Source organism: Copadichromis virginalis, linkage group LG19 (assembly GCF_057382275.1).
Source record: "Copadichromis virginalis isolate Kocher_CV1m ecotype Utaka linkage group LG19, C_Virginalis_male_GT1.1, whole genome shotgun sequence".
Lineage (NCBI taxonomy): Eukaryota > Metazoa > Chordata > Actinopteri > Cichliformes > Cichlidae > Copadichromis > Copadichromis virginalis.
The window spans coordinates 17,670,636-17,804,637 of NC_140636.1; the positions used below are offsets into that span (position 1 = coordinate 17,670,636).

Sequence of the window (134,002 nt, forward strand, 5' to 3'; positions counted from 1 at the left end):
ACATGGTTAAGAAAGGTAATAATTGGACCCTGCAGATTGTTATTTTTTTATTATCACGTCTGCTGCTGCACACTATCCTGCCAAAACAGAACCGGCTCTGCACATGCACCAGCTTCATCTCCTGGGAACACCAGGTGTTTGCACACTATTTTGTGAAATTCCACACTAAAGCTTATGGGATATATATGTCTGGCAGATATTAGTAGTTGCCCGGCACGGCACAGCATAGCTAAGAGAAGCATCGAGTTTATGATGAGAAGCTGATAAAGTCCTCTGCAAGAACAGACACCTTAAAAAGCTTCAGCTTCAGATTTTTACCCAGTCAGTTGCAGAAGAGTTTAATTTCTTTGTCTCTTTAAAGGTTAATATGAAATAGAAAATGAAAATATATCGATAAGCTAATCATTGTAAAATACATTTGGACATAAATACACATTTGCAAAATTAACCAAAAGTATTGAAATAAAAACTGCTGAAACTTATTAACGCTGTTTTTGTTAAGGAGCATGAAAAACGAAACATCTCAGCTTTTAAACCTATCAGGGACCTTCAGCTTTCAGACCTTAATTTTTGAGGAACTTGGAAGGGCAAAGATTTACAACCAGATACTTCTTTGTTTGTTATTACTGTTTTTATTATTCATGAACTAATGTACACAAGTTAATGTACAATTAGACAAATAAAAAAAGAATTCCAATATGCAAGTACAAAGAAAGTTTAAGATTAAAAATATAATAAAAATGTAATATGGCGCAACATCGAGTAAGCTTATTACAACAAGATTTTAAGACAAAAGCAAATTTAGGGTTGCAGTAAAGCTGGGCATTTCCAACAATCCAATAACTAGGCAGTTACTGTGGAAGGAAATAAAAAAAAAAAAAAATCTATTTTACATACAACTGGGAAATGCATTCAGTAATGGCAACTAAACACACACATTGAGTCTGTCAGGAGGGATTACGAGGAGATTTCATTTTGTCTTTGTCCATACTGAAATATGGGCGCCTTGATTACATAACCTTTCTGTAAAGTCAGGCAATCGACACCGCTCACATTAATTGAACAAAGATAATTAAAAAAAGAAAAAAGGCAAGTGTCAGAGGTTCAAAGGTCAGCGGAGGCTGTTGCACGATGCAGGCAGGGAAGAAACGAATAACTCATGTTTGAATAAATATCATTTTAAATTAAATTGTAAACATCCCGGTGGACACCTAAGCCAATTCTAACAATAACTTAATGCAGATCTTCTATTAACAGAAGGATGAGAAAACATTAATACTCCATCCTACAGAGAAACAGCCTACTGAAAACATACTGACAGTATTCTTGATCAAGATAATATAACACAAGTTTAATAGTGATGGCTCATAACAGCAGCAACAATCAGTCTGATAAAGGCGTAAAAGGAAGGCGAAGACTACTTCTTTCAGTAAAGCAGAAACAGACACAGCACATGATGGTAGCCTTGCATCAACGCGCATGCTTTCATGTAACAAAGTCACCAACCTAAAACGATACAAAGTGCGAGTGAAAGTTAAAAGCTCGTGAGTACATCTCGCTCCTGCATGCTCGTGTAGAACGGTTTCCCGAACACAAACGAGTGAAGTCCGGCCCTCAGCTTCTCAGCGAAGGCCATCACGATGTTCAGGTCTCCCTCCACCATCAGATCCAGGTCTGTCTTTAAGTTGCGCAAAGACCGAAATGGCTTCTTCCCTTTTTGCCTGCGGAGAGAGACGTGGACACGTTGAAGTATAATGCAACTGTTAACCTATAAAACTCAGGGTCGGGGGACTTGCATTAGCCTTTAGTCGGGCTGCAGCTGTGCACAGGAATGCCATGCCATGATGAATTATGTATGCTGCTAAAGCACGCTACCTGAGCATAAACAGCCTTGTCAAGGCACCTGTAAAATAGTATGCCCTTAGACCTCAGGCTGTCGACGGCACCATAAACAAGACCGGTTTTATGCTTTCACACGAGCCCACAAATTATGGTTTTGCTTGTGTAGTTAGTGTCGTCTCTGGAGTGAGATATGTTTGGGCGGTTTTTATGCATTGGAAGGAGTAGGCTTCAAAATAATTCATTTGGACTCAGTTTAAGCATTTTGGACAGGAGGGGAGCAAAAATCAAAGTAACTATTTGTAGAAGCAACGGGAGTTGGGGAAGGTCAGTCAACTGTTGTGGAGCACAGAAGGAGATGAGTCAAGCCCAGATGGAGCGATGACCAGGTCACCACCGGGTGGGAGGCACGAAACAATTCAGCGAGCCTGAGGAATATGGTGGACTTTAGAGTCTCAGATGAATTGAAGGGCTTAAGAAGGCGCTTCTGGACACGAACCAGAGATGGGTGAAATAAGCCTGATGGGATCAGAGTGTGACTGGACATACAATTATGTCCCCTTTTATTTATTTATTTTCTTGACCAAGCAAAAGGGGGAGGTAATTAAAGCATATAGTGAGCATAAAGCTTCAGTACTGGTTTCAAACACGCGCTGCCTTAATTAAAGCTTTAGTATGGAACGAGGCCACCATAAGCCACCAGGTCACCTTGCAACCTGGACTAGTGTCACATTTCTGTGGCCGGGAGGTAAAAGAGATACGAGAAATTATTTTCAGGGATCAAATGGCGATCATAAAAACATCATTTAGTGTTTTGATTATGATGATGGGAGGAAAATGCAATTTCCAGAGCCCTTTCAGAGGTTTAGCTGTGGTAACCTGTGAAGGTAACGCAATGTCTGTGCACCATTTCCTCTCAAAAACATTATTCATGCACTACATAGATGGGGAAGCTGTCCTTCTGGGAGGATGCTGAAGATTTATCACGCTGTGTGGCTACAAAGTCGGCCTCTCCCCAGTTTCCTCCTTACACCTTACACATATTATAGCTGAAATTATTTTCCTCTCTTTATTAATAAATCATGTTCTTTTAAAACACATTCTGCAGAGAAAAGCCAATGCTAATATTGGAAAGGCTGGCACAAGCAAGCATTCAGTATCACAATGTAAACACATTTTACTGCTGCTTAACTACAGGACAAACATGTTGTGCTCTCCACCGCATACAGGCACACTATTTGAAGATATGGGGTAAAAATGGAAGATGGGAAGTTATTCAAACTCATCAGTGTTCAGCAGCTTCCAAATAACCTAATTTTCAAAAAGTTGGGCCACTGTTTAAATATAAATGGAGTGAAGTAAATGTGAAGGTACCAGTTATACAGAACAACTTTCCAACTTTTCTGGAAAATAACTGGAAAAGATGAGAAATGTCTAATTCAACACTGATAATAATGTTTTATGTAAAGCAATAAGTGGCTGTTGTTTTAAAGCTGGGCCCAAAAGTGCCTCCAACAGATAACACAGTGGAGAGCTGACTGGAAAGGTGGGGAAAGAGAGCGGGGGAAGACATGTAGCAAAGGGTCGAGGGTTGAAATCAAGGTCAGGCCACTGCATTTGGTCTTTGTGGCCTATGGTCGCCGGCTCATGCTGTGAGCTAAACTGGCGCCCAGTCCTCACACACTTCTACCATAGACAGTACAAACGATGTAGTACCAAGTTCTGGGTTTGAAAACTGCCTTAAACCTGCATTTTTTCAGGCCAATAGAGGGTGACTCCTCTGGTTTCCAAAAACAGCCCCGAAAATAAAACTTCAAATTGTATAAAAATCAGAAAACATTCTTGAGCTCTTTTCCTCTTTAAATATTTTCCTGATGACTTTATGCACTCAGTTATTTCAGGTCAGACTGAATAAAACATGAAGTTCATTTAGTAAATTACAGTCATTAGAAGTGTCAGAAGCAGAAGCAGTAAAAGGCTCATTGCCCCGAGGTGCAGGACCGAGTGCTACAGGAGATCTCTTCAGCCTGTGGCTATTAAGACTACTTAACTCCTCCCCATCCTGTAGGGGGGACATTTATAAACAGTTTGAAACTCATCATGTGCTCAACAGTACTTTACACTGTTTAGACAGTTTCATCTGTTCTTTACTGGATAGGTGGATTACACAATTATCTCATTTTTCTGCTTTTTGCCATCTCTTACCTCCATCTGCTGCTAACAGCATCAATATTATGAAAAGTCTGTCACTTTCTGCCCATTTACACCACTAGCCAAGCATTTATGATACAGCACATTTTTACATTTCCACTTTTTCTTTAATCTGCCTCTTGTTTTTAATCGTCCTTTCTATTTATATTTTACAGCTTTTATTTAAAAAAGGCACAAAAATTGTCCTCAGGATGAGTAAAGTTCTTATCACATTTCTTCTTATTAGCAATGTAGGGTTATCCAGAGTAGCAACTTGTCACAAGTCATTAGCCAATAAGAGCGCATTTTCACATGCAGATGCATCCTTAGTTTTAAAAACTCGTCTCACAAACAAGATGGCGACAGTGAAAATGCTCAGCTTGAAGCGTCACATCGCAGTGGATACGGCCATCTTTCAATATTTAAATGCCAAACTTTATGAGGCAGAAATAGGTGGGTTTATAGCATGGTACAAAAATACATAAATAAAAGTAACAATAACGGCCTTTATATGACAACAGTAAACTATACAGGGGTTAGCTTGAAATTAAAAGGCTTAAAGATTACAGTACTAGGAGGCCTGAAAGCTTTGCGGAGCAGGGAGGCTGCCCACAGTTGTATTCGTGGCATCTTTTGGAGCATTTTTAACCAACTATCAGACAGATAATGTTGCCTATTTTCTAGTCCAAAACGTCTGTGCTCTGTGTTTGTTGAGCAAAATTTCAATTAACAGGTGTCCGTGCCATTGCTGTGCACACATACGGTTTATGGATGCTCACGCCCAAGACGCATGGGCCAACAGACCGGTCAGCAACCATCTAGCAACTACTGGTCGAGAGGCAACAATCATTACTCCTTGAGTGGTTGGCAAGTGGTTGCAACAAAACGAATTGCTAGGCATAGAGACCAGTCAGTGATCCCCTGGCTTCGGTTGCTAGCAGGTCGCCATAGTCGCCAGTAGTTTACAGGCAAGACGCTGGCTTGTCTGCAAACACTAATCATATACTTGCATCACTTAGCCGCAGTTAAACTTGGAGAAAGTGCCACGCAAACTGGAAACGGAAAACATTTGCCTGCAAAGTAAAGCTTGTGCCTTGGTTGACGATATGACACAACTCATAAGTTTCCAGTCCGCAGACAAGCTTCATCTTCATTACATGCAATTCACAAACTATTGGATGATATGTCACTGCTGCTACAGCCATCCTTTATACAGACTCTATGAACAAAACAGAATGGCAGATTATGAAAACAGATTACTAGTGACTATGTTATTAAAACATAATCTCCATGTTCTATCAGTCCTGGGGAAAGGATAGCAGCTGTTAAGGAAGGTTTTCTGAGGTCACTAGTACAGTTTTATGTGTTAGATGTTGCGAATACACATTAGGAAGATAAGCACTCTTAGGTAGAAGGTCGCAAAATACATTATTTTGACTAGCATCTGGTATCCCCTGAAAGCTGGGGATATATATTGCTGCCTGTTGTAGAATGAGTTCTAGATGTAATCGCTTAAGCCAACAGCAGCAATGTTTGCGCTTTCTGCTCATGGGCAAAAGGGTGAACGTAATGCATAGTAGAAAAAAAATCCCTCCAAAAGCAGCACTTTGGGGAAAACAAGCACTCAGATCTATAGATTCCTTGGGAAATGCATCATAGCCTGCTTGTTGAGACCAGTGTGAAGGATGACTCATCTGATCACAGGAGTTTTTTTGCCTCCTGCTCAGCAGAACAGTGTCTGTATTCTTTGCACTACTTCTCCTGCAAAGAGCCAACCCCCATGTTCCCCTGACCTTATGTTCCACTCTGCGCGTTTCTTGACACACTCCTCTTCATCTTGATTTAAGTGTAGGCTTACACCTGCAGCCAGCTGAATCTGAGCTGCCTATATTCCTGTGTTTTTCAATCTAACATCACCGATAAAGGGACACTTCTCCTTCTGTATAGTTTTGGTTTAGTACTCTGAGGGTGTGGGCTCATCGTGGTACCGTCTCTCCTCTCCAACTGTCCATCTACCCGATCATGCCCTGAGACTGGTTTCATTTGGGTCCTCACTAAAACTCATCAAATGTGTCGTAGATCCTAATTATCCACTTTCTGGTAATTTGTCCCTCCAAGCTTGCTGCACCCTCACTACTGCACAGCCAAACCCTGGAGACAACAATAACTGAAACTACTATTTTGATAACAGGGCTTTAGGGTACCTCTTGCTGTGTGCTTTATGGATGCCCAGCGGTGATGGTGGGTCAAAGCAAGGTGAGCAGCTAGAATGCAAAGTCGAATCAAAAACAATGGCTAAAAACAAGGAAATCATCAGCTCTCCTTTTGGGGATTTTCTTGAATCTTCCTGTGGTGCAGTGTCTCTGAGTGCCACACGGTAATCTCTTTTCTTATTTGGATTAAAGACTTATTAGTGACAGCTCTTACGTTTCGTCCTCGATGTACTTGAGCAGAGTGAGGGCCTTCCTGTGGAGCAGCAGCAGAAACTGGGCCAGATAGGTGCTCCGCAGGGACAGGCCTGGCTTCAGCATGAACACCTGGGTACGAGACAGGATGTCAATTAGTAGTCGGATCCGCGGCTCTGCTGGAAGAAGAGCAGAATAATACACTCCTCCCTTCCTTTGTGCTAACCTTGAGAAACAATCATGCTGTTGCTACCGTCTTGGGGGGAGATTCCTAACAGCAGCTCTAAGATGGCTCTCAGGTGAACAAATGATGGGGTGTGACCACTCGGCTTTCAAATATTTGCCGTAAAGCCGGGCACACATCTGATCTGGATTTTCTCACCAGCTATGACAGTGACTCGACCACTTTTAACTTCACAATAATACACACAGCAGTAAAATTACAACTATGCTCTGGTGGTTGCATGCAGTCATCTGTGAGTGAAGCTGTGGCATAATTGCAAAAATATCTTCTAATTGGTGATTACACAACAACCCTCTAAAAACCAGCAACTCAGTGATTAGAAAACAAGTATTAATTAATAGCATACACCGTAAATCTGCTTCAGCATCGCTTTTGCTAATTATAAGTTTGAGTCAATGACTGCTCTGTTTTCATGCTCATGAACTGAAATGCTTGAACATTTCTATGACTCAAATCTAATTAAAACTGAACCAAATTTTTTCTGTGTTAATTGTTTATTTAAAAAAACAAAAAAACAAACAAACAAAAAAAACTGTGTGTAATGTTAAATTCACCGATATTTTAAGTAGATGCCATGTACAAATCTCCTACATAACAGCTGGAGAGTGAAAGCTGAATTTTCATCTCTGTGAGTCAGAGCTGACTGTGAGTCAAAATCAGATGACACATACCTGCAAAAACGTGATTTATTTAAGCAATTACAGGAAAGATTTTGCAGACTGGCTCATATAACAATCAGTCACAAATGAGTTCATCTTAGGAAAGATAAAGCACGGAGCAATGTATACGGTCACCGAAAATCATTTCATACCACAGGAGCCTTTTCTTATTTGATCATTATTTCTATTTTATTTTAAATGACAGCAAAGAGAGGACTGCTTTTCTGCATTTAATTATGACATTACTAATGGGGCTACTATATCAATATGTCACGAAGACAGACATCTTTAATATCTTCATCTTAAAGCAGTTTATATATAATGAGAGATGATTTTTTTTTGTTAGATTCTTACCTCAATTATAAATGACTTGACCAAAGCGTCTTTATGCATGACGTCTTGAAATATATTCCTAAGAAAAAGAGCACAGAGGTTATCGCATTAGTGCTTTTCATTTTAGAGGTTTTTAAGTATAGTGTAAGGAAGCTTCAACTTAAATGTTACATGCTTGTTTTCACACAAGCCCTGAACATTTATAGTTGTCACCAAAAGGAGCATGTAAGAATGCAAATCTGTGACGCAATGGTAGTGGGAATTAAACTGTCTTTATATTACAGAGCTGGCAGGTTCAGGCTTATATGATGCCTAACTGAGTACGTCTGTAAAAACACAACATATATGAGTATCACTTACAGGTCAGGTGTAAAGGTTTCGTCAGTATGAATGACTGTATCTGGAGGAATGTCATCCTCGCTATCAGTCTTCCAGAGCGCGCTTAGCTCAGAACGCATGTAGCGCCGCTGGTTGTATGTGTGTTCATGGCACGGCGGCATCTGTTTCACTGTGTTGATGTCCACGTCGATGTGTGTGGTCGGGTAGGGCGAGTAGAGTACCTGGCGGAAGGGCAGAACAAAGCTGCCGGTCGAGTCCTAAGAGCGGAAAAAAGGTGAAAGAGTTGCTCCTGTTTGCACCTGTGAGCACAAAAGCTAAACTCGGTGCTTGCAAAAAATTTTATATTAGAAATTCTGATGCACATAAAAGTAAAATGCAAAACATTGGTAAAGAACAATCATATCCATAGATACAACATGCAGATCAGCTTTAATACATAATTTAACTTTTAGAAACACAGAAGCTTTAGTCGTTTTTCTCTCGGTCAGTTTCAGTAATGTATAAGATGCAGATTTTGCATTTGCTCTACAATATACATTAGCAACCCTCCATGACTTTATGACTATGATGGTTTTTGTATTTTTTTAAACTTTCTGTACATTAAAAAATGAGCACAAAACGGCTTTAAAATGTGTCTGGCGCCTTTAACTTTAATCTTTTCCATGGACTATCATAAAAGCAGATCTATTATACTCATTTCCAAGTCCTTATTTTTATTTTTGGACTTGAATAGCTCTGCACAATTCACATTTCAAAATAATCCTCATTAATCTTATGCTAAGACTTTCTGCAGTCCCTCAGTTCATCCTCTGTCAGAAACAAACCATCGTAGCGCTTCTTTAATCGTCTTCCTTCTTTTAAAGCCAGCTTTTTCTGATTGACACAAAACAACAAATTGAAACAGCAGGTAGGTGGTACACCTGATATACCTGAGATTACCATATTTGGAATTGTCACTGACGTATAGATCCAAGAGCAGAGAAAAAGTAAAAAAAAAAAAAGAATGTTTAGAGTCTAAAACTTTAATTTTATAGCTTACAGAGAAGCTGAACCATTTCAATTATAAATGAAATATTTAAGTAAAGGCTTCTTTTTGAATATGTTCTTTCATAACCTAAAATTGTGTCTGTCACAATTATGACCAAATATGTAGCTTCTCCATGTTTTCCTTTGCATGGTCACACTGGTTGTATGTTTCAAAGCAGATGAATCTCATGCAGTGTAAAGGGAAAGTCTTATTGAATTACGTCCCTGATATGAAAAAGAAATTAGGTCAGAGCAACAAACAAGGGCGACATCAAATCAGCAGACAAAACAAAACAATAGCCAGATCCTAATTCTAACCACAGTGTACTGTATAATGAGAAAGAGCTGGTGGCTACCTTGAGCAGACCCTGAACAAACAGGCCAGTGTCATACTTGAAGGAGTCGTCGGCCCTGCAGAGGCGAGAGCACTTCCTCTCAGCCGGAGTGAGAAAGAGGCAGAGAGTCCGCACAATCTGTAAAAGACGGTCAGATTTACCGTATTTCCCGGACTACAAAGCGCACCTGAATATTAGCCGCACAAGCTAAAATCAGGGGAAAATCCTGTTTTGTACATACATTAGCCGCACCTGACTAAAAGCCGCAGGTGTTTCAATGTTGACTCATCATATGTAAGAGAATATGCACAAAGGGAATTGTCAGGAAAGAGATGGCTGTTTGGAGACACACCCCTTTTATTAATATTTTGAAAAACAAGTTATGGGTACATATTTGCACATGTAGTACATAACAGTAACCTACAGCACACCAGAAAATAGATTCGGACTACCTTTTAGGCTCAGGTGCAGTGACACGGCTTTAACAAGAAGAAAAGTCAGTCATTCACCATCTTTCTCTTCTTCCTGCGCTCTAAAACCACCAAAGTCCTCTTCTCCAATGTCGGAAACAAACAGGCTCAGGATGGCTTCGTCATCCACTCTCCGCTTCTCTCCTTCGTTGTCACTTTCAAAACCAAAGAAATCCTCGTTGTCAGTGTCAGAGTCGAACACCCTCAGAAGGGCTGTGGCGGTGTCCTCCTCTCCATCATGCAGCAGTCCAGCCCTTCAAAATCCGTTGGTGATCGTGGATGTTTTCACACTTTTCCACGCTGTCAGAATCCACCGGTGGAGTTGGGCATAACTTGCTTTTCGCAAGTTTATCGCCGCTCGTCATCCACGACTCCCGCTGAACGCGTAGTGCTACTTTGAAGTTTGTTTTTCGCGCTACTTCGTACGGCACTACGTTGCCTGGCGGACGGACATGTGACTAACATACCACTCTTGAACCCCGATCCTTCCGCCAGGCAACGTAGTGCCGTACAACAGCGGAACAAACAAAACAAATCGTCTTACGATATCACAAAAATCACGGACAATCCATAGAAAAGCCGCACCTGACTAAAAGCCGCAGGGTTCAAAGCTTGTGCAAAAAGTAGCGGCTTATAGCCCGACAATTACGGTATCAACCCACAGTCTGACTTTCTAACTAATGAGGCCTGAAGATAACCGGGTCTGATTATTTACTGAAGAATTTATGCAACAAAAGCTTTATCTTTAATTAATTGGTGTTCAGTTTGGGCCTCGAGACAAGAAACCTACAAATTAATGCATTGCGTGCTTTTGATATTCACTGGGAAAAACTGGAGCTGCTATATTTGTGCACCACTAATCTTTCTTTAAATCAGATACCTGGAGATTTAAAGTGGTTTTTCAAACACACTGTATGGAGAAAGTTTTCATACTTTAAGTTTTTCACACTTTGTTTCACTTTTGAATCAATTCACTTAAAAAAAAAAAAAAAAAAAAGACTCTTCTTCTTGCCAGAATTGTTCAAGCTCACCTAGGTTGGATGATGAGTGCACAGCCATTTTCAGCACTCCCAAGAGATGCTTTTATGCTGCACGTCAGTTTTGAAATGTAAACCTCTGCTACAGCCTGAGGGGAACTCTGGATCAGGTTTCTCTGAATTTGTCTGCCTGTGTCTTTCCTCTATCCCAACTATTCTCAACGTCCATATTTATAGAGAAACCATCCACACAATAAGACGCTCCTACCACATTTGACAATAATAATGAGGTGACGCTCAGCATCTGCACAGTTTAGTCTTCATTTCATTAAACTAGATGATTTTGTTTCTTATGGTCTCAGAATCAAGTAGTAGCTGAGCGCTACCTTCATAATGGTTTTCATTTAGTAAAGCTCTCTCTTCTCAACAAAGCACAGCCAGATCTCAGTTACAGAGATAATTAGTTTCTCGGTTACCTTCTGTTCTTTATAGTCGAGTTTGGCTCAGTGGCCAGATTTGAGAAGACTGTCATGGTCACAAACCTCTACCAATGATAACAAAAGAATGATAGAAGCGAAAGCGCACTCGGTTCCTTTTAATGTTGCAGAAACAGCCTTGTACCCCCTGAAATCTCTAAGTTGATACAATGCTTTCTCACACATCATCTTGACCTCTCTAGATAACTGCGAGCCTCCCTACTTGACTCCAATTGAGCTGTAAAAGCATCTCAAGGACGACTGATAGATTTTAGGCGTCACACCGCAATAACAGTTTTTGAAGTGTTTTGCAGAGACTGACGAGGGGAAAAAATAAAACGCAGGCTCATTTTCAGATGAGTATGAAACACAGGAAGATGAGGAAAACTTGAAAGAGTCTGAAAAGAGCAGACTTGAAGCAGTAACCCGACTGAAAATCAAAATACTGATGCGAAACTAAAAGAAGTGCAAGAGGGGCTCATTAACAAACAAACATAACAACAAGCTTCAAAACATTTAAAATTATGTCGATGCTGCGTCTGTGTGGAGCCACTAATCCAGCACATTTACCTTGTTTATTTTCTCCGGGTTGCTTCCAACCACGATTGAACAGCCACACGTCTGCAGATGAGAGCTGATGGCCCTGAAACACAGAGACAACATCATGCAGATTAGCACCAATTAGCTTCATTAGAATTCTTCTGATTAGAAACGAAAAGTTTTTAGGAATAACAACTGAGACTAAGGAACGGCATCCCTCCCCGCTAAAAATATGAGGCCTTAAACCTTTTGACTCATCGACTTCGGCTCACATTCCAGCCTTTTTGAATTGACTTGTTTGATTGCTCATAAAAAAGGATTACTTCTAAACCTGAGATTATTTCAAGTAATACACAGTGAGTGTGTTCTTTCTTAAAGCCTGAGCTATAAATATCAGATCCCAGCAAATAAGTTCCACTTTCCAGATGCTCGTGTCGTCGTCACAGGATACTGAGCTAATCCTGTTCAACTCTGAGCAATTTGGCGCTTCATTGCTAGAATGGACTTTGTAGACTCTCGACACTAAAGAGCGATTAAGCTTTTCGTCCTTTCTCAGGAGATAACTTCAGCTAAGTGAAGAGCCATTACTCATCATTTGAAGGTTGATGGGTGTTAAATGGGCATTGTTCATCATCTGTCTCCATTTGCCTGTACCGGATTGCTTACTTGTGTAGGAAATCCTCGTGGCAGCTGTCCCCGATGTCATCATCATTTAGCACCGTGTCTTTTATCTGCTCAGCAGGAGCGAAACAAATGAGTCATTTTAAAAATTGGCCTACAACAAAGACAAAAGTGCTGACGGGCATATCTGCAAGGCATTGTAATGAAAGTGGAGGGTTAAAAAAAAAAAAAGACAGTGAAAGATTCTGGGGAGCTTCTTTGTACTTTTACATTTGCATATTAAAAGGGAGCAAATGTGTTGAATCACACTGGGTGGTAATCTAGGCAGGGAGAGAACCTTGTTTAGTTAAACCTCTTGGAAAAAGAAGTCATTTGAACAAGAAAAACCACAAAAAGACAAACAATTTCCTCATGTTTTGTCAATAAATTTCACTTGCTGGAATTCAAGCTCCTTTCAGTTACTGGCAACATGATATAGGATAAAATACTACTGGCTCTGTCTTGATTTTGTTATTTAAATGTAATTTAATGATGCCAACAATGCCAACCAGTTTTTCTAATGCAAAATGAATGACATCTTTCACTGTCTCTTAGTTACTGTGCAGTTGGTATTAATAGACTGAAAAATTGTTACTTACATCTATATCTTCTTGTACACTATGTGTCTTCATAGAGGTCAGCAGCTCCATGATTGGGACAATTTCTAAGCTCAGCACTGAGATGATATTGTAACCCTAAAATTAACAGAAAAAAAGGAGAGAAAAGAACAAGAAGTTTCCAACCTACATAGAAAGACACACAAGGTTAAAAATCTGACCAGATTTTGACTGCTTTTAGCACTTTATCAGTGCATTCAGTATTCCAGGAAACCTCAAAGCTCTAAAAACAGCAAGTGCATCAGCCAAAAGAAAGGTCCAACCAACTGAATGTTTACTCCAGTGATGCATTTTAAAGCCGTTTTTTTTTCTCTCCCAGTTACTGGTGTGTTAAATCATTCTATCCAACGCTATTATTACTTGTTCACTAGCTTCCCCTGTAGGATCCCTCAGACCTAATTAACTAAGCAACCCCTCTGTGTTTGGAGGATACAATTTTATTATTCTGGCAATGTTACTGAAATCCCAAATGGGTACAACAAATGTGACAGATAAGTTAATACTCCTTTAAATGTAATAATTAAAGCTGAAAGGCAGGTTTTATGAGTATAAAGAATAATAATTTGCCTATTCTTCAGTGCACACTAAGGCCAAATGCCTGTAAGTCAAGGCTACCTTCTGCATCCAAATGCGTCCCTTGCGGATAACGTGCTTCAGCCTCTCCACACAGATGGTGTGCAGGGGGAGGTAGAAGGACAGCTCTGTTTGAGGCAGAATAATGGACAAGGCACATGTGTTCTTGTCCCCCTTGAGCTCGCCATCAAAGATGAGAGACACGATGATGACGCCCTTTTCTGCCAGCACAAAGAACTTCACGTCCACGGCACCGCACTCTGCGCTACGCAGAATCTCCCCATTGAGTGTGTGATTAGCCAAAAATGTTACTTCTCCATCGCTGAGGAACATCAACTGGTCACCCTTTGGTACCCAGATGTGGCGCACCCGTGGTCCCAGAATATTGTCCCAGTAGGCAAAGGTGGCAGCCAGGAGCGGGCATTCTCCCTCTACCGCTACTTCAGACTTTGCCACAGCAGGTGATTGAGGTGGACAGCCGGAAGACATTGGGACAGGTCTTCAAGGATCACTTATAATTAACCTGAAACATAGAAACCCCTTTGTTTATGTTACAAGTACAGGACAAAAAAAAAAGTGTGAGTGGAAATGAAACTGATTTGTTTGCACTTCACAGACCAGCCCCAAAGCAACTTCTGCTTCTCTGACCAATGTCGAAAGTAAAAAGATGTTTTCTACAGGCATTCATGAAAACAGTAAAAAGAAGGGGTCATTTCATATTCAGATTTCTGGCAGACTACACACACGTTACAAGCTCACTCAAAAAAAGCCTCTGAGACTTCCTGGTCTTCTGTGAAGTTCGGATTGTACAGCTTGCACTTGGATTTAATTTCAGAGAAAACATTCGTTCTCATCATTTCCATCCCCCACTGATTACAGGTCAGGTGAAATATAGCCAACTTATCCCACCAAATAAAGAATTATATTGATTACAGGCACGCCGAATTTACAAGAAATGTCAGCTTATTCGAGGCTTGAGGTTATTACTTTGCCAGATAGTTGTACATTTCAACAGCAATCAAATTTACATTTAAATTAAAAGCTTTTAAAACAGAGTTTGGCGTCTAATAGTTACAGCAATTTAAAAAGAACGTAAACAACCTTATACTTCAGACGCACAGATTGTAATCTCCACGTAAATTTTACTGGAAGTTAATATGTGTAACTTTAAGAATAAGAGCGTAAGAAACGAAATGCAGGTAGTGTTTATTCGATTATAGGCTAACTAAAGCTAACCCGCTAACTAGCGTGAGCCAACGACATCAATACAACTTACTTTTTCGGTGTTTTGGATGTTGAAAACGCCACACCACAGCGGTTCCAGAAGATAGACGTTCAGTGTTAATGAAAAGTCATTGCATTTTTGCCTGTTGGTGCCATAGCTTACATTAACTACGATTAGCCAGTTGCAGCTTGGCTGCAATTTTGTTATGATCGTTAGCACACTTCCTACTACGTCAGGCTTACGTCATTGGTAGGGGTAAACGACGACCTCTAGCGACCGGTACATGGCAGTTTACAGCGAGTCAATGATGTCATTTTTATTCCAGGCTGCTACCTTCAGAAAATGAGTTATTTTAATTCATTTACATGGAGCCTGGTCATACAAATGGATGTAGCTGCGGGCCCCACACATTGTGTTTGCCTTTTAATTTCATCCTCCAAGGCTAATGCTGACTATAAATAATGGTTACTGACTCCTTCTTTTCTCCCTTTCATTATACATGTGAGAACTGCACAATATCTTCTAGATGCAGAACCCCACAAGCTGAACTGGCGATGTTAACATTGCTGTATTATTTATTTTAAACATCCTCATTCTTTGTTTGCTTTCAGAGCAGGCTAAAAAAATCTGAGGTTCTCTTCTTCAAACAACCAGAGACCAGTTTTCCAGTTAACCCCTCCCTATCACAGGAATCTGTTTGAATGCTGTACAACCAAGATACCTTCACACTTAATCCTTGTCTGTAAGCACACAAATTTACAATATTATTCCAAATGGTCTTTGCACGACTCTAATGGGACAACTGATGCTGGCTCTAAATGGCTCTTAGGATACTGAATTGCTCCTGAAAACAGTCAGCACTAATTACAATTCCAACTAAGGATTAAAATGCTATGGCCGTATCACCATCTAACCATATGCATTCCTCTATCTTACTTGGGCTAGTAATAGTTTTCATACTCTGTGTCCACCTCAGTCAGACTATTTTCAGTTGCTTGTGTGGCCTCTTGTTTTCTGTTGCAATTCAGGAGTGCAAATCTCAGAGGGTACACTAGTAATAGGCAAACTACAAATAGTAAGCAGCTGTCTTCATCCAAGCCTAATCCTATAATAAACCTCCCTTACATTATACTGTAGTGTCCCAATGCACAGTGAAAACCCGAAAGTAAACAGTCTGATAAATTTTAAGTCACAACAGATCGATAGAGGAGTGGATCTCAAGTGTTTTACCTCATAACCATTGGCCTCTCTAATTGCTCTAGTTCGTCTATCGAGCTTTTCTGCACTGGCTTGCACCTTTCAAAGTCAAGCTGTTCCCTTGACTTAGTCATTATAGTCCAATAATTGTGAGGTTAGAGTGAAAAGAAGAAGAGTTTAGGTTGTAACATCAAACATGAAAATCCTTGCTGCAATCCAAACACCCCTCTCTAAACATCTGAACAGTGTTAAGCTCAATTAACACTGTTCATTTTTTAAATGTCTTAGAAGTCAGTGGAACTACACAGATCAATTGTCTTCAAGCTGTCATTTTCCTTGTTCTTTCTGAATAAAACGAATACCTTGTGGTCACAAAACAAGGCTATTACAGCAGCATTTGGAGAAAGCAGCTACAGTTTTTGGTCATTTTGGTGTCCTATTATTTTCCACTACATAGAATTTTAATAAACATTAGGTAAAACTAAAAACACACTTTATTTTATTGCTGATGAAAGTCAACAGAATTGTTTGCAGCCATGTTTCTGTTACAATTTATCTGATTTTGCCAGAGTTAAGACCCACCGTCGTGACTGTATTACCCTCTAGCTGGAATAAATTTGCATAGCATATATGCAAACTGGCCCTAATAATATTGAATATTATTTCAGTGAAGTCAGTTTCTTTCTGTTGTGGCCCGTCACAGCATTTCTCTCTGTGTGCAGTAAGCCTATTGCTGAGAGTCCCTTTTTCTATGGAGCTCAGCAACAGCGGACTTGGACAATGTGTGGACAGTCAGCCAAGCAGTCAGCTTAAAAAAAAAAAGAAAAAAGTTGGCTCCAGCTGAAGTTTTCAAGGTCACTGACCATCAACAGCCTTTCCAAATTGTGTCCCCCCTGGCTGCTATACTGATGAGATTTCAGTCTGTGAAAAGCATTGCAGCAACAGCTCCTGTCTAAGTCTGAGCAACAGTCCCCTCTTTTCATTTTTCACAGACAAAATTCTCAATGATTATTAGCTGTACATGTGTAGTTTTCATTTTAATATTGATACAAAATCTTTTTTTGTCCATAAATGAAACTAGTGTTATCAGAACATCTTCTATTGTGATGATGAACCTGTGAGGTTAAGAGCCGCCTTCATTTTTGACCCTAATTATGCCTAATTAAAAGGATGCTAATGCACTGTACTTCAGCACCGTGCTTTACATAGAAGAGCCTCAGGATCTTCTCCCTTCATGTTATAATTCTTTTAATCTTCAAACTATGTGAAGGTTCTTGGGGAAATGTTTGGCTTTTTATGTCTCCCACAAAAGCCTTTCTTATTACCACTTGCCAGCCACCTTCTGTGATGATGGTACATATTAGATTGAGCTTTTTATGTGTTTTCTGATTGTAGCCCTTGCAGTGATGCAAACAGGCACTCTAACTACCCAAAAATATTACTTTGCTACTTGCAGGTTTTCTTACACCAGGATCAAGGTTTGGAAAATCGTGTTTGTCGCCCACATTGCTCCTCTAGGAGGTGTTACATCCCAGCTGCTTCAGATTCAGCATTGATTTCACATTTGATCCTCATTACACTAAGTGTGCAGATGTAAGACAATAACTCTCTGCCTACGATATTTTGTAAAGAAACTAGATAACCATTAATGTTAAAATTTGTCCTTCTGTCTAAGCATTGATCTGGTTATATGTCAGCTGAGTTTTAAAGGAAAACCTTCAATAGAGTTAGAAAATTAATTGGTTTCCTGAGCAGAATTAGCTGAGAAGATTTAATACCAATCTATTACACTTGTAACAGACATTAGCATAGCATTGGATCGCTGAAATATGCCGAACCTGCCCAATAGTTTAAAAAAACATGTTACTTTTGGTGTTAACTTTGTAAAAAGAGAAAGAGATGTAAAAATTACACATTTAATTATTATCTGATCAGATGACTGATGTTTTCCAGAGAAATTAAAACATTCAGTTATTTATGTGAAGGCTAATGCTAACAAAAATGAGACTAAAGCTGATGTTTGGCAAATTTTTTTTATATATCCATAAAATAAAAAGCATATAGCCTGCACTTCTAATAGTGTATTATTACTATACAATTAAATAAGGTTAGGATACTTTGTATCAATATTTTGAGTATAAATTCAGAAGAATCACATGGTAATGGTTGGGAAATCGCAGGCTGTATACCGTGCTGCCTTACATTCATTCTTTTCCACATATCCAGTAGGCATATAAATATTATCCTGCAGTTAATACTGTATCCACAGCATTCTATTGTTTCCAGTTGTATACCTACTGAACAGCCACTTTGTTAGGTCTCATGCAAGGGCTTAACCAATCTTATATGTCTATGAAAACAGCATTTTACCATCTTCCTCAGTTTTTCTGCTCTTGCAAGAACTAGCGCTTTGTCAAATCAAATCAAATCACTTTTTATTGTCACATCACATGTGCAGGCACACTGGCACAGCACATGCGAGTGAAATTCTTGTGTGCGAGCCCCACAAGCAACAGAGATGTGCAAACACAACAACACAAACGAGCAAAATACAAGAATGGCCAACCTGAAACTAATAAATATATGTACAATATATAATAGTGTATGCATTTCTGGATGTGTATACTAAATATTTTCCTACGTGTGTGTGTGTGTGTGTGTGTGTGTGTGTGTGTGTATACACATTTTTACAAATTAAATAGTAAAAAAATAAAATAAAATAATAATAATAATAAGAAGAAGAAAATATATAAAATATACAGAGTTGAATATGTGCAAAACAAGTGGCATTTATATACAGTGTGGAGTGCATAATGTTGAAGTTCCAGTAGTGAAGCTGAGGTGTCTATGAAGTGTTCAGCAGTCTGATGGCCTGATGGAAAAAGCTGTCTCTCAGTCTGCTGGTACGGGACCGGATGCTGCAGAACCTCCTTCCTGATGGAAGCAGTCTGAACAGTTTATGGCTGGGGTGACTGGAGTCCTTGATGATCCTCCCCGCTTTCCTCAGGCACCGCTTCCTGTAGATGTCTTGGAGGGAGGGAAGCTCACCTCCAATTATCCGTTCAGAGCACCGCACTACTCGCTGGAGAGCTTTGCAGTTGTAGGCGGTGCTGTTGCCATACCAGGTGGTGATGCATCCAGTGAGGATGCTCTCAATGGCACAGTGATAGAAGGTCCTGAGGATGCGGGGGCTCATGCCGAATCTTTTCAGTCTCCTGAGAAAGAAGAGGCGCTGCTGCGCCTTCTTCACTGTTTTGTTTGTGTGTACTGACCACGTAAGATCCTCAGCCAGGTGTACGCCAAGGAACCGGAAGCTGCTCACTCTCTCCACAGCAGCGCCGCTGATGGTGATGGGGGTGTGTACTTCTCTGCACCTCCGGAAGTCCACTATCAACTCCTTTGTCTTTGCGACGTTGAGGGTGAGATGGTTGTCTTGACACCAGTGGGTCAGGGCGCTGACCTCCTCCCTGTAAGCTGTCTCATCACCGTTGGTGATAAGACCCACCACTGTAGTGTCGTCCGCAAACTTCACAATGATGTTGGAGCTGTTAGTGGCTGTGCAGTCGTAGGTGTAGAGTGAGTACAGGAGAGGGCTCAGTACACACCCCTGTGGAGCACCAGTGTTCAGTGTGATGGGGGATGAGGTGATGCTGCCCAGTCTGACCACCTGGCGTCTGTCAGACAGGAAGCTAAGGATCCAGCTGCAGAGGGAGCTGCTCAGTCCTAGATCCTGCAGTTTCCTGTCCAGCTTCGAGGGAACGATGGTATTGAATGCTGAGCTGTAATCTACAAACAGCATCCTCACATACGTGTCTCTCTTCTCCAGGTGTGACAGGGCAGTGTGTAGTGTCAGGGCTATGGCATCATCAGTGGACCTGTTGTGGCGGTATGCAAACTGTAGAGGGTCCAGTGAGTCGGGTAGTGCAGAGCAGATGAAGTCCCTGACCAGCTTCTCGAAGCATTTGCTTACGATGGGGGTCAGGGCTACAGGTCGCCAGTCGTTCAATGAGGAGATGGTGGAGGATTTGGGTACAGGGACGATGGTGGCCATTTTGAAGCAGGCTGGGACTACAGACAGAGAGAGGGAAAGGTTGAAGATGTGTGTGAACACTCCAGCCAGCTGAGCCGCGCATGACTTGAGGACGCGGCCGGGAATCCCGTCCGGACCAGTAGCTTTGCGTGCGTTCACCTTCCTGAAGCACCTCCGCACATCCTCCTCAGACACAGTGTGCGCACTGACGTCATCCGCGGTGCGCACACTGTCCGGTCTCATGGTGTTCGCTGTGTCGAATCTAGCGTAGAATACGTTTAGATCCTCACACAGAGAGGCCGTGGTCTGCGGTGTGCTGGTTTTCCCTCTAAAGTCTGTGATCGTGTTTAGTCCCTGCCACATACTCCGAGGGTTGTCAAACTGTTGCTCCACCCTGTCCCTGTACTCACGTTTGGCTGCTTTGATCGTCTTCCGGAGTTGGTAATGTGCGTGTTTGTAGTCCGACGTGTTCGCGGAGGCAAAGGCGGTGCTCCGTGCCGCCAGTGCCGCGCGAACATCTCCGTTAATCCAGGGTTTTTGTCAGTGTAGACTGTGTTGTCTTTTGACAGTAGAAAGGCTTTATTTGAAGTTTTACACGCCTCCTCTTTCATCTTAGCTCATCACTCAACTTGGCGAGCAGACTTTTTAGGCAGTAGCGCTGTCGTCTTCAGCTGTCATTTGATCCGTATGTGCCCTAATGAGTAAGAGGCAAATGCGTCTGTGATGCCTTTCCCCTCCATCACACCTCAGTTTAACGAGTGTGAAAAAAAAAAATCACCAGTCAATTATCTAAATGTGTCGTAATAAACTCACAACATGGACCACTCTATTTCACAGTTTCACACATTATTAGCAGCAAAGTTGTTTATCCAACCGTTCAAAATGCTCTGACCCTTGTGCTGATGATAGTGTGAGCATCCCACATTTGACCGGGCATTTATTTAAAGATAAAGCGCCACTACATTAATCATTATGAACATAAAGGCAGGTGAAAAAAATGAAGGCAAACCAAACAAGTAAGGTCACTGAAAACCAGTTGAGAGCTACACACCATTTTTCAAATCATATTCCCTCCGTTTGTGTTTCAGCGATGGTGGTGGAAAGCAAAGTCTCTCTAAAATGCTGGCCCAAAATCTACAATTCAACTCAGTTAAAATGTGATCACTGTAAAGGCTGTAGGATGTGAATCACATTGTTTTTGTACTATAGAACTACTCACTGGCACCTCGCACGCTGTGAATGGGGGCATTGTCATCCTGGACGAGATCACTCCCATCAGGAAAGAAATCTGATAAATGTGATAATGTGATTTGCACTGATGCTTCCCGCCAGGTTCAGACTGCACATTGTCCTGATCTCAAAGACATAGGGCACTGGCTTTGGATTGGGACCAAAAATGGATGTCATGCACAACAGTCGGTCATTTGATATCATAAAGAGTGTAATGGATGAAAATCACTTCATTCTGACAGCAAGACTAGCGTTTTAGATTTTTTCCCCCAAGTTTTTGCAGTGGTTGGATCCCTTTTGTGAGGTGACCCAGTAACTGTGTACAACTGTAGACATGACTATGTATGAATTTAAAATGAGGGACAGTAGACAGACAGTATATGTGTGATAGAGACCTCTTCAGTTGCCAGAGTACTCTAGAACCAAGTCTCATCTTAGTAGCCCTCTTGAAATGCCTCCTAGTACGTTTTAAAGGAGTTACATTTTATTTTGCATTTGCATCAATATAAAACAGACACTTTTTTAAGGTACATGTGTTCAAATATCACATCAGTCAATTTATGTGTCAGCAATTTAATGCATGTAGATATGGTCAAAGTATCCTGTTGAAGTTCGAAATGGTGAAAAAAGGTGATTTAAGTGACTTTAAATGTGGCATGGTTATTGGTGCAAAATAGGCTATGGCTGGTCTGAGTATCTGAGAAACTGTTGATCTACTGGGATTTGCCCACAAAGCAACCTCTGGGGTTTACTGAGAATGAAATATCCATTGAGCAGCCGTTGTCTCGAGGGTAAAGCCTTGTTGATGGCAGAGGTCTGAGGAGAATGGCCAGAGTTTTTTGAACTGATAGAAGTGCAACAGTCACTCAAATAACCACCTTACAACCAAGGTTTCCCAAAGAGCATCTTGGAACACACAGCACATCAAGCCTTGAAGCAGATGAGCTACTGCAGCAGAAGACCACAGCGGGAGCCACTGCTGTCAGCTAAGAACAGGAAACCGATGCTACAGTTCACACACGCTTACTAAAATTTGACAGCAAAAGATTGTAAAAATGTTGCCAGCTGTTATGAGTCATGATTTCTGGTGCATCATTCAGATGATATGGTCAGAAATTGTGCAAACAAAATAAAAGCTCTGATCCATCCTGCTTTGTGTCAATAGTTGAGGCTATCCCCACCCATCCCTTTATGAACACAGTGTGCCCATGTTCTCACGGTCGCTTTCAGCAGGATAATGAATCATATTTAAAAAACCATTAAAAACCAGACCAGTTTCTTGAGCATGACAGAAAGTTCAGATGGTGTCCACAATCACCAGATCTCAAACAGAACACCACTGAGATGTCTTTTTAACTGCAGCCTCCTTTAAAAAGGTCTTGTGAAAACACTAAATAGAGCATTATATTTTCACTCTCATTTTAAATGTAAACAAATGACATCTACTTACTGTCAAGTGAGCCTTAAGGTAAAAGTGTTCATTTTCTAGCCTTGATGGAGGTAATCTAGTCTCTTAATGGCGTCTCAGTAAGTCACTGTTAGGCACAATAAATACCTCATTAATTGAGGACTTACCATAACTGAGGAATGATCAGTTCTAAAGCTCTGAGGTTAGGGGGGTCTGTGGTTGTGTCTGTGTATCTGTGGTTCACTTCATTAGTGTCACTGTTTTTTCTCAGGGAGACGTGATTGAGAGTAGTGACAGCACAGCATCTCTTTTCATTTGACATTAGACAGACAGATGGGCTCCGGTTGCTGTCCGGGCTGGCAGCCTGATGCCGACCGCCAGCATCCATCAGGATCGGTTTAACATCAGCCCTTTCCTCGCTAACCTATATGGCCATGAGAAATGGGCCAAAACTGCCCTCAGAGCAGCCTCTGGGGCCTCCATGAATCCCAGCTTTCCTAATTCTGAAACCCAGCTCTTCTATCTTTCCCTGAGATGTACTGGGTTAAAAAAAAGACGGAAAAAAAATATGTACATATTTAGTGAATGCAGTGTTGTGCACAGTGACATATATCTGATCAGATAACATGAAACACTGACACGAACAGACATTGCAACTATGGGCAGAAGAAGAAAAATAACAGGGATGAATCACACGGGTTTGACCACGAGGATCTGTTATATTTATTAAAGGGTGACCCTGTCAATTCATATTACTTTTCAATTTTTTAAAAAAGAGCAAAGTATGGACAGGCTGCTGGGCTATAATAAGCGCAATCTCTTTGTATGGTTTCAATGCAGGCTCCAGGTTTGAAACAAGACAACAACAACGATCTGTGTTGAGATTCAAAAGAGGGAACTTCAAAGAGACTCATTTTCTCTTGCCCAGCTGCACTGTGGCTCGCTGCCACAGGCCAATCGTTATAATGAGTCTGAAAAAAAAGAAGCATTCTGGAATAGACAGCTAGGCAGACTCGCACTGCAAGCTACTGTACAGTGTCTCAAACTGATCATCAGATGCTATGATGAACAAAACACAGGGGCTTTAAATACTGCCAGTAATAACCGCATTAATAATAGGCTGCTAAATGTCACGTGAACATCAAATTTTTAACAGCTAAAGAAAATGAGCTTGTTTAGACAATGTTTGCAAGTAAAACCTTTTCTGTTCTTTCTTGGTATAACAAGATGTTTGATTTATGAGAAATTAACATAGTGTGAAGATATGAAAAAGCTCCATTGGTGTCTCTTTGGGAAGATTCGCAGCCGTTTATGAGAAACAAAATGACGATGATGTGTTGTAGCTGGAGAGGAAAGGGTGTAGCAATAAATGTGGAATATTATCAAGGAAAATCATTTCAAGAGTCTGGGAAGCTTCACGGGAGTGGACTAAGGCTAGAGTCAGTGCATCAAGAGCCACCATGCAAAGACGTCTACACAAAAGATGCTACAGCTGTTACATTCCTAATATTGAGGCACTGCTGAGCCAGAGAGAACATCGCAAGTCCAAAGTTCTTCTCCAGATTAAAAGTAAATTTTGCATTTTATTAGGAACTCAAGGTCCTGGAGTGTGGAGAGGCACAGAGTCCAAGGTGTTTGAAGTCCAGGGTGAAGTTTCTGCAGTCTGCAGTAATTCGGGATGCCGTGTCATCTGCTGGTGTTACTGGTGCATCAGTGTTTTATCACGTACATCACAGCGTCTACCAGGAGATTTTAGAGCACTTTATGCTCCCATCTGCTGAAAGCTTGCCAACACTACTACCAAATAGTTTGAACAACTAATAATGTTACTAGGCTTGATTGGCCAGCCAACCCGCTTGATCTGGACCCCGCAGGGAATTAGGTATTCTCAAGAGGAAGATCAGAACCTCCCAACCCCAAAATACAGATGAGATGAAGGCCACTATCAAATCAGTAACCCCCCAGCACTGCTGCAAGATGCCTCCATGGCTGATGCAGTAACTCATGATGAGGGAACCTCAACCAAGCACCGACTGTATAAATAAACATACTTTTCAGAGGTTACAGATTTCTGTGTAATCCCTTTTTTGGTCGAGCTTAGGTAATAATTTGAGACTCTTAATTTGTACTTTCATCAATTATAAGTTATTAGAATCAAAATTAAACAAAAAAGCTTGAGTTATTTGACTAATGTGCAATTCACATACATTTTAAAAAATTTACTATTTGGATTAAATAACAAACATAACTTTTTTTTTTTTTTTTTAAATGCAGTCGTAAACAGAGGCAGATCTACTGGTGGTATGGGGTTGCACATGCCACCCTAAATTAATCTCTTGCCTCCCCCATCATGACACACAGCTCTCCCCTACTTTTTTTCCTACTTTTTCTGCCTGTCCAGTTTGGATCTTTAGCCATCAGAACTGTTGTCTGAAGGCTAAGAAAGATGCCTAGTGGATTTACTTTACCAAGTGGATCATCATGGAGTTGCCATATTGGCCCATTTATCGACCTTTATTATAATTATGTATTTCTTTTCTTTTCTTTTCTGTTGTTACAGACGGGACAGACATGACTGGGGAATAGGACAGGGAGAAAGAAAGAATGAAAGAAAGAGAGGGAGAGAAAGAAAAATAGAGGGGAGAAGAGATGGTGAGAAAGGGGGGAAGAGGAAAAAAAAACCCAAAACAAAACCCCGGATCACCTGTATGGAGATAAGAAAACAAAACAGAAGAGAAAACAAACAAAAAAGAGCAACAATAAATACAACACCATCACAATAAACTAGCTCCCCAAACATACTCTATATCCCAGGTCCAAGTACCCTCGTCCCCAGAGGGGCAAACCGATGTAACCCTTCTCTCCGGGGTGAAGGCAAGCAGACCGTCCCCTTATCTGTAGTAGCTCTCCCCTACTTTTAACTTTTATAGGTTAAAAGCATCAGCAGTACTGTCTCTGTATTTACTTGGTATTGGCTCACTACCAACATTTACAGTATTGCACCCACTACAAGGGAAGGCAAGAAACAAAAGCAGGAAGTAAAATCTCAATAAGGCTCATTGGAAAACTAACTTTCAGAGTAAAACAGGAAGTCACCAAATGACAAATTAAGATGGTCCAGACAATGAACACAGAAAGCTCATGTATTATAGTATGAAAATAGAGAATAGAGAGACAGCTGAAATCTTTAAACAGACAAATATTGAAAGCAGCTGAACTGTCAGTTAAAAATTAAGTGTAAAAAACAAGAACACTGCTTCTACTAATAATAAAGTAAATGTTAGTATGAATCAAGTATTGGTATTACTGGAAAAACGGAAAAAACGCTGAAGTGATCATGTTATGCTAAATTCAAACAAAAATGAAAAGCACTAGCATATTTACCTAAAATTCAAATGATGAAAGACGATAAAATGTCGACAAAGTCTGGATAATAAATCTGAGCTCAAGGCTTCTGTTAATGTGAAAGCCTTTAAAGAAAATTTGTTCCACTTCAGGTGAATAAAAGTGAATTTCACCAAAGGTTTGCTGAAGTGTAAACGTTGAAAGTTGTTGGAAGTGCAATTTATATAAAAAGTTATGGAGAGGTTTGACAGGCATTCATTTCTGACATCATCTTGCTATGATAAGCTTGATTTCACTCGTGATATTCTGCCAGAACTTCCAAAACATTGAATGAGATCAATACAAAGGCCAGCACCAGAAAAGTATTTAGAAGAACCAAATCAATAAGTGTTTCTCTAAATGGCAACTTCTGAGATGAATTACACGGGCAAGTTCAGGGGGTTAAAATTAAAAGCCTTGAACAGCTTGTGTACCTCTTTGATTTTAAATGCATCACTTCAGGTTTGATTGATTTGCTTCAAAATGTATTCACAGATATTTACTGCGGGGGGAAAGATTTTTATGAATCTTATCTTTGCTGCACTTTTGTCTGGCATAAAGGCACCTCCCTCTTCTCCATGTTTGTGCTGGGATTTCATGCCTCGCATGTGCTCATTAAGCTTTATTTGTCATGCCGCGAGCTGTGAGCCCTTTAAACACCTGCCCCTTGCTCTACCATTTTGCTGTGATCACACAATTTGTGATTGGACAGGCTCAGTTACAAACATGCATTTGCGTAGGAGTTGACCGACTGCTGCTTACATGCTTATTCTGTCTCACTGGGTGGTGGGATGATGCATGATGTGAAGGGCATGTACAGTGGGGCAAAAAAGTATTTAGTCAGCCACTGATTGTGCAAGTTCCCCCACTTAAAATGATGACAGAGGTCAGTAATTTGCACCAGAGGTACACTTCAACTGTGAGAGACAGAATGTGAAAAAAAAAATCCATGAATTCACATGGTAGGATTTGTAAAGAATTTATTCGTAAATCAGGGTGGAAAATAAGTATTTGGTCACCTCAAACAAGGAAAATCTCTGGCTCTCACAGACCTGTAACGTCTTCTGTAAGAAGCTTTTCTGTCCCCCACTCGTTACCTGTATGAATGGCACCTGTTTGAACTCATCATCTGTATAAAAGACACCTGTCCACAGCCTCAAACAGTCAGACTCCAAACTCCGCCATGGCCAAGACCAAAGAGCTTTCGAAGGACACCAGGAAAAGTATTGTAGACCTGCACCAGACTGGGAAGAGTGAATCTACAATAGGCAAGCAGCTTGGTGTGAAAAAATCAACTGGTGAATGACCTGCAGAGAGCTGGGACCAAAGTAACAAAGGTCACCATCAGTAACACACTACAACGGCAGGCAATCAAATCCCGCAGTGCCAGACGTGTTCCGCTGCTGAAGCCAGTGCATGTCCAGGCCCGTCTGAAGTTTGCCAGAGAGCACATGGATGATACAGCAGAGGATTGGGAGAATGTCATGTGGTCAGATGAAACCAAAGTAGAACTTTTTGGTATAAACTCAACTCGTCGTGTTTGGAGGAAGAAGAATACTGAGTTGCATCCCAAGAACACCATACCTACTGTGAAGCATGGGGGTGGAAACATCATGCTATGGGGCTGTTTTTCTGCCAAGGGGACAGGACGACTGATCCGTGTTAAGGACAGAATGAATGGGGCCATGTATCGTGAGATTTTGAGCCAAAACCTCCTTCCATCAGTGAGAACTTTGAAGATGAAACGAGGCTGGGTCTTCCAACATGACAATGATCCAAAACACACCGACCGGGCAACAAAGGAGTGGCTCCGTAAGAAGCATTTGAAAGTCCTGGAGTGGCCTAGCCAGTCTCCAGACCTCAACCCCATAGAAAATCTGTGGCGGGAGTTGAAAGTCCGTGTTGCTCGGCGACAGCCCCAAAACATCACTGCTCTCGAGAAGATCTGCATGGAGGAATGGGCCAAAATACCAGCTACTGTGTGTGCAAACCTGGTAAAGACCTATAGTAAACGTTTGACCTCTGTTATTGCCAACAAAGGTTATGTTACAAAGTATTGAGTTGTATTTTTGTTATTGACCAAATACTTATTTTCCACCCTGATTTACGAATAAATTCTTTACAAATCCTACCATGTGGATTCATGGATTTTTTTTTTTTTCACATTCTGTCTCTCACAGTTGAAGTGTACCTCTGGTGCAAATTACTGACCTCTGTCATCATTTTAGGTGGGGGAACTTGCACAATCGGTGGCTGACTAAATACTTTTTTGCCCCACTGTATGTGCCTCTTTAAGCAGATTTTGAAGCTCTCTTCTCTGACCGTTAATCTCCAACCCAGCAGCAGCCAATAGGAAACTGGAAATGAACCTTCTTCTTGTGGCTAGTTCCTTTAGGGTTTGCCACAGTGGATCATCTGCCTCCATCTCATCCTGTTCTTCTGCATGTCCTCCTTGATTACATCCATGAACCTCCTCTGTGGTCTTCCTCTTTTCCTTCAGTTGGCAGCCATTGAGCACTCTGTCTCCAAACGGATAAACCTGAGCTGTCCATCTGAAATATTCCTTTCTAATCTTATTAAAACTGGCCATGAATGATTGCAAATTTATAGTACCAAAAATTTAATGGGAAATATTTTGTGTTCTTCAGTACTTTAACCAACTTTCTCTCTTTCATGTTGCTTTTAATATAGCTTCCTGTGACACCCAGAGCTCAGTAACAAAGCACTGTTTCCCAGTTCAACACGTCTATACTTGAAAATCTATTTTAGCTGCACCCTTCCTGAATATACTGCTTCTCCTTGCACCCCGCTGGTTTTCAAGGGTGTTTGTCCCATGCAGATTTTCTGGGGTCAAGACCAAAGTTTCCCCAATGGCTTTGAACTTGTTCCCAATTCCCTCTAAGTGGCAGTGGCACTTGGAGTTGCTTTTCTCAGAAAGAATACCTCAGCAGTAGAGCATAAACAGAACTGACAACAATAGCAGCATTCGACTGTTGTGTATAATGCACTAGGTAGACACAGAATTGCGTATCTTTTGGATAATTATACATCCCCTACTTCACTTTCAATTTGTGTCCAATCCCAACACAAAAAGAGTTGCTTCCTTTTTATATGTTTGTTTGCCATTTTCTTTAAAGTTTAGGTTTCAGGTAGAACAGACAAAGTTTTTGGTTCGATCCCCAGGTGCTCCAGACGAAGTCTCCCTGTGCAAGATAAGAAGTGCCCTTGATGTGTCACCAGTGTGTGATCATAAATGTGCTGTGGCAACAAAAATGCCCTTCACCACTTCATCATCAGTTATTTGTTATTAAATCTGTAATCTAAGGCATTCATCAACTTCTTTTTTAGAGCCAGGAGCCACCCATATTTGGATGAGGGTGGAGTATGAAGCCAGCCCCCATGATTAGTAAAGTCCCTTCCCCGACTGCTTGGGTCACACTGACACTTGGTAAAGTAGCACACAAGGCAGATTGTTTGAACATCTGAGTGCATGACAAGCCGCATTATTTGTTAGATCATTGCATTAAACATACTTTACCACCACAAACGCAGTTGAGAGCTTCTCTTCTGTGGCCTGGATTAGCAAAGGTGAAGCTTAGCAATAGCAAATCAGCTATTGAGGCATTTCTGCTGTCAAGTTGGGGTGAATGAGGATAGAACCTACATCAGATTCTGGTCACAAAAGGCTAGGAGAGTGGTTAATAACTACCAAGAACTGGGGGAAAAATAGTAGCCTTGGTAAAAATGGGTCACAAAAAGTGTGCAACACCAAAAACCTTGCAGTTGTTTTGGTCATGATAGCAGATAGCCAGAGGCACCTGTGGTTTGCATGCAATCACAGCAATCTACTAGCAAGAAAGGAATCGCAAAAATGGTTTTAGTGCAGCACCCTGTGCCAAGCTTGCTGTGTCACACAGGTGCGTGAAAAGCAGGGTGGAGACCTCAAACATGCTCCGCCTCTCAAAAATAAAAACACACCCACCCACCAAGACACACACATACACAAACCAATACAGAGGGGAGGAAAGAAAGAGACTCTGAGCAGCCGAACAACTACCAACTGGTTAGGAAATACAGATTTTTCCTCAAACCAATTCAATTCAATTCAGTTTAAACTGCCAGGTAAAGTAAACCCTACAGTAATAAAGCCAAAACGCCAATGGTCACATGACCTCATATGAGCAAGCACTTGGCTACAGTGGGAAGAAAAAATCCCTTCTAAAAGGAAGAATCCTCCGGCAGAATATCTCTGTCTCTATCTATACAGATTTATTCAGTTTATTTCATTCCGCAATAAATCTCAGACTAATTTAAATCACAACCTCTTTAATCCTACTTGTGTTTATACAAGTGTTTTAGCTCTCAAACCGATTCGTGCGTTATGTGTTTTTAATTTTTATTTTGTAATTTTTTAGGGTTTTGTTCATCCCCTGTTGCTTCTATCACCATTGTGCCTGCAGACACTAGTGTCAGCTCTGCTCTTCTTCAGATTTAAATTCCTCCAGACATCCTTCCTATACACTGCTCAGACATTAAGGGACTCCCAGTAGATTCCAAACAACTGCGTTTTTTTGGAAGCAAGCCAAGCGGAGACAGCCGTCTGGGTTTCCTGTGCGTCTTTTATCCCGGATCAAACAATCAGACATGAAACATGCGGGAGCGGTATCTCTTCTGGTTATTGCTCCCTTTCTGGGAAAAAGCTGAACACACTATAATGATTATTCAGACTGTTTCTGCAGACATGCTTGAAGTGACAGTCCGACTCATCTTGCAGCACCTGCTGAGGCAGAGTTGTATATATTTAGGAGCAGGTGATCCTTGTTACCCCGATGCACTGCAGCTTTTTGGCTTATCATTTCATTTAGCAACCGGGCAATTTTCAAATAGTTACTGCAGCTGTCATATTGTCCATAAATTCCCTGACAGAAAGGAAGCATATTGGACTAACTATCATTGGAGCGTGTGCAGTGTGGTAATGAGCCAAGAGCTGTTTGTGCTGCAAGCTTCCTGCTTTCTCAACTCTGCGGACAAAGAAGTACATATATTTGAGTTTAACTTCAGGTGGGTGAGGGTTTATAACATGTTAGCATTTATAAGCAGAAATCTCTGTCGTCCAATCTATTGATAATTGGATTTACCCCCTCAGGTCCCCTGTCATTCATTCAGTCTAATTAGCTCTCCTGAACCTCTAAGCATGGCTGTGACCTCTTCATCCTGAAGAGGCTGACTTCTGCCTCATCATTTTGACTGCTGGCTGACAACCAGCGCCGACCAGTGTGGATCCTTCCTGGGCAAATACGTGCCCCCGATGTTTGTTGCAGTTTAAAGAGATATATCTCAGGAAAATTAATGACTTATCAGATCTATTGTTAGTATACCAGGAAAAGTCCAGTAACCTGCATGTAGTCCAGATATTTGTGCTTAAACAGATCTGCAATACAAGTGAGTGATGTAAAACTAGCTGCCACTGGCCAGCCCTCCAGAATGCACCCAATTAATTGGTGACTCATTGACAAGCACGCTGCTATGGAAAGACAATTGTGTCTAGTGATTTCAGTTGAACAATGGGCCTATTTAAAGCTGACTGGAAGGCTTGTTGTAAAGGAGAATTAATGTTTGAATTAATCAGCACCTAGCTTTGCTTTTCTTCCTCTGTGATTTAGTGTCAGCGGGAAGAAGCAGGGCACAGAGTCATAACTCACAAATTAATCATTTATAATCATTCGTTTCACTTTCTGGCAAACTGCAGTTAAAAAAAAAATAGTGAACATGCGCTGACAAGATTTGTAAATGTCATGTTTTTGGACCATCCTTTATCTTTTAAAATAAAGTTATGGCTTAGGCTTTACTGCAATACTGCAGTATAAGCCAGCTCGAGCACTCACAGTAGCTGTAACCTGTAGTGTTCACACAGGTTACAAGTGAAGCCCAGAGGATATCTCTAATGTGACTGTAATCCTCCATGGCCTCAGCGCAAATCTCACTGTATGCCTACAGGCACCCAGTGGTGATTTTTATATACACATGTAATATCCTGCAGGGCAGGTGTCCCATTCATAAGCGCCCCTGCCTACTTTTAAACAACTCAGGTGAGAACGTCTTTTAAATGACGTCACACTGAACATTTCCTACCCCCCAGAGCTTTGGGCGACGTATCAATTTAGTCCACTCCCTGGAGGGTTGACTACTGACGCAATGTGATGTGCTTCTCTTCTGTTATTGCTCTCATCTTTCACAGTGCACCTCTCGCTGACACTTGCCACAAGCTGTGTTTTAATGGGGCAATTCCACCGAGATGAAATGAGTGGTGCTCGACTCTGACCAGAGCGGGGTTAAACGAGAGTAGGCCGGTGCTAAGCGTGATTTCACCATCACTGCAGTTTGAGCGAAAATGCCCTTATCTCAAGCATGAAGCATAATTACATTTTCACAAAAAACGGTGGCACTTGTATCACATTCTTGTTTTTAATTTGAGTTTTGAAAAAAATCTAATCATGGAATAAAAAAAGAATGCAATAATTATTGTGGCTGAGGTTAAAAAGATTGATCATTTTAAGGAAATGTGAGAAAGTGCGCTGGAAACAGACTCGTTAAATAAATCACAATGTGCATGTTCTCGTCACAAATGACAGGAAACAACGTAAAAACCACGTCCATCGCGTATTCTGTTCTTCACGATTTAACTTGACGTCATTTCCTCTAGAATATTTTAACATGTTTATCTCCATGAACAGAAATAATTTAAATGACATTTACTTTTCATGACTTTTTTTGATAAGCAGTGTAAAACGGCAAATTAGTTTGTGCTCTGACATCATGTTAGCAACTGAGAAACTCCAAGCAATAGACGTGTAAAAACATCTGTATTATGGGGATTTACTGGGATAGTTTTTAATAGCTAGCAACTGGCCAGTTGCGATGTTGATCCAGGCCCAACATGATCCAATTACAATGATATAGGAACAACACCACACTGAGACCTCAGCGGAGAGATATATGTGCTCCAGCAGATCCTGGGTCTTTCCGAGTTCTACCTGCCTCCTCCTGGTAGAAAATTCCTGCCTCACATCACACCGGAGGATCCAGGAGGTATCATACTCAGATGCCTGAACCACCTCAAAAGCCTGCTTTTGATTGTGAGGAGCAGTGACTCTACTCTGAACCCCTCTCGAATGCCTAGTCTCACTAGGGTAAGGATGATGTTATATACGCCCATTGCAAGCTTGAAGTAGTCTTTAGGTTTTAGCTATTTTGTAACCAACAAGTTGCAACCGTGAGAGTGTGCAGTAAACCAGATTTCTTAATCAGATCCACCACTCACTTGTAAAGTCAGATTTCAAAATACCAGCATGGTATTTGTCAAAATCATCAAGACAGAGCTTTAAAACATGACTTCATGTACCAGTGCGTGTTGCCATGGCAGCCACATCCATTTTTATATACAGTCTTTGTGTGTAATGTGGTCTAGGACTACAACCTTTGACAAAATAGTATCTGCAAAACAGAAATTCATTAAGATAAACTAAAATTATGGTGAATTACAGGTCATACACAATCAAGCAGCTGCAGTAGTAAACTCTGAAGCGTATTAAGGTAAGCAAATCTTATGAAATTAAGATTAGTTTGTTAGAATATGAATGTGTTATTTGTTCTTTAAAAGGTCACAGAAACAGCATGTGAATGTTTTCATCCTCTTATCAGATAATATTCACTTCCTTCTGCTATCCTCCTCCTCAGAGATACATGGACACCTCAAATTAAACTCATTCAAAGATGCCAAGCTACAGCTTTAGGAGCTTGTAAACACAATTATAAATCTAGGGCTCCATCTGTTTTACGTAGCTAAGTTTTACTCAGTTAAATGAACAATTTCTTCTGGTCTGAACATCCTGAAAAGTATCAGTTTTCCAACTGTTTCCAACTCTTTTTTCTTTGCTGTGTTAGTTGGATTCTTTCAGCTACAGGGCTCAGCTTCTATTACACGAGTTCAACGCTAGTCCCATCAAAACTATAACGTTATACTTTTACATTTTGTCTCAGAGGGTCTTCTGGGGTCCGACGTGGCACGAACTTGCCATCTCTGCGGACCGACTCGATTAGCGACTGACCTTTCATTATCGTCTGTACATCATCAGCGAGCTTCGAGGCACTAGGGAGAGCTGGTGCACCAAACTCCAGATTTCTTATTGATCTGTGTTACTGTGAAGCATGCATCAAAACGGCACAGGAGGAACTGACTGGAGGAACCAGACAGTGAAAGGTAGCAGGGATAATGATTGGTTACACAACCGAGGCAGGGACAATTTAAAAAATAAATAAGTAAAAAAAGAAAAAGAAAATCTGTATCCTGTCAAGTTTGGTTACAAGTTAAAACTGAATGAAAGCAAAATATACTTTTTCAGAGTGTGGAAGCAATTCTCCCCAGAGTTATGGCTCATTAAGTCAGCCCAAGCCCTTCACAGCTACATAAGCAACAAAGATAAAGTTTGGAAAGTTTAAATTAAACATTTTTCAAGTGCCTGACAATCTGCTTCCATATCTGCTTCTCAACTAAAATACAAAACAAAAAAAAGCTATGAGTGAGGGACAAATAGTTTTATTTCAAGTACTGGCTAACAGGTCAGAGATTGTACAATAATTTGGATCGTCCACTCTTGAAAACCTCTATTTCATTCATTCTTTTGGTACAGCTGCAGGTGGTGACACACTCTTTATAAAGAGCCATTATGATGTGCGAAGTAATTCATTTAAGAGTGCATGGCTCTGCGTGTGAAAACCTCTACTTGAGTGGCACCAAACACTCTGTAAGTGTTTTAATCCACTTAAAATGCTGGCATCGTACATTTACTGCAGAAAATGATGGCCCTGGTTTTAATCAGAGGCGTAAAACGGAGCTAATAACACTGTGTTTCTTTGACTGATCACTAAGCAAGAGAATCTTTTACAATATAAATTACACCGTTAACAGCTCGTAATGAGCTCAGATCATTAAAGAACTGATTTGGAAATCCTCTACTGAGCAGAAGAAAAGAGGGAAGGAGTAACAGATTTATTGCATTTTCGTGGCATTGTTTACAGCAATCGTTCAGTGAAAGGAAAACTCCAATGGAAACAATGAAAGCCTGTTGGAGCGACTTTGATCCTGCCTTCATAAGGACTCAGCGCAGCCTGAATATTCTGTGTGAGCTTTCACACACAGAGCTTTCTATTGGAGCAGCATAACTGGCATTACTTTGTACATTTTGCCCATTTGTCAGTGTGAGGATGTGTACATGTCAGCTGTTGTTATCAACAAAGCAGCGATATGACCTTATGTATGTTATCGCCTTACCTTAGAGTCAGGTCATGTAATGTGGCGTGTTCCCAGAATTTACAGGCTTTTTTAGGATACATACACGCTACAGCTCAAAGTGTCCCAGTTCTGATGTTTTTCTTTCATGTGGCCCAGATTTAATGTTTTCTGATCAGTGTAAGCAGCAAAATAACTGCATGGAGTCGCAGTTTTCCAGCTCCAGTCTGGACCACACAGAGGTGTGCTGCACAACCAGATCAGCTTGAATATGAAAACATGGTCAGGTTTCTTCAGATTCACTCTGCAGCAGAACACGTCCAAGGTGAACTATGTGAGAAAGAAATTTAATAGCAGAGTTGAATTTTCTTTTCTTTTTTTGGAAGCCTTTTATTTAGTATATTTGTTTAAAATATTTTGGGGTCACAGAAATATTACTTTGTTAGCACTGTAGCTAGCTGGTGATTGATGATAAGGACTAGTGATTTGCATTTAGTCAATAACCAGCAATCTGAGAAAGATTGCTACAGTAAATTGCCCTAAAGCAGGACTTCAGACCTCCTCTTAATTCAGTAAAATCTCTCTTTTAAAATCACTGAGACGACATTTTTAGTAGAGAAATTTATAACAAACAAGCCAGCATCAACTAGTGTTGAAGGTAAATACAAGGCTTCCAGCTGGTAAAGCAGAAAGGCTAGCTGGATCTCACCATGCAGAAAACAGCAGGGACAGATGCAACAAAAACTGCATGGGATATAAAACACCAAATACCTATCAGAGCATGTTCTACTTGTAACAGGACACTAAATATTTTCTATCTGAACTGATCTAAAAGTCAGAAATTTGAGTTTAACAACCTGTGAACATTCATAGATATGGGCATAAATATATATTATTTACATGTAAGTGTTAACAGTTTATTTTATTTTATTTTTTTAAAAGGAGCACAAATGATATCCCCAATGGCAGCAGCCCAAAAAACTCAAGCTGTGAATTAAAGTGTGAGTACTTCTTAAAGTGTGATTTGAAGATACATCCTCACCCTTTGACAGGGATCTCCAGGTTAAAGAGATTAATTAGATAAGTAATGCACTTAATGTAAATGGGCTGTATTTATATTTCTTAGTTTGACATCATGCTGTAATGTTTACTGAGGGTACGGTATGGTCAGGTATGGTACAGAGCCTCAGCTAAAAGCTATGAATTCTGGGATAGGTTGGGCCACGAAGGATACACCTGATCTATCCTTCAAATCCACGGTAATCGATTTGGAGCAGCCTTCGAATTGGGACGCTTGGCTGTGACATAATCGTCCTCCGAAGGATGCGGCCTATGAATTGGGACATACTTATCACCTCAAATAAATATTAGCATCATCATGTGACTGTTAGCATACAGATTTTCATAGTTAACATTTTCATCACGTCTTGGTTTTGCTAGATTTCGTCATTAACCAAAGATCTTAACCCTCTCAGGCTCAAATTAAACTTTTTGTTGCTAATGCACAACCAAGTCCTGCAGTGGTACTTCTGAGTAAAAAAACCTCATAAAATATGTACAGGGAGTGCAGAATTATTAGGCAAATGAGTAATTTGTCCACTTCATCCTCTTCATGCATGTTGTCTTACTCCAAGCTGTATAGGCTCGAAAGCCTACTACCAATTAAGCATATTAGGTGATGTGCATCTCTGTAATGAGAAGGGGTGTGGTCTAATGACATCAACACCCTATATCAGGTGTGCATAATTATTAGGCAACGTCCTTTCCTTTGGCAAAATGGGTCAAAAGAAGGACTTGACAGGCCCAGAAAAGTCAAAAATAGTGAGATATCTTGCAGAGGGATGCAGCAGTCTCAAAATTGCAAAGCTTCTGAAGCGTGATCATCGAACAATCAAGCGTTTCATTCAAAATAGTCAACAGGGTCGCAAGAAGCGTGTGGAAAAACCAAGGCGCAAAATAACTGCCCATGAACTGAGAAAAGTCAAGCGTGCAGCTGCCAAGATGCCACTTGCCACCAGTTTGGCCATATTTCAGAGCTGCAACATCACTGGAGTGCCCAAAAGCACAAGGTGTGCAATACTCAGAGACATGGCCAAGGTAAGAAAGGCTGAAAGACGACCACCACTGAACAAGACACACAAGCTGAAACGTCAAGACTGGGCCAAGAAATATCTCAAGACTGGTTTTTCTAAGGTTTTATGGACTGATGAAATGAGAGTGAGTCTTGATGGGCCAGATGGATGGGCCCGTGGCTGGATTGGTAAAGGGCAGAGAGCTCCAGTCCGACTCAGACGCCAGCAAGGTGGAGGTGGAGTACTGGTTTGGGCTGGTATCATCAAAGATGAGCTTGTGGGGCCTTTTCGGGTTGAGGATGGAGTCGAGCTCAACTCCCAGTCCTACTGCCGGTTTCTGGAAGACACCTTCAAGCAGTGGTACAGGAAGAAGTCTGCATCCTTCAAGAAAAACATGATTTTCATGCAGGACAATGCTCCATCACACACGTCCAAGTACTCCACAGCGTGGCTGGCAAGAAAGGGTATAAAAGAAGAAAAACTAATGACATGGCCTCCTTGTTCACCTGATCTGAACCCCATTGAGAACCTGTGGTCCATCATCAAATGTGAGATTTACAAGGAGGGAAAACAGTACACCTCTCTGAACAGTGTCTGGGAGGCTGTGGTTGCTGCTGCACGCAATGTTGATGGTGAACAGATCAAAACACTGACAGAATCCATGGATGGCAGGCTTTTGAGTGTCCTTGCAAAGAAAGGTGGCTATATTGGTCGCTGATTTGTTTTTGTTTTGTTTTTGAATGTCAGAAATGTATATTTGTGAATGTGGAGATGTTATATTGGTTTCACTGGTAAAAATAAATAATTGAAATGGGTATATATTTGTTTTTTGTTAAGTTGCCTAATAATTATGCACAGTAATAGTCACCTGCACACACAGATATCCCCCTAAAATAGCTAAAACTAAAAACAAACTAAAAACTACTTCCAAAAACATTCAGCTTTGATATTAATGAGTTTTTTGGGTTCATTGAGAACATGGTTGTTGTTCAATAATAAAATTATCCCTCAAAAATACAACTTGCCTAATAATTCTGCACTCCCTGTTGTCACGGTTCTGGGTCCGTTGGACCCAGTATTTTGAGTTCATTATGTTTTGGTACTTTTGCATCATGGATTTTCCTTTCTGTTTCTCTGGTACTTGGTGTTTCAGTTATCTTGGTGTTTTTCTATATTATGATTTATGATCTGATACTGTTGTGATTATGATTATCATTTAGTAGCCTTTGGTCAGTGTCAAGTCTGTCTCTGTCTAGTCTGTGTCTTAGTAAAGTGTGTTTTGTTTCCTGTTTTACTTTGAAGGTTCTTGTTCCTGTCTGATGTTAGTATGTGCAGCTTTGTTCCCCCTGTCTCGCTAGCCCTGATCTCTCCCAGCTGTGTCTCCCTCCTGTTGCCGATTCCCCGTTACTACCCTGTGTATATAAGCCCTGTGTGTTTTCCTGCCTGTTGCCGGTTTGTCTGTATTACTCGGTGTCCTGCTCGTCTCTCTGCCTTTCGGCCCTTTTTGTATCATCTCAGGTTTGTCATTTAGCTTTCCCAGTTCAGGTCTTTAGTTTTGTCTTCCCTCTTGCCTGTTTGCCTTCTCACTCCTGTATAAATAAACTCACCGGCATCTTATCCACTGCCTGCATCTTGGGTCCTCCTTCTAAATCCACACGGCTCGCCTCGGCAGCCGTGACACCTGTATATGGGGTAATCAGGTTCTTAGTTTTTAACTGTTGCAAATTGGCAACGCCTGCCTCGAGAGGGTTAAAAGTTAATGTGATTGTCAAAAAAGGAACATAAACACCAAACTTCATGACAATTCATCCAACTGTTTCATTTTAATTTTATTGTCAATGATTTCGTGTTTGAGGATCTGCAAAACCATAGGGATCCCTGGGGCTATGGATACTTGTGTTAACTATCAAAACCCAAGTGGTTTACCAACTGCAGCTAGCTTGACTACAGATGTGAAAAATAGCACTGAACTATAGCATATTAAAGCGGCATGTTTTAACTTTGAAAAACCGCCACCATGCTGAGCACTGTGCGGTATTCCTGATGTTAGAGTGCAATTAATGGAGCCAAAATAGCTCATAAATGTGCATGTTTGACACCATGACATATCAGCCACACTGTTCCTATAATATTAAACTAATAAAATAAGTAAAAATCACATTAATTAAGTCATATAAAATCATGCCTACTTGCTTATGAAGAAGTGATATTATAGACAGCAACTCCAGATTTAGGGGTATGATTAAGATTTATTTCCTTTTGAAAATATACCCATAAATTTGTCATATGAAAACAATTATACAACCTTGAACATTTTATCACAACAGGATCACACAAGTTAACACCCACATCCCTGCATTACAAAGAATTGCCCTTAATTGAGTCACTTTTTTTTTTGTTTTCTCGAAACATTTAGAACAATTTCAACAACAACGGAAACCCCCCCTTAAACAGTACAAGATCCACTACAACTTTAAAATTTCCATCTATTAAATACCCAGGACCTTTTGGTAGCCCCTGGGAAGCATCCCGACACGCTAGCTTGAAGTGATGCGCTCAAAGAAAAATGCGAGAGGAAGGGGAATTCAACCCATAAATGTGCGAAGCTCAACTGTGTCTTGTCCCAAAGAGGGCACTGGCCAGTAAATCTTTGCCATTGTGTCTAGCTTTTATATCATATCAGGGGATTTGTCTGGCAGAAAAATCTCCAATGATTTATTATGTTATAAAATGGGTTTAACATGCCATTTCTATGGCTAGAAGCCTTTCCAGAGCAATAACAGAATTGTCCACTGCTGTTTGTCAGGAAAAGCGTCTTGTTTTGCTGGGAAGTGAGCTCCAAGGGAAAGACAAAGCTCTGGCCTCACATTATAACTACATTTCTGTAAGTTTAGAAAAAACTATCCAGTGTTGAAGTCATTCCAAGGAGGACAATGACCCCTTTTCATAATGTAGCTATGCAGCATCTCTTTTGAATATATTAATTGTCATTTTGCATACAAACATATATAATCCTCTGTTTTACTCAACAGTGGCGTTGGTGTCGTTACAATGACCGAACGAGAAGAAAAAGGCCTGGAAAAATGCTTTGGACCCCATCATTCGCTTTAATTGTTCCACCCAACAAGAAAGGCAATGCGTGCACATGCACAAAGAAACACACGAATGCAACATGCGCACACAGATGCACGCGCACATACAAGCACGCACGCACACATGAACACAACGCACACCTTTCACACTGCAGCTAAGATGGGTATTAGACAATTTAGTCCTGACATGTTGCAGCGATGATAGCTCTACTGCCACGCAAAGACGTCCCCTGTCAGTCCCGGCGGCTCCCTCCTTCACCTTGATGTCACGGTGAGTCGACAACATCATTACTCATCACATCACCACTGAATCACATGCCTAGTGCAACACTATATCACTCCCATATTGATATGTTGGTTATAGTATTATATTCAGTGTACTGTATGAGAACATTATTTCATATAAACACGTCCACGGTTTCATATATCACTTTTATGGTCACATGTCCACTTTGTCACAACGTCACCGTCATATCGACACCCACTATAAATGTACATGACTTTCATTTGTCACAAATCCACTGTGTCATAGAAAAAACTTTATTTTTTTCCCTAACTGATATGTGTGCACTGTGCCGTTAACACCGTTATGGTGTGTGCCAGTCTGCGTTGTTTTCAGATCATTTTCATGTTGACCCTTCGTGGGCCACTTGTTTCCGTCGCCTCTGCTGAAGCCCCGTTGGATTTGCGAGGGACATACTCCATATCAAAGTTGCTCTTATGGCGTCCTTTCCCTCGGCTCCAGGCAAACAGAAACAGGAAGCAGAAGATGACCACACCTAGGAAGGACAGGCAGCCCATGGCTGTAGATATAATGATAGTCTTAATGTCTAATGTGTCTGTCATGTTGTACAGTGCAGTCCCATTCCCCGATGTGCTGTTGGAGTCTGTCAGATTATTTGTGCTCCTGTTGCTATATTGAGATCTATCCCCAATGCTCAGACTCTTCACAGCTAAAGAGGCCGAAAGGCTAGCATTGCCAGCGGGGTTACTGGCAATACACCTATACACCCCGTGGTCATGCAGCTCTGCTGTCTTGATCTCAAGGGTACCATCTGGTCGGACCTCCACCCTACCACGGCTTTTGGCTGTGATATAGCGTCTGTGAGGTGTAATCCAGACCACAGACGGCTGTGGCGCTCCCTCTGCCATGCAGCTCAGACGGGCGGGCTGGCCTTCGTCAGCCATCAGCAGCTGTGTGGTGTTGGGTCCAATCCGTGGCTTGGTGCAGGTCATGTACTTGGACACCAGAGGCTCCTTGAGGTCCTGGAGAGTTTGCCCAATGAGGTTCTGAGGTGCGCTGCACTTAGGCTGGACATCCAAAATCTGCAGAGAAGGGGGCTTGTGGCTGTTGAGCAGCCAAAGCAATCTGCAGTCGCACACTAACGGGTTTCCACCCAAACAAAGCCTCTTCAAGCTGTCTAGAGAGGCGAACACTCCCTTCTCCAGAGAGTCCAGTCGGTTCTCTGACACATCCAGTAGTTGTAAAGATTTGAGGCCCGCAAAAGCAAAGGGCTCTATAGAAACCAGCTGAGCCCCTTGGAGGCGGAGCTCCAGCAAGTGTGAGAGTTGGCCCAGATCTCCCTGGTGGATGTGCTGGATGCGGCAGTAGGACAGGTTGAGATGCGTGAGGTAGGGTAGGTTGTGCAGTGCTGTGCCTGGGAAGGCAGTCAGGTTAGTGTTGGTTATGAACAATGTTGTGAGGTTGAGGCCATGCAGCGAGAGGGGAGGCAGTGTGTCCAGCCAGGGCCAGAAATCAATTTCTAAATGGTGGAGACGAGATAACCTCTTAAAAGAGAAAGGCTTAAGAAAACTAATGCTCAGGTAGCGCATGCGCAGCTCGACCAGGCTGTGCAGATGTGCCAGAGCGTCACTAGGTACGACCGTCAAATTGGAACGTTCCAGTGTCAGGCTTTGAAGTCCGAGTAATCCAGTAAAGGCCCGCTGAGAGATGAAAACCAGCTCGTTATCGCCCACCTCCAGTGATGTCAACCTACGCAGATCTTGAAAGGCATGATCCAGAAGAACCACCAGTCTGTTGTGGCTGAGATCAAGGCGGGTGAGGCTGGTCAGGCCCGACAGAACACCGACAGGAACCAGTTGGAGAAGGTTACTGCGGAAGTTGAGCGAGCGGAGAGCAAGCTGAGAACGAAATGAACCAGGCTCGACCGCACTGATGAGGTTGTCGCTGAGATCCAGGTCTTCTAGTTGCTGGAATGAAGAGAAGTTGTCCGGCGTGATGACGCGCAGCTTGTTCTTACTGAGGTCTAGGACACGTGTCTCAATGGGGATGCCTTCAGGGATGGTGAGGAGGCGCTTGCGGTGGCAACTGACCGATTTGCTTGGAGCAGAGCAATCACATCGGGCGGGGCAGCTCAGAACCGAGCTGGCCAGGAGAAGCAGCAAGGCCCCGCCCAGAAAGAGGTGGCAGTGGTGCGATGCTGGGTGTCGCATGTCTCTTTTACCCACGATGCCCTCTTTCATGGCACAGCTTCTTGTGCATACAGAGCACCATCACGAACAAGCTCTGCAAGACATGAACAAGAAATGTGTTAAATTACACTTACACTCAGGCTGCACCCCCTCCTCCGCCTTCGTGCATTTTTCAACCTTTTACAACCTTTTACACTTTGTCTACTTAAGCTGCCAACTCTGTTCTCCTTTAATGAACTGTCCCTTTTCCTGGCGAGGTGGATATGAGGGAATTAAACTCCCAGCAGGGCGAGACACAGCAAGAAATAGAAATATCAGCCCCAGAAAAATGTGAACGTTCATCACTGTGTTAGCACAAAAGGTTGCAGGCTAACTGGAGATGTTTTACGAGGATGGAAGATGTTTCAGCCCAATGGCGAGAAATGTCCCTCGTTAGAGTCCACTGAGGCTGAATGCCCATGTGGATTTGTTGTTGCTGCATGTGTGTGAGTTGACAGCGTGTGCTTGCTGCTATAATTAAATCTACAGAGTTTTGCCAGCACATGTAACCCCAACACAATGAATGGAAGTATATATTATATACAACTCTTTATTTAGCGATCGACATATTGAGTCAACTCACTTATTGTTAAATATTGCACTGAACACAGTGTGTTTCTATAATTTTCACTAAGATGTTGTGACAAATGGCAGTTTCACATGCTTTCTCTTCTTTCTTTTCTGTGCTTATTATTTTTTCGTTATGGTGTATGCATTTGTATTGCACTTTGTACTGCTTAAATAACCCAGCAATACTTATTGTATTTCGAAAAATACATTTTTATTTTTGCAGCACAGTGGACTAACACCTCTGCAGCCACTGTGCATGTTTCGCCGTGCACGTGATTTATTCTCAGCTCGCGATTATACAAAAGGTGTTTACCGTGGCCACATTTGCTGCTTTGCATAACAGTGCATGCAACTGTTTCCAGTTAAATCATTTTGAGTTAATTCAAACCAAATTCTTTCAATTATGTTTAAGGAGACAAATGCAAACGTGGCCACTTGCACAAGTTTTTTTCCCACACGGGTGAGGTGATTACACACTAATAATTTTCAGAGGCTGCTTTAGTGAATTTAAATACGCATTTTTATTCATTTGTCCTGCGAAATGTGGCTCTTAATTTCCATTCCTGCAAAGGCAGGGCTGGAAAGGAAGCATAGATAACAGCAGGGTAATGAGGAGACGGATGCAGAGTTCAACAGTAAAATGTTATCTCTAAGAGCCGAATCTCTCCATGGCTCGGAAAGACACAGACTTTGACAGAAAAAACCACCAGTGAGCAGCCACAGGTTGTTGAATTGACAGATGGCTATGTAGACAGAGAGGCTGACCATAATTGCCTTATTACCAGTAGTATTTGCATTCTGCTCATGGCTATCTTTGCCAATTAGGTGTGCAAAACGTAAGGCACATCTGTGAGTGGTGGAAATTTGAATGCTCTGTGATAAAGGCAAGGAAAAATGGGAGAAATATGAAAGGCGCCTTTAGAAAAGCTTTTCCACTGCTTGCAGAGCTCGCAAAGCAAAATCCTGCCAAGGTAAGCAGATGATGAGCACACAGACAGACACGTACCTTACTTTGATAGTGAAGTGAGTGACGTTCAGAAAATAGCTGAGATGAGGCAGAAGGAGCCATGCACACTCACTCATCCTCTTTCTTACAGCACTCACCCCACCGCTCAGCTCATCAGCCGCACCGCTCGCATCTCCATATCTCTGCCTTTCTTTCCCCTTTTCTTTCTATTGCTGTTTTATCTCCGTATCCTCCTGTTCACACATCTTCCACCTAACTCCTTTTCTCTCCGCGGTCCTGCCTGGCAAAAGCCCCAGTCCGTTCATCAGTCCCTGCAGGCTGGGTTTTTATCGATCGCGGCGCAGACACATCAGATGCCAGGAATGTAGCCTTTAACAAAGAGCAGGCCGTTGCCACAGCAACTACAAACCCTTACTCCCATCGGCTCTGTGTTGTCTGCCAATCAAATTAATGAAAAAAGGAAGGAATAGAGTAAGGGCTGGGGGGTGATGTTTTTCCATATTCATTTAGTTTTCATATTGAGACAACAAACTATTTGAATGTATGGGTAGAAATTCAGGTCCGCTGGTGGAGCCAAGCTCACTTTAAGGTGTTTCCGAGCGCCTCGCTATTTGTCGGCCTGTCTTGTTTCCCATCCATCTGGTGCTCTGGTAACTATCTATGTCTCTCTACCTTATTATCCTTCCACATGCCTGCTTCTTTCTTTGTGTATTTATCAGTCTGCCCTTACCCGCCAGCTTCTCTTCCTCCCTGCTTCTCTGTTTAATAATTACAGTCCACTTCTCTTTTGCTGCAGTGGGGAACTGGCCTGGTGATGTGCTGATGAGTCGTGTGTCAGGCGGTCCTGCCACGGCTCTGCTCTGAGAGTTAGCCTACAAACGGAAACGGCACCATCTCGTCAGTTATTAAAGCTTGTATCAGGAGTAAACTAGCTGTTGTTTTACGCTTTCATTTCTCCACAGTTAGAAAAGGTTTTAAAAAATGAAGCAGAGGAAAATTTTATGCATTTTAAAGCAGAAATTGTGGAAAAAAAAAACTGTACAGTTGCTATATTGCTTCATGAATCAAAATCTGTCCAGGTTCCCATGCGGACACTGGTGCAATAAAGGTGATTCCCACAAGACTCCAAATCATGTCCTTGGATTAAAATACTATTTCAACATTTGTGCAAGCGCATAACCTTGAAAACTGATGTAGCTTTGATTCTTCTAAAGACCAGCAGTCTGTTTGATGCCCCCACACACACCCAACACCACTCTGCCGCTCACCGTTCTAGTTTATCTCCACAGAATAGCTGAATGGATAACTGATAAGAATGATCACACTTTCTAATAACCATCATCGCAAAAGGGTAAATAGTAGTAAACAAAAGTAAAATTAAACTTTCATCATTTTTAACTTTTAACTTGGTTAAAAGTTGTTTTTTAAACCAACCATAAACTTTGTTTGGCTATTGAAAAAGTTGTGACTGATGTTTAAAAGTATGTGTGAGTAGATGGGGGTAGTGATGGTTCCTCTCTTAGCTCAGGGCACTCTCACAAAAGAGTTTCACATCCTGGTAAACAAAGGTTTAAAAAAGAAATCACAGGACTGTGGTCATTATCAGTCTCACTCATTATTCATTGTTTGGTTATGTCTGGCAAAGTGTGTGAATCTCTGAAGTGCCTGCAGATGGATGAGGATGTACTTAGTGATCAGAAAATACTTTGATAAAATGTGGAAGTCTTTAAATACAAAATCCATTTAGTGATCTGACTATTGACCATTGCATTAAAAATTCATACTTTGAACTCTGAAACATTGCCATTCCACACACACCGACTTCTGCGTTACATATAGCATATATTCAGCTGCTTGTGAATGCAATTATCCAATCAGTCAACTGCATGGCAGCAAGAAAGCAACAGTAACTCAAATAACCATGTTACAACCAAGATTTGCAGAAGAGCATCTGTGAACACACAACATGTCCAACCTTGACGCAGATGGGCCACTGTAGCGGAAGACCACACTGGAAGCTGGACACTCAGACTACAATTTATATGAGGTTATTAAAACAGGACAACACAAAACTTAAAAAGACTGGTCTGCCGAGTTTGGATTTTTACTGCAACATTTGAATGGGAGGGTCAGAATTTGGCATAAATGGCACGAAAATGTGTATCCAGCTGCCCTGTATCGAAGGTTCAAGCTGGGATTTTTTCTTGGCACATTTTCGGCCGCTTAGTACCAAATAAGTCTCATTTAACAGCAGAGCCTCCCTGAATAATTTTGCTAACTATGTGCATCCCACAGACATCAGTGTACCAGTCCTTCCAGCAGGATAATGCGGCTAACAGATCTGCAGCAACTGTGCGGTACTACTACGTCAATAGGGACCAAAATCTGTAATGTTTCCAGCACCTTGTTCATGAAACTGTGTCGCAAAGAATTAAGGAAGCTCTAATGACTGTATGGGGTCCAAACTGCTCCTAGCAAGCTGTAACTAATGAAGTGGTCTGTGAGCATATAGTGCCTACTGCGTACACAAACACAAGAAAACAAATTACCAGTGGATTTGTTTCTTATCACCTTTGACACTGTAACTGTTTTTAAGTGAAACTGCAAGAGAGCATTCACTGGTTAATTGCATTATCCACCTCCAGATCACATTCGAAGCCCTCTATGTCACAGAAGCTTCTTCTATCAGAGTAACTCCACAGCCACTCAGATCACCACACCAATTTCTAGTGGGACTTCAACTGTGATATAGCACTGCTTCTGCAGACTCCTTTAACCATTAAAAACATCTATGGTTTTTTAGACATATTGTAAAATGCTAAATTAAGTTTGCTTACTTACTTACCCAAGAGACACAGATAAAATTCTTAGAAAAATACAGCAAATCCTGTAACTGTACCCCACATCTTTTTAACATTGTGGCATAATTAATCAAAATAAGCGAGGCCTTTGCTGAAACAATGGTGTTTTCTGCGGCAACAACTTTGTTCTATACTGAGTAGCACCTGGTGCGAATTAACCAGAGATTAACTAGCTTGTTGTGATGAAGGCTCTGTGTTCCCAGCAAAAAGCTTTTCAGACTTCCAGGCGATGACAGGTGGTGGAGGGTGTGAAAAGCAGATGGGAAAGAAAACCCATTTCCAACATGTTAAAGAGTCAGAGGAATAAAAGAAGAAACGAAAAAATACAAACAAGACTGAAAGGAACACATTTGTACTCAGTTGCCAGTTATTAAACATCTAACAGCACATTTAAAAACGTGAGCTCATGACCTTTTAAAACAGCACCAATATCTTTATATTAACAGTGAAGAATATTTATGTATAATATAAAACAGGTCTTGCAAAAGATGATCATGTTTAGAATTTGCAGGTGTTGGAGTGTTGAAATTTCCGTCTGGAGGCATCATTCAAAAGAGCAGTAGCCTGCTAACAACAGTGTAAACTGGACACGCCGGTTGTTTAACTACGCAGGTGGATTTATACGGCCGATACTGCTGAATAAAAGTTCAGTGTTTCATTATCTTTGTTAAAGCTTTTTCAAGCAATTATAAAAAACACCCAGCTTGTGTGAAAAGTTTTTCTTGTTCCTTTATGGGCTTAATAAACACACACACACACACACACACACACACACACACACACACACACACACACACACACACACACACACACACACACACACACACGGAAGAATTTAGCCAGGTTACTGAAGAGTCAGATATATATCAACCTGGATTTGTGCAGACCAATACATAGAATGAACTGTTGGTATTTAATTTTTATCGGCTGGATAAATATGTTAGTGGATTTGTTGCATTAACTCTAAACTCTGCATTTTCCCAAATACAGCCAGTTACAACTTGGTCCCGATAGATAAGAAACACTATGGAGAAAAACTGGAGAGGTTGGGTCTCTTGGCTGACTTGGGTGAGCTTGAGGAGGAGGTGCTCGAGGAGAGGGTGGTCTGGGTGTGTCTGCGTTCACTGCTGTGTCTGTGATCTGAACTCAGATAATGGTTAGATGGATGGATGGAGGTGCAAAGTGAACTTTAAGCTCGCCACAGTGAAGAGGTGCAGGATGTGATAGACAAAATGTAACACCGAGCCTGCGTTTTTTCAGAAGGAAAAGAGAAAAGGGAGTATTTTCCAACCCATAACTTTTAAGCTACACTAACTTAATACTATGGACGAATTGAACGGAAAATGAAAGAAAGCACTTTCGCTTTAAAGTACACGCAGATGTTAATCTGAATATTTAAACTGTGAAAACATTTAATGAAAATTCAGCAACTCAAAAAATTCTACCATTACCAAATTTTGAAATCCAATAATCCTGATGGAAAACGACAGCAACAAATTCCTAATTATACATTTGAGAGTAAAAAAATAGTCTTATAACAATGAGTCACTAAACATGATGACACAGAACTTATTCTACGGGTGCTCAGCTGTAACTGTGCTAAATGTGATTTATTTTAAAGAGAAAAAATAAACAATGGAACGCTCATTGGACTCACAGCTGTACCTGACCACCTCCTCACTGAATGGGCTACTGAGACAGCCACATCACGGTGCAGAAGCCTCCAGCATGTAAAGGGTTAAAGGGATGATTATTATCCTCTGTTATAATCATAATGAGACCAGAACTATAATATGAAAGCATTTACTGCGTCGAAGTAATCTGCACATCACTGACATATGACTCAACACTGCGAGTGGCCTGTTTAAATCTGTGGCTCTGACAAGCCTGACCCAGGCTGACATACAGTGGCACACATACAGTACCATAGATGCAGCTTCTCACTTTGAGCTTTACAATATTTTTAGAAAGAGTTGGAGCCAACCCTGTCACGTTCAAGATGCAAAATATACAAAAGCCCATAGAATTCTGGGTAAATTGTAATAGTAAGGCGGGTCATTGAGAAGGGCAGCCTACAGGGTTGAACGTTTTGGGATTTGGTTCTGAATTGGATTAGAGTCACAGTGAAACTGTAGAAAATCTGACAGCCGAAAAGGAGCTAGGGTGATGCATGAGTCACTGTGAGATGGAGAGAGAAAGAAAGAAGAGGGTAAAAAAGAGAGAGAGGGGAGAGAAGAACATAAAGCAGAAATGCATGAAGAAGTGAAGGAAAGCCACGCTTACAAGATTAGATGAAAACCCTTGTTTTCCTGAGCTGACCGTGACTTCTAATGTACTTTTTACTGCGTGAAGCTGGAGAAACTGATTGCAGCTCTTCCACGAGATCTCAGTAATACTCAGGCAATGTTCAGCGCACATGTTGATTTTAATCTGCGGGCTCATCTGTCAAGATGAGCACCATTAAATCCCTGTTCATTATCGCACCACTTACCAAATCTGCGGCCTTTGACAGGAGCAGAGCAAACGCAATTTACACTGGGAGGGACTTAATTGGACCGTACCAAAACATTTTATTTTATACAATATCTGTGGCTGCAAAACTATCTGTGGATTAATAATGCATTTTATTGACACAGCGTGTCCATCACGTTTCTTTTTGCCCTCAGGTGTGCAATAAATCAATGTGTTGTGCTGCAGTTTTGTGAAAAGCACCATTTGCAGGACTGCAACTTTGAGGTAATGATGTTTGCACAGTTAAGCCAGTATGTGTGGCTAGAGGTAGCTATATAACATTAAAGGCATGTGTTGTCTTTGTGGTTACGGTGCATAATAATCGCCACTATAAATCCTCTCTCCTCCTCCCACAGGCTTGCAAACGTGAGTCTGTTGTTGAATTCATTTACATGGCTGCAATTATTTTGCAGCCAGCTCCTTGGAAATAAGCCATTATCATTTTTTCCCCACTACAACCCCTGCAAAGGACTTTAATGCAGATTTTACTCTTGCTTTTGCATTATAAAAAGCTTGTATTTCTTTCAAGTTTTCATTTGTCACTTTAGATCACCAGTCATAAAAACTGTGCGCTTCTATTCATCCTTTTGCTTTCTCGCTTAAATAATAAAATGTTCTGCTTTGCTCATTTCCAGATGTATGAGTGGCATGAATAATGGAATTATTTCACATGGGAGAGTTCACATGTAGGCGATTATTATCAGCGGGAACATACTCTGCATGATAATTGACCCGAGAGGACATGTCATCGAACCAGTCATCGTTTTTGTGCATATCTGATGCACAAACAAATGTGCGTGCAAATGGTGATGATGATTCAACAAGCAACGATGCTGTGACACAGTGAATTAACAAAATATTAGGACTGCATATTCTACTAATGCCGTTAGACAAAGAAAGAAACAGGGGAGCTAGAGGACAGCTGAGATTTAGCAAAAGCAGCAGAAAGGCATTACTGATGCTTTCTGCCTTCGGTGCAGCCTGAGCTCGATTTAATGATAATTCGCTGTGTATTCACCACAAATACTAACAAGCCAAATTCATTTTCTATTCTGGGAATTGTGTCACTCTGCACACACACTGACCACCCTGCAGAGTGCAAAATGTCAGCAGAGCTTTCAAGGTGCTGTTAGGATTCGGAAGTTGAACCGTGTTCTTCTCGGCTAATTAGAGCCTGTGCATCCAAACTCTGCCAATTAAACAGCTTCTTTCTGCACCACTGGCCACGTTTCCTCTGAAGCTGTGGCTTGTTGAGCCATCACCAGTGTATCCTGTCTTCCACCATGTGGCTTGTTGTGCGTCTGCTGTGCTGCAGGCTCACGAGGGATGTTGCTTTACCCCACAGTCTCTGGATTTAGAACTGTCCAGTTAATACTGAGTGTTTGCTCATACTGATAGACAGAGGGAGGGAGTGTGCAGAGCCTTTGCACAACAGCTTTTAGAAGTGCGACTAAATGCAAACAGTAATGTGCTGTAACACAGCGTCCATGCTGTGGACATGAATAATGTGAGCATTGTGTTCCTCCACCGGCTGACATGCCATCTATGACACACAAAAACCCTGTTTGTAAAATGTTAGTCAAAACTGAATTCTCGTTACGTGCAAATTTGATTAAATTCTGACAAATACTGAAGGAAGAGCTGTGGTTTTTATAAACTGTGGATGGGCAACGGATTCCCATACTGCCTCTTTATATTCTTATATTCTTATATTCTTTAGATGACATATCATAGAGCACAGCAACTTTCAGATATGCTTCTTCTTGAAAATATATCAAATTTACATTTCAGTCTAATCCTTGGAAAGTCACTTTTGTGTAAAAGTGTATGTAGCATTGTATGAATGTTGCTTTTGTCTTATTAAGATCATTTAAGAGTCCTTTTGATTTTCAGCATTCACATGAAATAATTAAATTCAGTGATTTAGTCGCCATCATCCTCTGTTTTAATTTTTTTGGCATTATGCTAAAAAAAAAAAAAGGAAATAAGGAAAAGGTTTGTGCTACCTATTCATCATGAAAGACAGACAATGTTAGCAACTATCCGATAAAGCCTAGTCATAAAGGTCCAAAGGCTTTTTGCAGTATTTTTGCTGTATGTTTAAAAGCTTTCGCTGTCATTGGTTATATATGAAGGAGATGGATGTAGTCACTGTGACCTCACCTATTGCTAATTAAAATCCACTTGTGAAGCCTGGATTTTAGCACTTTTGCTACCTTAATTTTGATATTTTGAAACCAAATGTCACAAATGAGGTTACTTGTCATTCATAAATTAGTAGTAAGGGATCTTAACTCTAAATGGGACAGTAATTTACAATTCAATTTTATTATTTTATTATTTTTTAGTTGGTTGCACTGCCCCCAAGTGGCCAATAAATTATCTCACAGATTTCTGTTATTATTTGTTCTGGCAGAAGAATAATCTGCATGAAATAGAAATGAAATTTATGACTGAGAGGAACAGTGATCACTAGCCAAGGCTTCAGGGACACAAGCCTAGAAACAACATCCAGCAGACATCCATCCATATGGAACAATGTATATGTCTGACTCAACGGTGGTCGCCAGCTAAGTGAAATTGGTCGCAAAGTTGCTGCATCAAAAACCTCCTTGCTTTGATTGCAAGTGGTTGCCAAGGGGATTGCAACTGGTCTCTAGGCCGGTCGGACTGAGGCTGAAGGCTTCCATTGCAAAATATACTTAAAAATTGATCACTGAGCAATCAGGCAGCTGCGGTTCAGGAGGTAGAGAGGTCGCTACAAATGGAAATGTTGGTGTCTTCTCTAGTATGCATGTCAAAGTATCCTTAGGCAAGATATTGAACCCCGAGTTGGACCCAATGCATCCACTGGAGTTTAGAAGAAAAGCACTTAGATGCACAAAAAGATGCTTGTGTAAATGCCTAAAGAGGATTTGAAGTAGAAGAGCGCTACATAAGTAGCAGACCATTTGCATAATGTCCCGAATAATAACCTTTCAGACTCTTGTCATATCTAAGTAAAACTATAACACAACAATCTGGTATAACAGACGCGTCTGACAGAAAGCAGTTCCATTCTGCTTTTGAAAACAGTTCATTTTCAGCCTTCTAATGTACAGTCAAACATGTCAGATACATGGAAGAGCTTTACTTGATAAATGAGCGAGCCCTTAAGCTTGCTCTTTTAAATATGAGTCATTCACAAGTAGTTTTTTCTACTGATTCTCAAAGATTTCTCTCATATGCTAAAAGATCAAATAGTCCATTAAGGTCCTTCCTGAAATAATGAAATAGTTAAGTAGGCAATCTATTAGCTGCTTTCCAAGTGATTCGCTTTAAAATCTCCTTTTTCAAATGTGTCGCACAGACACTCAATTCTGTAACTAATAGTACTGTAACATCAATATTCATACTGGTCTGTGCGTTAGTCTCTAGCCATTTTATATTCTACCTCCGTCGCAGAAGGACAGTAATCATACTGTGAGAAGTGATTGCTTCAAATATCTCATTGCTTCATTTCAATGACTGCTTAGGTTTCCAACAAAATAATGATCTGATTTTCCACGCCATGTCCACTGGCATTATTGTCTCCTGCCTATCCTGGCAAGAGTTTTGTAGAGTAGTAGATTTTTCTCACCCCCTCGCTCTCTTTCCTTGTTGCTTATAAATCCGAGTGTTACTTGAAGGACACTCACCATATTAGGTTTCTGTCTAATTTTAGTCTTGGGAGGTAGAACTCATCCATTTTTCATGGTAGACGTATACCACTGCTGGTTCATAGGGGCCTTCCTCATTCACAGAAAGAAGATTTGTCTTAACATATTACACCAGAATGTTTTTGCTCTCTATTCTAATCATCTTATCTCCTGCAAACAAGTCCTGTGTAATGTGTTTCACGACTATATTACTGATAGGTTTTGGCACATTTGCATGGAGGCTTATTGCTGCTGGGGTAGAGGTTCGGATTTTCTTCTGTTAAACTTGTGCGCAATCCCAGCAACCATATTTAAAAAGAATCACATATAGTTCCAGGTTTTACTCAACCAGAGAAAATCTCCAATCCTTTTCATTCCAGATGACACTAAACCACTACGTCAGAGAGGTTTAAAAGGTCAAGTTTTACCTTACACATATCGCTTACCTCTAAAAATAACGAGGGAAAAAGAGCCCATCGTTGTTAGATGGTCTCTTGTTGTCAACATCTTTATGTTTGCCACAAAACTCATGGGAGGCATTTGTACTGTCCTAGTAGGGGCCTGTTGCAATTATATGGTGCCCGTATCGATCCCAAGTATTGATTCAAGTCGGTCGCTGAATTTAAGATTCAACAGATGCTTCTTTGGATTTCAGAGGAAATGAGAACATTGGAAAGTTCTTTCATTTGAAAACAGCAAGGCATCTCTTTAATAAGGCATTTTTATTTACCTTAAGAAGTAAGCTGCACCTTGTCTCTGTTGTGTTCACTAAAGCTTTCAAAACTGAAGGCTGAATGCTAATGAAGCAGCCCATTTAAATTCAGCTCATCCTTCATGGTTCACTGTGGAATTGGTAAAGTGTCGGTTTATAAAAGTAATTCTTACCATGTTTCACAGTTTCAAGAATATTTGCTGAATATCTGAAAATAAAATCTTTGAATGAAGTTGAACTATTAGCTCAGCCATCCTGTGTCTAATAATGCACACATGAATCTGCATGCACTCCCTCATAAGGCTCACTTTAAATTAAATATGCAAGATTATTTAACAGTATATGCAGCCAGGGACTACACCGCCAAGGTCTCCATCAAGGCCACAAGTCAGCTGATCAAGTACCGTGGGATCTTCATACAGCGATTGCAGTAATGAGGATGTTGCACAGGTTTGTTGTGGAGAAAAGAGCCGAGGAGCTGTCGTTTCACTGGTCGATACACATTCCCACCTTATCTGTGGCCACGAGCAGTGGGCAGTGACGAGTAAGATCACGGATAAAAGTGGCAGGAATGAGCTTCCTCTGAAATGTGACTGGGCTCTCCCTTACAGATAGGATGAGGTGTTTGTCCATTCAGGGTGGGTTCAGAGTGAGATGTCTCTTGGACACCTCCTAGGTGACTTTTTTCAGGCATGTCCCCACGGGGGAAGACCCCTGGGAAGACCCAGGACACACTGGAGATATTATGTCTCACGGTGTCTGGGGAACACCTCTGTTTCCCCCAGGTGCATGGGGAGAGGGGGGTCTGAGGGTCTCTGCTTCAGCGGCTGTAGCCATGAACCCACGATGGATGGATGGATGGATGGCCTTTCTATTTCAAATCTCAAATTTTAGCCAGAAAAGATAAAACCCCCAAATCCTGGGAGGCTTTCAAAAGGCTAAGAGCTTCGTATTTATTATTTTTACACAACAGCTGAATCGATTTTCTAACATACCTCTTAGAGAAAAAGCTAATTTGCCAAAGTCGGCATGCTCCTTTGATTTGGTCTGTCCCCACCTGCATGCACTACACTTAAAAACATTCTTACTTTTTTTTGAGGCTGGTCTCAAAGATTAATTCACTCACAGATTCAGTCTTCAGTCTTTGCGAATAAAGATCGGCAGCTGACAAAGATATAGTTGCATTAGACTGCTAAAAAAAATATGATTAACTGTTGCATTTTTTTTTTAAAAGGGCAGGTTTTTCAGATACAAAGATGTGGGGATAACGGAAAGTTTTCCTTTCCAGTAAGCACAGTCCCTCTAAGTGACTGCATACCCAATTTTCTTTAGTATATCTTAAGGAAGACATAATTTCAGCTAATAGCATCTGTATTTACACTTGGTATCTGAAGCCAAAGCAAGACATTCCTGCCACCTGTATAATTAATATAGCTTAAAAAAAAAGCCTCATTTTCATTTCACTGCCAGAGGGTTTGTGATTATAATTTGCTCTCATCCCTCTTTTTTTTGTCTTGGAACTTACACTCCCCTCCTTCCCTGGAATGTCTCCTCCACTTACAAACTATGTCAGCATGGGACCTGGTATTTTCTCTGTGTTCAGCTCCTCATATCTAGGAAGTAATTTTGCCTGTTAGCAATTATTAATAACACAAATCAGATGAAAGCCCGAATGCTGAAAAGCTAGTTTATCCGACAGATGTTTGAACTCATGCGGACGTTTAGTGCCAAGCTGCAGCATGTTCTCACTGGCTTCGGATCAGTTTGTATTTAGGCTGTGAGTGTTAGAGAGGAACACGCCGCAGCAGCATCCTTTTCATTAACTGCTGTTTACACGGCAAAAGGTGAAATGTGGATTTTTGGTGATCACATGTTCACAGTATTTGTTATGCTATTAGCCTAAATGTGAATCAGTTACTCTGGAAAAGCTGCTCTCGCAGGATTTTGATCCCAGCGATGCTTCAGATGATTTCTTTTCACCTGAGGAACAGGCTGTCTGTCAGGACGTTAATACGCTTCTGGCTCGGATCCAAACGATACTTAGACAAAATACACAGAGCAGCAGTAAATATTGGCTGTGTTGATATCAGTGAGTACCGGAAGCATGAACTTGCTCCCAGACCTTACGATCATTTTCCTAGAGAGCCGTTTAGTTAGCGTCATCTCTTTTTACATCAGACCCTCTGTGAGGGATTAGGCAGTCCTCACTGGCATTGAATAACATGGGAGGATTAGCACTTTTGCCTGTCACCAAATCAGTCTGACGGATTAGCAATCTCCTCTGCCACTCTAGAGAATTCACTCCTGCTCTAAACGTATTCAAGTCAGTGTGACAGCCAAGGTGACATTGGAGTGAAAGGGAAAGAGTCATTTTCGTCAAACCCTCTGACAGAGTGTGGCACTGCGCTGTGCATGGACAATTTTAGCCTTCACGGGCATTTAGTGGGAATGGGTAATTGACAGCATGGGCGTTAGCAGTCAGGTGAGCTAGCAGATCTTTGACTGAGTAAACTGGTTTCTTTTTTCAAAGTTCTCCAAACTCTGGTACCTTTTTGTGGTCATTTCATGGCATAGCTTCCAACTGCTTTTTGTAGATCACATGGTTGTGCTGGTGTCATCTGAGTATGACCTTGACCTCGGAGTGGGGTAGTTTGAACCTGTGAAGCAGTCTAGAAAAGAGTCAGCGCCTCAAAGTCTGAGGCCGTTGTTTTCACAGTGGTTTTCACCTGCTGAATGAGAGTCACTGCTCCAAGTGAATAAGTTTAAGTATCTAAGGATCTCTGGTTTCACGAGTGACGCAGAGGTGGAGCATGAAATGGGCGTAATCTGAGCGTTGAACTGGACCGCTGTGGTGCAGAGAAGGCAGAGCCTGAGGACAAAGCTTTGGTTTAACCAGTTGATTTTCATTCCAACCCACACCTATGGCCACATGTTCTGGGTAATAACCAGAAGAATGAGACCAAACAGTTGAGTTTGTTGTTTGGACATTTGGTGGGGACTGGGGCAGCTGAAGTGCTTCAGGCATCCAATTAAAATGCCTCTTTGACATCTTCTTCAGGTCCTGGGAGGCAACCTGGGGCAGAGCGCGAACTTGCTGTAGATGTCATATATATCTAATCTGACCTGCAAATGTGTCAGGACCACTCAGGAGTAACTGGAAAGTGGGGCGGGGGATAACTCCATCTGGAACTTCCTGCTCAGCCAAGAAGAAGAAAAGGTATGGCTGGACCAACAGATGGCTATATAGATGTGCATTTAAAATAGAGACAAACACCGAACGACATCTTTTTTGTGCCAACAGTGGCATCTTTTAAATTGGATTTATCCCACCAACAGAACAAAATGCAGATATTCATTTGAACTTGACACGACTGACTAATTATCTAATAATTACAGCCCTATTAGAAATCTGCATGGATTTCTCATTAATTCAGGCTCCTCAGGATTGCAGTTCTACAGTTAACACTGGCTAGCAGTAGCACGAGAAGATTACCTGCTTTCAGTCTCTCCTTTAGGTGAAACCGTTCCTGCTGTGCACTATTTGTGGATTTTTACCACAACAGTGACAGAAGCCCGAGGCTGCCTGTGACAGAAAGAGAAGCTCTTCTCCTGTGATTTGTTTACAGCGGATCCGCAGACTTAATGTAAGAGCATCAAATTATTGTTTGTGTGAGCTCACTGGATGCTTTCACACAATATTACACCTGCCGCATAATTGGCTGCCTGCAAACATAGCTAGAGACTGGGAAATGTGAACTCCTTGGGGAATGGAGCAGGTTTGGGCCACATAAATGTTCGCTAGCACACATTCACATGCATGAATATTCCAAAGACACTGCACAAAGTCTCATATCCACTTGAAAGACTTGTTACTAAGCGGGAAGGGAAATTTTCCACTGCTATGCAGTGGCTAGACTTCATACTGACTTGAAGGCAGAGTGTTTGGATAGAGCTTCTATTTTATGTTTAAACAGTGTTTCATTCATGTACTCATTTAAATGACTGGTATTCCAAAAAGCACTTGGGAAGCTAGTAAAAAAAAGACCATACAGCTGAGATAGATGCAGAGAAAATCTTTTAGCTTGAAGCCACACATTTCTGTCCCTCGGTGGACTCTGGGTGTTTGCATGAGCTCAGCAGTCTCAGCATTAGCAGTCTTACAAATTGCACCATTCAGAAAAAGCAAGTATATGCCAGAAAATCAATATAAAAAGCTGCAGACAAAGTGGCCTCTATAGCAAAGCCCATGTTTTACACAGGATGGAGGACTACAGGTGGCACACATCCCTTAGCACCTTATCTATTTTCTATCAATGGAACTAAAAGAAACAGAATAAATAGTCGCAGCTGCTCAAACTAACTCAGACACAACTCAGTGTCTACCTTTTAATTTTCTAGGCCTGAATTTAGATCACACAGTAGGTTGTTTTAGACAAAAAGATGAAGGGATAACAGGTTTGGACAGTATGTTATGAAGTTTGTCATTGTGCAACAACTAGGACTGTAAGTGCCTGCTAGTTATACACATTGACTGCAAATAAAATATAAACACAGCCTCCAGGTCTGCAAAGTGAAGCCAGTGCAGGGACGCCTAAAATCTGCATTGTATCTAATCACCAGAAGGGGGCGACTACTGAAAAGATTTCTATTGGAAAACAACCCTTCGGTTATCTTGATCTCTGACCTCAGCAAACATTTTTCTAATACGTTTTCATGTTTTACTAAATGTAGCCTGATGCTTATTTTTTAAATTATGTTTTTAATTAGAGTCAAAAAGGACAATCAAGCAGGTTATGCTAAAGAGCAGACCTACACTCAACCTGCTAGTTGAAACCATGTGGGTGTGCAGTGTTCCTTGGATTCTTTGTGCAGAAATAAAGAACTTGACCATAAAACATCTCTTAAATCCAAAGGAACAAATCATGAGTCTACAAAACACTCAAAGACCCAGAAACATGAAAACAACTTCACTTATCAGTGACCGTGGCCATGTTTCTGTCAGAGAGTCTCTTTCAGTGTCTGTGTACAGCTTTCAGTTATAAGTCAAGAAAAGACACAATGTCTTATGGTTTTATTAAGTAGAGCCAAATAGACTAGACTTTTCTTTATGAGCCAAAATGCTTTTGAGTGCACTTTACAAGTAAACTTATGACCACGTAGACTTCTCAAGGAGGCAGATCACCGAAGCAAAATAAAATCCCCAAACTCAGACAAAGTCTTCCTCATGCCAAAATTTGGTTTGACCTTTTATAATAAGACCAAAATATAAAATATGCAGTACTATAACTCAGGTTTAAGTAACAAAAGTTCATCAAAAAAATATTGGAAATATTTGGGTATCGGGTGGCATAACTGTTAGCCATCGGTACTGGATACATTTAAACACTTCTCTGTTTATTTCTCTAAAACACCCCAAGAAAAAAAATCTGACTGTTCTTGGCATTATATGAGAAGTCAACAGAACTGAGTATTGATTACTTTGTGTCAAAAGTACTAAAGAGAAGTAGTTTTGCAAATTATTATCCAAGAATGGCAAATCAGTGCAGAAATGTTGAGTGCACTTAGCACATGCAACCAGAGTGCACCCTGATAGTTCTCTTCCGCTTCAGTGATCCATTAAGGCTGATAAGTGGCCGGAAACATTAAAGCGACTTTTGTCATTCACAGAAACAGTATTTTTATGTTTTAGAGAGCAATCAGGAGCAAACAGCTTGATTCGTTTTCTCTCGCCTTCTGTAGATCAACAGGTCATGTGTTACATGGTGGGTTTGGCAAGAGCTAGCATGCAGATGAGAATGAGGCAGCCTCACGCAAAGACCTATTTTTAGAAGGAGAAATGATACTAACCTTTCTTCCCTATGAAGGGAAATTTAGCTTCATTTGATATTCCTGTTAAAGACAACTGAAGGGCTTTTCTATCTCATAGACAAGTCACCTGCTTAAACCATGAAATACAAAGCAGCAACTGGTGCAACTAAAAAGGAAATTAAAATACTTTGTTACAAAAGATTTCCCTTAATGTGCTTTACAACAGATTAATGAGATACTGTACAATCCTGCATATGTCTCAGAGCGCCTGCTTACTGTTCTCTTGTGAGACCTGCGACTTGAGGAAAATGTAACGGAAGCACCAGAACTTCTTAAGTAAAATATTCCAGCAATTATCCTCCCTTTAATGACTCCCATAGTGAATTACTGAAAAAACTGTGCCTCCAAAGAATGGAGAAATGGATCTGCTACCTACAACATCTGAAATTTCTTGGAGTTTTGATCTTGGAATCAGCATATTGATGAACAGATGGATGATGGACAAATGGATGGATTCAGGGTCACAGGGAGGGCGGGGCCTATTCTAATTGTCACAAAGTGAAAGGTTTAGTGCACCGTGGACAGGCTGTCAGTCAATCACAGGCCAAATAGAGAGAGAGAAAGCCATTCATGTTAATATACTGTGAAATCACTCATTAACGTGACATGTGTATCTGTGGGTGATACTCCAAAGACGAGCAGGGAGACATATATGCAACATTCTTGCTTTAGGGTGACAGCGCTAACTGGTGCACCCCTCTGTTGTACAGCACATGTCCGGGGCGACATGCATACAGTGCGACCGCTAACTGCACCCAAGCATGAAACTCCAATGCATCCTCAATGTCAACTGTGACTGTGAAAATGCTGTGTTGAGTAATTAATAAATCAGCGAGGCATATGAAAGGACAGTATTTCAATGCTTTCTAAAGGAAACCCCCATGAAGAACACTGTGCCCTGCAACAGCACGAAACAAAGAGACAGTGAGAGAGGAGAGCTGAGATGCTAACGCAAACTGAGGCATATTTTGGGCTTGAAATCATATAAAGAAAAAAACGGTCTAGTGTGAAGCACAGCAAACAAAGAGATACTTTGGGGAAGATACAAGGTAAAAGGAAATAATAATGAGTAATAAGGTAGCTACATTTGTATGGGCAATGAGTTTCAGGGAACACATGGTTTAAGCAATAATAATGAGTTAAAGAGAAGCTGACAGCTTTATAAGGCTGAAATGAAAACGTGCCATTACTTGTGCTTTGATTCAAAACTCTCAGCTCCACAGTGGCGAGAAATGAGTGTCATTTCATTCCAGCTGGTAGAGCATTTACTCATTATGTCAACAATATGACACCATATACAGTTTTTCTCTGAACACCTGGATTTTATGTGGGATTTATTCATTTTATTTAGGTGTTACAAAACCGAGAGGTTCACAGTGTTATTTTACAGAAAGGCAGGTAAGTCACAGTATTTAGCAAAACATAACTTTTATGGTTTCCTGAAATTTGGGCTGTCTCTGTGAGATTGTTAAGTCTGTCCACTGTGTGAAATAAGGGACAGTCTTCTGCTGCAGTGGATCCATTTCCAGCACCGCTATGCTAATTAACCCCCAAAGCAGCTGACAAACACGGCGAGAAGGGAAGCTTACACATTTTGCGAGATTAGGAAATTGCAACAAACTCGGGATGTTCTCTCATCAAATTGTCACTGTCCCAACAGCAGCTCCGTCTTCACTCAGCTGCTCCAAAGTGTAACATTCAGACACCTCCGGAATATTTGTTCTGCCGAAAACCCGTCTTTCAGCAGACACCCTGTGCTCTTCCTCAATTACACGGTGAAATGCTTAGATTTATTCCGGTGTGTTTGCCAGCTGGATTGCAAGACTCTTACAGCATTACAGCAAATGCACTTATTTTGGCAAACATGCAGAGACAACAAATTACTAAAAATTAGCAGAGCTTGCTCTGAGGCTGCACACAGCAATTTATACATAAACTCAGCCATGTTATCCCTTCAAATCTCAGTGTGGTGTTGCAGAATCTGGTGTGCAAGGCTAGGATTGCTGTATTTACAGTCAATTTGCCCTAACATGGAATATTTTTATAATTTCTAATTAGATATTATGTCATAACTAAATCTTAAAACGTTGTTGATTTGATAACAAAAAATATTCAGAAGTAGTTTAGTGACGGTAAAGTGAATGCAAAGTTGCGTAAGACTTTAAAATCATAAATTTACAAAAGACATTTTGTAGCTGAAATCATCCATCCATCCATCCATCCATCCATCTTCATCCGCTTTGTCCGGGGCCGGGTCGCGGGGGCAGCAGCCTAAGCAAAGAGGCCCAGACCTCCCTCTCCCCAGCCACCTCCTCCAGCTTATCCAGGGGAATACCAAGGCATTCCCAGGCCAGCCGAGAGATATAATCTCTCCAGCGTGTCCTGGGTCTGCCCCGGGGCCTCCTCCCGGTGGGACATGCCTGGAACACCTCACCCAGGAGGCGCCCAGGGGGCATCCTTGTCAGATGCCCGAACCACCTCAGCTGGCTCCTTTCGATGTGGAGCAGCAGCTGCTCTACTCTGAGCCCCTCCCGGATGGCCGAACTTCTCACCCTATCTCTAAGGGAGAGGCCAGCCACCCTTCGGAGGAAGCTCATTTCTGCCGCTTGTATCCGCGATCTCGTTCTTTCGGTCACTACCCACAGCTCGTGGCCATAGGTGAGGGTAGGGACGTAGATCGACCGGTAAATTGAGAGCTTCGCTTTTACACTCAGCTCCCTCTTCACCACGACGGACCGGTGCAGCGTCCGCATTACTGCAGCTGCAGCCCCAATCCATCTGTCGATCTCCGGCTCCCTTCTCCCATCACTCGCGAACAAGACCCCGAGATACTTGAACTCCTCCACTTGGGGCAGGAACTCATCCCCGACCCGGAGTGGGCACTCCACCCTTTTCCGGCTGAGAACCATGGCCTCAGATTTGGAGGTGCTGATCCTCATTCCCGCTGCTTCACACTCGGCTGCGAACCGTTCCAGTGCGAGCTGGAGGCCCTCACCCGATGAAGCCAATAGAACCACATCATCTGCAAAAATCAGAGATGAGATTCTGAGGCCACCAAAGCGAAAGCCCTCCGCCACTTGGCTGCGCCTAGAAATCCTGTCCATAAAAATTATGAACAGAACCGGAGACAAAGGGCAGCCCTGGCGGAGCCCATCACCCACCGGGAACGAGTCCGACTTATTGCCGGCAATGCGAACCAAGCTCTTGCAACGGTTGTATAGGGATCGAATGGCCCGTAGCAATGGGCCAGACACCCCATATTCCCGCAACACCTCCCACAGGACACCCCGAGGGACACGGTCGAATGCCTTCTCCAAGTCCACAAAACACATGTAGACTGGTTGGGCAAACTCCCATGCACCCTCAAGTATCCTGGAGAGGATAAAGAGCTGGTCCAGTGTTCCGCGACCAGGACGAAAACCGCATTGTTCCTCCTGTATCCAAGGTTCGACTAACGGACGAACTCTCCTTTCCAGCACCCTGGCATAGACTTTCCCAGGGAGGCTGAGGAGTGTGATCCCCCTGTAGTTGGAACACACCCTCCGGTCCCCTTTCTTAAAGATGGGGACCACCATCCCGGTCTGCCAGTCCACAGGTACTGCCCCTGATCTCCACGCAACATTGCAGAGGCGTGTCAACCAGGACAGCCCTACAACGTCCAGAGCCTTCAGGAACTCGGGGCGGACCTCATCAACACCAGGGGCTCTGCCACCAAGGAGTTGTTTAACTGCCTCAGTGACCTCGCCCCCGGAAATTGGCGGGTCATTCCCCTCATCCCCAGACTCTGCTTCCTCCTCGGAAGACGTGTCAGTGGGATTAAAGAGGACCTCGAAGTATTCCTTCCACCGCCTGACAATTTTCTCAGTCGACGTCAGCAGCGCTCTGCCAGCACTATACACAGTGCAGGTAGAGCACCGCTTTCCCCTCCTGAGACGTCTGACGGTTTGCCAGAATCTCTTCGAGGCAGTCCGAAAGTCTTTTTCCATGGCCTCTCCGAACTCCTCCCACACCCGAGTTTTTGCTTCAGCCACTGCCCAAGCCGCATTCCGCTTGGCCTGTCGATACCTGTCGGCTGCCTCCGGAGTCCCACAGGCTAACCAAGCCCGATAGGACTCCTTCTTCAGCCTAGTGGCTCCCTTCACCTCTGGTGTCCACCATTTGGTTCGGGGATTACCGCCACGGCAGGCACCAACCACCTTGCGGCCGCAGCTCAATGCAGCAGCTTCGGCAATGGAGACGCTGAACATGGTCCATTCGGACTCAATGTCCCCAGTCTCCCTCGGAATGCTGTTGAAGCTCTGCCGGAGGTGTGCGTTGAAGATCTCGCGGACTGGGGCCTCTGCTAGACGTTCCCAGCACACCCTCACTAAGACCCTTATGAAAAGGACACCGAGGGAACAGTTTACCCTGCCCGGGATAGGGTTACCGGGGCCTCGCCCTGGAGCCAGGCCTGGGGAGGGTGCCCGAGGGCGAGCGTCTGGTGGCCGGGCCTTAGTCCATGGGGCCCGGCCGGGCACAGCCCGAAGAGGAGACATGGGCCCATCCTCCCGCAGGCCCACCACCCGCAGGAGGCGCCATAGGGGTCGGGTGCATTGTGTGCCAGGTGGCGGCCAGGAGCGGAGGCCCTGGCGGACTGACCCCCAGCTGCCAAGACTGGCAATAGGGACATGGAATGTCACCTCTCTGGTGGGGAAGGAGCCTGAGTTCCTGCGTGAGGTTGAGAGGTACCGGCTAGATATAGTCGGGCTCACCTCTACACATGGCTTGGGCTCTGGAACCAGTCTCCTGGAGAGGGGCTGGACTCTGTCTCAGTCTGGAGTTGCCCTTGGTGAGAGGCGGCGGGCTGGGGTGGGTATCCTAATATCCCCTCGGCTTGCTGCCGGTACGTTGGGGTTTTTCCCGGTGGACGAGAGGGTTTGTTCCCTGCGCCTTAGGGTCGGGGAACGGGTCCTGACTGTCATCTGCGCTTATGCGCCGAGTGGCAGTTCAGAGTACCCAGCCTTCTTAGAGTCCCTGGGGGGGGGGGGGGTGCTGGAGGGTGCTCCACCTGGAGACTCTGTTGTCCTGCTGGGAGACTTCAATGCTCACGTGGGTAACGACAGCGAGACCTGGAGGGGCGTGATTGGGAGGAACGGCCTCCCTGATCTGAACCCGAGCGGTGCTCTGTTATTGGACTTCTGTGCTAATCACAGTTTGGCCATAACGAACACCCTGTTCGAACATAAGAGTGTCCATAAGTGCACGTGGCACCAGGACGCTCTAGGCCGTAGGTCGATGATCGATTTTGTAATCGTATCAGCAGATCTGCGACCATATGTTCTGGACACTCGGGTAAAGAGAGGGGCTGAGCTGTCAACTGATCACCACCTGGTGGTGAGTTGGATCAGGTGGCGGGGGAAGACGCTGGACAGACCTGGTGCACCTAAACGCGTAGCTGAAATCATTAAAAGTAAAATTTCTTGCAGTTGTGGTATTTATTTGCAACGACGTCATAATTAAATTTGCCTTCATTGCAGTAACAGTAACTAAAAAAAACAAACAACTCACATTGTGACAACACTTTCCCCAAAATCTGAAAACTTTTGATCTCATTCTGATGTAAAACAGGCTCCGAATTTTTAAGAGAGGGCAGTTCAAACTTTCTCGCTATCACTCACTGTCTCACACTATGGCTTGGCTACCTTTTCATATTTTTTGCTGAGGCTTTGAGATGTCTGCTGCTGAGATTTCTGCCACCACGGCGGTACAACGGAGGCAAACGGAATTCGAATGAAATTACTTGCGCTGCTCCTTTGTCATCCTCATCTCTGCCTGTCTTACACTGTAAATAAGTTTTCTGCTCAGTTGGATGAAGTGAAAATTATTGATGAAAAGTTATCTGTGGTTGTCACTGGCATCTTTGATGTATTCGGGCCCACATCAGTAACAAGAACTGCTTCAGCAACAAAAGTTTCTGAGACGCACTCCTCCCCGTATGAGCACAAATATTACAGGTGAGGAAACTCAATGAAAAAATAAAACAAATCTACTGCTAAATAAAGGTTGACACGTGAACTCCAGACAATGTCGGGAGAAGAAAGACAGGAAAACTACACAAAGTCTGCAGAGCGTTTACACTACTGAAAATACTTTTTTAGGTGAGGATGCTGCCTGGGCAGAACGTGCAGCAGGCACCACTCAGAAAGACCACAAGCTAGCTGTGAATATATTCGCCTATTTGCACATCAGTGAATCACACAGACTTTCAGTTCAGCGCTGCAGTGCACGTGTGAACATAGCTACACTAGACTGTAAAAAAGTGCATGATGCAGCTACAGAGATGTCACCCATTTTGGAGGCTCTTGGGGTGCATTTATTTTTAAAGGAGGTGATAAGTGAGGTAAACATGCTCACATGGTAGCAGCTGTCAGTCACAAATAGCTAGAATGTGCTTGCAGTTATCACTAAATTTACTCTAAATGGGAGCATAATTTACAAAATGAACATTGTGCTGTATTAAATAAAAGTAAAAATTAGTTTTTGAGACCATAAATTCATTGTGAAAATGTCTACTGAGTTCATAAATCAAATGATTAGTAGGGCAATTTTTTCATAGACTTGCATACAATGTGATGAGTTGAGAAGGGGAAGGCCTCCTGCTGGAGATTGGAAAGATTGCAGAGCCAAAGGCCTTTTCTATATTTTAAATACAGCCCATACTTCTAAAGCAAAAAATCACCAAGCCAAACTTATAATTATCCCAATTGACAGGCAGCTCTGCACATCTCTGCGTTAGATGCAGAGAAGGACACAGTTATTGCAGACATGTGGTGCCAATGCTGTCATCCTGAAAAGCCACTGAAGCTGCGGCTTTGGCCGTCAACCAGCCAAACAGCCCCCACGGCAAGGAGTGTGCTCTCAGACAGAGGATCAGCCAGAGCGTTGGTGTCCACGCAACAGGACAGCTGAGAGGCCACGGGCTCCACAACTGGTGCTACACTGTGAATATAATGGCCTCTCTGTTCTTTCAAGTGCTTTATAATGACAAGCGGGTGAGTGCATTAAGACTGAAGCTCTGTGGGCCAATCGTATTGACAGGGTCGTTACTACAGTATAGCAGGTGCTCCCCAGGAGCACCGATCTGTTCTCTACCACCGAACAAACAACCTCTCTGTATCAGCACTTACTGTTTTTTATTTGTGCTATTACCGAGCGCTCAAGCAAAGCCATCTCGCGTCCTGTCACAGAGGTGGATAAAGCCATGTTGACCATCTGAGACCGGAGCAATATTTGTTCTGAAATGTGCAACAGCAGGCGGTCTCGTTCCCTCTATCACACATGACAGGCAATCAGCAGCTGTTTTTATTACCGAGGATATGATGTCAGGAAATCAGTTTGATTTGTGTTTGCCTATCACCTGGTGTCATTTATTACGCTCGGGAAGCATAATGTGAATAGTGTCTTTTTATACCAGACTTTTATTTTGCTATTCATTGAACTCTTTCATAAAGAAATCCACTGTGTAGATGCTGCGTTATTCTTACTTCACAGGGTGATGTTTCATTTATTTTCCCGGCTGCTGCAAAAGCATCAGAAAATGCAACATGAAAGCAAAAAGATTCAGCATTTGCTTTGCACATCGTTCATAGCTGCATTTGTGTTTTGAATCCTGAATTCAGGGCAGTTTATCTTTGCATTAAAGAGTCAAACTTCTGATTTGAATCAAGCTCCCCCTCACCTACCACTGCTCTAACGTTCATTCTCCCCACCTGGTTTGCTTAATTTCATGCTGTAGAGTTTGACAACCTGAAATGACATTGCTGCGCTGCTCCCTTTGCCATCACTTCCCCTCTGTTGTCCATTTCAGTGAAGTCTTTAGAACCCATCTCTGCTCATTTCAGCTGCATTTTGTTTTGCTTTCAAAGACTCCTCTGGGCTTTATACTCTATCACCTGCACAATGTTCTATCTATTTTGCCCTAATGCATTTCTATCATTTTTACTGTACATGTGACTAAAGTGAATTTGCAGTAACAGAGATGGAGGGAGGCAGTGGGGGAGAAGGGGCGGGGGAGCTAATGATAGAATATGGGCCAGATGCAGGAAGAACTCCTGGAGATGCAGGGTTACGGACCTCACTGTTGAGAATGAAAAGAGATGAGGGTGGGACGGCTCGCAGGCAGTCTGATATTCTCATATCGAATCTGGCTGTGGGCTTATGTCACACTTAATTCCTCGTCTCTCCTGTTGGTCCCTGCTGGAATAAGTCAATTCAAAAAGCTGTGAAATGATCTAATCAGTTTGAATCCTGTCATCATGAAAATCTAGAGTGTTTAAAAAGTGTTATAAAGTAATTCAATTCATTTTTAACCCAGTTGTATTTATACTCATAAGGTATAGCTGTTCGAGAACATAAATATCTCATCAGCCAATCACATGGTTGCAATGCAAAACATTTAAGCATAAAAACATCTGTGTTAGTTGATGACCTGCTGAAGTTCAAACTGAACATCAGAATGTGACACAAAGGTGATTTAAGTGACTTTGAATGTGGTGTGGCAGTTGATGCTAAATGGGCTCGTCTGGGTAGCTCAGAAATCTACTGGGATTTTCCCAAAGAACCATCTCTAGGGTTTACAGAGAATGGTCTGAGAGGAGAAGAGAAAACATCCAGTGAGCGGCACTTCTTAGTGAGAAAATACTTTCTTGATGCCAGCCGCCAGAGAAAAATGGCCACATTGCTGACCATTAAGCAAATGTAACTCATTGGAAACCAAGGTTTGCAGGAGAGCATCTCTAAATGTCAAACCTTGAAGTAGATGGGCTGCAGCAGCAGAAGACAACCACAGCGGTTGCCACTTCCGTCAGCCAAGAACAGGAAATTGAGCTCACCAAAATTCAACATTAGAAGACTGGAAAACCATTACCTGGTCTGATGAGTCTCAATGTCCCCTGCAACACTCAGATGGTGTAACCAACATGAAAGTGTGGATCCACCGTGTCTTGCATCAACAGTTCAGGCTGATGGGTTCAGTGTAATGGAATAAAAATATTTTCTTTGGGCCCATTAGCACCAACTGGGTATCATTTAAATACCACAGCCTACCTGAGTATTATTGCATCCCTTTACGACCACACAGTACCCATTTTCTGATGGCTGCTGATGGCTGGATAATGTGCACAAAGCTCAAATCTGGTTTCCTGCATCAGATCTCAATCAAACAGAGCACAGGCTGTGGTGGAACTGGAGATTCACATCATGCACATGCAAATCTGCAGCAACTGCAACGTTATCGTGTCAATGCCAAAGTCTCTGAGGACTGTTTTCAGCATCTTCTCGAATTTCTCACACAAAGAATTAAGCTACTTCTGAAGGCAGCCCAATACTAGCAAGTTGTGCCTAATAAAGTGTCTGCTGTTGTATATAGAGCCAGTTCACACCGGTAATAAATCTTTATTTGGTGTGGAGATTGTGCAGACTAGCTAACAAATTAATTATATTGTATATAACATGGGCACATCCATTAAAATGTAGCTGTTTAACATGACCCAGTGGTTTGAAGCTTAGGAGCTAATGCTAGCAGCAGCTTGTAAACTCAGCTAGCATGATTCACTGTGATTAAACGGCATGCTTTATTGTTGGGAATGTTGGGATTAACTTGGTTCTGAGAAAAGCCTCATGTGTATTGTTAGTGTAGTCCAGAATTTTGGCACTTGAATTTTTATTGAATTTAAAGTTACTTTAAAAATTAAAAGGGTTCACTGAGTTCCTACTAACCTACAAGCAGCTAACAAGTTTAGAGAATTAAAAACTTTGGATGGTGCAACATAATGTTGAGGCTGTTTCTACCCAGGAGAAACACTGAATACTGAAACTTCTCATAAGTTCTCATTAGCTAAGCTCGGAAAAATTCACAGGTGCAGGAAAATATCACTCTTTGCACTAAAGTGTAAATGAACGCACCACTTTATAAAAAGCTGCTTCTACAAACTGTGCTCATAAACAATATAGAATACACAGTGTTGGGTAAGTTACTTTAAAATAGTAACTTAGTTACATTACTAGTTACTTCTCTCAAAAGTAACTCAGTTACTTCAAGTTACTCGTTACTTTCAAAGTAACTAGTTCCTAGGGAAAGTAACTTTGGTTTTACTCAGAATTCTCTTGTTAATGTGTTTCTTCCATAACTTTGCCAGTCTTCTAGCTTGCTTACTTGCCACAAGTGCACTGTGCCACCTACCAATAGAAAGGAAAATATAATGTATAATGTATAATGCATATTTCCACGAGAGAAATCCCACGCCTGGACCGTCATTGACTGCTGCCATGATTCTAGCCTACGTCACAGAGTCATGTGCGCCTTTTACATGCAACACAAAAAATGCAGTCGTGGTGCTTTCGATTGTACTCAGAACTCAGAAATTCTGCCTTCTGAATAGGAAGATGTAGGCAACACCAGACTGCAGATGAGCTGCATACAGGGCTGGACTGGGACAGAAAATTGGCCCGGGCATTTTGACTAGAGACCGGCCCACCATTATAGGAAAAATCATAAAGCCTTTGAATGAAAATAAACACTGTTGTGACACTGATGTACACTGTTCTGATGGTATATATGTATCAATCTGTCAATCGTTTGTTGTAAGACTCAGATAATTATTTTTTAAAAGCTAGACATTTTAAATGAGAATAAGAAAGAAAAGTATTTCTTTGTGCCCTCCTTTCCCTGTTAATGCCCTACATGCCCCCCTGGCAACACTTTGCTAGACCCGCCCCTGCACAGTTACCAGCTGTCAGCTACATAAAAAAGGATCCTGGTGTTATTTGTCTCTCAGAAACAGTTCATAACTTCCCTTCAACTCATTCATGTCACCTAAAAGGTAAACCTGTTTCTCCATCACCTGTTCAGCTCTGATGATTCAGTAAGGACATCTCCTGGTTTCATCTTCATGTTTCCCTCTCACCAGATAACCAAACCATATCATGACCAGCAGGTTTACAGCTGTGGCTCCAGCAAACATCAGCTGATACTAGAAATTAATATTAAATAAATTCTAACAATAGCTGATCAAGCTTAAATGTGCTGCTGTTGTTTACCGCGACATCTGCTGGTTTCCTCTTTCGGCGCAAAGTGAGCGATAAACAAACAGGAGAGCCGATCAGCTGATCATTGATCAGTTTTCATGATTGAAGTAGAAACGGGAGAGGGAGGGGGGAGAATGAAAGAAGAAGAGGCAGCTGTGCAGCAAAGACACAGAATAACTCCAGCTTTGTGTCTTTTTCATTGTAGCTGAATTACGGGACAAACTGTTCCTTTTCACCTCAATAAGAAACGCGTAATATTTTCTCTGAATACCAGACGGGACGGTTGCAACTCTAATAACTTATGAACAAAATAAAGTTCAACATCATTAACTTCATAGCACCACCCAGCTGTATAGAAACTCCGTCATGCTAGCTAGTATGCAGTACGGAAAAAGTCAGAATAACGAAAATAAACTCCACCTAAACTTGGTTTATATCTGACCCAGAGAGACTGCAGGTCATAACTTCTTACCTGAAGTTCAGTTCACACTTGGACCGGCGGCCGCCTCGGGTCTCTTTTCCTTCTGCGTCCCCTTTCCTTCATCCACCTGCTGGCCTCCACCACTTGCTAATGTTACTGAATCTGTGGAAGCTCCGTGATAGCCACCACACGAAGTAACGAGTAACGACCCTATCTAAATCCCAGTAACGACTAATGCGTTCCTGATTTTGGCATAATAACTAGTTACCGTGCTCGTTACCACAATAATAACGTAGTTACTGTAACGCGTTACTTAATAACGCGTTAGTCCCAACCCTGAGAATACATATCGTGGAAGTGTCTAATGTCAGCCTCCCTCTGTGTTTGTGACAGTGCCAGAGGAAGGTTGCCCACACTAACCTGAAGAACTCTTTGTGCTTTCCCCCCAATTTTACTGGCATCTCTTGCAAGAGTGTCCTCCAGAGACCTGCCTGTTGCAATGTTTTCTCATTTCTCAATGGAAAGGATGTGCACCATTATTTGCTCCTGACATTGCTGAGAGCTGAGCGCATTTATATATAGCAGCAAGAATGGCAGATACTTCTAAACATTTTGACTTTTAGCACCTCAGAGGTGTTTTCATTCAATCGTCACAACAATCTGCAATGCTACAATATGTGTAAAGTATACACTGACTTGCATTAAGGCAATAAAAGATTATACATTAAGTTTGCAGGATGGAACTACAGTGAGATCATTATTGGCATGAATGGAAGAACAGCTATCGATTATTGGTTCCTGTTGTCTGGTTTAAACTATGTAAGCATTCCTGAAAATGTTTCACTGTAGAAAAGGAGGAACTTGAATTTTACCCATCACTAGTTTGCGCATGGAAATTACTTGAAAGCTTCACAGTTGGTATTAAATTAACCCCTTACAACATTCAGAATGCAGTATGTCACAAAACTTTGTAGCATCTTCTAGCTCACCATGGCAACATTTTTGTATATACCTATTTAGGTTGTGCCTATATGAGTTTGCATATACGCAGGTCTTGTTTAATAAGTGAACAATCTCTTGGAAGAACGTGGGCTGTCAAATCACAACAACGTATGTTACACACCACGTATTCTGAGTAATTTCCTAAATAATACAGTTATACAGTCCCAATTACTACAGTAGTGAAAAGGTTACCAAGATGCTATAAATTACACTCACCTGACACTTCATTAGGTACATATCGTTAGTACTGGGTTGGGCCCTCTTTTCTCTTCCAGAGCTGCTTAAATTCTTCGTATCATAAAATCAAGAAGGTGTTGGAAACATTCTTCAGAGATTTTGGTTTTTGGCTGCTGCAGATGTATCAGCGGCACGTTCATGATGCAAATCCCACCAAAATCCCAAAGGTGCTATATAAGATCTAAGACTAGGATGTGGAAACTGTGAGTGTGGACTGCTTAGTACAGTGAACTCTATGTCGTGTTAAAGAAACCACCTTGAAATGATCCTAACTCAGTGACATGTTCTGTTATTCCCCTGCAAGATAGCAGACATGAGCAACAATAATAATCAGGTAGGCTGTGGCATTTAAATGATGCTTAGTTGGTCCTAAGAGGCCCAATTTGTGCCAAGAAACTATCCCACACACCTTTACATGATTTTTTCTTTTTCTGGGCCATCCTGTGTGAACCCCAGAGGTGGTTATGGAGTTTCCAACATCCTCCTAGAAACTCTTCTGGTCACTTTGACCAATTCTACATATGTAAAAGCATTGAGTTGGTGCCAGTTTACTCGTGTATTCAGTTGGATATTTGAGTTTCAAAGCAGTTTAACAAAGTAGGTAAATCTAAAGGTTGTTTTTTATCTAAACAGAAGAAACCGGCTGTATGCCAAAACTACCCCAAAGCTAATATCGCTATGAACAAATGAACACATAATGATGAAGTGTAAGAGGATAAAAAACTACAGACAATCAAATTTCTTCATGAATAATATATTAGTCTTTAAAATGCCACACAGCACAGCTCAATGATGGGTTTTTTTTGCCTGCACTTCCTATACTAATGGCAACCCATGCACACACAGAACACCCACTACAAGCTGGACCCATGTCCAACTGTGTGTGTTTGTGTGTATACAGCGTAGGTTGACACCAATAGTGTATATTGATTTTCTGATAAATGGCCCCGATGCTGCAGGCTTTCATTAAGAATCAGCTTCTACTGTTGTCTACACTAACAGATATGATGCGGTTTGATTGATCACATACTTTAAAGCTGATCAATACTACACTGGTTGTCTGTGGGAGGGTCATAACCTTAATGGACCTAAATTACACGAAGATGATGTTTTTATGATCCCTTTATTTATTAGGACTGAGGATTACTGACTATTGTGGATCATCCCAATTATTATTACGGTTATTATGATCATGCCAGTGGTTATTCTTATTACTTTTGCTTTCTGTGCTAAATTCTAATACTAAAATTAATTCATCTTTACCTTCGTTTCTCGAGGAAAGTCACGAATCCCCTCATTTCCCTTTCATATTCACACATTAATTTTTGATATTGAATACCTGCAGAAAGTAATAGCTGTTGGCAGCTTTGAGACATATTAGACTTCAGCACAGAGAAACTCGTGTGGTTGCAGCCCTTGTGTGTATTTATGTGCAAGAGGAGGTGCAAAAAAAGCCCATGCAGGAGGAGGTGCAATATACACCTGAGCAAAAAATAGGCTCTTTGAGTGTTGCAGCATAATACTGCTCCTGCGAATTAACCACGCATCACTGTTACATTTTAATCGTGCACTGGAGACGGGGAACCTTGAGTTTGTTGAAACTGACGCCTACAGAAACCAGCATCTGCAATGCTAATCACACTCCAGCAAAAGGGCCCCACACACTGGCCTCGTCTTGCCTGTCAAACAAAAAATTCGTCTCCAATAACAACCGAGCACTCTGGAGCTCGCTGCATCGCTAATGTGTTGCTTAATATGAAAAGAGTCCTCACTGTCCTCTTGCTTTGGACACATCTATATTCAGAAGAGGAGTGGGAAGTCATGGCTCTTGTCATTATTCGCTGATTTATCTGGGACTCCTTGGATTAGACAACTATTTTATACACCGTTTAATAAAGTTAGTTCTTCTCAAAGTACTTTAAGATCGAGTGTGATTATTTCTGATATGGAGCCATTTAGCACAGGGTAGTTAAAAAAAAAAAAAAAAGTAAACTAATTTGTGTTTTATCGCATCTCTCTGACTAAACATTTGGGGGCTTTTATCTGGTTTCCACTTGTTATAGCCATTTCCTTTTTTTCTTAAGAAAAGTTACATAAAATTCTCATATTCTACACCTTTGCGTCTGCTAGGCACCCTTTTAAAATATACTGAACATAAATGCCACGTTGCTTTATCCTTTCTAGATTTATAATCTTGCCACTGGGGCTAAACGTTAGTGCTTAAACTCAAATTTAAGAATATATTTTGCTATGAAGATATTAATAGAAAACAGCAAGAAGACTTATTTAACTTGACATATCTTCTTCCTTTTCCAGTCAGATTAAGTGAGAGGAGAGTCTTCCTCCCTGACTGTGAAACACAGTGAACATGAAACAAACTCCAACATTATAGAGCAACCTGCACAAAAGGACCTAAGTTAATTATATTACTCAAATAAAAAGAATTATTTATTGAAGTCCATGAAACTTCTTCTATAAGCATTCTGTATATGACAATTCAGAAGCTGAAACATTTGCTTTTTATTGTAGTGTTACTGGGAAACCTTATTGACCTTATTACATGTAAAACCCTGGAAATTTAAAGTCTTAATATAATTCATGTGTGTGTTAGTTGGAGGCTCTGACATCTGGGATTGAAAAGTGGCAACTGAACAATATTTAATCAATTATTAATGGTGTAGATAAAACTGATTCACATGGTAATTATGAAGTAATTAAAGTTTCTGTCTGCAAATCTGCCTTGCATTAATAATGTTGCCTTTCAGCAGCCATCTGTTGCTTTAGGTTGTCATAATGGGTTATTTCAGAATGATCAGTTTAACGTGCACTAATATCCTGAGAATGTGTTTGACACCTATGGGGTGTATTGATTTTCTGACAAACTGTACACATACTGCAGGCTCTCATTAAGAATCACCGTGATTAACTACACAATTACTTTAAAATTCCTCAATAGTAACCCGGTTGGCTGTGGAAAGGTTGAAATCTGAGCACGTCGCAGTAACAGATCACCTGGTAGCTGGATAATAACAATGAATATAATTTTTAATGGTTTTTTTTTTTATCACTGTGGATTATCTCTAAAAGAGCACATCAATGGGAAGGGCAAAGACGTTTTTGCTAATGGAAATGATTTTACTCTCATTCAGCTCAGTCTCTGAGTTATTGTTACTTTGGGAAGTACAATAAATGGGCTCTCGGTGAAAATGACATTTAAACTTCCACGTGGATGATATTTAATTCAGATTCAAGATGAAACAAAAAAAATAAATCTCCTGCTTCTCCATGATGAGAGATTTTGAGAACAAAACACATTAGACCTTCAACTGACCAAGTGACCTCTTTTATGATGCCAGTTATACATTCATGTGCACTGTTATTATATTTCTAATCATAAAAATTCCTGCTATAATGAATCAAATTGTCTACTTTTCTTTTAGCAACCAGATTAGACAGACAGGCCCTGCCATTAGGGATATTTGTATATTTTTGTAGTGCACTTATCCAAAAACTGGTACTGATCTGTGTGCAGATGAACAGTTGGTGGCTTTTGGAGGCAGGTGCGATACATCCCCTTCTAAATCAGCCAAGTATGGCGTAAAGATCTGGTGTAACAGTGATGCCAAAACTCCTTTTCTGCAAAAATTATTTTTAAACTATAATCGAAACCATAACTGATTAGATAAAAGTATTTTTAGTATAAATGTCATTGGAAACCGCAGACAGGTCCATAACTAAATGGTCAGTGACGCAATTTTTGTCATTTTTCCACAGTCGATTTTAAACGATATAACCAAGATGTGATTAAAGTGAAGACTTTCACCCTTAAGTGGTTTAATTAAGTATTGCAATAAATGCGGAGGAATTACAGAAGCACCAAAGTAATGGGCCAGACTAAGATAATGTTAAATATATGGATTTAATAATTGGATGAAAATCATTTGTAGCTAATGACTGCCTGAAGTCTAAAACCTGTGGACATTACTAACTTCTGTAATCCCCTCTTTTAAATACTCTGGCAGGCCTTTACTGCACCCACCTTCACTTCCTGCTTATTTGTGGTTCAGTCACTGTAAAGCCGCTGTATGGGGCTGAGGTCAGGTCACTGACGTGGTCATTGAAGAATATTCACTTTCTTTGCCTCTTGGGCTGATTTTTCTTTGGCATGCTTTCAGTTATTATCCATTTGCACTGAACATAGAGTACCTTCTACTTTTATCAGCAGTCACATCATCAGTAAAAATTTGTGACCCTGTCAGCCTTGCAGGCTAACACAACATTCACGCCATCTTGAATAAGCAAATGCTTCAGCCAATACCTTTTGATTAGCCTTGTCTCATGCTTTCTTGCTTTGTGGTAGATTTTTGTTCTGTATTCATTGATATATTTGAATGCTAATCAATAAAATCAAATCAATCAAACATCATGTTTGAACGATGATGTAATATGCTTGGAATGATGAGCTGCTTCTTTCCATCTCCACACTTTTTAATTCCCATCATTCTGGTACAAATTAATCTCGGTTTAACCTGTAAAAATAATTTCATTCAGAACTGTGATGCGTCAGTCAGCAAGTTGGCATACAGACTGCAGCAGTCAGGGATTAAACCTGCAATTAATAGATCACATGCTCTGCCTCCTCAGCTACAGCCACACCAAGCTCTCAGGCTTTTTAGTGAGCTGGTCAATTCATTCCTTATCCCGAAAAGTTGATTCATCTGGTCGCAGCGTTTTCATTGCATTTCGTCACTCATCCAAGTGACTGCAGGTCATTTGCACAATGACTGAAACTAGCACCACTGGCAAACAAAGGGCTGTGAGGTCAGTTTCTTTATCATTTATATTGCAAATTGTCATAACAATTGATCAACACTCACTGATCAAAGACCATTGATCAGTGGCCAGTGGAATAGCTGCAATCAAAGGAGTGTTTGGAATTTCTTTTCCTGGATGACTGAGCATGCATCAAGACAAATTCATTCCCTACTTTTAAAACAGCCACTGAATGTTTTTTGCTTTCTCACTGATGGGCTTAGTTTATTACTTTTTTGCCTAATTATGGCCGCGGTCACTTGCATGAAGTTGCTACCAAATGCGAGTAATACATTTAAAATCATAATAAGATTTTAATCTACTTAATTTATGGCCTCACATGGCCATGAAACTGCTTCTCAATCAACTGTTAATTTTGAGCTTTAATGGAATCTGGTCAAATAAAATTTACTTGATTCGTTCATTGGTATATATATATATATATATATATATTCACTTTTAAATATCTCTCTTTATAAATATTTTATACACTTCCTTGTATTTCTCTCAAAATTATTGCTTCATGTTTATGATGCCAAAGAATATTTTTTCGCCTGTATTTAGACTAAGACAGACGTTTTGGTAATAAATGGTGAGATGCATTTTTAATTATTATCATTTAAATCTGGAGGATCAAGAAAAATGGGCTGACTTTTGCATGCTTAAGGATGGAGGGAAATCAGCCACATCATATCTGTAGGTGTAACTTTGTGATTGCACTGTAATCTATTTTAGTTTCTAATGTTATATTTTATTTTGTTTTTTCTTCTGTCCTTGGTTTGCATGTGCGCTTTTTTCTTTTTTTTGCCTTTTTGAAATCCCTTTTATGTTTTATTTATGTCTTTTATGTCTTGCCTTGCCTTAGATCTTGTTTCTCTTATTTTCTGTTAGATCACAAACAATAACAGAAAAAAATCCTTGTCACACTTGTTGCAGCAGCATGTAATCAATCCCTATATTCTTCCATTTGGTTTAAGTTGGATTTCTAATGTAATCCAACTAATGCCAATAAAGGGAATCAGTACATGTAAGACAGAGCTTAACAGTCAGTGCATAAAACCCAAACACTGGCATTGCTTTTCTCCATTATTGGCACCATCTGAGGGAAATAAAGGTGCCAAGAATCAGCCAGGCGGTTTGTGTGCAGCTACGCGGGTGGGATGTTAACTCATTAGTTTGCGCACCCACAATGAGGGACAAAAACAGGGGGGGCTGAGCTTGATTGGTAAGGCTGTGGAGGTCAAGAATACAGTCATGGTAAGTATGACCAGCTGTGGATTACATTGAGGCAGCGTGAAGGTTGATTGGGAATTAAGTCAGGAGAAAACGGTGGTGGCGCGGTGATTTCCTCAGATGAGTTTTGTGCACTTGGTTATTACCCAGAAATCCTCCCATGTGACACAAGACACAGACACGGCAAGCCTTGAAATTTCCTTGCAAGGGAACAGAGTTAGAGATGTGAGAAAGGGAAAGGGAAAAGGAAGCCTGTCAGGGTTGGAGAAAATAAACAGTAGAAGGTTGATAGGGTGGTAGGGGAAGACAGAGGGGCGGAGGCAATCCCACCTTACCCATTAGCTTATCTCATTCCCCCCCCCAACCCTTAACAAGGGATAGTTTTCTCCTCGTCTCATCTTTCTCTCTCCCTCTCTCTATCTCCCGGGACCAAACACACCCCTGACAGGTTGCCATGGAAACGCCTCACACACACAAATGCCCACACACTCACCCACACTCTCTCTCTCTCAGAGACACACGCTCAGCATCACTCTCTCTCGATCTTGCAGCGGTAACGCCTGTATCCCCCCCTCCAACCCCTCCATTAGCATCCCTCTTGCTTGGATACAGCAGGGCAGCACTGGCCGAAAGCCCTGAGGTACAGCAGAGTCCTCCGTGCACCTAAATTCATTTGTTACAAGAAAACTTCTAAAAACCATACTTTGGTGAGCACACTGAACAAATGCTTACATGCTGTGGCCTTGGATTTTGGAACGCAAAAGTATTGTTCCCTTTTTAAAAAAAAAAAGTAATTAAAAAAAGGCTTACAAATGCATTTCTGGTTATTTCCCCTGAACTATGCTCTCTATTATGAAGATAACAATGGCCAGATTCAATTTGCACACAATTACTGTAGCCATGCCATCCTCAATTAATGCCCACGGAAGTCAGAGAAGAGCCAGTAGCTGGAGAGTCCCTTGGCTGAGCATAACTCATTTATAATTCAGTCTTATTTCTCGTACTTAAGGTCAGAACAGGAGCGTGTAAAGTGAGGGTTTTTTGCAAACACTCATCCGCATGAAGGGATATCTACACTATATCTCATTCCCACAGGCTTTTAGGGATCCTGGTCCACTCTGAGGGGGGTACAAAAAAAAGAACTGTGTTCCTCAGTGCGTTCCTCTGCTGCAGGGCCACACTGACTCACAGCAGAACACCAGCTTCATACAGAGCTTGTGTCATCCCCCGCCGTGCAGCACAGGAGGGTTTTTATCTCTCCACCTTGTCAAGTGTGTTGGTGTCATCATGTCAGACAGTGTATAGATGCGATCTCTTTGCTGCAACAATCTCAAGTGGGGGGGAAAGAAGTCACATCCACAGGCGTCACCATTCATGCAGGCGGTGGATTGTCTTTTAAAATTTATTTATGTATATATATTTTTTATATTTTATATTGAGTTTTCAGTCATACGGTATGATACATAAAGTGTGATCACAATCCAGCATCCTTTCTTCCCTCAACACCTACATCCCTCCCAAAACAGAGGCAGAGCTTTTATCTCCATTCACCACCACAGACCTCATGGGGACCTCATCAGCTCTCCTGTTCGCATTTATTTATTTACTTATTTGAATAACTTGCATCCTTCCCCCCTGAAAATATTCTCACACCTCCTGCCCGGAGAGGGACTACGCCTATAGTCTGCTGATGAAACCAAGTGTCAATATCTTTTCTTTTCTTTTTTTTCGCGAGTTATCGCCCAGTTGATGAGTGAGTCGGGAAGGGTTTCGTTCATGTTCGTCACGGATTGAAGTGAAATATGAATTTGAGCTTAAAAAATATAAATATATATGTATCTCTCTCATATATATATATATATATATATATATATATATATATATATATATATATATATATATATATATATATATATATGTATATATCAGTGTTACAACAATTTAATGGTCGATGAAGTATCACGAGTCTTACCTTTTACCTGCTCCGCCAAATGCCAAAATCCACCTTCACGTTTTACATCACTGAGTGGGAGTCCGAGGCGCGCACACTCTTAACACAGACTTGCACAGACTGTGAATGCAATCCTCTCTCTGAGTTGGTCTCCTTCCACTCTGGCTTCCATGGAAAAACGACCTTAAAATAGCAGACTTTTTTTCGTTTTTTTTTAATGTGGTTTCCTCTCCGGTTATCACGCAGCTCAGTGTTTCTGAAGTCGGCTCCAGGTTTAACGAAGCATCGGCACCGCGCTGGATCACGGCGCGCGGAGAGAGAGAGCGAGAGAGATGCGTCAAGCCAGCAGCGTGTACAGAGTGGCATTAAATGTTGGCCTTCAGAGTAAAAGCCTGAAAAGTGCTCTCTGATGTACAGTTGTGCCAAACAGCTGTCATTTAGTTTGGCTGAATGGTGAATACATTTATAGGTCAGCAATCTGAAGCAGTTTAGTCTCGACTTAGATCGTTATTGATCTGGATCAGTAAAATGTACAGGATAGTTTATTAGATACACCTTTTCAGCCTTTTCAGTCTTTGAAAATGCTGAAATTTTTTGTGATGTGGTTTCAACAAGGTGCCAGAAACATTTTGGTTCATATTGATGACATTGCAGAGTTTTGGTAGGTTTGTCTTTGCATATACATTATGTAAATCTCCCATTCCATTCCATCCCAAAGATGCTCATTTGACATTTTCTATATTTTCATGTTCAAGGAACCAGTTTGGGATGATTTGAACTTTTTGACGTGGAGAGATATACTGCCTGAATGAACTTTCATAAGATGGGGATGTGTTGAGGGATGCAACAAAACTCCAATGGGCCAAAGACATGTTCTTCAGAGGTGCTCATCTGCACGACTTGGTTGTCCTAAATGATAATTTTACTTACTCATCCCTTCCTGTCAGCTTGGCCAAGTCACGTATATCATCTTTATTTCTCAGTCTGATACACACTTTGAATTTCAACAGCTCAATTTGACCTTGTCTATATGACTAAATCGATTTAGTTTCTGCCACTGAGAACATAATCAGCTGTACCTAATAAAGTGGCCAGTGAACGTACATATTCAATGTACAAAAGACAGATTTTATTACAACGTCCTTCCAAAGAAGCAGCTTTTATTTGAACCTGTGGTGGTTTTAATCTTGTTCATCTAAAGCCAATTTGCAGTCTTGGTTCAGCTGTTATTAAAATGGATCTCGTTTACAGTTGACTTAGTAGCATTGTGATGGCGGGAAGCATTGCATTAGTGCTAAGTGGCCAGATGATAATCTGGGTAATCACAGAGGATGTTTCTGGGTGCAAGACTTAAGGAGGCAGTGCATGGAGGTATAAAGCACACGGTGGAAACTCCAACTTTGTTTTCAAAGCAAGATCAGGCAGATGAAACAGAGCACAGCACCAAATTAAACTTTGTTTAGTGAGAAGAAGTCCCACAAAGTGGAAACTGTTGCCTTGTACAAGATGGCATGATAGATAAAGAATATTTTAATAAATAATGCGAGACTCCATTCAGCAAAAGTCAAGTCAAAAGAATGCTGTGTCCTAGTGGTCTCAAAGGGTGAGGAGGCCTCTTCTGAAAAGCTAAAACAAGGCTTAAGGTGGACTAAGATATGCACATAGTGGATAATGGAAAAGGACAGTATGTTTTCCATCATATAGACACTACTATGTGCAGCTATTTGTCTACTCTAAGGAAGTTATAATAAGAAGTGATTGTGGAAGCTATAAACAACAGTGTATGTCAGATAACCCCCCCCCCCCCCATCCCTCCGTTTCCCACCTTAAAAGAGAAAAAACACTTTACTTATCCTCTTATCCAGCATAGAAGATCAAATTGAAATAATGCATTGAATGAGGGAATTATTGATAAAGTGCTTAAACACTTGGAAAAGCTCTTTGCTTTCTATCAGCTGGGCTTTTCTTATCAAAGCTATGGTGGAAGTGAGATGTTACGATCTGTTTTCTTTTACGTGAAACATAATAGTGGTAATGATGCAATATAATATGCTTAAACATCAACCTGTCATGTTAGAGGTTAAAATCAAAATTGGACTCATTTATAAATCCAGGATATTATCAGGTATTAAAAATAAATGTTGTGATTCCAGCTTTTAAATAGTAAAAATACATTTTATGATATGAAGAATTAAAGAAGGATTTATTAATTCATCCAAATATTTCATTCTTTGGGCACTCAACAGAAGAAGATGGAAAAGAAGAGGCACGATGATGACGATGATGATGACTCATTCTTGATGAATCAGATCAGAATGTCACATTAGCATCAACTCCAAAGCTTTCTACACAACAGGCACTAATCAATGCTCCAATCAATTTCTGTTGAACCAAAAACAAACCTTTACATCACAGGTGGATGATGCTGAGACTCCTACATAAGCTTATCAGGGTTTTAAGAAGTCAAGAGCAACAGCGTGCCTCTTGGATGATCCTCACACCTGGAATGAACAGTAATAATTTTTTCCTCATATGATTTAATTTTGAAAGTTTTTACAGGAAGTCCCATTTTATATTGCGCTTTCTTGCCGCTGGGTATGGTGGGACTTCAGTCTTCCAAGTTAATCATTTTGCTTTTACCAGAGAACAGCAGCTCACAGCATGGGACGAGAAAACGAGGAGCGCCTGTGGGATCTGTGTTTCTACCTCCGCTTCCCCCTTTTCCACTCATTTCTTCTTTCTTCGCTTTGCCCTGTGAGACTTTTAATCTGTAATCACCTTCTATCCATTCATGCCTTTACCTTTGTTATTCATACGCGCCACATTTCCCCTTATCGTTCCCTCATTTTAATCTTTTGTGACACACTGTAGCTTAGTCACGGGGGACCCCGCCGACTCAGATGGTATAATGAAGATATGAAATAACTGTGAGTGTTTTCTTACACTACTATTCTTGCGAGGACAAAATGTTCCCACAAAAACTGTTTAAAAATTATATGTCACTATTTTGGGCCCAGGTGTACATTAAAAGTAAAGATTATATTTAGGACCAGATAAAGTAATTTATCTTCACTTAATGCTGAGCTTCACTTAATTTTACATTTATAGTTAATTAAATTTTAGCAAAACATGAATCTAAAAATAATAGTCATTATATTGGTTACATTTTATGTATTAGCATAGCAATTACAAAAGGCCATGCAAGACTCAAGTTCAACGATAAAACAAGAATAAGAACAAAGTGACTCAATGGTTAAGAAAACAAGAGTTTAACATCAAATTTAAAAAGGTAAAAGAATAAAATGATGGAAAGTTAAGAATGTCAAACATATAAAATAAAATTTATATGAAAGCGCTACCATATAAATGAGTCTTTAACAATGATATAAGAGAGAAGACTGATAAAGCGAGTTGGAGCTCCTCATGCAGGTCATTCCATCCCAAACTGCAAACACTTTATTGTCTTTTGTCTTTAAGTGTGAGGTAGGACTAGTGAGCAGACTTGTGCCGGAGGATCTCAGGCTGTGCACTGGTTGGTCTAGGACAGTAGTTTTAATATATATTCTGGAGTCCAGTCAGGAAAAGTAAGAGGTAACTGTCATGGTTGGTGCTGTGTGGCATGCAGGATGTAGGACCCAAATGCAGGACACTCAGATGGAGGAATAAACTCGAAGCGCAGCTTAAATGCTGGACAAAGTTTTCATAAGAAATAAACTTCACAAAAAGCAAACCAAAACCTGAATATGGACACTAGAAACTAAGAAACATGAATTAGGAAAAGTAACCAGGGCCAAGCAGAGAGCAACACAACAGTGAGGGTTCAATGCAACACAGAGCAAGGAAAACACAGGGCTTAAATACAGCTGGAGTAATCAGGGAATGGGAGACAGGAGGGGAACACAGCTGGGATTAATTAGACATAACAAGACAAAAGAAGCAAAACTAGAAACATTGACATGAGACAAGGGACCGTCAAAGTAAAACAGGAAGTATAACACAGAGACCTGACTGACCAGAGAGACAGAGGAAACAAGGAGATGAGACATGACACGAGGAGGAACATGAGAAAAGCAAAATAACAGAAACCAAAATCATAGAACAAAATCTATAACAAGCAGAACCAAAACCCATGAATAACAACAATCAAAGAATATACCTAAAACACACAAAAACACTGGGCCGCAGACTCAGTGTTACAGACAGTAACACCCTCAAATCAGCTCTAAATTAAATGGTCAGCCAGTGTAGAGTCAGTGTAGAGCAGTTTGGTTGAAATTTGTTGAAACACCATTACGATAATCAAACTGAGAGGAAATAAAAGCATGAATTATGACATTTCTCAGGTTTCAGGTGCTGGACTGGGTAACCTTTTTTTCCCCCCGGAAAAAACCCCAAAATAAAACTGACATACATTAATTAAACATTCTGCTTTTACACAAAAAATAAAAACAATCAGTGGAGAAAAGAGGGAAGGTAGAAACTTTTTTTCTACTTTTTCATTCTTTACATGGAATGATCCAGATGACCCAGTCTGTAAAGGTGTGCTCAGATGAAGTGAAAGTCACAATATTTAACTGTCAAAGTGTGGCTGAAGCGTCAGCCTAATATAGCAGTGCTTCTTACAGACATCTTCATCCTGACATACAAAGTTGCACAGTCGAAAGTAACAAAAAGAAAAAATGTTTACGATTTTTCACGTCGAAAGGTGATCAAACCTCTGTTTAAAATGATTATCATGTTACATATACATTCATTAAAAAAGCTTTTCTGGTCCTCGCTCACACCCTCATTTCTTTTCAATATCTCGCTGTGGCTATTTTACTTACTTTCAACTGCAAAGCAATTGCACAGGTTGCCCTGAGACTGCAATCAGCTTCAGACTGACTGCAAACACTCTGCAATCAATCTGAGTCAGTCAACAGAGATGAGTGCAGCTCATCAGTGATGTATTTCTTTACAGTAGGGGATTCAACTCAACTTGACAGCTGGTTGTATTCAGGTTATATTCCTATATAAAAGCAGGGGTGCCGAGCGCCTATGTCATTTTGCAGTTACATTGCTGTCCTGCAGCGACTCTGTCACTATTTGTGAAGGAATTTTGGTTTCAGATCTAAAGATGCAAATAGTCGATGTGAATTTCTGCTTAATGTGTATTTCTGTGTATGCAGATGATGACACATTTTCAGTTTTTGCTGGTGTATCACAGTAAATTGCCACATCATTTCAGACTGCATAGAATTGCTAACTTGAAGTCAGTCTGAGATAAAATGTCTTAATGCAATTTTAATCACCTGGTCTGTGAGTGGTCACCGACCAGCTTCCCATCTTTGAAACAATGTAAAAGTCAGCCGTCTCCAACCGCTGTTGTCAAGACTGTGACTGTAGCATGAGGCAGCTTGGCTTCTCTCTAGCAACAAGTGTTTTTGCTAAGAGTTAGCTTAGCAAAAACAAACAGCCTGACCTGCTTATAAAAAAGGAACAAATTAATAATTCAATTTGCAAACAAAGAAGTGAAAAAAGAAAGTTTTGCTCAACATCCAGTGAATTGCTGAGTTTTGGAGGCGCTCCGAAAGCAGTAACCCTGAACAGTCACAATCTACCCGAGGTTCTATTTCACCTTTCAGGTCTGAAAATGGGGACTAACAGGAGTCAATGGAAGGTTCCCACAAGTACAGAAATACAAATTTATGCATGTGTGTCGCTGTGGGGAGGATGGCAGGAATATTGATTTCACTGTCTTCATTAGCATGTACCTGTGGGGCTAACGTCTCTATGGGGTACCGGCGAGACAAGCCAGCACTCCACTTCTCTCCCTGTGGTGAAAGACTGGCTTGCTACTTCCCTCCTGCGCCGCCTGACACTTTGGACTGAGAGCGAGACCAAAATAGAAACAGTAAAGACAGAACCGGAGACCAAAGAGGAGCAGACACAGTTCTGGCATCTATGGCAACCATGCTTCAAAAGAAATAAAGCACAATCTGAAACGTCTAGAGCCATTTACACTTTTTATTGCTCCATAATTTATTACATTTCCATTACTCGTGGTGTCAACATGAAATATTTCTGAGTTTTTTCTGTCGTAAAGTAGCTTTAATTACATTAACTTCCAACTTCTAATTTAGCGAGCTCTGTCACTGAACCTCAATTAAAAAGGGAAAAACAAAACAATCATGTTAAGTACAGGGCGGTAATCCCTCCATTAGCGTTTCTCAAGACAGTCCTTTGATTTAAGAGCTTATAGCAGGGTCCAGGAATTTAAATCAGCTTCAACTATGACAGTTTGTTCCCCACAGAAATAATTCATACAGATTAAGCTTGTGTATTTATTTATGCTGCCTTTATCTCTGTGTTGCCATGTGTCTAAAGCCTGCAGCATTATCACTTTGTTAGTGCACTCTAAAGCATACAGTATGTTATGGTAGCATACATTATATAAATGAGCTGATGGTCTTTCTCGCTTTCATAGAACATTCATTTCTTCTGCAGTTTTGACCTCCGTTTTGTTTGCACAGCCTCAACAAAAAGCTGCCGTGTTTTCGTTTTTGATATTTTTATGCCATCACCGTGACTCCGGGGATGATAGGGGGCGGATGGTTAGCAGAGTAAGTCACTCAGATCAACACTTCAGTCCAAACTGAAATGTTTGAACAACTATTTGAGTGCTTACTTTGACATTTTTGTCCAGACGTGCATTGTTCCCAGAGGATGGAGCAGACTCACTCACTCAGAGTCACCATTAGGTTGACATTTCAGGTTTGGAGGGAAATATCTTTCCAACTATCAGACTGGATTGCCCTGCTGGAGTCATTCATGTTTCATTTGAAGTTCAAACATCCCTCCAGAAATAAAACGTTCATTTTTATGACAAATCCATTTAAGTTCTCATCTCTCTCGGAGCTGCACTTACCGTGTTTATTGGTAATTAACAAATGACCTACCAATTATCAACCTGTTGATCAATGCGAGCATGTAGCACACTGACAACATAATTTAGTTCAAGCATAGAAGCTTCCCCAGGCCTGTGCTCTTTATTGTAAGTGGTTTTTATTCCTTTTGCAACCATTTAAATAATAGATTTTTATGTCTGTGTCATGCTAACATTTGGCAGATCCCATTTGGGAAAACACAGCTATATTGTACATTAAACATTAAACAGGTAAACAGTGTGTATAGAATGCTTTTAATGCTTTGCCTTAAGACTAAATTTCCAATAAATTGTGCATGAGGTAGCAGAGTAAAGACTATAAATGTTGCATATAAAACTTGTTTGTGTATCATGCAGAGACTGAACAGAAAGTTTTAACTTGCTTGATCAATACATGATAAATAAAGACTTAACATTGTCATGGTAAATATTCATAAATGTGTACTCATGTCATTGCAGAATCCTTCAAAAATGTTGTGAATATGTTTTTAACTGACAGCAAATAGACTTGCTCTTTATTAAGGTACACCTGTTCAATTGTTCATTAATGCAAATATCTAATCAGCCAATCCAGTGACCTGCTGAAGTTCAAGCATGGGGAAGAAAGGTGATTTAAGTGACTTTGAACCTGGCATGGTTGCTGATGGCCTGATCTGAGTTTTTCAGAAAGCGCTGATTTTTCTGCACGTTTAAAGAGAATGATCTGAAAGGAGAAAACATCCAGTAAGAGAAGAAGAAGAGTGTATCTGCATGCACGACGTGTTAAACCTTAAAGCAGATGGGCTTCAGCAGCAGGAGACCATACTGGGTGTGACTTCCTTCAGTGAAAAAGAAACTTTTTCTGGTCTAAAAAGTCTTGATTTATGATTCAAAATTTGGATAGCAGAAATTTAAACAACATATAAGCGTGGATCCATTCTGACTCCTGTCATCCATTTAGGATACTGATGGTGTAATGGTGTGGCCAATATTTTACTGGCGCTGTTTGAGCCATTTAGTACCAGACGAGCATTACTGTTGCTGACCATGTTGATCTCTTTGTGACCACAGCAGACCCATCCTCTGATGGATGCCTGCAGCAGGATGACACACCATGTCACAGAGCTCAAATCATCTCAGTCTTTTCTTGAACAAATGAGTTCACCGTACTCTGCTTCCACAGTCATGAATTAGAGTCATATGACAGATTCATATGTGCAGCTGATAAATCTGCAATTACTGTGTGATGCTATCATGTCGACATAGACTGAAATCTCTAAGTAAACTTTTCAGTACCTTGTTTAATCCATCTCATGAAGAGTTAAGGCAGCTAAAATCAAAGGAGAGCTTAACACAGTACTAGCAAGGTGTATCTAACAAAATAGCCAGCAAATGCAGATAAATCTGTAAATACAATCAATTTGCATTTTGACATTTTTGATTAATAAATAGGAAATATTTTTCCACTGTAATATCCCCAGTGATGAAAACATAGGGAATGTGACATTTTAATTTTCTTTCTTTCTAATCTGACTCAAAAGGTCAGATGAGGAGATTGTAAACTTAATTTGAGGGTGACAACCTATTTCATATACGCCAAGCAGACACAGCTGGATCCGAATAACACTAATTACGCATCATGAAGTAAAAGTCACTTTCACAATCGTCTAATTTGTTCTGAATTAATACTAATTTGTTTGGCTTTCCAGTTCTGCCCAGAACTCATTATAGAGTAGTTAAAAAGACACAAAAAACTCATGTAATGTAGGACTAAGTAAAATACATTGCATTTTAGTGAATATATTAAGGCAGCTTTTTGGTTACAACTAAATGGTTAAAAACTGGGAGGATGGGGACTGTATTATTTAAAGGGAGAGATTAAGAAAAAAAAGCTTGGTACCTCTTGTGTAATTTAAAAGCATAAAAGTAATAAACCTTATTAAAAGATGTAAGGGGCTAAGTGACCGCCAAGTGCAGGATGTTTCCTTTTTCTCAACACAGCCTTCTTCCCGTGTCCCAGAGCCTGGTAGCAATGGAGCCTCAGGGTCACAAGCATCTGGTTTACATCATAAATGTCGCCCGCACTCATGCAGAGGTTGTGCAGAAAGGCAGAAACAACAGGGACAGAAGGCACACCATTTGGTCTCATCTCTGAGGCCTGAAAGAAAACAACCACGCCGTCTTGACTTCGCCATGCCAAAGGTATTCTGCGTCTGTGCCAGCCCTGGGACCAGGCTGCTTGTACAAGGTTGGTGTCATTATGGGGTACTGAGTACATGGATGTCATGTGGTATAAACAGGGTCATGCTTGAGCACACCAGTGCTGTGAACATTTCTTGGGCGGCTTTAAACATAGAAACTTTTCGGGGAGAAATTCATTCCTTCTCTGGTGCACATTTTGCAACTGTCAACACGAATCTCAAACTGCATGTAGCGAGGCATGAAGTGGGACAGTTATATAAACTTTACACCTTCCACAGGTCCATCTGCCCTGCACTGAGGTAGCTCATGCCTGACCAGTCTCTAGGTGATCATATGAACTACAGCGGGGTTGCATAAGGCCTTAGATATTAGGTTGTGTGACAGGTCGCCCTTAAACAAACAGCAGCACCTCCAGCTGATGTGCTGCGCCACCGTTGTTGCAGTTCCCCAGAGACTGACTCAGCTTGTGCATTGCCACTGCTTAAAGGTCACGGTCTGAAGTAAACACCCAACACACAGATATTTTGGATCTTAATAGGACTTTCCTGAGTAAAAAAAGAAAAAAGAAGAAGAAAAAAAGCAATGTTATTTGACATTCAGTAACATCAAAATACTGTAGACTCATAGAAATTGTTTTAATGGGTGCAGAAGTGACCTTGTGGTTACTTTCTTTAACTTTGACATTTTGGGAAGAACTTTTATTTATTTATTTTTGGTCTCTTTTAAAGGTTATACAAGCGAGAGTTTGAACATTATAGCAGCGAACAAATCTGCCATATAAAGATACAGTAAAGTGAATTTGTCTTTAGTAGGCGATGAACACAGGCACACTCTCTCTTTCTGTGTTGTAATCCAAGTTTATCTGGTTTTGGTTTTGCAAATAAATGTCTAAAGGGATGAGTGTGAAAGTAAAAACGGGCTAGCAGAGAGCACTTTGGCAACGATCAGCCAGTCCCTCCCAAATAATTTAAACTTATGTGAACTTCTTTTATTTCATCTCCGTGTGAGAGTTGACTGCTGTGTCACACAAGCACATACACGAGGTGAAACAGAGAGCAGAGGAGAGCAGCCTAAAAGCAGGAAACACTCTCACCTGAAGCATATAATAGGCTTCATTGTATTTTAAAATTGTAGTGCTCTTACTGTTTGAAAAAAAAAAAGTGAAGATGGGAATGGACACGGCCGATGTACAGCGTCTGTTTTAGGTTGGGGTGTTAATGACATTAGGACATTGCCTTAACCTGTAAAGATGAGAAGACGGATCACACCATTATGTCTCTACAGTGAAAGCAGAGCCAGAGCCAAGAGATTACAAAGACAAGAGTGTAATGAGGCTCCAGACAGTAACTGCACCAAACCAAGATATAATGCCAGCAATTTACTCCCCAGTAAACTGGATTCAAATACACAAGATGTAAAAGGGTGATCTTAAACTGTGCTGGTAGGATTATTTGACCTTTGGATGTCTCCCTGCCACAATTTACAACCTCAGCATCCATCATGAATTGCTCCCCAAAGGCGACACTGTATCTGTGGTTTGACTGCAATGCCTTCAGGTGTCTGAGACTCAACATTAAGAGGAAATGATCTGAACTGTGGTGCATGCCAACTCGCCATCTCGTCCTAGCTCAGAACACGCTGAAAGTGGAGAAGCTTTTTGAACAAGTGCAATCGCATCACCTGGACGCTTTCCAGATGCGGTTGCTGTCAACTTTGTCCACTCACCGAGAATAAAAATCAAGTTGAAGGATGGCGGTTTTTGAGGTCCGACGCAAGAGACATCTTCAAAATTGTTCAGAAGTGGATGAAATGATGAGCCTGAGTGTGAGACTAATCAAATTTCAAATGAGAATTTTATGGACTTAACAACAAAGACTTTTCTGTGATAAGGATCATCTAGGACAGATCTGAGACTTAATGAAACTCCTCATACCTACGTCACAGTCTGCGGTGATCTCCTGCTTTATTCCCTGCGAGGGGTATAAGGAAGCTGTGATGAGCATTAATGTAAAAGTGCCCTTGTTCTGAATATGAATAAGAAACATTAGGGGAAAGAGCTTAAGGGTGACATATACAGATAAATGATGTAATAAGGAAAAAACCAAATCACTGACTCCTACAGTGAGAAGATTCAACAGCTCTGTTATGCTGTGGGACCGTTTTACCTGCACGGTTTGAGTCCAGTTCTCCACTCACAGAACGAAGCATCACCTCAGATCTCAATCCCTATGAAAAGAACACCTATGTAAAAATGTAAAGATGCTTTAGACCATCATCAAGGTTTTAAGACCATCCTTTAAAAACATAGAAGAATAAATAACTTCATAAAAAGCACTTATGATACTGTATTTTTTACTAATACAGAATCTGCAAAAAGGGAAGGTTGTCTGAATTTAGAGGCTCATGTGTGGTTTGCACAGTAGGCATGAATATTAACCACTTTATCACCACCGAAGCCCCCTGCGACTTAAGAGCAGCGTGTGAAAGGAACACTGCAGTCTTCCTTCCATCTTTACTGACATGTGGGAGGTAAATTGGGCAGGAGGGAGTAGCAAATACTTGGCAACCTCCTGCAATAGCAAGCAGCAGAGTGTTCAGCGTGTGTAATGAAATCACTTTACCACCAATGCCTGGTATACGAGAATATGGAAGCAGTAATGAGAGGACGAGGATTCAGACCACAGAGCTAGAAACGGGCCATTAGTGCCCCGAGGTTTTAGCCTGCTTGGGCAAGACACTTCAGCCGTTGCCTACTGATGGTGGTCAGAGGGCCCGGTGGCGCCAGTGTCCGGCAGCCTCGCCTCTGTCAGTGCGCCCCAGGGTGGCTGTGGCTACACTGTAGCTTGCCATCACCAGTGTGTGAATGTGTGTGTGAATGGGTGGATGACAGGTTGTGTAAAGCGCTTTGGGGTCCTTAGGGACTAGCAAAGCGCTATACAAATACAGGCCATTTACCATTTTTAGTGCGTGTACCACAGTGATTACTGTTACTGTAACTGTTCAAGCTCCTGATTTGTATAGTTCCAGCTGTAGTTTTGTAACTCAAGCTTAATTCTGTGCTGCATACAACCAAGAGGAGCAATTAACAAAAACACAAAGCCGATTTATGATGCACAGTCAATTCACAACGCCCCGATCTGTTATACAGTCTTGCACAAATGCACTTGTTTGGGAATTACTGAGAGATAACAGCCGCGAAGAAGTGACAAGTGGCTCCGAGGTGGGCGTTGAATAGTCGGAGGCTGCATCACTTTGTGCTACACAAAGGCAGCAAGTGACTGCAAAGTCCTCGAAGCATAAAATAATAGCAGAAAAGCTGCAATTTGAATATATTTTTTTAAAAATGTAAATGTCCTTATTAAACAAACACTGCATCAAGAGACTCGGTACAAGATAACTGCACAGCGCATTGTGTTATGAATAAAATGTGTGTTTAATGTGTATTAATGTGTACTAATCCACTAAAGGCAAACACAGCTCCAGGATGACACGGTGTAATGATGTGAAGGTTGTGGCTTTGTTTTAGGGGTATTCATAATAAATATGCAGGCTGGCAGAAGCACTTACTGTCATATTACTAAATACTACATACCACTACACATATCTATAAAAAGAAAGCTCTGTGTATTTTGAAGGATATCTCTGTTCTCTACAAGAGCAGCAATGATATTGTTAGTCTTTGCAAGGGAAGTATTGGCTTATACATTATATAATCCCCAAGACTGCTGCAGGCAACATAATATACTTTCCACCTTTTTATTGCATGTATGCAGTACAGTGTCAGTGCTTTGAAGTATCACTACAACTCTTTGTTTGCTGTCTGTAAATGTCTTGTTTGTGCACGACTTGTGCAAGGAGGGCGTCATTCTTTGAAATGCATATAAGATGGTGTCCTCTTTTATTTAAAGTCTACTGAGATGTAAATCCGAAATGTGGTGATTGCGTTTTCACAGTTTGCCTGGTCAATGGGAAAAAAAAAGTTGAATATTCTGTAATAAGAGGTAAAAGGAGAGTGGCAGATTAAACACTGAATTAGGGCTAACGTTGCTCTCTATCTGCGTGATGAGTGAGCAGAAACACTCAGTGTGCTGACTTCTGGTTTGAAAGGGTTGTGACAGTTTTGTGTTTTGAAATTGATTTACTGAGGGATATTATCCGATGCTACTTTTGTAATATTTCTGTAAGAGGAAAAAGCAATGTTAACCTTTGCATCTAAAGAACAATGCCATTTGTGGTAAATGCTGACCAGTCCTGTGCATCGCTTTGGGGAAAAACTCATTCCTTGGTTCAGAACAGCTTCAGCTCGTGGATGATGGTGGATTTCCTCACATGAAAATGTTGCCTAAGGTACTTCTTGGGTTATAATCTTATAGTTTTAATCCATACCATTCATTCTTCACGGAGTAGAAGCCTTCTGTGTTGAGCGTTGTCAGTTTGCTGCATGACCCAGTTTATCTTATAATTCAGCTCACAGACAAATGTCCTGCAACTGACCTTTAGAGTTTGCTGGTATAATCAGAATTCATTTCTCCATCAGTGATGATGACCAGTCCAGAAATAGATGCATCAAAACAGATATAAACTGTCCACTAATATAGTTCTCATGCTACTATTCAGTGGTTTTCTTTTTCCAAACGGGAGGTTTTTGCTTGTCCACATGATCTTTGTAGATGAGCAGTGACTTTCTCCTTGCAGCCCTGCCCTGCGCACTATTCACGGTTAGTGCTCTCCTGGTTACACATTAGGAAAGATTAGCCAATGGAAGAGAGGCCTTCAGCTCTTCTAAATTTAGTTTTGAAATTTGTCCATACACTGCATGGACAATATGTTGGGCCACATCTCTTAATTTCTGAATTCAGATCTTTTCCATCCTGCTACCAGGTGTATAAAATCAAGCACCTAACCATGCACTCTGTAAAAGTAGTATTGTAATACGTAGGATGCCACTCCCACAACAAGTCAGTTAATGACATTTCTTCATTCCTATCGTACAGTAAACTGAAAGTGTTATTATTGTAAAGGCGTTGAGGAACCAAAGCAGCTCAGCCACAGAGTATCAAACCACATAAAGTTACAGAGCACGGTTGCTGAGTCCTAACGGCGCCCAGTGAGTAAAAGTCAGCAATGCTCTGCTTCACTAACCACTGAGGTCCAAACCTCCTCTGGCATTAACATCAGCACCAGAACTGTATGCCGGGAACTTCATGGCAGCTCCTGTAGGTGTCAGAGCCCTGATGCCCATTGCAATCCCTGTGACCGAAAAACATCACATTCTGAATTCAGCTTTCAACAGATATGTAACATCTGATTATTTGATATATGGAATAAATGACAGGGTATAATATTTTCATTTAATTCGCCTGTTTGGGTTCTCTTTATCTGCTTTTGAGACCTTTATGAAAATCAAACTTTGTCTTAGGTCGCAGTATATATATAGAAACCTAAACTCTTCCTGCACCTGCACGCAGCGTGAGTCGCATTAACAAATCGGACTTTTGCCTGCTTTTCTTCCCATGTGGCTGAAAGCGACACTTACTCAGCTGACAGCAGGAAGCTCAGCCATGCCACAGTTATGCCAGGAGACTGTGGGTGGGTATAATAAAGCATTATGAAATTAAATGCTAAAACAGAAAATATTCACCTCACTGGATTGAGAAAACAAATGAAATATGACCACGGAATCTCTTGAGCTCATTTGTCACAGATGAATGATGCAGACAGTGCACGAGGGGTTATTATTACCAGCCAATTTAATGCATAACTGCTGGTGCAAACACCACAACACTTCACAAAAGGCAGCATTAATTATCCCCTGTTTGTGTGAAACCCTTGCCTTCCTTTGAAAGTTAGATGAACGAACGGCTGAAATTAATGAGAATTTCTATCGATTGGCTATTTTGAAGTTGTTTGGAAAGTGTTCGAGCTCATTGACTGACCCACTTCTTTTAGAAGAAATAACCTTTTAAGTTTTTTTTCCTCACTTCTTTCAAACCAGTACTTTTCCATCCTGCAGTTTCACACCCCTGCTGTTTTTTATTCCAGGCATCTAATGAGCGATTATTTGACACCTGCGATGGCAGGTGAATGCAATTAACTGCAATTAACCAACTGGTAAGATAGATGACCAGGAGCTCCGTGGGTCCTGAGGACAGCACCGACAAACCACTGTATCAAAGAAACAAATCAGTGTTAATTAACACAATGCAAACTGATTATCAGAGATGTCAAAGAAAAGAAGAAAAGGGCAAAGGTTCTTGCAGAAAAACAGCCATGTGAAAAATGATTAAACTAACCAACAAAGAGGCTGATGACGCACATAGAAATGTGTCACATAATAGCGTGTATTTTCTTTGTGAACAGGCTATAATCATCTCCTGTGCTGCTGCTGCTGCTCTGACGTTCACCGCTCTTTGTAGATTTGGCCGTCATTCCAAGTCTAAGCCATTATGGCTGCTTTCCCACTCCTAGCTGATATAAAGGTGGAATTTGGCAAGTGAGAGTTCAAATTGATGATTTCTACCAAATCCCTTCTAGAGGTCCTGGCATTCGTCAGCTATCTTGGAATTTATTTTGAATTAAGTGCAAATACAAAATATCCAGTCAAATTAAAGAAAAAAAATTGCTGATTTCATCACAAGATAAGTTTTTAAAGAGCGTCTCTCTCTTATCACTGCTCTCACCCAGGACCTAACCTAGTTGTGACCACAGAAATCCACAGAAAGTGACTGTAAACTGTACCCCAGTACTGACATTTTTCTTAAAATAAAATATTTTCTTGAAATAAACCAGAATTCTCAGCAACACCTCACATCAACACATCTTCTTCTCCTGTTCTCTTTGATCTCACAGAGTAAAGTTTTGTTTGACTTTGGTTTGTTTCTGATAAATACTGCAACTTCTGCTAGCAAGGCTCGACGTGTGCCAGACTCCACACAAACAGCCTCCTGTGAGTGTTTGGCAACTGCACAAAATCATCTCGAGCTGGTTTCTTGAACACGACAATGAATTCACTGTACTCAAATGGCCTCAGCAGTAGAGCAGCTTTGGGAAGTGGTGGAAAAGGGGATTTGCATCGTGGATCCCGCAGCATCATGTGGCATCATGCATCACACAGCTGCATCTGCAGCAAATGTGCCAACATGGATCAAAATCTTAAAGTTGAATCCATGACATGAAAAATTAAAGCGGTTCTGAGCGCAAAAGGGGGTGCAACCCCCTTGAAGTGACCAGTGAGTGTATATTGAGCTGTTTGAAACACTGCTTTTGAAATTAGCCGCTACTTGAAAGAAGCCACCCTGTAGAATTCGTCTGCTGAAGCGCAGCGCAAACAAATATATTGACATCTGCACGCGTGAGAAGGATAAGAAGAGAAAAGCGAGTGTGCAGGCGGGACCATGTGGTGACTTGACTGTCCGAATGACATCAGCTGTAAGGGCCTGCATTGTATCTAACCACCTGCCAGATTGAATTACTAATCAACTGAAGGTGACAGAAGGCCATTCCAGCCCACCTTAAGACCTGCTGGCAGGCCAAGTTTGGAAAATCTTGGACATTTTCCCACTGTTTCCTCAGAGCACCAGTAAGCATCCTCAGGCCTCGGGATCTCATATTTGAAAGTTAAGGAAAATCGCTCTTCAGACCTGTGTCGTAAAGGTGATCAATGAAATGTTCAAATCAATCCTACAGTGCATTCAGCACCAGCAAAGTGAAGCTTACATGGAAATAATATGCTGTTTCTTCTGAGTGGGCTGTCAGGACTCGGTCTCAAATAGGTGCACAGGGAGTTATTTGGATCAATACTAAATGCCTCACGATGCAATGCAATAACTGCTTTACACTGCACGGCTGTGTCCTGTGTGCTTCTGTGATAGTGTGCCGATACATATATTTTAAATATATGCGCCTGGGATTTCAATTTAGTCTAAGTGTTTTCGATCACACAAAGTGGGCTAACTGCCTGTCTGATTACCCCCTTCATTCATTTAATCTGGGTTAACAAATCCCGCCATTGATCCTTACAATACATGAAGATAAATGAGGGACTCGAATGGGCCCTTGGGAAAACTGATCAGCCGTCTAGAGAATGGAAAGCTGATAAATAGTTGAGCTTCACAAATGGCTTTTCCTTGAATCCTTTAGCTGTGGGGTATTACACAGTATTATGTCCTAATTATAGCTTCTGGCAACATACAATTCTTTGATGTTAAATGCTCAGTCTTATGGACGGCGTTTGTTTCTGTGCACTGCTTTTCAGCCACTATGAGAGTCTACTCGTGAGAGCTTTTACTCACAGTCCCGCAAGCAGATGAAAAAGTTGTGTTTTCATGTTTTCTGCTTTTGCTCATTCTTTGAAACTTCCTCTTCACCTCTGCACAAACACAATGCCTCTTTCAGCTCATGTTGCGCCATAACTTAATTTCTTTTTTCCTATGAATTGAGCTGCAGCCATCAAAGCCTGAGATAGGAAACACCCAGACTGACAGCAGTGCAATCCACACGACGGTAAGCTCCTAAACCACTGCCTTTAAAGATGAAAGCTAAAACAATGTAGACTTAGGGCTGTAAACAAATCCTTGCCTGCACTGCCTACTGGCCTTACAAACACCAATTTAAAGTTAAATGGGGCTGCAGCTCCCTCCAGTGTAAAGTGATGGACAGCAGTGAAATGATTACCTATTAAAACCTGCCAGCAGTCGCGGCATAAGTGGAATACTCAGAGCCGCAGTAAAACAAATCAGCTAGGTAAAATTTCCACGGTAACAATATTTAATGTTTTGGCTCTTTGCTCTTTTGGCTCCAAAATCGCTTTGTCCTTTTTGAAATCTGCTCATTTCAGCCTTCATTTCACATTTCCCCGCCTGGACTACATCTTCTGTCTGACTGACGTGACCCTTGTCTCCCAAGAGCACTGTTACCACAAAACCTGTGAAATTGAAGAAATTTGGAGCCACCAGACCTCCTGCAGCTGGCTAAATTAAGCAATTTACAAGAGCGGCTTTGGTCAGAAAGGTGAACAAGTCACTCACCGAGCTTCAGAAGTCCTCAGCAGGGATGTGAAAACGGGCTGGAAAGAAAACCATTTCATTCAATTCATCACTTTATGTCAGAGCAGCTAGACAGAAGCCACTCTTAGCAAAACGCAAATGACAGCCAGGTTGGACTTTGGGATTTGAGAGACAGTATTTAAAGAATTCAGAGCACAATGAAAGAATATTTTGGCCCAATTCAAGCTTATTATCTGGTTATCACAGTCCTTAGAGCAAAGGATGGAGATGGTGGGAACACCATGTTACGGGGTGCAGAACCAACAACAGGTAAACTAAACTAAGGGAAAGAAAAACTGAGCCAAAAATGATCCACTCCAACTCACAGTTACATTTAAGGTAAAAGGTTATTCAGCGTAGCTCGAGAGGAAAACATACAACTCTCTCTACTTAAAATGAAATGTACAACACAATAGACCTCTTCAGCATGTGAAGACGTCTGAATGCTTTCTATAGCTGCTATACTGCAGCTGATAAGCAACTAATGGCAGCTGTGTTTAAAAGCTCAGTGCAGACTCCACACAGCACACTGAAGACGGACTGAAATCCATTATCTCCTGTTTAATCCCCCCTGTGTAGCTCCTCCATTAAGGCACCTCTGAGACACCGCAAATCTGAATTTGACAAAAGGAAATTAGGAAGATGTTTCTTACATTTTTAAAAAAAAAAAAACTATTGGCCTCGATGCAGTATTAAAAGGCTGATCAATTCTTAGTGATTTCAGCTTTTGCAGAACATATTAAGACTCGGTCTGTTGGAATGGATTTCCAAAGGCTTATTAGACCTTACAGTCCCGTTGATCGATGACACTTAAAGCCCTTCAATTATGTTAGAACAAGTTTTAACCTTTGTCTTTATTTTTTCCTCCCAAATTTGCCAGTTGAAGCACATTTCAGACATTTTTTTATTCTAACTACCTGTTAATTCTGTTATTCATTTATTCTTTGAAAGATTTAATCACTTGAATCTGCCCCAAGGTCGTTTACTGTGGTTGTGTATAATCTTTACAATAGATTTTTTTTTTTTTAATTGCTGTATCTGATTTTTTAAGTTATTTAGCATTTTATTAGCATAGAAATCTTACATATTAGTTAAAAGTACAAAAATCTGTCAGGTTACTGTGGCATTTTGCTGCACTGGTGCAGACGAATTACTGATTCGAGGTATTTTGAAGCATCTGCTCTAAACAGAATACATTATTACATGTTTTACTTACTGTGTTTATCATGTAAGTGCATGCTTGTAAAGGATCTTACATGAATAAACAGCTGGGCTTTAAAGGTTACCACCAGAACTGCAGCAGGGACCTCATTAAAGAGCCACTTAAAGCTTCATCAGATCAAGAAGGATCTACGTGTAGAAGCGTCGCCTGCTGCTTTATTAGAAGAACACCGAGAACGTGATGATATTTGTCACGGCGAAGTGACATTTGAAAGCTGCTCTGGTGGCAATGGACTGACGCCGCGTTTCCCAAACTAATCTTTTCTCTCACAAGTGTTTTTTACTGACATTTTAAGGGATCTTAAAACGAGGGAGAGCCAGATTTCACACCAAGTGCTCTTTTCTTAAGTATAATCATATCTACATTAGTCTTTTTACTTTACGGCTGATCTGCCCGCCACTGCTGATAAGTTAACTTCAAAAAGTCAGTGTCCATCAATAGAGCATCACCACAAGTCAATTAGTAAAGCGTTTATAACAAGGAATGTACCACTTACAGAAAGCAACAAAATAAATCCACAATTTAACAGTTAATAATTGCAAAACCAATGTTTTAATTATATTAACACTCAAATGAATATATGTCATGAAACACTTTAAAAAGGTGGATTACGTGCAATGGCTCAAGGCAAAAAAAAAAAGAAAAAAAAAAGCATAAAACGAAGGTCTAACATTCTAATAATATGCAAGCAAATTAATATAATAAATTAAAAGAGTTTAATGTCAATAAGGATTAGAGAAGAAAAAAAAAAAAAAAAAAAAAAAAAAATAAGGATTACAGCCAAACCAACGATGCTGTAAAACAGGTGAGAAATATACATTTTCTGATTCCCTGCCATTCGCAAAATAAAAATATAAAATCAGAACGATTTTGTTTAGTACAAAATGAAGCACTCTAAATGACATCCACTATTAATACCTCTCATTATTAGTGTTTGTGGAAGTTTTTGCATTCATCTGTTTTCCATAGCATTTATAGTATAAGTTCCTGGGCAGGTTATGGCAACATTTGGCATGAACTCTTTATTTCCTTCCAGATTGCATACCGCAGAGTCTTTTGCAGCAAAGTAAACATGTGCACCAACAACAAAATAAGACAAGAAAATGAAAAGAGGCACATAAGGGCTTTCTCAAACAACAAATTTGTTCTTGGTGGTTGAACCGCTTTTGGTAGCGGTGTCTGCATGAGACTGGTAACCAATAGTCATCTTCACGGGAAGCCCCAAGCGTTCCTTGTAAACTCTCCTGTTGAAATACGAAATGACAACGTAAGATGCTGAGGAGGCCTTCAGTGCTTAGAATACTTAAACAGACCGCGATCTGATCTGTCTCACCCTATGTGCGTTACAGCTTCGCGGTTCTCGTAGTCTGACGTCCAGACGGCTATTTTATCCCCTTTTGTGCGGACGTTGACCACGGCTCCGCAGACATCATCGCTGTAGTCGTCAAAGGCCTCTCCGACTAAGCACAGCAGCTGGTGACAGGATGCAGAGGAAGAAAAGCTGTTGTCTTGACATATTGAAACACATCTTTATTTTGACAGCAACTTGAAATCCTCATTCTTTGCGACAAGAGAAAAGGCAGTGAGGTCGTTGAGGCTTGTCGTATTCATTACTGGGGAGCTGACATTTTTAAGGATTTCTGCTTTTTCAAAATCAGTGACACTACATAGTATTTGGTGGCATTTTACGCTGACATTATTATTTCCAAAGTTACTACTTAATCCTAGTGTGATATTTCAGCAGTATCTGAACACATTTTGTTCTGACACCTTCGATATCTTCAGACTGCCTCGGCCCTGTTTGAATGTGAAAAACTTCTGCAGCCGACCCAAAGCTTTAGTCACAAACCTGATCATCACACGAGCAGAACATTAAAGGGTTCTTGGTGTTTTTTCATTAACCGATCTTCTGATATTTCACTTCAGTTAAGTTCAGGATCAATGGCAGGTCAGAACAGGAAGAAATTTAGTAAGAATTTACTTTTACCTGAGTTGAGTTCTTCCAGCTTTGGAAGAAGAAATTGTTTTTATCCTATTAAATAAAATCGTAATGTGAATAACCCACTGATTCACCCTATATACTATAAGTGAATCCTATCCTATATATCAGTGGTTCTGAAACTGTGGTATGTGTACCACTGGTGGCACGTGGGCTCCCTCTAGTGATACGTGGGAAGTCTTCAAAGATTTTTTTTAAGATTAAATAATATACCATGTTCTGATTGAGGGATTTCTGAAAAATTAAAACGTACAGCTCTGCTATCACGTCCAACATAAATGAAGCCAGAAACCTAAACAGCAGTGACGTTTGTAGGGTTACTGAAGTTGGGCTAGCTGGTATATAATGATGTGCTATGTGGTGGCTAGCTACACAGCTATGGTTAGCATAACATAAACAAAGGCTACGTTCACACTGCAGGTCTTAATGCTCAATTCCGATTTTTTGATCAAATCCGATTTTTTTGTCTGCGTGTTCACACTACAAATAAAATGCGACAGCAAACGCGCTCTAGTGTGAACGCTCAAAGCGGCCCGCATGCGCAAAAGACGTCACACACAACGCGCTCTGTTTAGACCCAGAGCAAACAATATTGTTTGACTGATGGCCGTTAATATAAAGACTTCGGACTTCACGTTTCCCCAATTTTTGCTTTAAGTTATTTTGTTATTTACATAATGTAAATAACCTAATAATGATCCTTATTGCTGTTTTAGAGGAGCGGTGCTTCAAAGGATAGTTGCAGATATTTGTCAGAATCTGCAGATTATGCAGTACAAATAAAATGTTAACGTTTCTCCAACGTTGTCTTCCCAGCAGTTTCACCGGATGGCCAGGAAGCGTTCGCGATGTCTTCTCTGGCGCTGATAATTGGCGTCTGTCTTGTGTCAGTGACGTAAAAGACGGATTTAATGCGACATGACCATCAAACAGCAGTTGCTTTCTAAAACATCAGATATGTATCGGATTCAGTACCACATACGAAAGTGACCCAGATCGGATTTGAAAGTATCGGATTTGTGCCGTTCACACTGTCATACCATGATCGGATATGGGTCGCATAGGGTCAAAAAAAAAATCTGATTTGATGCGCTTTTGCCTGCAGTGTGAACGTAGCCAAAGTGAAGCTGGAGGATGAACGCTAACTTTTTTCCACTCAATAAAAGTTAAATTGACGTATTGATGTAAACGGACCAAACTTCAGTCAGGAGAACAACTGAGATAATCCATCCACAATACGAGGTTTGTCATTAATATACTGCCGCATGACTGAGGTTTAGTGACATCGTAAGGTTTTAAAAACAGACCTTTGAATAGTGACGATAAAAACCGAGACAGGCCGACAGTGATCACTGACTTATTTTCAGGGGCTTGTTGAGATTAAATAGAACAAGATACAAAGCTTTAAAACATGTTAAAAACATAACAGCCTTAATAAACTCAGAGTAGTTTGTACCCAGAAGCAGGTTTCATCATATCATCACTTAAAGATTGGATATCCCATCTGCTGTGGATGTTTTATTGCAGTACAGTTGTTATTTTTATCACTTGTCACATCCTGTTTATGACAGTTAAAATAAATAACATTCATATAAGAAAGAAAATTGTCTCGTGTAAACTGTATAGGGTGTTAAACAGGCCTATAGTACTGTACTTTAAAGTACCACCCTTATGACCGACATTAAGAGCCATATATTTTATGAGGTGGTACTTATTGTGAAAATTATGAGAACCACTGGTATATATAAATATATCCTACAGGATTTAAACTGCAAAAAAATTTAAAGATACAAAGAATGTTAATTTTAAAACTAGTATTTAAATATTTTTTATCTTACAAAGAAATTTAAAAATTGAATTTGGATCTCCGCTGGCCCTGATCCAGGCCTGTATAATATATAACAGGATCCTGTCAAATTTAATGACTAATGGAGAATATTCTTGCAAAACACATTTGCTGCTAACCACGAGCGATTGTGTGGGAGCCAGGTCTGAGATGGCTCTACTACGCTTTTCCCACAGATGCAGAGTCAGTGGTCCATCTACAACCTACAGGGGTGCTATGGCCAAAAAGCAGGCACGGACTTGGTAACCAAAAGAAGGCAGACTGAATGATGAAACAGTTTAAATATGTGGCTGTGTGCGGGGCTACTGCAAAAAAACTGCAGAAAAAAAATGCAGATGCTGTGCGCTGCACCTGGCTTCCCACTGAAATTACCCCAAATTTTATATTTTGTGGAGCTATGTGAGATTAGATCTTAAAACCTGCTGAAATGGCACCAAGGAAGAATCGGCTCTGCACTGCCAACAGCGCCATATAGGCAGTAGCCATTCATCAGGCGAGATTTAAAATGCTGCCTGGTTCTCGTTGATATTTAAACTCGTGAACTTTTACACCTAGGCGACGCCCTTCTTAAGTTATTGAAGTCACAAGATTATCTGAAAACGATCTCTGATGTTGACCTTGAGATTTGAATCTTAGTCACCTCAACCTCCAGGTCGACATCACTGAGATTCAAATTCACCAACATTTTAGTAGTTGCATCTATTGTATGAATTTTAAGACTATATGTCACCTTGTTCTCAGTTATCGCATTTAAAAACCTGCCTAGAAATAATATGTGGTAACTTGCTGATTGGTTGGCTGATTGTAGCGCTCACTGCTGCCCCAGGTGGCCATATGTATTAATTCAACACAGTATAAGTGTTCCAACATCCCGGTGATATTTTTTATAGCTTGTGAAAATGTTTTTCTTTTCTTTCCTGCATCTGTGCTGAGCATCGCTCGCTGTTAGCACCAAGCAAGCAAACCAATTTTCAATTGCTCTCATTTGACCAGGTTGTGATCTCAAACCTGCAGCTCAACACGCACTCACAGCAATCGCACATTTGCTGCCAAGAACATGAAATCAATCTGAGCTCGGTTCAGCTCTGAAAGATACGCTTAGTTGTAATCACCCCTTTCTGCAGGCAACAAGTGTAATGATAACATGGTGTAACTAATTATGGCTGCCAGCATGTAATAAATGTACTGCTTTGGGGAGAGGTTAGAGAAATGATTATTATTGTCACTGGTTTAAGCAATGGGATGAAGAGCACAAGCACAGTCAAACCTACAGTTTCCAGCCAGTAGCGGTCCAGGTCTAATCTCCTCTGCTGCTTGGTGAGTGTAACTAGCCAGCGCCCGCCACGCTTGTTCCTCTCATCCTCCCACATGGGTTCAATGCCATCCTGCAGCAATAGTTCAAATTGTCAGCACACATCCCGAGCAGCCTCTAAGAACGAGGTTTCAACGTTGCCTGCAAGCAATGTATCTTTCCCACAGTTAGGCATTATATGTTTGCGACGGAAAAACGAAAATATATCAAAAGTCAGCGTGTATACAGCGAGTGCTGAAACACCTTTTTCTTAAAGATTCACCTTCAACCTATTTCCAGATAGGTTTTTATTTCCCAGAAGATTTCCTTAATGTAAATTTGTACAGATGATGACTGATAATCACTGGTGTGATCCTCCATAAAGGCTTGAGTCCAGTACTCTTTTTCCACTTTAACTCATCCTCTCTCTCCTGGCTGTGAGCTGGCTTTTTCTTGTTTCCCTTCCCTCCAGCAATGATGCTGCTGTTTTTACTGGAACTCTTGTCTTGGCAGTTCAGTCAGGCATTGTTCTGTTTGCAGAAGCTTTATTTGTTTCTGTTCAGTGTTTGGACTACCACTGCCTTGAGGGGTATGATGTGGGCTGTGGGACAGACCCTCAAAGCAGTCAACTTCAGTACAGGAGTAACTGATATTGTTTTACAATGTCTAAAATAATAATAGGATATCAGTTTAAAACATTTAACTGATCTCTATTCCTGTACTTCAAATGTGGAAGAGGCCTCGGGCCTTTTATTTGCTTATTTAGTATCTCAAAACAACTAAAACTAGCACAAATGCCATATCTCATATCTATGTAAAGACATTTACCAGCTTAAAAAGATGCTATGTAGTTTTTTTTACATGTAACTTTGAGAATATTGGAAGACTTTTACTTAAAATACAGACTGTTAAAGAAGACACTGACAAGCAAAGGTCACTAAAAATCCCAATTTAATTAAATGTATGTGCATTTAAAGTCAACACTCACTGCTTTTGTCCAGAAAAGGTAAACGAATCAAACATACCTTGAAAAGTGAGTAATCACAGCCTGACATTAGGTTGCTTGACAACTGGATATGGTTGTAGAGACTGAAATAAAGACAGAAAAGCATTAATAAAATCCTATTTCACAACATATTATATAGTCAGGGTATCTCACAGCTTGTTTCTCAGTGAGAGCACAGAAGAATCCCAGACATTTATCGTTCCTTACGCCCAGAAATCTTCAACTGTGTCAAATTTAGAGATGAGTCGCAGGTTGGCCTGCCATGTTTTGCTCTTGTCATTCTTGAAGAACCACAGAGACCATCTGTTGTTTTAAGCAGAAAACAAAAATTTGCATAAATATAATAGGCCTATTATTACACACACACACAATGTAAACAAAGGCAAACAGAACTTCTGGGCAAATGAGCAACGTATGGATGCACGAGATGCAGATGATGCTTGTCCCAAATGCTCAACACTAAACTCTCTAATAACTCAGCAACAGGCTGGCAAAAAAATTAAACTAATAAAGAATTAAAGCAGACAGACTCCCACAGTCCAAATATGAGCCAAATAAGGTCTGAATAATAAGCCAAATATCTTCAGCTGTACTAAATCCACAGAGCAGAGTGTTTGATGAGCAATTAGAACGTTGTGTGAATTTTTCTAGTGAACCTGTTTATCAGACATTTGAATGTTTAGTTATAGGCCATGATCTAAGGCCACATACATTACACGATCCCTCTCATGGACTTCAACAGGCTCAATCACCCTTTGACCCTGAAAACAATGTGGGAGTTAAGAAAACTGAGAAATGCACATCACTGTCAATACAAATAACATTAATCCGTTTCAGATGCTTTATGCCACTGTCAATATTTTGGGATATTTAGCCATTAGCATTTACCTTCTCATCAAAATGAGCTGTGAGACACCACTAAAGTGTTTAGGAGCCAACTTTTCTTTTAGCTGACTGGATCTCAGTCGAGTTTGGCTTTTATATTTGACCCTTTTGGACATAAAGACCCTTGTGGAATTTAAATATGCATAAAATATTCATTCACGGCTTATTTGTATTCAGCACAGAAGGTACTTGGAAAGTATCCAAGTATGGATTGAGAGGAAAAACACTGAACCCCCCTGGACAGGTCACCACGCCATCACAGACAATCACAGTCTTACTGTGGGGAAATAAAAAAAGGCTTGAATCCGACGCTCTGCATGCATAAATACATGGATACAGGTACAATTTAATAAAACTCATATATATAGAGTTATATATGAGTTTTTCCATTTTATCAATGAATCATCCAGATTTTAATTAAGAAAATGCAATCAATCAATTATATTTACTGTCACATACTGTGTATTTACCAGGTTACCAGGTAACCTGTCTACAGGTTAGGGGGTAATTTAAGACCAAACTTGTGATGAAATGCACAACAAAAGTCCAAATGTGCATATTAATACAATAAGAAGATGAATAATCTTGTTCTGAGACTTAGACAACTGGCTGTGGAACCCCACGACCCCATCAGAATCAGCTGGTTTTCTTGGTACGGTAACTTTAACAACTATCCAGTGAAGTCATACAAAGTAAGTCCATGGTGGTGGGGTGAAATCTGGCATTTTAAGTCACCTAACTTTTCCCAGTCTTTTGATCCTTTAGAATTCCTACGTGAGCTACGCACATTAAATTTTCAGTGATGGAAAAACACAAGCTTAAGCTCTGTTAAAAATCTGTAAATAATTTACACCCACTCAAAGTGTCACAATCTAAAGTCAAAATCTTACCTTTTTATTACTTTTTTTCTTTAAATAATGAACTTTGAACATCAATATCATGGGATATACCACTTTAATCAGCAAAGCAGCATCAATTTAATGTCCGGCGCTTGTACGCTGGATGTTTTAACTGTTTCATACTAGACTGATCCCCAGCTCCTCCAGTCTGCATGTCAAAGTGTTTCTTGGGAAAGATACTGAAGCACAAATTACCCTGATCCATCCATCAGTGTGTGTATGAGTGTGATCGTTAGAACACGCTGACAGGCATAGTATAAAGCACTGCTTTGAGTTCTCACTTGGAGTAAAAATGCGATACATAAGCCAGTCCTTTTACCATTTAATAATTAAATGGAGAAAACCCGAAAAGGTGCTTTACAGTTTGATCTTTCCTTTTCCAAAGATGGAGGTTTCTGTGAGATTTTCCACGAGTGTACTGCAGCCCTGGGCCTGCAGGGCCAAAACTGATCCCCAGCCTAAGCACTGGGTACTCTTGCATTTAACAGAAGCCACAACTGTTACATCAGCTCATCTAACTGTCCTGCTGTTACCATTTTTTGTACATATAAACTCAGCATGAAAGTAAATGACAAACAATGATTTAATGATGCGGTTCCACTGCATTATCTAATTGTGTGTTTGGTGGGGGTTGAGTGGGACAGAGTCATATGATCTGGAAATCCTAGCTGTGCGATATCAATGAAAACACTGAAGATCCATCAAAAACACATTTGAGATAACTTCATATTTTAATTATTAAATGTGTATTTATGACATTTTATGACTGCCAAGTCTGTTAGACACTGTCTTCAATCAAGATGAAAATTGGTTTAACTCATCAAAATCTATCTTGGAAACAAAACACATTTGCATTTGTTCTTCTATTTATGTTTCTATCATGCAGACAAATTGTGTAAATGGCTCCTCTTCCTCCCGTAAACACAGCACTCATTGTTTTCAGTGAGTGGTCAATTCATGTCTCTCTTTCACTTCTGCATGAGCGGCTGCTTCGGCCATGAGGAGAAACGGTCATTCAGTTCTCGAACTGAGCCTTGTGATCAAACATGAGTCTGACACAGGTCACCAGTCTTTTCTCTGGAGTTTGATGCACTTTTCATCTTGACATTTATCCACTCCCACACACAAGCGGTCGCTCTTACTGACCGTGATAAGATGCTGGCATGTCCTATGTGAATGGCAACTGAAATGCTTTTGTTTTGTTTTGCCTCCAAAGCACAATTTTCAAGCCACTTAGACAAAAATTACTTTAATTCCGTTGAATTAAACCAAAGCCTGCCTAATTGCTATTCTAAAAATAGTAATTAAGGCTTTATTATACAATTTTAAACTTTAATAACAGTCTTTGCATAACAACAAACAGTTATGCAAAGCAAGGAGGCGAACAAACTATCAGACTTTTTGACTTCAGCTGATAAGCAGTACTGATTTACAGGCCTATAAACACATCACACAGATGACTCACACACACTGGACACGATTTGGTAATAGGAAGTGAGGCAACAATTATATATATATTATTTGGGCCTTAACAGACAAGCCATACTATTAATTACTATTCAATAATGTGATAACAAGTGTTGGCATAAAATAATTTAAACGAGTAATTCTGATCTTTGGTTTTTATCTGGAGAGATAAAGAAATTTTGAGACTGTGGGAGTTTTTAAGACGTTTTCAGAAATCTTTGTGGGGGCATTCAACAGGTTTTCTAGGTTTTTTCTTTTTTTAGTATATAAACATGCAGGTTTTATGTACTGGTAACCACTGAAATTAAAGTTAATTTAAATAACGCTGTAGAACAGCTCATCAAATAAACGTCCTGAGGTGTTACCAAAAGTGTCATGACTTGCTTGAAGGAAAACTTTGGGTCGCTTTACATAAACCTGCGGTCTCTACCTGTTCTGGAGCGGGTGTTTGATGTAGGCCTCTGGGCTCACAATCTCCTGTCCGGTCTGCTCAGCTCCATCTTCATCAGGCTGGGAAGGACTTGGGTTAGTTTCCTAAAAAAAATAGATGGAGGCTCAACACTAATATAAGGTATACAATAAAACTGAAAACAACATGTTTGAGTTCTGGTTTTTCCTCTTGTTTACTTGTTTCCACTAGTAGAAGTCCCATTTTTAAAAAAAAACTGATATTATAGCCTAAAACGAAACTTAGATCGACTTAAATTCCGTGACGGAAGCAGATGTTTACGGAATCCATTACGAACATCTGGAACACATTTCACTATGATGCGAGACAAAGACTAACTAATATTAACTATAAAATTACTTAATACAAATAAGGAATCCCCTCTGTGCTTCTACATCATTTACCTCAGCTTACAGCACTGCTAACGGCGGACCGCAGAGGTCATGTGTCGAACCATTCTGACAGCTGGATTTTTATTTACATAAAGTCCTCCTCGGATATAAGGTATGATTTCACGTGCCTCTAATAAACACATTTCTTGGAGGTTCACTTCACCGCTGCGCAATGTCCGTCACTAAAAGTGACTGGTTTTCAGGTGAGAGTTAATGTGCTTGCCTCGATTGGTAGCAGTAACGTCAGCTTGAAAGTTGGGAGATTTCCACACACAAGCATTCCTGTTTTACGCCTCGCTCGTGGCACCCAAGACAAATTTGAAGTACTCAAAACAACACGTGCGGCCCCAACAACGCTCATTAAGCATTTACGGGCTAACGTTAAGAGTTGTACGTGAAGTTTACGGTTGACACCGCCCTGTAATCGAAGCGAGAAGACCCTCATATGTTTTCATGTGTTCTTTACAGAAAGTACTCACCGGTTCGGCGGTCGCCATCTTACAATTCTCTGTTAGGAAAGTTTCTGTTGATTGGACCGAACTATGCAACGTGACGGTCCCGCTGCGGACATGCGCCGTGCATGCAGCTGCCACTGGCTGGCTGCGCCGGCTGGCTGCTTGTCGTCGACTCCACCCCTTGTGCAGACGGAGCAGGCATGGCGAGCACCGAGGCTAGAAGGGAGTGTGAGACAGAGGGCTGCAGTAAGGACGCCAAACTTCAGTGCCCCACATGTATCAAGCTTGGTATTCAAGGTTCCTATTTCTGCTCGCAGGTACTTCTGCTTTCCCGGTTTGTCTGCTTTAAATGTGAGCTGGTGCCGCGTGCCGGGGCCCTCTGTTTTATCACGAGGTTGCTAACTGACAAGCTAGGTAGCTGTGTGTACGTGAATCTATTGGTAAAGCGCAACTTTTTGTGAACGTTGCGGATGCTTATTAGTTGTATAGTGGCACACAGACTGTTACGATAAATAATGCAACCAGTGATTGTAACTGGTGCTACCTGCTAACCACCAGGCCGAGGGCAAACGCTTAGCTAGCTAACTTATGGCTAAAATGAGTCATGTAACGACCCTGGTCAAAATAATAGCTGTGGCCAATTGGTGTTAAGTTGTCTAACGTAAAACGGTTTATGAAGTCATATTTATTGTGTAGGAATCACATAAAGTGATGCAGTATGTTGCACACACTTGCATTTGAGTTGTAAAGTGATATGTCACGCAACTCTAGCCCGACAGATCATCCTGGTTCTTTGGTTCCCACGAGACCAAACATCTGTAGGAAATGTGTCATTTTAAAGATGGAGTGTTTATGCGTTGGGTCTCCTACTTGGCTGGAAATCAGAAGAGCTACATGTAGTATGCAAACACATTTCTTTCAGAAGTTTGGCAGCTTAGAGTAGTGACAAGCACATTGGTACGCCACTTGTGTTTTAATTACCAGTTATACCACGTGGATATTTCCTTTGTAGCTGCATACACTGGATTAGAATGATCAGTAGAATTTTGAGTAAAATCTCTCAAGATTTCTTTGAAAAGCTAAAAAAGCTTTGAAAATATAAATAGTTAGTAATAAACACTGTCAGCAACACGATCTTGTAGTGCAAAGGTATTTGACCCTAAAGGGCTCTGCTGTGAGTGCAGTTTTGGTTCTGCTGCCAGACTCTGCTTTCCACTCCGTGCCATTAACTGTCCACGCTGATTTATAGGCCTTGATGGTTTCTGTTTGCAAATCAGCGAATAAGATGACCTTTACCGATGGCAGCAGGCCATCCTTTTTCTGCTATTTCTCAAAGTAAAGTAACCCAAATTTCAGTTGTAGCTGACTATAATTGGGTTATATGGTTGTGATCACGTGTGAATGTTGCATATTGTTGATATGGACTTCACTGAAAAATTTGTGCTGTAACAGTAATGATAATAATTTTTCTTTGCAGGAATGTTTTAAAGGAAGCTGGGCATCTCACAAGTTGCTGCACAAAAAAGCAAGTAGGTGCAATTGGGCACTGTCTACCACTGTGCTATCATGATGCTTAGCTTATATGACGTAACACTATAATCATAAAATGAGACTAACAAAAAGAAACACATTTATAATAATAACAGACTATACTAACTACATTCAAATATGGTCCTGTAATATCCTAGCTGCAACTAAACCCGGAAAACCGAAAAGTGTAAATATATCACTGCACTGCAAGTGATCACACCATAACTTTGAAAACACTGCAGTCAGTGCAGACATGGGTACACACACTACAAACAAGTACTGTTAAGAATTTAGAGCTATACATTACATACTGTGGATTGAAACAAGGAAGTGGCACAAAACAAACTAATGAGGTTTTCTAAAAATGGAAATAAAAAGTTATTTAGTCCTTACAAGATGCAGTAACTACTGCTACTACTAAAATGAAAGCTACAAGGAAATCAAAAAGGACAGTGGGACAAGGTCAAATTAGTGACTGCAAAAACCAGACAATTCCAACACAAAATAAAAACCACTATTTGATAACCATAATTTGAAACAGGTCTGAACCAAAAGAAACCTAAAACTAAAAAATGCTGATTATACCCGCTGCATCGCTAATTTTCCCACGTACATGAAATCTAAGTCTCAGCAAATTCATTCATCAAACTCGTAACCACACTGAAGCGTGACTGTCAAAAGAAACACCCGCATGGCAAGATGACCCAACTCTAAGGCTACGTTTTTGGCCTCCCGTCCACACTGAGACGGCGTTTTCCTCAAGGAAAAACACAGCGTCTTGAAAACGCATACATTTCAAAACTGAGCTGCCCCCTCGCAGTGTGGATGCTCATAAACGCAGACGTCCTAAAATGATGATGCATTTTAGTCATGTGATGCAGTCATGTGACCAATTAAACAAAGATAGCTGAGTGCATTGCACAGCAGTTGTTTTGATTGGTCTCAATTTTGACAGACCTAAAAAAGATTAATATAAGTTTGTACATGCTCCTGTTAGCTTTTCTTCAAATTCTTTAATTTTCACTCGCTTTTGCGCAGGACTGGAATGTAAGTGATTTCGGTCGTTTCAATGTGAACGCACAACTCTGTGAAAACGACTGAAAACACTAGTGTGGACGCAGAGCATTTTCAGACGAAAACGCCGTTTTCAAATCTATCCGGGCTAGTGTGGACGTAGCCTAAGGCAGCACATATCCATTACCACAGATCAAAATCATTCACAGCTTCCTTTTAAGACTCCTCTGTCAATCAAATTGCAGCTCAGAAAGCTGAGAGGTGGCACCCCTTACATATGCGTGTCCTTTTAGAGTCACGAGTTGGTGAAACTTCTTTCTGTACTTTGTGCCAGATGATTCAGACACCCTGTGAGTTGTTTTATGTGTATGTTGTATATTCTTTTGTATTTTAGAGGAAGAGAAGAACCAAAATGAATCTAAGAACTGTGTGGAGAAGGAGATCAACACAGACCCATGGCCAGGGTACCGCTACACAGGAAAACTACGCCCTCACTACCCTCTGGTAAGTAATGAAAAATGAACGGGCAGGCAGAACAGCTACAGTCCACTATATAGGACTGCATTAACCTGCACTAGCCAAACAAACTGGACTTTGGGGATCAAACATGGCATGGTATGGATAGCCCAGCTTCAGTACACTACTAAGCCTAGTTGATGGTCATTGCATTGGTTATTGCGTGTAAAGTTGTCTTGCTGACAAGATAAACTAGGTGTACACATAAAAGGTGAAGTGAAATGACATTGAGTTATCTACATGTAATAAAATCATCCCAACAAGTATTTCACAGATTGTAACAGATCAGGGGAATAAACGAAGCCAACAGGAAAAGCATCATCTGAACTTTTCAGTCGTGTCATCTCACTTGGCTGCAGTTTGTGTGAAAAACTATTGCCAACATACAGACAAAAGCTGTTGGATTAGGACATCTGAGAATCTAGACACTGCTGATCCTTTGCTGCTAGCTTCCCGTGAGATGTGTTAGGTCTCCTGGTACCACTGCTACTGATGCGAGGTGTAGTAAATGCACATAAAGCCAGAATTAAACTGAATACATCAGTACGTTGACACTGATATCCGGTCCAGCTTTTTGAATCAGGATCAGACTAATATCCGACTAATGTCAGAACGGTGCATCAAAAAAAAAAAAGGGCTGGTGGTGGTGGGGTGCATTGGATTTATAACACAGCATGAAACAGGTACAAGCTCAAGCATAAAGATAAGAATCATCTTATGGTATTTACCTTATTCAAATGAATGGAAATCAAACACAGACACTAAAAGGAAATGCTACATTTTGTTACTTGCTTCAAGGATTCTCTTATATAAACACTGACACGCTGAGTTAACCTGTCTGTCTTTCTTCTGGCCTTCTCTGTAGACTCCCATGAGACCTGTGCCAGGTGACATCCAAAGACCTGACTATGCTGATCATCCCAGAGGTAACCCGATCTCTTTCTGTTCCAGCAGAAGTGATCTTTTTATTTATTTATTCATTTTAAGCTGTAAATCCTTTTTGGCATGTCACACTGTGCAGGAAAGTGCAGTTCATCAGAGGTACTGTGTACAAGTAAGAGGATTCATTCAGGGCTTTCATACTTTTGATAAATCAGAAATCAACCCTAGCTCAAATTGGGGCATGGGACATGATGAGCATAAGCTGTGGTGTCTTGGTATAAAATGAAAATATTACAATATTTAACCTGACTTTGACCTGCATAACTGATGGGTTCATTGGTATTTTAGTGGCAAATAAGTTACTAATATGTCATTTCGTAAGTATGTGTTGACATCAGCTAAGTGGGGGAAAAAGTCCAGACCACATTCATTATTACCACAATAAATGAGTTAGAAACTAATGGCACAGATTTAGTAACGCATGCATGAGCATTGAGAGCTACCTGTTGAAGGCCCGTCTCTGTCTCTGTCTGAACAATGCACTCATCCATGCATGCATGTTCTGCCATTTTTGCATGAATGCACAGATAAGCTGATACGTCTTGTGCTGTCAGCTAAAGATCTGTACACACAGAGGATAGTCTGAACAGGCGGGTAATGAAGAGCCACATCAGCAAGTTTTGTGCTATAATTGAAATTCAGCAGTTTATCGAGATATTTGTCACCTGTTCATTTTTAATTTTGCTTAAGTGGGCATATTTAATATGGTGAGGCAACTGTGCCGCGTTCAGCCACAACAACCAGTTTACGATTGAGCTCATGCATTAGAATTAATATCACATGGTTTATATTCAGATGCAGAATTAGATGTGTGCTCACTGTTTGTCCAGGATTATGTTTGCTTACTTGTTTCTAGTCTTTTCAAGTCCACTCAAAGGATAAATTCACATATGAGCCTCTACGTTCTTTTTCTTACATCATGGGCAGAACACATTTTACATTACATGCTGTAGCTACTTAGTAACCTTATTGTACAGATGTGGTTGGGCACAGACCATTTGATTTGTGCATCATTTTCAACTTCTAATGATGAAATTCATGTTACTCACAAGTAGACCCTACTCGCTGACAAGAAATATGTAATCCTGCAGTTACACGTGGAGTTGAGTTGACTCAGTGAGTATCAGCCTGAGATACAATGGCTATACTCTCATTCTGTATTGCTTCTGTCCTTGCTCTTTAAAAGATTTTCCTTGTTGGTGTAAGTCTGATTCCTAAACCATTTCCTAAAGTCCATCTCCAGACTCTAACCTTATTTTTAGCTGATGGTGTTGTTTAGCCTTTCCAACATACTGACTTCATCAGGATTTTAAGAGTGGGGTGGAACAGAGGAGCAGCTCATCATGATTTGCTGTGTTGCTCAGTAGTCACTCCTTAGGGGTGCTGAAAAAGTGTGGACTAAACCTTTAAACATTCACTGATAGATTAATCGTTTCTTCTCCCACAGCACTCACTGGACTGTTTTTAAATCCAGAACCTGATATTTCTTGTTATGATCTTGTCAAGATCAATCAGTAAATCTGGATTTAAATGTATCTACATGGGCAAAGTATTGTGCTTAGTGCAGCTCGTTTTAAAGCTGCTGCATACAGTATATGGATATAATTTCACAGTTCAGCTTTTGGAGATGTAGCACTTTGAAATCAGTGAATATCATGTAGGCACATCTGTACTGATGCCTTTTATTTCTAAGCTGGTGTTTCAAACCGGACTTGAATAGTCTTCTTTCTAATGTCCCTGTAATATCTCACGGTGATCTCTCTCCCTCGTTGGTGTTGGATTTATTGCAGGGAAAAGTCAACCTGCTGACAGCTCTGCTGTCACGCTGTGTTTTTTTATCACCAGTTTGTTTCTTTTATGTAAATTATCACAAGCTGAGATTACTCTAACCTGCCTTATTTTACATTTATTTCTCTGGGCAAGTCATTCTTTTTTTGCAGCCATGGCAACCTCTGCATCCGTGTCATCTGACTGCATAGATCCACACTCAGGTAGTCATGGTTACAGTCTCCTTTCATTCTCCTGTGGTGCCAATTCGGGGAGTGAAGTACAATTGATTCAGGACAGTGTTTCAATGGATTTAAATTATTACTGGTAAATAGGGATTCTTTAATAACTCAAATGTGGACAGTGAGCATCTTCAAATCAGCCGGTACACATCAACTAGCTGCACATTCCAAAGGAAAAGGCCGAAAAATTCCTGATAGAGGCCTCTTATTAGTTCAGGCTCGGTCCCGCTTCAGGGCTGAACACAAGCATTTTCAGCAGTGATTTTCATTCTGAAAACATAATGTACACACGGTCCTTTTCTCATACTTCGCTTCTTCTCAGAACAGGTGTATCAAAGTGTTAGTAAGTCCAATTGATTTCCATTGTCACACTGTGGCCTCTTCAGGTCAAAAGGACACCAGCATTTGATTCAAACACTAATCTGTCTCATGTCTGTGTTGCTAGGCAACTGTTCACGTTCATCCAGCATTCATCTGGTCGAGTTAATAAATTATGGACCAGCGAATTATTGATGACACGGGTGCTTTGACCAACAGATATTTGTATGCATTTTGCAGTCCAATTAAAATGTTGGGCTCTTGTTGGATCGGTCGTTACCAAGCTGACCTGCTGCACTGAGACCTGCTGCACTGAGACCTGCACTTTTGTTGTTCTCCATATAACAGAAGCTGCCGAGCTTTGTTCTTCTGAGCCGACGGTGTGAGTGTCATTAGAGCCTGCCTCTGCTCAGGTGCTGAAGCTGTAGTGTAGTCTTTATAGGAGTGGCTAGTTATTCATAGCAGCACAAGATGCTTGTTAGATGTTTAGGGCTGAAGCTGGCAAAATATCAAAACAGTTCAGCTTGATATGCACTCATGACTCTTTATTAAGAACACCAGTGCAAATCTGATGCAATTCTACTTTTACACTTGTGATTTTTGTTGATATTGTGAGAAAGATGGTTTGGTTTTGTACTGGATTTAAATATACTATCGGTCCTCATGATCATACATGAGGTCATACCTGAGGTGAGTTTATTTTTCAGATTTATACTGCTGTACAAGCAGTAAAAAATTAAACATCACAAGGATTTCACATTAAAAGTACCAAAACTAAACCAGGTGGCACTCCTGTGCTACCATCAGTAGTTCTATTCCTCTGACATATCAAAAACAACGTTCATGTCCTAAAACAAGGAATACCTGTTTGTAGTGATTAAACTTTTCTCATGAGAGCGCACCCTGGGCTTAGACTTTAGCCATGGCTTTCTGAGAGTAGATTTGCCTTCTGCTATAGAGAGTAGTGTTTTATTTATTTTTCCAGATGTTCCCTGTTCTTACACAGTGGTTTTTACTGAAACTAAATCACTGTTTTCTGATGGTCTAGAGGTGGATTAATTGTGTACTGTAACTTGTTGAAGCTGCGAGGAGTCAGAGACAACTGAAGGTAAAGCTCATAGGACAGTATGGGTTAACATGATTGCCTTTATTTAAGTATCTATATTCTTGCATGGGGTAATAGTTACAGTTGCACCAATTGCAGTGTAACTGTTAAAATTTTAGTATGAATGACAATGCCTTCTCAGTAACAGATGATTTATTTAGTTGTCACTTGTGATGGAAAAACAAAATCAATCAGGAGAATGTAAATCCAGCAGTGACAGTCTGGAAATTGATAGACTGACAGCAGCTGCTATTGCAAGATCCTGGCTGAATGAGCTCATCAGTTTCACTGAGTATTGACGTGTGAGTGATGCCAGTTGTCTGTCCTTGTTTCCGTCCCGTAGGGATGTCTGAGTCCGAGCAGTTCTTGAAGGGGACGTCACAGATCAAGACTCTTTACCCCGAGGACATTGAGGGCATGAGAGTTGTATGCAAGGTAGCAATCAGTATTGACTGTCTGCTTTCAAGGCGTGCATTTCTAGCTTACCTTTTATTGCAGTGCGATTTTGACATGTGTGCTATTTGCAGCTGGCAAGAGAAGTTCTGGACATTGCAGCCGTGATGGTGAAACCAGGCGTTACAACAGAAGAAATTGACCACGCCGTACATCTGGTGCGTTGTTTTGAAACAAGACACAATGCCTCATTTTTGGATCCACTAAACACAAACTCGCATTATGGCTCATTATAGTTCATCCACATGTCAGCGCCAGGCATGTAAGCAACGTAAGCACTTAGGTTTGAACTGTTAAATATATCAAATGAACTCCTTTAAAATGGATTATTGATCTTCGATATTTGTCATACATTTACATTTGTACTCTGTTGTTGCACTGCTGCCATCTCTGTAACATACACACTTTGTCCCGACAGGCCTGTTTAGCAAGGAACTGCTACCCCTCCCCTCTCAACTACTACAATTTTCCCAAATCCTGCTGCACATCTGTTAATGAAGTCATCTGCCATGGCATCCCAGACAGAAGACCCCTGCAAGAAGGAGATATCCTCAATGGTGCGTTCACTGCCTCACATGTCTTCTCTTATCTGTTCCTGCTTTACTGCCATCATGTGCTTTAATCTCCAGGGAACTTTAATACTACAGTGTTTAAAAATGTATTCATATTCCCAATGTCTAGCAAAGTCCTGTGAATGCTTGAGTTTGTATACTGGTAAATGTTTGAGGTGAGGGGGGGAAGGGGAATTGGGATGACAAATGATTGTACCGAGATCCCGAAATGGTATCAGCAGGAGTTTGGCCAATTTTAGCCTCTTTATGAATATTTCTGCTAAGGCGACGTCTTCTACCCGCCACTCCCCTCAGAGCGTCTGATGGAGTACTTGCCAACAACTCATCTCTCGCTGCGTGGCCCAACAAGACAAATAGTTTCATTAACCTCTACCAGTGGGGCTTTGCCAGTCAGATTCTCTGCTGTCTATATTTTTCCTCAAGTGGGGAAAAGTCCCAGTTTGCAAACTGGCACTTCCAATTTTATCAGCAATTTTTTAATAAAAGGATATTTTGTATTGCCTTGCAAATGGATACGTGTTTTCTGAAAACTTGCTAGCGCCTGTTATTAACTGCTCTTGGCAGGTCATTCATAATATTGCTCCCTTTGTGTTAAACATAAAAGAATTCAGTTTGTCATCTGATACAATGGTCCTGACATATTTGTCTTCCCACGCTCACGCAGTGGACATCACTGTGTACCACAATGGTTTCCATGGCGACCTCAACGAAACCTTCTTTGTTGGAGAGGTGGACGAAGGAGCAAAGAAACTGGTTCAGACTACGTATGAATGCCTTATGCAAGCCATTGATTCTGGTAGGCTCACTTTCTGTCTTTCTAACATTTTACAGTGATGGTGGTGTTTTGTGTTGATGTGATGGACGTTATGTTATCTACCCTTGTTTAATCAAAGACACAGCTTTGGCTAAATCAGCCAGTATTAGCTTATTGGGATTATTGGTATCAATATATTGAGGTCATTGAATAACAAGAATTAGCAGAGTTCGGCCACCAGAGAGCACTTACATTTCAGAGCAAGTCAAAATTGATGGGTCATTCCTCAGTGACCCATCAGTTTGTGAACTGCAATCCTTAAAGTGGCCAGGATGTTGCAAATTCTGATTATCTACATGTGCGGGGCAACTGGGATGCACCATCTGCTGAGGAACATCATGCATTATGGAAGATTATCAGTTAATCACATTTTATTTTCTGGTCTGCGCAATAAAAATAAAAGCAGATCCTCTTTTCCCACAGCCTCTTCAGAGGTCTTGTTTTGTCCAGTTAATAGTCAAAGATATTCAATTGACTGCTGAAGGCAAACTCAACATTACCTTTGTAAACCTGAAATAGGAAAATACTTTACATTTTGAAACATTGACGTAGAAACAACATCATTTTCCATGTCAAATAGTTACATTAGTGTGTGTGGTTCAGGAAATAAACTAAGCCCTGTGTTGTTTGCTTCCTCAGTGAAGCCTGGCATTCGCTACAGAGAGCTGGGTAACATCATCCAGAAGCACGCTCAGGCCAACGGCTTCTCCGTGGTGCGCAGCTACTGCGGCCACGGCATCCACAGACTTTTCCACACGGCTCCCAATGTGCCGCACTATGCCAGTGAGTAACTCCCACGGTTAGCGCTGAATGTGTTAGCATTAATTACTCAAAAGTGCATGATTTATGTTCTCCTTAATTTCCCAGAAAACAAAGCAGTTGGTGTTATGAAGCCTGGCCATGTGTTCACCATTGAGCCCATGATATGTGAAGGTGAGTGTAACCTTTGTATGAATAATAATCTTTACAGAAATAGATCAAATGAATATGTTAGAAAACTGCCTTAATTAGACTATTTGCAAACTACATAGTTCAAGCGACTAAAACTAGAATACTATGTCAAGTTAAACATTGGAATTCTTGTTTCTGTTTGCAGCTTTATTGCAGTGTAGTTCTCATAATACACCATAAATGGTGTTTTGCTTGGTTTTTAGGAACAGAAGCCTTTGAAGAAACCAAATTGTTTTATCTAATCAGCTCATCCTAAAGCAAAATGACCAAGTTGCCTTCAGAAATCACCTTCACAGTCGAGCATATACTGAGCAAAGCTGAGACTATTAACAGGTTCTTACAGGGTAAAATTGTGTAAAGCCAGGCTCCAAAATGGGTCATTACACTTTAAAACCTTTAACTATCTCACAGGTAAACAGTGAGTCATTGCATAGCTCAGAGGCTTTGTTTTGTCGACTTTGCTAAATTGACTTTGTGTAAGCCAAAGTCAGAAATCGTGTGCGTGTGTGTAATGTCTCAGGTGGCTGGCAAGATGAGACGTGGCCAGACGGCTGGACGGCGGTGACCAGAGATGGGAAGCGCTCGGCTCAGTTCGAACACACCCTGCTGGTGACGGAAACCGGCTGCGAGATCCTCACCCGCCGTCTGGAAGACAACGGACGCGCTCATTTCCTCAGCCAAATGTAGACCGGACAGAAACGCACCAAGGACTGGACTTTACCAAACACACACACACACACACACACACACACACACACACACACACACACACACCCAGCACTTCTGCAGCTCACACACAAACACACTCGCGCACACACACCCTCAGCACTTCTGCAGCTCACACACAGCACATTGAAAAATCATGAGGCACCGCTCGTGGAGCTCTCATGGCTTTCTGAATTAAATATCGGTTCCTCAAAGTAAATGGAAGTACTTGAATGTGTCTTATATCAAATGTGGATTACTTTATTAGTGAAAACTGTATCCTCTGGAGGAAATATAAAAGTATTTATGAGATTTGGTTTTGCTTAGTGGACAGGATTGATAGGCTCGTTTTCACCTCTGGGTCTTGTCATGCCCAGAGCTGTCACAGGCTGTCTAGTTGTTGTTGTCAGTGGTGGGTGGAGCTCAGGGCAAATTCAACTAGTACACCATGCTTTGCTTCTGTTTTTTTTTCCCCCCCAACCTCTGCTAACTTAATCACATGTCATATAAATTTACCGGTTGTGGAGTGAGGAGAACCAGCAATACTAGAGAGCAGAGTCCACAGAACACCAACAAGCAACTTAAAATTTAAGCTTATCAAATTCAAGTTGGGCAACTAAGGCAGGTTCACGGCCAGAGAGCTAAAGGAAACAATTGGTATTGAGTTGATTTACTGTTTAATGAAAGACGAGGCTGATTAGCTGACTACACTATGTCATCGTCTCATTCACCTGTTGACGTGTCCAGTACAAGTGCTGTAACCTAATTGTTATGTCTTGAATGTGGCTATTATTAGCGCTCATCCGGTGAGGAAATGGGCAACGGTTGCTAGGAGAATTGTGACGTAGCCTCAAGAGCATCTGTGCGGTTGTCCAGAAAGACAATAAAGACCCTGAACCTCAAAGTGCTGGACTTTTTGGCCCTGCTTTGAGAAGTACTTTGGTGTCTCATGTTTTCAATAGCCCGGTTGTAGCAAATTAAAATGTGAATCTAGAAATTGAAACTAGCCAGCTATCTCCATCGGTGGCTCCCCTCTCCTTTTACTCTGCAGTAGTCACCATTCATCTCGATGACGGGATTTTCCTCGTGCAAGAAGCAGCATTCGGTATTTCTGTATTTTCAGAGGACTAATGTGATCAGAGTTTCTCTGCCATCTTTGTATTTCTTCTAATGGAGTAATAAATGACTCTTCTGTAGCTGTGTGTGGGTGAGTTTGTCCTTCAGTAGACTGCAAATGAAAATCCCAAAAGTGGCTTAATTTAGCAGCTTTTTATTAATGGAAGTGACAGTTTGGGTTCTTCTCAGCCGTAATGCCTTTTTAAACTCAGAGGAGGGCAGTGATGATCATTAAAGTTTTGATTTTTGACTCCGTTTACTCCCGTGTTACACAATGTCATCATTTTTAGTGCATTTTCCTCTGCTTCATTCATTGCAAATGAATTTAGTCCCACAAACTTGACTGTGTCTGTGTTTGTAAGAGTTGGAACTCTTATGTGCAGTTTGATGCTTTGAAAGGTTTCTGGAGTAAAAGCTTAGCATTTCCTCGTGCTAATTGCACATTTGTAAGGTATCTAGCATTACTAATGGATCCTGTTGTGTACGCTGCTCATCTACCGTCTCCTTTCAGACAGTCTTCTCTTATATTAATTACACCTCTGCATTTCCCACATGACAAGTGGAAATGTCTGCTGTGAAGAAAATCCTGTGGGGTTCACAGTAATTAACCCCATCAAGCTAAAAAGGCACACAGTCTTTTTTTAATTTAGTCTTTCATCTATTTGCCTAACACATCGCGGTTGTAATTCAACACCACAGAAACATAGAAGAGGTCAAATTTGTCTTTGAATATGGCTTTTGACAGGTTTCGGTCGACTACAAATGATATAGTTGGGACGGAGCTTTAATCTTTTTAATTTCTTTGATGGAGAAAATGCGGCTTGGTTTAAAACTGATTATTCCAGCAGCAGAAAAGGTTTTTCAGCCAGAGCCAAATGGAAAATCAGCAGGATTCCTCTTAATTTGGATATCATTTACTAAGGTGTAATGCTCATTTTGTTAAGCAAATGGTCAGAAATAACAAGAAAATGAATAGATTTCTTTAATAGGCTGACAGAGATTTATTGATTTTGACTGCATGCAGACCAACTGTTGTGCAGGAGAAACACCCAGGTACGATGTATGGTCGTGACATCATTTCAACTCATTACCATAAATGCACATACCACACAGGTGGAGATATTTACCTGACAGTACTGTGTTTGTATAAAAACTAACCAGATAAAAATGGCTACACCTCTGGTTTGCCCTTCGCCTTCATTGGAAAGATTTTTTTTTCTGTTAATTTGATTTCAGTCAGTAATATTTGACAGTTCACAGCCTTTTACAGAGAAAGCTTAAATGTCCAAATACCTCTGGATATATCTGGAATATTCCAGATATACCTTCTGCCTTTGAGGGAGAAAAATTACTAAACCTTTCAAAGTAGACTCCATCTATTCAGGATGTGACAGTGATCCCATCAGACAGGCTTTTTAGCCATTATTTTCACAGTCTGATTGCATGAGGGTGTGAAGTGTGTGATTGTGTGTAGATGGTGATGTTTGAGCCCATACTGTCATACAATATGAAAGATTGGGACGAGGGATACATAAATAACTAACCTGCCTGAGTGGAAATGTAAAAGCACACAGAAAACTCGATTTCTGAACGGCATGATCACATTAGTTACTGATGGGCATCACTCGAGAATGAAGTCGGGCTTACGGAGGCCAAGAAGGTCAATCAAACGGATGAACCCTGAGCAATGCCCATCTTAGTTTAATCCTCTAAATATATAGGTCATAATCCTGACCCTATACTTTGGAAAAAGAAATGTAAGCAATATTTGATGTGTATCTTTGTTTCACGAGTGCCTACATACAGGAGCAGAGTTTAATGAAAACAAAAATGACATTCTGATGTCATAAGGTTAAAGTTGTCACTGACATCTACTTAAACTATGTGTATCTGTGTACACTTAATTAAACCTCTGCATTGACTCTTTGTAGAGCCTAAGAAAGTGACCATCTCCATTTTCAGTATTTATACCTGTGCAGCTGCGTCAGTGCTGATGTGTAATGTCGGATTTCAAAAGGGTTTGCAGCTACGATGTACCAGCGTTTTAGATTCAACGCAGAATCAGAATACTTTAGAAGTGCCCGGGGGAAAATGTTTTTTTATAGATGCTCACCTAATATATCAATGTGAAAGCTAGATAATGTAAACTGTATAAAAAGTAAAACTAATTAAATATTTAAAAGTTGATACAATGTACAGTAAAAACAAGATATTGCAACTACACAGAACTATTAAAAGTCTCTTACACCTACGAGTGCTGAGAGCGATGACTTTTCAACAACACAGGAGACAAGAAAATACTGTGGTTGCAAGAATGACTACTGTGAAATTCATATTGTTATAATCATAATTTCCTGTTCCAAAGACCTTGCAATGGGTTCACGCCTGCAGTGATAAAAGAGAGGCTTAAATTTAAGATCTTAGATTATGCCTAAGAACTTAAAAATTCTCCCTTTTTAAAAATAAAAACTATGAAATTGGTCTTTCAAATAGGAGCTGTTTTTTGTTTTGTTTTGATTTTTTTAAATCGAGTAGCCTCTCTCCCATCAGTAGGAAAATCATTTATAAACAGATTCAAAAGTTGTGGCCCCATGACTGAGCCCTGGGAGACACCCATTATTTCAGAGTTGCTCATTTTTCAGCTCTCACACAGCCTCCTTTCTAAATAACAAATAACCAGAATAATGGGCCGCGTCTCTTGTGTTTTCTGGTACATTTATGTGGAACTGGGTTTTGATTTGCAAGTTTGAATGAGACAGTGCAAATCTGATCTCTTTCTGAAAGTCATTCATTATCAGAATATTCAAATGCTTCAAGTATTGTTTGGTTTAGTTTCCAACAACACTTGTGCATGTGTAATAAATCTCCAGTCAACATTTGGGGAATGACAGATTTTTGATCCACTGGTGAAATCTACACAGAAAACCGAAACCACATGTTGGGAGGAAAGATATATTGTGCAATCATTTAAACAGTCTTAAGTTAATCTGCAGTGTTTTCAACACACTTTTCTCCAACTTCAACAGGCTTCCATGTCCGTGCTGTTTCTAAAAAAACCAAAAAAAACCAAAAACAAGAATCATCACCTTATTATTCATTCAGATGAGATCAAAGAATACTTCTGAATAATCTGGGTTTGATTCCTCTGTTTTTCTCTCTCACAATATTCTCTCTGTGTATACGTTCGTATGTGTTCCTTCGGGGGGGAGGATGCCGATCAAAGCGCTGTCTTGACTGTGAATTCCTCAAATAAAACAGACTTGTAAGATTGTTTAATAACCGTGCACAGTAAACAGGGAGCTAGGCCTTATTTTGTATGCTCCTAATGTTAAATTTGGTTTCATTCAGTGACCATCATAGCCATTTTTCTTCATCAAATATCCTGAAATGAAGTAGAATTGCACAGATTTCTGTCCAGCGAGGTAACAAAGTCTCACTGCCTTCACTGTGCACGGACATGTCATGCTTATGTGAATAGTCAATCCACAAATTCCAATTCTGAACCAGGAAAAACTGGCTGCTGTTCTGCATTTCTTCTTCGCATCATTTTGTTGTCCCTTTGCATTGTGATCTCTCTCTTTGTGGTTGTTTTGCATGTTTTTTGGGTCTCTGTAGTTGTTTTACATCTCTTTACAGTTATGATGCACCTTAGGCGAGTCATCCTGTTTCCTCTTGTGACAGTTTAACCCCTTTATGTATCATCTTTGTGTCTCTTTGCAGTCATGATCTGTGTTTTTAAGTCACTTTTTGCATGTGACACCCTGGGCAGTAGGACCCCAGTAGGACTGGAATTCAGCAAATTGCTTTTTGCAAGTATTATATTTAATGCTATCAGTTCATTGAAAGAAAGACATTAAAATGACATCATGTTTTTCATATGGTGAGTTATGTAGGAGCCCATGATCCCTGCGAGGCCTGGTGCCCCAAGGCCGAACACAGCCAAGGGCAACCCCTCAGCCTGCAGGGTCAGGGTAAGTGAGGGGCATGAAAATTATGGCTGTGTTTTCATGGTTATCTGATAAACACTGTAAGCAACATTAAGCAAAGCAACATTAATTAAGTGCTAAAAATACCAAAGAGTTCTTTAGCAAACACAGAATCAGCTTTTAGCTCAACAGGCTGGTTGATATTTGGCTGCCCTCTAGAGGCCAAGAATATTACTCTTACAGGTCTGTTGATTCCAAATTGCTTATCACTTAATTCTTGATCCTCTTTGGAAGAGTCCCTGCTGATTAAGGTGGATAAAATGAGACTTTCCAAATATTTGTTTGACAGGAAAAAAAAAAATCAAATGTTTAATTTCTAAAAATATTCTTTTGTGGAAACAGTAAGTACACCTTTGGTATTGCCCATTTAGCTGATATAGCTTCTTGTAGGCATAAGTGTTAACATGTCTCTGAAATGCACATGGAAATTTTTGACCACTGTCACATGTAAAATCTGTTCAGCTGCATAATTTGCGAAGCTTTCACCCACAGCTGCCTGCCTTAATAAGGTTCGCTACATTTGTTCAAATAGATTTTTATCCTCATGTACCAAAAGTGTCTAAGAATGATTAAACTAATCTGAAGTTTTAACATATTACAAAGGGAAGAAAGTCCTTTGGTTAGTTTTGTACATGATACTCATTTTAATTGGAAAACCACCCATGCTTTAATGTTGTTGAGATATAATCAATAATGTGCAAAACAGTGGTTCAGCTTCTTCTCCTATCAGCTTATCTGTGGTGAACCGTTGTACTGCTGTGCAAACTGAGTGAAAGTGCATAGTGAGGGGGTGTAGGGGCTGTATTGGAAATGGGCCAGTCTCTCTTTGTTGAGGTCCTGGTAAATGTTTTACAGGTTTAGGGTTACAGAGTTGTGGTTCAACTTTGAACAACAAAGATTTACTTGGGTTGTTTTGCTCCTTTCTTAAGATGCAAGAGAGGTTTAATACTTAATTTTTTTTTATTTAACCAGGAATGTCCCGTTGAGATCAAAAACCTCTTTTTCAAGGGAGTAATGATTGTTAGGTTGACAATACCAGTTGTATTTTAATATTTTTTATTTTATTTTTTTAAACTTTCTGGAGCCTTTGAACTGCACTGATGTTCGCTTTAACTAATATGAGTATATCCACCCTAGCAGTGCAGACAGCCAGATTGGAAACCTGCAACTGTTCATTTCATATTTACTTCAAAATGAAACAGTCTTGTGTCTATCACCTTACAGAGCTAGAGAAAGCTTTTCTGAAACTTCACTGTGTCTGTAGTTAGAGTTAGACCAGATCAGTTAGTTGGTAAGATCTTATTCCACTTGCCACCGAGCCTTTTGAAATGTTTGAAACGATGCAGGAAAGTTTGCAGTTTGTTTTCTGACAATTCTGGGCTTCATAACTGAAATAAATTGAAAACAAGCGATCAGAGTGACAAGTTACACCTGATAAAAGCTGCTATTGTCAACACCAGACTGCAACAGACTTTTTGCTTAATTGAGCAGAAACACAGAGAAGTTTAGGAAAGCAGCTGAAAAACACCATTACCAAAATAGTCTGAAGAAAGTGCAGCAAATGAGTGGTATTCATTAAAACTACCTGCCTAATAATTTGCAGTGGATACTGTGGCTTCCTATCTCTGGTTATGGATTAGGTAGATGTGTGTTTTTCCAGTGCAACAAGTGGATGCTTGTTTAGATTGGGATTTGCATAGTTTCAAGGCTGGATCTGGAGTTTTTTTTTAAAGCAGTGTTTCCAGGACTTTCCTGCTGGACAGGGAGCCCTGACATTGTTCTGCTGTTGGAGTGCTGCCTATGTGTGCGTCCAGTCTGTAGCAGTTCTTAGCTGGCTGGTATATGTCGCTATCTCGTGAATGTGTCAAAGTACACATTTACACATGACAGGCAGAACCAAAGATTTTTATTGCATCAGGTGCTTTATCTTGTAATGGCTATATTACAAGGTGGTGGGTGGTAGGTAGATTTCAAGGCCAGTGAGAGTGGTTGGGCAGACCTGCTAACAGGAAGGCAGAGAAGTGATCAGGAGGAGCAAGGGAGAACCAATATTTCTTAAAGTGTGGATACCAGCAAACTCCTTCTGGTGTTGAGCAGACACAGTGACTTTATTCATTCATTTAAGATTTCATTGTTGCTTAGCATAAAGATCTAACCTGTAGTTCTTGTATGAGCCAAGTTGTAGAGGTAGGCATACGTATGCTGGCTTTGTCACTTGAATCGACAGGAATTGCTGCAGTATCCTCTCTCTTATCACAAATTCTACAAGAAACCAGCAGGACTGCTAGGGGACAAATCATGGTATCAGTCCTAGCAGAATAATTACAACACAGCCTGCCAAGTAAAGCAAACATTTATATTATTAGGCTGCGCTGTGTAAATCTTAGCTAGACACACTTCATACAGACTTTAATGACATAAAAACCAATAAAACAAGAAAAACCAGGAGTCTCACAAACCAATCTGTTTCATGCCATTTTATTTATCCATAAATGCTTTTTAAATTTTTGCTCATATGAATTCATATGAATGTCCACAGAGGAATTCACTGAACTATTTAAACTGATTGTAGTGATACACTACTGGATTTAATGTTGCTGGAAGCAGCACAGTGGTCTTATGGTGGGGAAACACTCATGACCGCCCGGATGCTGTGGAAAGAAAGAGAAAAAAAAAGTTTCACTTTAGCAAATAATAACTTGTGTTTTTCTTCAGCTGTGAAAGGCAAATCTACCATTTGCAGTTCTTCATGAGTTCAATGGCATCATTGGCTTGATCCAAAGTCATGTTCTGACTAATAAACTCGTCCACTTTCAACTTCTTGTCCAGGTAGTCTTTAACCATCTTGGAGACGCCGTCCTTACTCTTAAATCCTGAATCACAAGATTAAAATAAGAGCCACATTTTAGAACATGTAAACTTAAAGCTCCTTTACTTGCGATTCATCACTCCGTGATAATAGTTATTTGTGGGGATGTAACAGTCTAAGGTCTAGGGGTAGGTGTGGGGAACAGTAGAAACAGGACCAGGAAAGAATGAGAAGGAAGCCAAACAAAGCAGTGTGGTGAATATTAAGTTCTTATTATGAACAATCCCAAGTCAAAGAGATTGTTCTTATTAATAAAGCGGCGTTGCAAAAAAGACAAAGGTCACAACTCAGTCTTATGTGTCTTAAGAAGGTGGAAGAACAAACAAGCACCAAAGAATAATGCACTTCTAAAGCCCACAGGCCCACCCTAATCACTTGTAGCAGCACACACCTTACTGCTGCTGGAGCCCACACTACTCACTGAAAGCAGTAAACCTCCCCACTGCTCCCACAACTACACTATAGCACCTCTCCATTCCCTAACAATCAGTGCAACGACAAAGAGAAAACCCACCCCACTCTAACCCTATATAAGGTCTGAGAGTTAACTGCTAACTGGGTCCAGGTGCTGAATGAGGGAATGAGCAGCAGCTGTATCCTGGAGTGAGGGCAGAGAGAGAAAGAGCAACACCACACCCACACACTCCCACAGCCTCACAGGATGTAAAATAGACTGATCTCACCTCCAAACATGGAGCCCTTCCACGTACGTCCAGAGATGAGGTGAGCCGGTCGAATAACTATGTCATGCAAGTCTGTCCATCCAACAATCACACTGACACCCCAACCTTGGGCTGAAGATTCCAGGGCACTGCGCTAGATGGAAAAGGGCACAGAGTCAGTAGATCAAAGGGCTTCTTCAATGATTAAAATCAATTATTACATTTTAAATGCTAAGGGAAAAAAAAGTATGCTTGGTTAACTTTATTTCATGTTCCATGTTCTTAAACCACATTAGATTAAATCTCCCTACCATGACTTGCACATTCCCAACACATTCCAATGAGTAGTCCACGCCTCCATTGGTCATCTTAGTGAGCACTTCATTGATAGGTTTATCGTGATCTTTGGGATTCACAAAGTCGGTGGCTCCAAACACTTTGGCCTTCTCAAACTTGTCTGGATTGACGTCAACAGCGATAATCCTTTTGGCTCCTGCAGCCTTGCAGCCCATGACTGCAGCCAAACCCACAGCTCCCAGACCAAACACGGCACAGGTGGAGCCCGGCTCAACCTACAAGATGAGAGACTTAGACACTTTGTGCTGGGTATAGTAAAGTTCTAATATATAGAAACATAATGAATGGACATATTCTGTATCTTCTAATGAGTGGTAACTCTTGCCAAAGCATTTCAATCTTGATGAGAATTTCTATTGAAAAGATTTTAGTTTTAAGTCAAAAATGGCTCAATTTATTGTTGTGATTTGGGGCTATATAAATAAAATTGAATTGAAATGAAAAGGACTCAGTACCACCAAGCACACAAATTATTTCAACTTTTTCCTCTGACACTGTTCTCGTTTTCTCCACCCTTCTTCTCCTCTCTTGTCTGCTGCTTTGGATGAATGAAAGCATTTATTGTCATTGTATATACAATCAAATTACAGTGTCTCTAACCATACATTTGAATATTTATTCCAAGCATTTAAACTCCTGTTGTTAGATTGAAATTGTTAAATGTTTCCATTGCTTTACTTAAATTTGTAAACCGTGCCTTAAACTGCACGGTTAGATATTCTTCTGTTCCTCCCCTACACATCTATGATGCTGGGGGAGGTAATTAGCTGTAGCCGTTTAACTGCAGGCACATTCTATGTGAGATTCTGGTTTCCTTATCTTCTGAGGAATGTCCACCCCCGGCCATTTAGGAGCTCACCTATGCTTGCATATGGTGAACCATTAAAGTTAAGCCGTATACGGGTGTGGGGAGATGACCTTTGGATAACTAGGAAATGTGGTTAAACCGTTGCAAGCATATATTGTGTGGCAGGAAGTCATGTACACACACACAGTGTTCTAACCTTTTGTGACCATATGGGTGGTGCTTGTATTCACTGAATAAAAAGCTGCAAGGGAAGGCTGTTTCTTTGAAGTTGGCTAGGAAACAGGTGAGCAGCGTTCAGCTCCAAGAGCCTGGTTCCAACCAGCCTCCGTTGCTAACAAGTAAAAAAAACGGTTCCATCGTCGTCTAGCTTTCTTCCGGGGTGATGAGTCTCTGAACTAGCTGGTCTGCTGAAGCTTTACAATCTCTATTCTTCACAACCTCACCTTTCCACCTGTCTCTCTCTCTCATCCACACACATGTATTCTGTCTTGGTTCTGTTGATATTTATTCATCTTCTTCCCAGAAAGTGCCTCCACCACTACAAGCTCACTCTCACCTGTTTCCTACTCTCACTACAGATCACAATGTCATGTCCAGACACCATAGCGGAGACATGAGGTTGAGATACGAGGCGTGGTGCTTTGTATTATAGATTTAAAAAAATCTCGTGGCCTTGTTTGTCTGAAGGACATTGTTCCAGATAACTTCCTTGTTCTTTTTAGAGAGAAAAGTCTTTCTACTGCCAAATTCTCGAAACAAGCTCCACTTATTGAGTCTTTTTTTGTTTTGTTTTTTTTTTAATTGTGCTGTCATAAAGTTTAGCATTTATAGTTGAGGCCAAAATTATTAGCCCCTCCAGGAATTAAGGCACATTTATCTAAACTTCTTCCCAATGTTTGCAGCATTGATAAAACTTGATATAATTAAAAATTCACCAGTGCTATTTGGTAGCTTCTGGTACATTTTGTAATATAAAATATATTTTTAGGCTTACTTTTTACCATATAGTGTAAAAAATAGTGATGGGACGTTCTGTATCGAGGCTTCGGAGCGTGTGTCGAGTAATGGAGGGGGCGTTTCCGCGAAGCGCGTATCGAGGCTTGCTTCATTTATGGGAGGAGCTGAAAATGATGACGTCCAAAGCCTCGCTGCCCGGCTGTACCACGTGACTGGTTCATGAAGTGGTTCGAACTTTGCCGCGAGATATGACAGCGATATAAACCCCTCAGACTTCATTCAAAAATGTGGGTGTTTGATGGAGAGTTGCGGTTAGTGAGAGTTTGGAGACCGTTTGGAGGTTTATGAGAGTGAGGAGAGAAAGTCAGGAGAGAATGGAGCCAGCTAAGAAGAGGAGGATGTCCTCCCCTGTGTGGGAACATTTTGATCTTATTCCTCCCAACAAGGTATGTAAATTTCTACAGAAGATGTATTTTCATGATACTGATGGTGCAATACAATTTATGTTAAGCTGTCTTTACTTTTGTACAAGGTGAAGTGTTTGCTATGTGCCAGGGAGCTGGGATATAACAACAACACCTCATCCATGCTTAGGCACTACAGAGCTTTGCATGAGAATAAGGGAACACCGATTGTGGAGCAAGACCAGGTGAGCCATCAAATGCAATGATAATATAGGATGCAGTAATGTTACTAAATGATATAACAATATTATACAACTGTTATAAGTTACGTGTGTGATATTTATATTTGTGCTTTATCTTTATTGTCTTTCCTCAGGAGAACAATCTCAAATAGATGAAGACCTGGTCAGCATGGTGATTGAGGACTCCCAGCCATTTAGCATTGTGGAGGACAAAGGATTCAAAAGATTTGTTAAATCATTAAATCCTACCTATGTTCTCCCCACTAAAAAGGTCATAAAAGCAGTGAAAATTTAGTTTTTACAGAATAAAATGTGAACAGGCAGGACTGAGGCTCAAAGCCTCAGTGTGTAGCTGTCCATACCTCAACGTTACAAAAGCACAACCACTGTCCACACCCCAACCACACCTCACCTCACAGTAAATGATCATTTCCATTTCAAGCATTTCCAAATAATCATTTCCCATACTGCCACTATAAATATACACAGTATACTGCCATCACTACAATATACATGTTTTACACACTCCTTTTGTTGTTGACATTTACAGGCTGTGTGCAAAATGCCACACTCTTCAAATTCATGCCAGCTATTATTTTTACGTCCAGTAGGTGTCCTGCTAGAGCAAATGAAGCTTCATGAAG

The 134,002-nt window shown here is 40.9% G+C and overlaps 5 protein-coding genes across 11 annotated transcripts in view; 1 reads left to right on the forward strand and 4 right to left on the reverse strand.

Annotated features, from left to right (window-relative positions):
- Positions 1-1,330: 1,330 nt before the first annotated feature.
- c9orf72 (C9orf72-SMCR8 complex subunit) lies at positions 1,331-15,152 on the reverse strand. Its single transcript, XM_085441275.1, has 10 exons — positions 14,960-15,152; positions 13,726-14,206; positions 13,093-13,188; positions 12,500-12,564; positions 11,864-11,936; positions 9,392-9,508; positions 8,031-8,266; positions 7,692-7,749; positions 6,457-6,566; positions 1,331-1,721 (listed from the first exon to the last, which is right to left on the reverse strand). The coding sequence occupies exons 2-10, from the start codon at positions 14,170-14,172 to the stop codon at positions 1,535-1,537; spliced, it is 1,389 nt and encodes a 462-aa protein (XP_085297401.1). The 5' UTR covers positions 14,173-14,206; positions 14,960-15,152; the 3' UTR covers positions 1,331-1,534.
- A 24,381-nt stretch (positions 15,153-39,533) lies between these two features.
- On the reverse strand, positions 39,534-81,278 carry lingo2b (leucine rich repeat and Ig domain containing 2b). Of its 4 annotated transcripts, none has more exons than XM_085442530.1 (2): positions 80,990-81,278; positions 39,534-43,137 (listed from the first exon to the last, which is right to left on the reverse strand). In XM_085442530.1, the coding sequence occupies exon 2, from the start codon at positions 43,092-43,094 to the stop codon at positions 41,226-41,228; it is 1,869 nt and encodes a 622-aa protein (XP_085298656.1). In that variant the 5' UTR covers positions 43,095-43,137; positions 80,990-81,278; the 3' UTR covers positions 39,534-41,225. The 4 variants fall into 4 exon arrangements, with proteins under 4 accessions (XP_085298656.1, XP_085298658.1, XP_085298657.1 ...); XM_085442532.1 differs by lacking the exon at positions 80,990-81,278 and adding an exon at positions 45,350-45,491; XM_085442531.1 differs by lacking the exon at positions 80,990-81,278 and adding an exon at positions 44,757-45,010.
- Positions 81,279-100,873: 19,595 nt separating this feature from the next.
- eif4eb (eukaryotic translation initiation factor 4eb) lies at positions 100,874-111,153 on the reverse strand. 3 transcript variants are annotated; one of them, XM_085440607.1, is made up of 7 exons: positions 111,053-111,149; positions 110,164-110,267; positions 106,690-106,785; positions 106,502-106,565; positions 105,457-105,570; positions 101,674-101,813; positions 100,874-101,584 (listed from the first exon to the last, which is right to left on the reverse strand). In XM_085440607.1, the coding sequence occupies exons 1-7, from the start codon at positions 111,068-111,070 to the stop codon at positions 101,470-101,472; spliced, it is 651 nt and encodes a 216-aa protein (XP_085296733.1). In that variant the 5' UTR covers positions 111,071-111,149; the 3' UTR covers positions 100,874-101,469. The 3 variants fall into 3 exon arrangements, with proteins under 3 accessions (XP_085296733.1, XP_085296735.1, XP_085296734.1); XM_085440609.1 differs by lacking the exon at positions 111,053-111,149 and adding an exon at positions 110,797-111,009; XM_085440608.1 differs by lacking the exon at positions 105,457-105,570 and having other exon boundaries at positions 111,053-111,153.
- A 5-nt stretch (positions 111,154-111,158) lies between these two features.
- On the forward strand, positions 111,159-123,153 carry metap1 (methionyl aminopeptidase 1). Its single transcript, XM_085440606.1, has 11 exons — positions 111,159-111,345; positions 112,506-112,557; positions 113,967-114,076; positions 114,954-115,014; positions 118,806-118,897; positions 118,990-119,073; positions 119,334-119,472; positions 120,152-120,283; positions 120,941-121,084; positions 121,169-121,234; positions 121,773-123,153. Exons 1-11 carry the CDS (start codon positions 111,229-111,231, stop codon positions 121,937-121,939), a joined length of 1,164 nt encoding a protein of 387 aa, XP_085296732.1. The 5' UTR covers positions 111,159-111,228; the 3' UTR covers positions 121,940-123,153.
- Positions 123,154-129,521: 6,368 nt separating this feature from the next.
- LOC146685897 (alcohol dehydrogenase 1-like) overlaps positions 129,522-134,002 on the reverse strand; it is a 21,107-nt gene continuing 16,626 nt past the window's right edge. For both annotated transcript variants that reach the window (XM_085442202.1, XM_085442203.1), the window contains 4 exons: positions 130,902-131,162; positions 130,612-130,744; positions 129,794-129,932; positions 129,522-129,710 (listed from right to left, as the gene is read on the reverse strand). In XM_085442202.1, coding sequence (XP_085298328.1) covers positions 129,677-129,710; positions 129,794-129,932; positions 130,612-130,744; positions 130,902-131,162 — 567 coding nt within the window. In that variant the 3' untranslated portion in view covers positions 129,522-129,676. The remainder of the gene's footprint in view (positions 129,711-129,793; positions 129,933-130,611; positions 130,745-130,901; positions 131,163-134,002) is intronic.

Bases quoted from the DNA above. Each gene is read 5' to 3' on its own strand.
- c9orf72 (XM_085441275.1), bottom strand. From the start codon at position 14,172: ATGTCTTCCGGCTGTCCACCTCAATCACCTGCTGTGGCAAAGTCTGAA. The intron at 12,565-13,092 runs GTAAGTAACAAT...CCTGCTGAGCAG, and splicing joins GTGTACAAGAAGATATAGAT to ATAAAAGACACGGTGCTAAA. The intron at 6,567-7,691 runs GTAAGAATCTAA...TCTCGTACCCAG, and splicing joins TCAAGTCATTTATAATTGAG to GTGTTCATGCTGAAGCCAGG.
- lingo2b (XM_085442530.1), bottom strand. From the start codon at position 43,094: ATGAAAGAGGGCATCGTGGGTAAAAGAGACATGCGACACCCAGCATCG.
- eif4eb (XM_085440609.1), bottom strand. From the start codon at position 110,934: ATGAGCGTTGTTGGGGCCGCACGTGTTGTTTTGAGTACTTCAAATTTG. The intron at 106,786-110,163 runs GTAGAGACCGCA...TTAAAACAACAG, and splicing joins AAACACCCGCTCCAGAACAG to ATGGTCTCTGTGGTTCTTCA. The intron at 101,585-101,673 runs GTGAGACAGATC...GTATTTCAACAG, and splicing joins GAAGCTGTAACGCACATAGG to GAGAGTTTACAAGGAACGCT.
- metap1 (XM_085440606.1), top strand. From the start codon at position 111,229: ATGGCGAGCACCGAGGCTAGAAGGGAGTGTGAGACAGAGGGCTGCAGT. The intron at 119,074-119,333 runs GTGCGTTGTTTT...TTGTCCCGACAG, and splicing joins TTGACCACGCCGTACATCTG to GCCTGTTTAGCAAGGAACTG. The intron at 121,235-121,772 runs GTGAGTGTAACC...GTAATGTCTCAG, and splicing joins TGAGCCCATGATATGTGAAG to GTGGCTGGCAAGATGAGACG.